Source organism: Triturus cristatus, chromosome 4_2 (genome assembly GCF_964204655.1).
Source record: "Triturus cristatus chromosome 4_2, aTriCri1.1, whole genome shotgun sequence".
NCBI classification, from domain to species: domain Eukaryota; kingdom Metazoa; phylum Chordata; class Amphibia; order Caudata; family Salamandridae; genus Triturus; species Triturus cristatus.
In genome coordinates this window covers 562,072,627-562,216,805 of record NC_140586.1, presented here as the reverse complement: position 1 = coordinate 562,216,805, position 144,179 = coordinate 562,072,627, and the positions used below count along the sequence as shown (strand labels likewise).

The 144,179-nt window shown below is 46.3% G+C and overlaps 1 protein-coding gene across 1 annotated transcript; it reads right to left on the bottom strand.

Annotated features, from left to right (window-relative positions):
* Positions 1-26,662: 26,662 nt before the first annotated feature.
* On the bottom strand, positions 26,663-88,201 carry LOC146834693 (retinol dehydrogenase 8-like). Its single transcript, XM_085600133.1, has 6 exons — positions 87,989-88,201; positions 59,177-59,338; positions 54,107-54,286; positions 49,023-49,116; positions 31,467-31,650; positions 26,663-27,234 (listed from the first exon to the last, which is right to left on the bottom strand). Exons 1-6 carry the CDS (start codon positions 88,179-88,181, stop codon positions 27,001-27,003), a joined length of 1,047 nt encoding a protein of 348 aa, XP_085456259.1. The 5' UTR covers positions 88,182-88,201; the 3' UTR covers positions 26,663-27,000.
* Between the last annotated feature and the right edge of the window lie 55,978 nt (positions 88,202-144,179).

The window sequence follows — 144,179 nt, the reverse complement described above, 5'->3', positions numbered from 1 at the left end:
ATGCAGAATGAAACGTCAGTTGTATGATAAAACCAGAAGAATGCATGCAGGAGAAAAAAACAGAACAATTTTGACAGGAATAAAAATGAGCAAATCGAAAGATTTGAGGCAGTGTTAATAGCCAAATGTTTGTTTCTCCGTCAGAAATTTATAATTATTCGGTACTAACTTAACATTGCAAATGGAGGGGCAGGTCAATAACATTGGTCTTTGGCTCTCACAGTCTACGGGCGAAAGCTGCAAGCACGGAGACATATGCTGGAGTTACTGTGTTGCTCCCAGGTCAGTAATGGAATTAGCACATGGCCAGTCCTGCTGCCACTCACTCGTCCCTGCCTCTTGATTCTATACTAAATATGCGTTCAGACAAAAAAAAGCAAAGGCTTAAATGGAGAGCTTGATGCCATCATGCCGCGAGAAGTTTTTCATCAACAGGACCCTACGGCCAAGCTGTTACATTTTGTCAGCTCCCATATGTTGCAATGCACTGGTGGCGAGGCCTACATCTTTCATTTCTGGTTTCCACAGCAACATTCAAGCAGACTGCACACAGCTGGCTCCACAGGTTCTGTCCATGACACATCCACTGGGGCCAGCACACTAAATAAGGGCTTCCTGTGCAGGGTCGAGCACAGCATTTAGCTGACAGTGGACTAGAGCAAGACTTTTGGGGGCCCTTGGCATTTCTCCCAGGGTGTAGGCTCTTTCTCTGCTTCTCTTGGAACAAGTGTATCCTTGACACATCTGCAATGTTTTCATAGTCCTGTGCAGAGCCAGCTTTGGAGAACTTTTATTAAAACAACTGCTTGCAGGGCCCCTGGGAATATAAAGTTAAATCAACAGCATCTGTAAATATTGTGCTTTCTGCTCTGCAGCCGGCACATATATATGGTTAAGTCCCCGCAACATACTGTGGTCCTTCTTTGCTGTTGCATTTGTGTTCCTTTAATGAAAAGCAGGGATCACTCATCAACACAAGGCATATTTTGCTAGATTGAGAGTCCTGAGGCACAAAACAAAGAGAGTCACATGCATTCAATGCCAACGTCATTACTTCACTGCACCTAGGGATTGGGCCTTGCACAAATGTTACAGCTGTTTACTATAGCATTCCGTTGAGGAATGTTTGCACCGCAGGGAAACAAGCAATCCACAGCACACGATCCTAAAAACCGAGCATTTCATATAGTAAAGAACTTCCTACTCTGTCTGTGACTTCTACAAAACACTCACCCACTGTCCACCATTTTGGAATGAGCGGCATCAGAGTGCTGCTTCCTGAGTAGGATAGGACATAAGTGGAGATGTTTTTTGATCTGGACACATGCGCTCCCATGTGTGGAAAAGAAAATATTGCTTTAAAACAGCATTCTGAAGAAAGAACAAAAGAGAGACGGCTTGGTTTCCCCATCCACACCATGAGAACAGAGTTAAGGAAGTAGTGACAAAAGTATAAGGATTTATTACTGTGTGTGGCTGAGGTTTCCGCTCTTAGCTCCAAAAGAAAGGATTCATCTGCTGCCCATGTGGCACTCCTCAAGGCCTACCAGCTGCTCACACTGTAGAAACACAGGGACATGGACGCACTGTAGCAAAGCTGCCTGACTCACAACAGACCAAAAACCCTAACAGCCACAGTCCTCCCCTCCGAGGACAGTCCATCGGCCTCCAATCCGCCAGACTAAAGATGCTTTCCATGGTGAGTGGCGACTCTCCGAAAAGAGCACATTTGAACCATTTTTACCCTAGTCTGACTTTTCGGAAACGAGAATTACTCTAATAACTATTGACAGTTGCCTAGACATCCGCTAGCAGCTCTACAATCCAAGAGGAGTCGAGGAGTCCCAGCCATGTCATTACAGATAGCCTCTTAAACAAGCATTTGCAATGCAATAGGTCTCGCATTTACGCGAGTTTGAGCTATTGACATTGCAAATGACAATGCCTTTTATTTTTGTTTTTTGAACATAAATAAAAGGCATTGTCATTTACATTGCTAATTGCTTAAACTCGTGTAAATGCGAGACCTATTACATTGCAAATGCTTGGTTTTTTTTTAAATCTTCCACTTTGCTCCACTGAAATGTTGACATGTATGCTAACTGGTCGCAGGATTCTTGGCACATGGAATAAAACATCAGCAGGAACGTAAAAGAACTGTTTGTAGATTCTCGTGTTACCCTCTCCATGTCGCTTCAGTTGCACATAGGAGGTTAAAGAGAGTTAAACAGTGGAAAGAGATCAACCCAAGGAAGTCTGAGGAGCCCGGTGGGTGCAGAATGGCTCAGCGAGTTAGTGGTGCTCTCTGGCAGATCCGACTCCTCTTTCCATCCTTCATGAGCCACTAAGCCAGTACCATTTATACTGGTTATGCAATGAGTATATCTCTAGCCCCATGAGCTATTTGGATATTTGATTGAAAGAAGAAATGACCTCGGAGTCTGGACGTGAAACAAAACCTTGAATTGAGTTAGTCGGGCTTGATTGAGCTGTGCTTAGAAATCAGAGCCCCTCCCCCGTCTTAAGCTGGGACAGTGACGCAGCGGGTGTTGGCTGATAGCTGACATTGGAGTACAGCTGCCCAAAAGAAGGGCGGAGCCTTCAAGTAGGTGTAAAAGGCAGCTTTTGACACTTTCAGACATTCACAGAACCCGAGTAGGTTTTGTAAACGGCCGTTTTTAGCGCCTTGTTAAAGCGACCCAATGGAGACACCCACCACAGGGAGTCATGGTTCAGCCTACGAAGGGGGCCAGGGAGGGGCCTGTGCTTTTAGCGCCTGCTGACTAACGAACACGGAGGCCCAGTGAACCTCCAGGCCTGGTGCTCAGAGATAGAGAACGGTGGCGCCCTTACTGATGCTAGTAGATAAATGGAAGCAGCAGGGGGCCCCTTCTGTGCTCACTGGACAGCGCCCCGGCTGGGCAGTGAATGTCCTGAACCCAAGCATCGCTGCACCCCCCACAGCTCGCCTAAATCACCCATAGCTTAGCAGCCTTACGCTGAGGCGGGTGTTGTTGGTGTTTTGTCAGCAGGGGTGAGAGGGTGGAGGGAGGACAAGGAAGGGGTGTTAAAAACATCGCCACAATAACGAATGACGACTTTAAACAGCCAAATCTGACAGAGAAACCAGGGGACACCGACAAGGCTGGTGCAAGGTAGGAGGGGCGCTGCTGTTTGCATGTCCTTAATGCGCACAACTCCGCGCGCGCAGCTCGAGCCCCTCAGAAGAATGACGGCCTGCGCCCAGCTACCCATGCCCAAAGCCAGACTGCCACTGGTGCTGATTTTCATTTTCAAGGAATGAGCAACTCCATAGGCTTTTCTTAACGCAATGCTTTGTAATATCTTGCCCAAAGTGCTGCCCCCAATGATACATCGTGATATAAATCTCCTAAAACGACATCTAGAAATATAGAAAAAGTGTTATATGTGGAACTCAGCAATATCTTTGCAGTGATGGAGATGCCAACAGGACTAAGTTAACGTGTTTATTGTGGACTTTCTGAAATCACCAGTGATTAATGAGCATCTTAGAAATCGATATTCGTTTATCACATGGTTATTATTGGAAAGTACTGTAAAAATCAAATCTGTAATAATGCGCTGTGTTATCAGTTATACGATCTGTAATACAACGGGGAGCTGTAGTGTTCACATTTGTAACTATGCAAGCTTTAGTAATGCAAAGATGTGTAAAAGAGTGAGGGGCTCTAGTGATTAATTCCGTGTTAGTGTGAAGGTCTGTAGAGATAAGATCTGTATTTGTGCAAGGGGCTTTAGTGAACTGATCTGTAACCGTGCCAGGGGCAGTAGCAGTGGTGACTTAATTAAAAGGCAGTGCTAAATTGGCGTTATAGCCAGAACTAGCAACATTTGAACTGTAAAAGCGGGTTCGAGTCCCGGCGTCGACTCAACACCCTGTGATTCTGTGCAAATCACTTAACCTCCCCATGCCTAGAAATTTGAATGCGACCTCGTGTAAAGTGCTCTTGTAAAGCGTTCCACAAAGCCCTCGAGCAGTGTTCGCTCCATATAAACCTGCAAATAAATAAATAAATCACTAAATTGAAAGTCATTGAGGATGCCTGCACCCGGGCGAGCACGAGGATTGTAGGACATGAGGGTCGGTAGGGACCGAATTAACAATGAATTCAATTCCAGTGGCTTGAAGCTTCTTGCAGCACAATATAAACAAGACGTGCTCTGTGGTGGGAGGGGGAGCCGGAGGTGAGCCTGCGAGTGGTGTGTGCGACATTGAAGTAATTTTCACTGTGGGGCCAAAAGTGAAAGCAGATGCAGCGGAGCGTGGCGCGCGCTTGGCGGGGGCGGGGGAGCGCATTCCAGGGGGGGGAGCGGACCCTTTGAAGTGCTCCCAAAAGCGGAGTGCATGGCGGCACGATGCGCGTGATTGTGCGCGTGCTAGCCATGCAATCCGCTTTTCGGAGCACTTGGAAAAGCCCTTTAACAATAGTTCAAGCGATCGCAAGGCGAGACCTAAAAAGGGGCAGAGTTCAACAAACAGAACCTAAAAAACTAGAGTGAAGAAAAGAGCAAGGAAAGGATGAGCAAAAATAAACAAGCCAGACTTAACTTGCTGTGCATCTCACAGGGGTCTCTAGAGTGTCAGCTATGCCTAGAATGGCCTCTTAGGGCGAGGCAAAGAAATCCCTTCCTTTTCTCCTCCAAGGCCTTCTGCGCCCCAACCCCCTCCCCTGTTTATTTTCTTGCCGACCCCGTGGGGAATAGGACAGCTGCTGGAAGCGACAGATCCTTTGCAGATTGCCAGGGTTGTGACCCCGAGGCCCCCTTTCCTCTCCACCCTGAGAACTGACGAGTCAGTCAGGTTGGCGAAAGAGAAGCGTAAAAAGGGGGGTTGGGGGCATGGACTGCCTCTCCAGCTTTCGAGTCATGAATAAAACAGGAAAGGGTACATGCAAATGAAAAGCAACAATTACTTCATCCAGTGTGGTGAACTGCAGATGAGTAAGTGATTTTGGTTTACGATATAAAAAAAAAAAAATTGCCCAGATATTGCCATGGACATCGAGCTCACGTGTCTGTAAAGGACTCGGGTGCCATTTTGAAAAAAACACGTCCTATGCTGTTAATATTCTATAGGTCCGTCTGTGTGTGTTTGCAGTGCAAACATTGGCAGCGATCGATATTGTCACTGCAGCAGCGAGGACGCTGCCTATTAGCCAGCATGGTGGGTGCCGTGGGGCACCCTGGACGCCTCTCTTAATGAGGTCCTTGCTACAGGCGCTGCTGTGCCTGTCTCCCCTGGAAGTGGGCGCTGTAGCACAGAAGCGCAGGGGAGCGAGGGAGGCCCTCTGGCCCTCACGAGTATTAGAGCTCATAATGTGTATACTTTCAATGGAAGCTCGGTGTCAGACATGGGGTTATTGCATTTTCACCCCCAAATGAAAGTAAGCGCCCGATGGAAGCCTTGACTGGGGGAAGTGAAGTGCAAATATGCAGTTCTATCATGTGGACGTTGTAGAGCAGTTAAGGCGAGAAACCCCACCTGTGCCCACAGGTATCGGCCTAACAACACTTCAGAGCCACGTCAGAACGTTTTATTAGTATCCGGAGAATGGCCTGCGGGCTGTATCCATACAGAACGGCAACATAAGGCTGTCCAGCTGGGTGTCATTGTGCCTACTGACCACGCCTGGTTTGTTACATGGTGTAACGCTGTCTTGCACGAGTCGGGCCTTGTCGTTTACCTGCTGTTACGTGGGCGACCGTGCCGGTTGTGTGGCTTCTCATTTAACACTGGCTCATGTGAGTTTAACGAACCAATGGTGCTTCCAAACTATTTAAGGTGAAATCTTCAAGCGGCCGAGTTTCCCCATCAGTATACATTCTTCTGCTTTGGCCACTGTAAATTCTGCTTGCCGCACAAGCCCTTGTCTTGGCCTCTCCATAGCTTTTGTAGTGGATTAAAGTAGAGTAACACATGAAGTATATTTAACGCAGTATTCTGCAATTCAAAGTATGTGCCTTATTTACAGGAAGGGGGTGGCAAATGGTGTTCACGGGCGCTTTGATGTCTTCAGTGGCCGCGCGGCTCACTGAGAACATCAAAGCGCCCGCGAAATGTAAGTGATCGCAATCGCGATCACACTTCAAAGCGCGGTCGTGTGGCAGGCGAAAGTGAAAGTAGTTTTGGAAGTGCAAACAGTGGCTTTTCAGGCCTCCAAATGGTGCGCGCGCCCGGCCGACGCACATGCACTGTACTTGGAGGCCTGAAAAGCCACTGTTTGCACTTCCAAAACTCGCTTACTATAAGTCTCGCCAGAGCAGCGCTAAAGCGCTGTCTCAGGCGAGACCTAAAAAGTAATTTCTAAAGTACTTGGAAACTGAGCAAAAGAGGGTCAAAATAAAAAATAAAGTGCAAAAATTTAAAGAAACAATTTATATAATGCAAAACAGGCTTAACTTTTGGCAGCGTTTTAAATAGTTGACACTGCGTCTTACAACGGTATTATCACATGAAGAACATCAAAACCTTATTTTAAATAACCCTAGGAACCACGCCTAGGATCCCCCATGGAATGGATAAAAATGGCGGAGAGGCTCGTCACAGAATGCTGCACGACTTAGCTGTTTTTCTACAGAGATCCACACACATCCTCTGTCGCCCAGTCCTCCAAACTCCGCACACTTTAATATAAAGAGATAACGACTTCTGCAAAGTTAACTAGGCAATGTGCAACACAACACACACACCTAAAAGGATCTGGTTTAGGAAAGCAACTACAAAAACAAGCATTTACATTGCAATGGTCTCGGCAATATTATAGGTAGAGCTATTGGTATTGCTCTTTATTTTTTTTATCATTTTTGTATCCCGAAATAAATGGCATTGTCATTTCTATTGGCATTAGTTTTTTTTTTTGCATATGTGATACCTATTGCATTAGCAGAGAGAGAGTGAGGTAGTGAGATAGAGAGAGAGAGTGAGGTATTGAAATAGAGAGTGAGGTAGTGAGAGAGAGTGAGGTAGTGAAAGAGTGAGTTACTGAGTGAGGTATTTTCTGACGTAGTGAGATAGAAACAGTGAGTGATGTTGTGAGATAGAGAAAGATTGAGGTAGTGAAAGAGAGAGTGAGGTAGTGAGGGATGTTGTGAGATATTAAGATAGAAACAGAGAGTGATGTAGTGAAGTAGTGAGATAGAGTGAGGTAGTGAAAGAGTGAGTGTAAGTGACTTAGTGTATTTGAGAGAGAGAGTGAGGTAGTGAGATAGAGAGAGTGAATTAGTGGGGAAGACCTGGGGGTAGGCAGGAGTTGCGTGTTATTTATCCCGAAGCCTTTCGTCCTTCAGAGGCCGGTTGGGTGGGTCACAGTTTCAGCGGGGCGCCTGGGAGCCATTTGGCAGTGGGGGTAGGTGATGGCCGGGAGGGGCCAAGGAGTGTATGGTAATGGAGGAGGCGGGAAGGGCCGAAGGAGACCAGTGCAAATGGCGCCGATCAGACTGTCACCCAATGCCAGCCAAATGGGAAATGATTTAGCATTTTGTGGATGTAAAATGCACCACTTTGGAGAGCTATTGAGTGTCGTTGAAATGCACAGCCAAAACAAATGTAAAGAGATGTTGGGTTTACCACTCGGTCTTCTTCCATGTGCACCTACATTAGTTTTGTACCGCACGGTTTCTCACGAAAAGAATGAACATAAAGAGATGTAATATGTCCGAAGTTGGTGATAGCCTGATCAGCCCCAAAGCCCTTGATGACGTGTACCTAGCGCCTAACACAACCCCATCGGTGAGCGCACTGTGTAAGGACTCCACACATAAAATTACGTGCACATCAGCCACCTCGTTTCTGATCACCACAAGCCTCAAGAGTGTGAAGCCTCTACAGTCACTGCATCCTAAACCCTCCACCCATGCATTACCTAGACCTACATACTTCCTCTCCCATTCATCTGTCTGTGTGCTCTACCACAGTCACCAAGTATCCCGGGAAACTGCCTCACGGCCACTAAGTCCCTTTGTAACATCAAAACAAGCCCCCCCTTGCTCCAGACTACTGTTTGCTGACGTGTCGTTTTAAGCCATGCTAGCGTCGCTCCCAACTCCTTTGCTTACTCCGTCCATGACAAGAGTGATGTGCTCCTACTCTCTTAAGCACGGTGCTCTGAAATCAGACAAGGCACTTACTGCTTCACTACTACGGTGTCTCACCTTAACGACGTCTGGCACTGTCCACAACATGAACAGGAGGAAGGGACGAGTCCCTCAACCTAAAAAGTGCTACCAAAATATGGGTTTTCGAAATACCCACACTGTACATAGTGCAATTATTTTTCATAAGTATGCTTTAAAAACGCACAATTCACAGCTCAGCTGGTAACTCCCTTGCAATGCCACTCAAAACAAAAAAATGTTGTCATGAGGACGATTCACGTTATTCCATCAATTACAGCCAGTTACCAGGTACCACACACCCTTTAGATTGTAGATTAACCGGCTGTGCAAATTTACATTTCTTTTAAGCAAGCAGGGCAGGCACCCTGACAAGGTTTGTTCAGCTGTCCGCCCCCCCACCCCGCCCAACCTGGTTTCACTTGCACAGCAGAGGAAACTCCCCACTTTTCATCTCTAGGAATTAATCGTCCCGCGATGGTCGTTTTTTCACAAAAAGTAGGGGGGGACTGTTTTTCTTATATTAAAAGAGTATGGACACGTTGTGCCCCTCGCTTCCCGCCCACTTCGACCAGTGACATCGACATACACTTGCCCACAAATATCCTCGACCATCTTAGTTTTGCTCAACTCCTCGGAATTCACCTTTTTCTAGGAGCCCCTGAGAGACGGTGATTCTGTACATCTGAGGAGCGTTCGTGTTCTTCACTAGCATCGCCGTTCGGCACCCACATTGCAGCAGGCTTTCGTGCGGGAGACAGGACACGTGACGGGCTCTTCCAGACTCTTCTCTGGGGCTCGATGTCTTTACTCTCCAGTATTCTAGGTAAACGATCCAGAAGCTTCTGATTTCTAATTGTCAGCGCAGTTTTCACAGCTTCCGTCCAACTACCACGCGCCGGTTTAGCGTCTGATCGCAACGTCATTTTACGCAAGCCATTCTCAGTAGTAAAAAACACGGAAAAAAGTTTTTGGCTCCGAGGAAAATGAAACTTTTAGCGGTTAGGGTATTAAGCAGTGGAACTTAAAACGACAATGATAGATTCGTATTTTTTTATTTTTATAATGTTGTATAAGGAGAGGACGACCAAGCTCGGAATGAAAAGGAAACAAGCACACCACTGCCTTTCTCCGAGGCGAAGCAGAAATGCCTCGGAGAAAGGCAGCGGCGGTTTCAGATTCGGGGGCGTGTTTCTTTTTCTCTCCTCTTGCCATTGGCTGGAGGAGAGAAAAACACGCCTGAGAAAGGGCGTGGCTAAAAAGTGGAAAGAACAGCACGGAACACGCCCCCGAATCTGAAAAAGACGGAGCCTATTTGGAGGGACGGCTCTCTCCTCCAATGGCTGGCCTCCGTTTAGGAAGCCAGCCAATGGAGGAGAAGCAAAAAGAGAGGCGGGCTAAATAGCCACTCTAAGAAACATTAAATCTCCGGACTTCCGGTTCTGCCTTCGGCAGACCGGACGGTCCCTCGACCTAACAAGGCACCAAATACAGAAAACCAAGGAAGAGAGATGAATGAGATTTGACAAGGGTGTACGTGAGAAGCCCTCGAGTCCCATCCCTCACTGTAACTCATCCAAGCAGTAAGAGGGTCTTACCTCTTTAAAAAACACAAGCAATGTAAACTTGTAAATAAAAAAACAAAGAAAGTTCTGCAGCAGTGCTTCAGTTCTCCCCCATGCCCACTTCACCGCCCTCCTGCACTTACCGGCTTAGGCATTTAGTAGGCCGGGAGGGGTCAGCCGGTACGCGGGTCCCACGCTCTGCACCTCTCTTGCAGCTCTGCGCCGTGGTAAGCTCATGCACTTCCCCAGCGTGAGGTCTGGCTGCACCCACGCGCGCGCGACATCCTTCTGCCATCGCCACGCGTTCCCAGATGCATGACTAGCTTCAGTGACAGAATCAGTGTGCGGAGGGCGCTGGACTAGATTAGCTGCTCTCGGCGCCCCGGCCGACTCCCCAGCTCAAACAGACACGAGAGCGGATCGTAAGCATGGCACGGCCCGAGGCAAAGTGCAGCGGAGGGGGAGCCTCCAGGCAAATAAGTAAATTAACGGAGCACGGTGGGCCTGAAGCGGGCGCCGTGCTCCGAAATACAGTAAATAAACAAGGCACGTATGGGGTGCGCTATCCTTCAACAAAAAGCTGTCGGCGTTGTGTGGAAAACATAGTGACCCCCAACTAATGCAGCAGCGTGTGTCACGCCGCAAGTGAGAGATCGAATCCCGGTGGACGTGGCCAAAAGGAGACAAGGCAGCAACAAGGAGGGACAACGAAGCCTCCTTTACAATCAAAAGGCAGCGTTTTGCATCTAATCTGACGCTAGCCAATTACAAAGATGAGCGGGGCTTCAACTCTACCTCCGAGAGCTTCGGAATCTGTATTGATTCCAAGAAGCTGTGGGATGCTGCTCTCCAGCCGAGACCTAAAAACAATAAGGTCACCTCGAGATTCCGGGATCTGGGTAGGCCTGGGCTAAAATTCCGTTCCGCTCGCGGAAATTGCGATAATTTGGCACTTTCGCGTTCCGTGGAGAGCGCAAAAATGTAAAAATTTCCGCAATCCGCACTTTACCGGAAATTTTTTGCTTGCTCGCGCGGTAAAATAATACATTCTCGCGTGCGCGCGATCACCTTACCTGAATCCCCACGTTCGCCGACAAGTTTTCCCGATCCGGTCGCGTTCTCCACGAGATGTTGGATTGTTGGTAGCCATTTGCGCTGTCTCGCGACAGTTCGCGCCCGCAGTAACGTCATTCGTCGCGCGATCACGTCTTTCTTCTCACGATCATGCACCGCGAGGCAAGTGAAAACAAGATGGCCGCGCCCGCGAGCAACCGCATGGGTAAGTTGGCGAGCCGCGACCACGCAGAAAATACCGTGAACGGGCCGGAAAAAAACTTCCGCATCTTCGCGATATTTCCGCGTGTTTGCGGAGATTTTTAACATTTTTGCGATAATTTGCAAAAGTGAATTTTGCAAATTCCGCCCACCAATCACTGCGAAAAGACTAATAACTAAAAGATGGAAACATGCGGATCCACTAGAAGTGGCTGGCTGGAAGCGATCACTTGTAATATGGGCACAGGCAGAGAGCACAGTGCTGCACAGGGAGGAGACGGCAGGGCTTCGCAAATACCCCATAGCGCAGGGCTGGGACACTATACTAACTGCCCTTCAAGGTAGTGCCGCAATGAACGGTGAGGATGCGCAGTCCGCTGCCCTGCAACAGACACGATAGTGCCTAGCCGCATGATTACGTGACGCTGTTACACTCTGACGCACAGATGATCACACATCCATGAGATCCCCGGCGCATCACTAGTAATCACCAGGGCCCCACACAGTTCCGGGAGGGAAGGTGCCTGCAGCTGTTTTTATAGTTGTATGTAGGTACACGCCTTTATTTAACCCCTGGCTAGGCGAGCCATAAGGTACTGCTGTGTAGGCAATAAATCATCATGCTCAGATTTGAAACAGCGACCCGATTTACATAGTTTAGATGGCAGTTTGTAGTATTGTAAGCTTTAGTTTTGATTACATGTTTTTTGAAAAACACAGGTCTTATTGGTATCCACAAGTGATTTCCTATCACACATTGGCAATTTATATTATTTTATTTATAATGTTGTTCAAGTCCGAAAGACAGGCTATTTTTATGTGTTAGGATTGCATATATATCAGGTATTGTTGTACTGGCCCGGATAAGTTATGTTCTGATTATGATGTGTATGGCCTTGTTTTAGATTCATAGACCATGATGTAGCAGCACATGTGAGCAATGGCACACTGAGACTTCTTCATATGTATGCCACACAATGTATGTAACTGTGTGCAGGACTACTGTGTTAGTAATATTTTTCTATTGTTGTCACAGGCCCTATTGTAAGTCGCATGTGTTTTATATTTTTGCGGTGGACAACTGAAAATGCTGTATAAAAATATGATGCCAGTTATGATTAAATCAGAAAATACCAATAAAGATATTTAAACAAAAAAATAAGTGCTTGGGTGTGTGGAATAGAATTCATGCAGTAGAATGTTCAGTTAACGGTTACACTGTGTGGAATAAAGACATGTAATGCCAAGCTGTGTTTGTGGTGTGATCATTTGCATGTACCTGAGCTGGGGAGGATGCTCCACGCTGTACTGGCATTCTTTTTATCTATTTGCTGACACAATCCTGTCTTCTTTCAATCTATTTCTTCTTCCATCTTATTGCAGATTTCTTTTAGCCCTGCATAGCATTTTGCTTTACTGTTTTCTGGCTTTAGTCCGGAGTCTGATGCACCTCTGAGCTGTTTTCACTACTTAGATCAACAGTTTTTCTCTGCTTCTACTACACTTTCTTTTTGCTTCGTCTCTTATACCCATATTTCTGAGCCAGTTGTACCTTTGCTTATTCATATTGTTTATGTCCTTTACTCAGTATCTGCTCCTCAATTCCCATGTTTCTGCACCTTGTTTTATCTGTTCATCACTTGTCTTTCCCCTCTTGCAGGTTCCAGTTTCCTTGAACTCCCATTCTTTTGCTTGTTGTAGACTCTAGTCTCCTCATGTTTGTCGTGACATATTAGGGGCTAAGTTTACCCATAAACAAGGATTCAAGCTAGCCTGGCTGATTTGTGGGTGATACCCCAAAACCGGTCCAAGGATGCTTGTTTCTGGTCAAGGGAGGACCTGGCTTGGCAGTTTGGGCTGGACTGTTCCCATGAGGAGCAGGGTCAAGACTGATTTGTATATGGCTGGGTCCAAACTGGCATGGCATAGCGAGCAACCAAAAGAATGATGGATTTAACCCCTACGACCCTGGCTAGAAACGTAGGAGTCATGATTGACCCGACCTTGGGGATGGACCAACAAGTTAGGAGAACTATCTCCACTTGCTGGGGCCTAATAAATATCCTACGGAGGATTAGACATTATCTGTCTCCTCAAGCCAGAAAACAGATCGTCTTGGCAATGATAGGCTCCAGATTGGACTATTGTAATGCCCTTTACTTAGGCATTAACAAGGGCCTGCTAACACGACTACAAATGGTGCAGAATGCTGCGGCCAGGTTTGTTTTGGATTTGCCCAAACGGGCTTCGGCCCAGGCTGCCAGAAGGTCCTTGCATTGGCTCCCAATTGAGGCCAGGATTTCTTTTAAATCCCTGAGTTTGACATATGGGGCTCTGGCCTCAAATAGGGCTGGATGCTTGAGGGACGTGCTGGCCCCCTATACACCTTCTAGAAATATCCGCTCTGCCAACAAACTTCTGCTATCTGTTCCCCGAGTCCGTAAAGCCAAATGGGGGGGCAGAGCTTTTTCATCTTTAGCCCCAGGCTGTGGAATATGCTGCTAGTGGAAATCAAATCTCTTCCCTCCATGCAGGCCTTTAGGAAGGCTCTTAAAACGTGGCTATTTGCCAGGGCCTACCCCTAGTTCTGATCAGTCTATTTTTGAACTTTTTTTGGTTAGGCGCCTTGATGCCTTCGGGTTTAGTAGCGCGATGATAAATTTTATTTCATTCATTCATTCATTCAGATCTCTTGACTGGGGGTGAATGTTTGATTTGTTCCACATTCCATCTATCATTTGTGTGTCTCATGCCCGGTAGTAGCATTTGAAGTAAAGGTCCTTGATATATTATACCACTGTGCAAGGGACTTACAGGTAATTCAACTTAAGCCAATCGGTGTACACCTATTACTAGCATGTTTAGGAAGAGCACACGCTTTAGCACTGAATGGCAGTAGGAAAGCGCTCAGAGTCCAATGGCCAACAAAAAGATACAGCAAAAAGGGCAGAGGCAAAAGGCAAAAAGTTGGGGGAAGACCACCCTAAAGCTGACAGGTTCAACAGTCTCAAGTTGTGATTTGATGCCTTGTTCTTGTATGTTTGCTAGAGTTCATAGGTTCCTAATGCATACACTACTATATTCAGCCTCTAGTTTTGTCCTTTTGTCTTGTTAGTCCCATGTTTGCATTCCAGTTTCTTCTGCCTTATCTGTGCTTGAACGCCAAGAGCAGTTACCATCTCACTGCTCGACTTGTACTCTTCTTGGGTTCTTATTGTTTGGTAAGTGTTCTATTTTGTCTTCACCATTGTGGAATTGTATTCCACTTTTACAGAGGGTGGTCCCTGGATTCCAGAAGGCAATCACTGGCCATCCTTTTAATGTAACAGTGTGATTTTGATACTTTATTACAAATCGCCACTATGTTTCCAGCAGTATGCCTATGAGCTTGACAATCATTGTTTGTGACCTATGGTTCAATCAATCAGAGGTTTCTAAAGCGCAGCTACTCACCCGTTAGGGTCTCAAGGCGCTGGGGAGGGGGACGGGGAACTGCTGATCCGTCTGGGTGTGGAGGTTCAGTCGAAAAGCAAGGTCTTGAGGTCCTTCCTGAACTGTGCCAATGTCGCGGTTTGCCTGCAGTGGAGGGGCAGGGTGTTCCAGGTCTTAGCGGTGAGGTAGGAGAAGGATCTTCCTACGGTTCTGGTCTTATGGCTCCGTGAGACGGATGCCTGGGTGAGTTGGGTGGAGCGGAGATGTCTGGCAGCTGTGTGGAAGGCAAGACAGTGGTTCAGATATTCTGGTCCCGCGTCATGAAGAGCTTTATAGGCATGTGTGAGAAGCTTGAATGTGATTCTCTTGTTGATAGGGAGCCAGTGGAGTTGTCAGAGGTGTTGTGTCAAGTGGTTGCGGCAGAGGATGTCGGGGAACAGTCTTACTGCAGCGTTTGGGACGTTATGTAGATTCCTTAGCTGTTTCTGGGTGACACCGGCATTGAGTGCGTTGCCGTAGTCCAGTCTACTGGTGATGAGTGACCATCTTTCTGGAATTCTGTGGGGACCCTTCTGAAGGTCTTCGAAGTAGGCGGAGTGTGTGGAAGCAGGATGAGGACACTGTGTTGGTTTGGCGGTTCATTGAGAGCAAGTAGCACAGTATGATACTAAGATTGCGTGTGTGGTCCACAGGAGTGGGAGGGGTCCCTAGTGCAGCGGGCCACAAGGAGTCATCCCAGGTTGAGGGGGTGGGTCCCAGGATGAGTACCTCGGTTTTGTCTGAGTTGAGCTTGAGGCTGCCTTCATTCCGTTGTGAAAGTTGGTTCTGGTGGTTGTGGGTTCGTTGGTGAGGGAGATGATCAGCTGGGTGTCGTCGGCGTAGGAGACAATGTTGAGTTCATGGATTTTGATGATGGCTGCAAGGGGGGCCATGTAGATGTTGAAGAGGGTGGGGCTCAGGGAGGAGCCCTTGTGCACTCCGCAGCTGATCTGCTGTAGTCTGACTCTCTGTGTTCTGCCAGTCGGGAAGGAGTGGATCCAGTCCAGGGCCTTGTCACAGGTGCTGGCGTCGTGGAGTCTCGTGATTACGGTGCGGTGGGAGACTGTGTTGAAAGTGGACGAGAGGTCCAGTAGGATGAGGGTTGAGGTTTATCCCCGGTTGAGGGAGCAGATGTCATCGGTAGCTGCGAGGAGTGTGGTCTCGGTTCTGTGGTTGCTTTGGAAGCCCGATTGGGAGGTGTGCAGGACATGGTTCTCTTCAATAAAGTCATAGAGTTGGATGTTGATGGAATCTCGATGACCTTGGCTGGAAAGGGGACGAGGGAGATGGGTCTGAAGTTCTTGAGGTCTGTCGGGTTGGCGGACGGTTTCTTCAGCAGGGGGTTGATCTTGGCGTGTTTCCATTTGTCTGGGTAGGTGGTGGTTTTGATGGAGCAGTTGATGGTGCGGTGAAGCTGGGAGGCGATGGAGGTGGCTGCTCTGTGGAAGATGTGGTGCGGGCAGGGATCTGATGGGGCTCCTGAGTGGATGCTCTTCGTGGTCTTGAGTGTGTCCTCTGTGGTGAGCGGAGTCCAGTTGAGCCCAATCTGTTGGGGTGTGGTTGCTTGCGGTGGTGATGGGCGTGGTTGATGGGTCTTGGGTGTCGAAGCCTTCGTAGATCTGCCTGATCTGCTGGTGGAAGGAGGTGCCGAGTTTGTTGCAAAGGTCTTGGGAGTGTGGAAGTCTGTGGTCTTGCTGTTGGGCCTCGCGAACTCTTTGACGATGGCGAAGAGTTCTTTGCGCAAGGCGCACGATACCTCCCAATCCGGAGTCCGAAAAAATCACAGCACCGAGACCGCACTCATCGCTTCCACAGATGACATAAGGTTCTGTAGTAGGGGATCTCTGTGTATAGTCATAATCTAGTGAATAGTCCCGCCCACGAGCGTGGACCCCGGAGCAATAAAAAATAATCTCTTAAGGTGTCAACTCAAAACTTTCCAGAACTTTCCCAGTATCCCAGAATGCACAGCAGGTCCCTTCTACTTTCAGTTCTTTTTTCCGGCTCCTGCTAGCAGGACCCTGGAGCATTGAGCTCTCCCTTTTCAAGGGTTATTTGTTACTTTTCAAGTGTTAGAAAGTCCTTTTCCTTCTGGTGTTATCAGCATGACTGGCTTGTTTGACAAGTGTCCTGATTGTGGAAGAAAAAACGCTAAGTCAGACACACACAGGGTGTGCATCGTCTGCCTTCCCCAGTCCCACGTGCCTGAGGAGTGTGAGATCTGCCGCTCTTTTTCAGCCAGGACCCTGAGAGAGAGGAAGAAGATCAGGCTCCAGGTCCTGGAGGACAGAAGGCTGAAGGCACGAGGTGGGTCTGGAGGGGCTGATTCTGCCCATGCTGAGGCCTCTGGGGGGCTCCCCAGGGGCAGGAAGACCAGCAAGCGTCCCCACTCCCCGTCGACGTCGAGGGCGTCGACGGCGGCGTCGAGGGGGATGACTACGGTCTGTTCGCCATCTCCCCAGGGCTCTGGGGAGAAGCGGCGTCGACGATCGACGTCGAAGGAGCTGAACAGGCCGCCGTCAACTACATCGGCATCTTCTGCGATGACGCCGTCGACGTCGCCGTCGAGCCATCGGCGGCGAGATCAGGCCCGGCGTCGGCGCTTGCCGTCGAGGGGAGAGCGCCGCTCGCCGTCGGCGAAGAGGCGACGGTCGCCGTCGAGGCGGTCATCGTCGAGGCGATCGACGTCACGCAGATCGACGTCACGGAGATCGACGTCGAGACGATTGCCATCGAAGAGATCGACATCGAGAAGACGATCGACGTCGAGAAGACGATCGACGTCAAGAAGATCGACGTCACGAAGATTGACGTCACGAAGATCGACGTCGCGGAGATCGCCGTCGAGGCGGCGGTCGCCGTCGAGGCAGCGGTCGACATCTAGGAGGCGGCCGACATCGAGAAGACGCTCGACGTCGAGGAGGCGGTCGATGTCGAGACGGCGCAGGGGGAGCCCTGACGCCAGGAGTAAGAGGGGAACGGAGCCGCCGGGATCGGGGTACTCCGTGGTGTATACACCCCCTCGGAACCCTACGCCATCACCACCTCCGCCACCGCCACCACGACCGCCGACTCCTCCTCCACCACCACCGCCACCACCACCACCACCACCACCACTGCCACCACAGCCGGCGTCACCACCTCCACCTCCCCCTCCACGTTCTATACCACCTCGCACTCCGTTGGGGCAGCCTGCAGTTCCACCGCGGTCGGTCTCCCTGCCCAGGTATCCGACTCCGCCGCAGGGGACGCCGAGGCCGCGACACCCACGGTCGCCGGGCCCGGCTAGACCGTCGGACAGGCCGAAGCCGAGGAGGTCGCGCTCCCGCTCCGTCAGGAGGAGAAGGTCGCGGAGCCATAGGAGGTCGTCGTCGTCGACATCAGGACGGCGCCATAGGAGGCACAGGTCCAGGTCACGCACACGGTCCTCGGCCAGGGACTTCTCACCGACGCTGTCGGACTCACCGGGGACTAGGGTGTCTCCTGTGGACGATCTAGTCTCCTTCCAGGAGGTGCTGCTGAGGGGGGCAGCCAAGTTGGGAATCACGGCGACGGTGCCGACACCCACGACGTCCGTGATATTCGAGACTTTACACAAAAAACACCTGTCTCGCCCCCTGCTGCCTCTTGTGCCGGGACTGGTGGAGCCCGCGTTGGAGTTGTTCCTCACTCCCGCGGTGACGAAATCCGCCCCCTCACGGCTCCTGAAAAAGTATCGGGCCCCGGACTCGGACCCTGCTTTTTTAAGGATGGACCCGAAGCCGGACTCTGTCATCGTGACGGCGGCGAGGAAACAGCATGCGACCGCACCTTCATCGACTGTTCCGCCCGACAAGGAAAGCCGCTGGCTGGACTCGGCGGGCAGGAAGGTGTGTGGGACCGCGTCTACCACCATGAAGGCGGCGAGTGCGGGGGCGCTGTTGGGACGTTACGACCGGGCCCTGTGGGAGTCCCTCCAACAGTATGCGGACTTGCTGCCCCGGGACAGGAAGGAGGACTTCCTGGAAACGGTGCGAGAGGGGATGCTGGTTTCGAATCAGGTCATCAGTGCGGCAGCGGATGTCTCCTTGTTGGCGGCGCACTCCTACTGTCATGGCGTCCACCAGAGGCGTCACTCTTGGCTGCGCCTGATGTCGCTCAAGCCAGAGGCTCAGCACAGAGTAGCCAATCTGCCCTTCTCGGGGTAGACCCTGTTTGGCAAACATGCGGATGATGAAATGGCCCGCATGAAGGCGGAGGCGGAGACCCTGACGGCCGTCGGGTTGGAGAAGGCCGAGAAGAAGAAGCGCCCGTTCCAGAGACGGTTCGGGTCTACGGGCAGAGGGCGTGGGCAGGGTTCGGGACAGCAGCAGCACCAACAGCAGCAGTTCCGGAAACCCTTCCAGAAACGCCAGAGGGGTAGAGGAGGCCAGCAGGCTACTACTACTACCAAGGGCCCGGCGGGGTCTCGGCCCTGAGCGACTACTTCCCCTGCAACCGTTACCCACTCCAGTGGGGGGAAGCATTCAATTTTTTCCGGCAGAGTGGAGAAAAATTACTCAAGACAAGTGGGTGCTGAATATTGTTTGCAATGGATACAGTCTTCGGTTTCTCAGCCCGCCTCCAGCGATTCCGCCGGTAAGCTCTCAGTTTCAGCTGCGAGAGCTCCAGGCGGAGGCAGACATCTTGTTGAGGAAAAAGGCGGTAGAAGAGGTACCTCTGTCTCAAAGGGGAAGAGGTCTGTACTCTCGGTTCTTCCTCGTTCGCAAGAAGGACAAGAACGAGTTCAGGCCCATTCTGGATTTGCGACAGGCAAACAAATGGATTCGCAGAGAGAAGTTTCGCATGCTATCGTTGCATCAGATTTACCCTCAGCTGCAACGGGGAGACTGGCTCTGTGCCATAGATCTACAGGATGCGTACTTCCATGTGCCCATAGCACGGAAGCACAGGAAGTTCCTGCGATTCCAAGTCGGCGCCAATCACTATCAATACACAGTACTGCCATTCGGGCTAAAGTCTGTGCCCAGGACCTTCTCGAAGTGCATGGCGGTGGTGGCGGCACACCTGCGGAGGAACAATGTGTTTGTCTACCCGTATCTGGACGATTGGCTGATCAAGGCCTCATCCTTCTCGGAAGCGCAAGAACACTTCCGGTGGACGTGTGCTCTCTTGCACAAGCTGGGGTTACAAGTCAACATGTCCAAATCGGTCCCGACTCCGGTCCAGTGCATACAGTACCTGGGAGCCTCCATCGATACGCGGTCAGCAAGCGTGTCTCCTTCGGAGGAGAGACGGTTATCACTCCTTCGGAAGGCTCAGGACCTCAGGACTGCTCCATCGACGACAGTGAGGAAGGTGTCTTCGCTGCTGGGATCGATGGCCTCCTGTATCTTCCTCACGCCTCACGCACGGCTGCACATGAGACCACTGCAGGAGTGCTTGGAGGATCAGTGGGATCAGAAGACAGGTTCTTGGGACGACAAGATACGGCTGTCTCTACATGCTCTTCAGTCTCTGAAGTGGGGGTGTTCGGCGGAAAACCTCCTCAGGGGGGTTCCCTTCCACAAGGACATTCCCACGAAGAGTGTCGTGACGGATGCGTCTCTCCAAGGCTGGGGAGCGCATTCCGGGGACTTGCAGATTCAAGGAAAGTGGTCCCCGTTGGAATCGACGTACCACATCAATTTCCTGGAACTCAGAGCTGTCTTCCTGGCACTGAAGGCCTTCCTTCCGTCCTTCAAGACCAACTCGCTGCTGATACAGACGGACAATACAACAACTATGTATTACCTCAACAAGCGGGGGGGTCGAGATCGCGCACTCTGTCGCAGGAGGCGCAGGCGATCTGGCACTGGCTTCTGGCCCGAGGACTGACGATTACGGCCACGCATCTGCCAGGGGTGCAGAATGCTCAGGCGGACGCACTGAGCAGACTGATTCAGGAAAACCACGAGTGGGTCATAAACGACGAAGTACTAGGAGTAGTCTTCGCAAGGTGGGGGACTCCAGACGTAGATCTGTTCGCCACCGCCGAAAACAGCAAATGCTGAGACTTCGCATCCAGGTACTACCAGCGGAGGACGCTGGGGAATGCGCTATGGATCGACTGGTCGAACAGCTTTCTGTACGCTTTTCCACCCATTCCCCTGATTCCGGCGGTGCTCATCAAACTGTCCCAGTCAGGGGCTCGGATGATCCTGATTGCTCCGGAATGGCCCAGACAGTGGTGGTTCACGGACCTACTTCACCGGTCGCTCCTTCCTCACATACGGCTGCCGTGCAGACCGGACCTTCTCACGAAGTTCGTGGGGCGGATGGTGCACCCCAACCTCTCGTCTTTGAGTTTGGCGGCATGGCTCCTGAGATAGTGCAATATGGCCATTTGAATCTACCAGACGATTGTATGGACATACTGAAGGAGTCTAAACGGCCTTCCACTAGGACGTCCTATGCCTACAAGTGGAAGAGGTTCTGTATCTGGTGCAAGTCCAAGCGCTTTGACCCTACGACATGTAAGGAAGATGTCATCCTTCCATATCTTTTACATTTGGCGTAGTCCGGCCTTAATTTCCATTCCATTAAGGTTCATCTGGCTGCTTTGACTGCTTACAGGAAATGCCCTTCACAGACTTCCCTCTTTCAGATCCCTGTGGTCAAGGATTTCTTGGAAGGCTTGAAGAAAGTGTTTCCTCCTGTCAGACTTCCATCGCCTTCCTGGGACTTGAATGTGGTGCTGTCCAGACTGATGAAGGAGCCTTTTGAACCCATTCACAAGGCTTCGTTGCAGCACCTATCCTGGAAGGCGGCGTTCCTAGTGGCCATTACATCGGCACGCAGGGTGAGTGAACTTCAGGCATTATGTTGTCAAGAACCTTATACTGTATTTCATGCTGCTAAGGTTGTTATGCGTACTCACCCTAAATTTCTTCCTAAGGTTATCTCTGACTTTCATGTCAACCAGACCATAACTTTACCTACGTTCTTTCAGAATCCCTCTTCGCCAGCGGAAAGGTCTCTCCATTCCCTGGATGTTCGGAGGGTGTTGAAATTTTACCTGGATAAGACCAAGGATATTCGTAGGTCAGACCAATTGTTTATTAATTATGGATCAGTCAGGAACGGTCTCGCGACCTCTAAGCAGTCCATTTCTCGGTGGATTGTGTCCTGCATACAATTGTGTTATCAAAAAGCTAATAAGACCTTAGGGGGTAAACCTAAGGCTCATTCCACCAGGGGCAAAGCTGCCACGACTGCTTTAATGCGTAATGTTCCGATTGCAGAAATCTGCAAGGCGGCCACTTGGAAGTCGGTCCATACCTTTGCTGCGCATTATTGTCTGGACTCGGATGCCAGGGCAGATGCTCAGGTTGGGCAGACTTCGCTGCGAAATCTGTTCGCACAGTAGTGGTATTGTCTTGTTTCTTCTCCACCGCAGTTTTTGTGTGGGGATGGGCTTGCCATTCTATTCACTAGATTATGACTATACACAGAGATCCCCTACTACAGAAGGAGTAGTTTCTTTTCTGTAACTCCAGTTCTGTGGTAGGGGTATCTCTGTGATAGTCATAAGCGCCCGCCCTCCTCCCCGGTGGAGAGACAATTATTCATGTAAGGAATGCTACAGGTCTGATGTGCTACGCCTTCAAAAAGAACTGAAAGTAGAAGGGACCTGCTGTGCATTCTGGGATACTGGGAAAGTTCTGGAAAGTTTTCTTAAAGGCACAGTATCCTGTTCTCAGCCACATAATGGCAGCCTATGGGGCTTGTCAGTCCATTCCTTCCTCTCTATCATTCCAGAGGCTTTGGCTGGTAGAGGCAGGGTTTTTTCCTTTGTGGAGAAAAGCTGGGCAGGCAGTGCTGTTTGTGGATGTTGGTGGAATTCTAGTTGAAGTACTGGACAGTGTAGCCTGTGGATATAGGCTGCATTATCTGTCTTTAAATTAAATTCTCTCTTAAAGGTGGATGCAGGTCTGCATGAGTTGACACCTTAAGAGATTATTTCTTATTGCTCCGGGGTCCACGCACATGGGCGGGACTATTCACTAGATTATGACTATCACAGAGATACCCCTACTACAGAATTGGAGTTACAGAAAAGAAACTACTCCATCATGCTCGACAAAGGAGAAACCGCAGCACTCATTCTGCTGAACCTCTCTGCCGCATTCGACACGGTATGCCATCACACCCTCCGCACACGACTCCACAACGGCGGAATCCGCGACAAGGCTCTCAACTGGATCTCATCATTACTCACCGGCAGAACCCAGAGAGTCCGCCTTCCGCCATTCCTGTCTGAGGCCTCCAAGATCATCTGTGGTGTCCCTCAAGGATCCTCCCTCAGCCCAACGCTCTTCAATATCAACATGGCTCCTCTCTCCAACATCGCTCGGACACACCACATTAACATAGTAACATACGCAGACGACACCCAGCTGATCCTCTCCCTCACGAAAGACCCCACTACTGCCAAAAACAACCTACACAACGGACTACACGCCATCTCTAACTGGATGGAATCAAGCCGCTTCAAGCTAAACACCGATAAAACAGAGATCGTCATCTTCGGCTCCAACCCCTCAGCATGGAACGACTCCTGGTGGCCCAACTCCCTAGGCACCCCACCCTCACCCACCACCCACGCTCGCAACCTGGGCTTCATTTTGGACTCCACCCTCAGCATGACTCAGCAGGTCAACGCAATCTCCTCCTCCTGCTACAACATTCTCCGCATGTTCCGAAAGATCTTCAAGTGGATCCCCGTCGAGACCAGGAAAACCGTCATCCACGCCCTGGTCAGCAGCAGATTGGATTACGGCAACGCCCTATATGCAGGAACAACGGCCAAGCTACAAACCAAGCTACAAAGTATCCAGAACGCATCCGCCCGCCTCATCCTTGACGTCCCACGCCGCAACCACATCTCCCCCCACCTCAGAGACCTACACTGGCTACCCGTACCGAAAAGGATCACCTTCAAGTTCCTGACCCACGCACACAATGCTCTCTACAACACCGGTCCAGCCTACCTCAATGACAGACTTTCCTTCCACGCTCCCACACGCCATCTCCGCTCCGCCAACCATGCTCTCGCCACCATCCCCCGCATCTGCCGCACCAACCCCGGAGGAAGATCCTTCTCACACCTCGCCGCCAAAACCTGGAACTCTCTACCACTCCAGCTACGCCAGACCCATGACCTCCTAACTTTCAGGAAACGCCTCAAAACATGGCTTTTCGACCAGTAGCATCCCCTCTCCACAGCGCCTTGAGACCCTAACGGGTGAGTAGTGAGCTTTATAAGTATATTGATTGATTGATTGATTTGCTGTTGTGTGCATTTGCATTTATTCTGAATATCAAGGCCATTTTCTTTGTGGTTTTGAGGAGAAGGTGGTGTGTTGATGGCGGGTTTGAAGGTTGCGTGGGTTTCCAGGGTTTTGTTGTTCCCTTCATCTCTTCTTGAGTTGTTGGCCGGTGCGTCTGGACTCGTGGAGGGTGGGAGTGAACCAGCTCGCTTTCCTGGAGTGTTGCTTGCCTGGTGTCTTCTTGAGGGGTGCCAGAGTGTTGGCACAGTTGGAGATCCATCGGTGAAGGTTGCAAGCTGCGGTGTTGGCATCTGTTGATGTTGGCGTGGTGCTCGTGCGAGGAGGTCGATGAGACATTCTTCAGTGGCCTTGTTCCAGCTGCGACGGAAGGGGGGCGTTGAGGGCGGTGGTGTACGGTGGACGTGGTGAAAGCAAGATTCACACAGTGGTGGTCGGTCCAGAGGAGTTCGGTGTTGTGGCTGTAGGTGATATTCCCGCTAGTGGAGATAACTGGGTTGAGCATGTGTCCGGCTGTGTGGGTCGCATGGTCACTAGCTGCTAGAGTACAATGCTGGCGAGGTTCACCAATAGGGAGGCGGTGTTCTGGTCACTGAGGTTGTCTAGGTGGAAGTTGAGGTCACAGAGTAGGATTTTCTTGGTGGATGCTAGAGCCTGGGGTGCAATGAGGTCTACGATGGTGTTGGTGAACGGCAAGCGGGGGGCCTGTAGATGAGTGCGCCGTGGAGGGAGGTCTTGGTGTTCGCCTGGATCTGGAAGTGAAGATGTTCCATGGTTGTCGTTGGGTCATTTGAGTGCATGGTCAGTCGGAGGGTTTTCTTGTGGACGATGGCGATGCCTTCTCATGGTCGGTCGGTGCGGTCCTTGCAGGTTATTCTGTAGCTGTCGGGGATGGCAATTGCGATGTCTGGTCTGGAGCTGGTGTGGGTCAAGGTTTCTGTGAAGAAGGTGATGTCGGAAGAGGCGGCGTCGAGGAGGTAGCCGATTTCAGTTGGGTGTTTGTGGAGGGCTCAGGTACAGAATCACTTCCACTGCCCCTTTCCATGGGATTTCCTGAGTGACTATCTGTAAAAATAATCTGCACAGAGACGTTTGCTGTGGGAAGTTCTGAATCACACCTGTGTACAATCCTAGTGGTAACCAGTGAGTTTCTCAGGTTATTGGTCCCTTTCCCTATTCATACACGATAGAATTGCCTTGTCTTCTCCGCCCTGCTCCTGTCCCTTACACTGCTTGTGCCCATTCTTTACTGGTATATGTCACTGCCTGCTCATCTTCATCGGACAAGTGTTGCTCCCCCCGGGCCCCATAACATGGATGTGCTGAAACACAATTTTAATTAGATGGGCTGAATGCGCATAAATCAGACACACTTCCGCAAGTAGGCTTTCTACTTTGGGGCAATTTCAAAACAGAAATAATTATTAAATGTATGGGTAAAAGGATCTAAAGATGGGAATGGAAGATTGATCCAATGGTTTATTCTTCCTATTCACACAACAATGTTCAGTGTAATGGCAGTAGCCGAGAGAGTCAAAAGAGGGCAAACTAGCCCCCATGGTTTTGAAAGCAAAGCAGTCAGTCAGATCCTATAAGACAAACAGACAGTGAAATGAAGAACTGATACGAGGACAGGGTGACTTGTAGTCATGGATACAGGGACAGAGAGATGTAGACTTGTGGCAGGAAAATATTGCACCTGGAAGATACAGGCTTTAGGCAGGAATGCGTGCAGAGGGAGAGGAACAGTGCTTTAAATGCACCAGTACTGCCAGGAACTGACAACCTGCACTTCTTTAATTTGAAATAGACAGTACCAGCAAACAAATCACATTCTGAAACAAACACATCGCTAGCTTGAAATAAACACATCACTATACTGAATCAAACATGAGGAAACCTACCCTGAAGCAGGCATGCACAAGCAGCATGACTGGAAAACACAGACCAGGAGAATGAGACTTGTAAACCAAAAACAGTGACTACATCAGAACTGCCACTATGAATAATTTGACACAGACACAGGAACACACTGAACCCGGGAGAGACAATGTATTGACACAACTACAATAGGCAGACACTTCGTCAGGTAACACACTGAAAATAAAACAGAGAATACACAAATATGTAGGTTAAAAATAGGATCAGAGTCACTAAATATGGTATAAAGGGTTGATCAGGTAATAGCATTAAAACAATCATTACTGTCAGTCCTTACTTGCTGGCCGGGTGCTTTGGGCCATACCGGTGGTAACATATGTCCCATTACTGCACTGTGTCTTAAGCAGGAACATGATGCCAAAGGCATCTCTAAAAATGACAGGGAGATGAACTGAATTACTGGGACATGGTCTGGTATGACCACTGTATCCCGGTTAGACCGAATTAACACTGGAACAGTGACATGCACTGTCACTTGGACGGGCAGAGTTACACACGCTCTCCCGGATATACAGGTGGACCTGGAAAATTGGCTCACACGTGGGGCAACAAAACACTGACCGGAGTACAGGAAGTTATAGACTCTAGGACATAGAGATACAAACATGCATATTGGAAAAGAGAGATACTGACTGCCAACATGGTACAAAGAGACACTGACGTTGACACCATAGCCGAAACTCAAGAGCCTTTGATCAGCCTCGCATGGCTTTGATGGGTGGTAGCAATACTAGACTTGAAAAACTCAAAACCAGCTGACAATAGTCTACAAACGCACTCTTACCAGCATCAAGAACCCATGCAAATTGCAAACGCTTCACACTACCAAACACATTCGAAATGAAAGGAAATAGAGCTTATTTCATTATATATTTATATATATATGTATATATGTGTGTGTGTGTATATATATATATTATTTCTTTTTAAATCAGGTGTATTCATGCCTTTTTTTGTCATTTGGGAACAATGAAACGTTTATTTATATATGGAACAATAGTCACATAGCATGGACACATTAAGCATGCATGTCGTAGCCGAGTACTGTATAATAATTAACATTCACAGCAACGGTAATTGAGGTAACTGTTTTTTGTACATTTTCACAAAATATCAACTAGTGAAAACATACAAATACAAAAGTCTGTGTTACAGAATAAGTCCAGAAAATAACTGATAGTTTACAAAATTTCGCTCCCATCTAAACATGGTTTCTCTTGAGTTAATGAAGACAAATATTTAGAATTGTTAACGAATGAGATATGCAAATATTTCTAAATGATTGCTCACTGTTTGGGTTTCCCCAAATCAAAGCTTTTTTTACTCCTCCATCTTAAAAGTTTGATGAAGTTAAGACTGGCATTGAACACTTTGTCATGCTGGAACACCATCTTGTAGAAAGTGTCAATCGGAAGGTCGCCATTTGGATCTGCATATTTCAGAGTCGTCATTGGTGTATACAGAGTGTTCGTCTGGTGGCGGAAAGGTGGACTTTCCAAGAGAATTATCTTCACAGTATGCTAGGAAAGAGAGAAACATAGTTCAACAATATGCCAAAATAAATCCAAAACCAATGCTACTTTCAAAGCGATAAACAAGGCCTGTTGTGTAGTTTTGTTGGTGGAGTTTCCTTCGACCGTTTTAGAAGACGTCCCTTCTTCACCAACGCAGGAGAGAAAAACTCACTATATTTAATATTCTCCACCAATCTATCAGTGACTCCTTCTACAAATTGTTACATCTAACGTGGGAGGGGCCATTTTAGAAGGACGAACACCCAGCAGAAAGTCTGCCAAAGTCCATGTTGGATGGGATTACTTCTACCAAATGTGTTCTCTAACTTATGTGGCCCAAATTGGGTATACAGTGTTAGTACCTGCAAGCCTAGTCTTCCTAACATTCTGAGTGTATTGGCCAGTATGGTAGTGATATTACTTTTGCATGGCATACTTTACTGGCGGAAACTCCACCAGACATGGTGATGGATCAGTCACACTAGTGCGGGTGGCTGATTAACCACTAGTATGCCACCATTTTTGGTGGAGTTAATTCCAAAAAACTGTGAGTGAATGGCAGAGCTAGAGAAGTTTCCACTAACAGCATATTCGCCAAAATCAAAATCAGGGACTTGCTGCCTTAGAGAGAGATAGCAAATCTGCCTTTTTTGGCACATATTCAATTACCAACCTGAAACAGGGTTGAGGCCAAATTTATGTGTATAATGTTAGTACTAGTAACTTTTCACGGGTAGATTTCTCCTCCACCGAGACAGAGATTTCCCTACGGTAAAATATAGGTAAATGTAAAAAAGTGTATTAAACTTTTATTTAAAAAAAATAGTCAAACTATTTGTAAGTTAAATAATAATGTAATTTTATTTATTTATTATAAATGTGGCACACAATAAGAATGCTACAGCGCTTTTAACTTAATTTTGAAGTAAATAATTAATTAATTTAAATATATTAATTAAATGTAAATATTTTTAAAGATTTATTTTAAATAATCCGTCCTAAAGTAATATTTATATATTTATTATGTATTGAAATGTACATAAAAGTTATGTAAAGAATTAATTTACATTAATGTATGATCCTATTTAGCTGTAGTAACTTTAGAAGTGCAGTTTGTGGACAATACTAGACTAACTCTTTTGTGGTCAGACACTAAACCCCTCCTCAGCCCTCCTTAAACCCTTTGTATTCCTCCATAAACCCCTCTCATTTAGAAGTAAATAGTCTCAACTTGCCAGCCACTTCCCTGGCACCTCTCACATTTACTTCTAAGTAGCAAACTGATTTGTGTAAGGATCTCCCCTTAGAAAGGATAGGAGAGGTGGAGATTTGCACTCATAGGGTGTGAATTGCATTTTGAAGGAATTAATACTACTTTATATATTGCAAAATGCAGTTTGTGAATCAGGCCTTAAGTCTTTTGATATCCTGATAAACAGGCCCCTTACAGGCTAGCTCAGATATACAGTGAATGTGAATGTACTATACATATAGCTTCAAAATAAGGAACGTGAGGGAAAACTGTAATAAGTCCTCAAAATGAGGATTGTGGGGGACAAATAGTTGTGACACCCTCAGAAAGGGCAATTAGAAGGGAACCATTAGCCCAAATGACTGCAGGAGCTACTTTAAAGAAAGGAGAGGGTCGAGGCTAGCTATGTGGGATATAGGGAACCCTCAACTAACATTGAAGTTGTAAAAAGTGGTCACACACTGTGTTCCAACTGTTTGCAAAACCACTGAGATCTTATTACCTGACCTATAAACTCTTCATTAATATAAATGAGGTAGGTCACAATATGTGACTTACTTCAATTGGATGCCGTCACACGGATGGGTGCTGGTTGGGATCAGCAGCCCACCATTTCTGTGATCGCATTTAAATAAAGTCAACTTTTTTGTTAAATGCAGACTGTTTTAAATAAAACAATGCTACATTTAAAGATGAGCTCTTAGTTTTAAAAATATATATTTGTTTGAGAGTTGGCAGTTGTCTCCTAGACCACTGCCTACTTCCCAACAAACTTTTTTGTAACATTCACAAAGGTCCCCATAGGGACCCCTTTCCGCATGAGATACCATCTCCTTTGACAAGTTGGTACCTTTCCAATGGTTTTTGACCAAACTTGCAGTCGTAAACTACTGATACATTGCATTGTGAATTGTAATTTGGAACTGATGCCATAAACAAGCCCCTTACAAATTGTGATTTAGTATCCATTTTCTAAACCCATTTTGCGATTTGACACCATTTATCACATAACGGGTTTAATAAATAGTAAAAAGGGAATTTGAGGTTGCAAACCCTGTGATTTAGCGAATCGCAGGTTATTACATATGGCCACTGTTTTATAAGAGGAGAACAGATGGCAAGAGTAGGGTGTGGGAAAAACATTTGCAAAAAAGAAGTATTTTAAATTACATTGTACCCTCAAAACAGGGGCACAATGATGTAGTTTGCAGCACTTTATTAAATCCAAGTTTTCAAAACAGTAAATGTTTTTGCAAAATAATTCCAAAAAGAGAAATATCTGGAGTGCCATAAAACATGAGCATGATATACAATTCACAAGGGGCTGCAAAATTGCCTCCCTAATCGATATTAATTATACAATTTGTGATGCACCTATTAGTACGTGTCAGGTGCACTATACGATTCTGCTAAGCTGAGTGTGATACACAAGGAATGGCTGAATGCACAGATGGAGCACAGAGATTCCTAGAAGATGCAAATGAGAGGAAAGATTGGACTGGGCAAAGGCATAGCACTGATTCACTTGGTAGCAACAGTGCTGCTGCTGCACGAAGCCAACTGGAACTCAATGTGATGCATAGAAATTGCCAATCTGCTGTGTACTTATCTTTTCTCCTATTCCCATCCACCCTATAAAAAAGTGTACCACAAGGCTACTAGAGGAGCGTTTAATAATAATAAGAAAATAATGCAGATATACTAACAAGAAGAAATAACGTGTAGTCTTACATGATAATTAAAAGTGCGATTAAAATGTGGAAAAATATAGTACACAGTTATACTTAACTGTGCTGGGCCTAAATAGCTGAGTCAGTATTATTTTCTGGCATGTTGACTCGACTGAAAGTGCTGAACTTGCACAGAAATGTTATTTTTCCTGACCTTCGCATGGACATGCATTTTCTAAATGAATAATAAGTTGCCTAGATTGTCAAGTCATTCAGTCAATGTTACTACTTACAAAATGATCACTTTTAAATGTCTTTATGAAATGTTGTTTAGAATGATAGATATGAAGATTCCATTATGGGAAGTCGTTTTCAATACGAGAACTGCCAAAAAGTTTACACAGGACATTGCTAGTTGTTACGTTTATAACTACTGTGTGTACAGCTATTGTGCGCCCGGTGAGAAGACGAGGAGCGATCCTGTTCCCATGAAGAGCATCGAAAGATGGTTGGCTGGCTGAAGAAGGAAGACCCTGTGAATAGCAACAATGATAAAATGTGATGTCTATATTATTCCGTGTTCCTAGAGTAGGGGCAGATCTGCTTTTATCCCTGCCACACCACAGAGCCTTGATCTACGTTGCTCTGAGACTCTACTGAGTTTTTTGAGCCTCTCTACATGGGAAGTTCTGCTTTGATATATCTTTTGACTTTTACGCAGAAGCTTTATTCTTATGTTCTCACTCTCTATTTGCGAACTCTTCTGGAGTTCTGACTGACACCTTTCTCCCCCTTCTTAGAATTATGTCCTTTTTCGAACTCGCTTCATGCACTGTAACAACTTTGATGAATTATTTTGATGATTATTAAATTAACAATCAATATTGCTGAACTTAATATGCTGATATGAATAAAGATGAAATATTAGAAGATTGATTAATAAAACCTTTTAACAAATAACAAACTCTCATTATTGACTGAATTAATACTTTGTTTGTGAATATATTCCGTGTTGTCGGATCCTGGTTGATCTCATTGAACGTCTAAGGTCTGTCAACCTAAGAGCAGGGATTTTTTCCAGACCAGGTGATATTATTCTCTTGCAACCCTATAATTTAACTGAAACTCCCCGCTTCAGCACTACTTTCAAACACGGTGACAAGTAGATGTCCACACTCCGTAAAACAAATAAGAACTATAAAACCCAACAAGGTGTGTAACAGCATTTTAGATGCAGAAATGCACCATACAATCTCTACTACATTTCTAATATTATTGTAATATTTTTAAAAAACTACAACATAACACAGAGATACCTCTGCCACATCTTCAGGGCTCTGGCCCAAGCTTTGGAATATCTGCTTATAATTCTTCAGGTAGACATCAGTGAACATGTCAGCTGTTTCTTTGTCTGCTGCAGAGAGGTCCATTTTCATTCCATCTTCAAAAACCTTCCGTTCAAATTCAGTGACCACAGGGCCCGGTTCAATAAGGCTAATCCTATTAGGAAGAAAACACATAGCTTTAACTCACTGAATGTATGGCCTCTTGCAATTGCAGTTAGTACACTACATACTTAAAAATATAGTAATAAAAATTAGGTCTGTACATTGGTGAGAAATCATCACAAGGTAAGAGGATAAAAGTATGCTGGGCCACTAAAAAATTAACTTTATCCTCCGGCGTTCACTCTAGCCACCGGAGAGCTGGCTATGCAGTGAGTGCGATTCTGTACCAACTGCCACTGGTGGGGCGGCTCCGCTGAAGGCACTGAACTTTTACCAGTGGGTGCCATATTTGTTGCGTGTAATCTGCAAAGGCGTTGTGTTCTCTAGAAACAACCTCTCAAAGTGAGAGTTTGTTTCTTGAAAACAAAAAAACGATAACAGTGACAGAACTTTTTCTCACATTTGCGGTCCCTGCTGGGGAAATCTAGTGAAGTTGCCCATCCAAAATATGTTGGGGCTACGATGACTATGATCTGGCTGCCTAGCGGCAGACTAGCTTCCTGGTCAGAGGTTTATGCCAGCAGGGCCAGCTGAGGAGCAGGCTTAAACTTGCCACTTTCCCACCTCTTAACAGGGTTGGGGAACATACGTTTGGCAGAATAGAAGCCACACTGGTTTATGTCTGGGGTTCTGCTCTACCAAATTCTAAATTATGCCCTTAGTCCCTCGTTCTAACTGGTGCAGAAAAGCTAACTGTGTAAAGCACTCATGGGAAATATTGCTAAGACATAGTTGTTTCAAAACCATGGGCATGTTTAGGCTTCGATTCCAGTTGTTGCCTGTCTGAAAAGAGCATAACATGCAGTTCAGCCTTATTGACGGGTAAAACCACACAGTATTCTACTTTTTGCAGTGTTCTCTCCATGCAAGTTACTCCACAAAATACTCAAAGGTATTCATTCTCCTGACTGTAAAATGCAGGGATTATGGATATACCCTGGATATTTCCTTGTATTTAGCAAGTACCCATATCATAGTTAAAAAACAAAGACCAGATATTAAATGAAAGCACAATGGTTTCAACATCCTATATTGAAAAATAAATGGAAATATCCAGGGTATACCCATAATCATGCATTTATCCAGAATAAAATCTTATACGAGCTCCCTCTTTTTGGTGAGCCCATTCAGGTGGTACTCGCCTACCAGAATGAGGGGAGACACCAATGATGAAGCATACCACCATCTGGTGGGTGAGGTGTCTTCTCTTAATATTTAAATAATCCTGGAGGTGATTTTGGTAGAACAGTTGGTAGGAACTAATCGTTCTTAAGCCTTTGTACCTTGTGGTGTATGATAAATGAATTTCATAACCCTGCCAGGACTTTAAAAAATGTAAAACACTCAGGAACTCAAATGTCGTAGCAAACCAGTTGATTGAAAAAGATTCTAACCTTAAATCTTGCTTTCTCTCAAAGGTAGGCAATGACATCTGTACTATGCCTTCCCAATCCAATTGGACCACCACAAACTGTGATCATTCAGGGGCATATTTACAAGCCCCTATCACCACAGGAACGTCACTTTTAAAGAAGTTCCTGTGGTGATATGGGCTTTGCCGTATTTACAAGGCAGCGTTAAGCCACTTAATGTGGCTTAACGCTGCCTTGTAAATAAGTCACACTTTCAGCTATACTTAGAATTAAAGGGGTGGGCAATGGGTTGTGTGGTGGGCGTTCCGCCGCAACACCCATTGATTTTGACGCTGCCCCCCTATTTACAAGGGCATCGTAAATAGGAGGCAGCGCCATAATTAAGACCAAAGAAAAACCTGGTCTTAACATGGCGTAACGAGGAGAAATGCTTTATTTCTCCTCGTTTTTGCTGTTTATATGTGTGCTGCATTGTGCAGCACACATAGAAACAGTAAAACACAATGCATGATTGTTTATGTGCAGGAAGGCGAAGACGAATTGCACAAAGCAGCACACATAGAAGTTACAGATCGCCAGTTAAGATTATTTTTTGAAGTTTTATATAGCGCGAACTAGACCCGAGACATTGGGTATCAGAGTGCTTTACATAGCACCAGTTTCGTTACAGAAGAACATATTCATTTTTGTTAGGCACAGGGAGATTAGATGATTTGCCTAGAATCACAGGATATTGAGCGTCGTTGCCAAGACTCGAACCCGGTTCCCCAGCTTCGAGGGCGGCCGCTCTAGCCGTAAGGCTACATCCTCTCCCCAAGGGACACCTTCCTGCACATAAACAATCATTCCCCCCAGCACAGGCTCTTTTGCACTATGGTGCAAGAGTGCCTGCGTTGGCGCTAGGCAGCTGAAATTAGCGCCACCCCAGGGGGAAATACGGTGCTGCACCGTATTGTTGTAAATACCATGCAGCCCTGCGTTTCAGAAGTGGCGGAGTGCGGTGTTAAGCAAAGAAGGCTAACGCCATGCTCCATCAGATCTTTATAAATACACCCCTCAGTCTTTTAAATTAAAGAGAATCCACATATGTAATTAAAAAAAATTGAAACTCAATGATGGGAAGAGAATCTAGGTAAAATATAAAAAACACTTTACCGAGTCCCTCCTCCCGTCCTTGTGTTTTAATTTAATCTCACCTATTAAAATTATGCTGAAGTCTCTCATGGCCTTCTTGATATTGAAACAACCCTCAAAAGTCAAGACGTCTGGGATCAGAGAATGACTGTGGAACAACGGATGCTAGAGAATCCTCTCCAGTGAAACTCTTCAAAAAACGAAGAGGGGCATATCAGCAACAGACGGCGATAAATATCGCAAAGCGCGCTTAGCGCTTTTATATTTATCACCATCTATCGTTGGAATTTATAACCCGGTTAGCACGTTATTAACAGCGCGTTACTCCAGGGCGATAATATTCCAGTGATATCCAGGGAAATGGGCCAACATCGCTGGAAAACCAGCGATGTTGCACTCAAAACAGCGATAGCCTTGGTGACACGACCCTGTGGTCGTATCACCATAATCCACCCCCAACGTTATGGATACAGAAGTCTGGATTTTACCAGACATTCAAATCCAGCAATAATGGCCAGCTAACGTGATTTTGGACATTGCTACGCCAGCCGGGCCATTGTTGTAAATATTGCGAAGCTGCCTTCGCGATATTTTCCATGGAGCTTTTATTAGGCACACCTACTTTGCATCTCATTAGCGATGTAAACTTAGGCGTGCTTGGAACGGGTGCTAAGTATGCAAAACACGTGCTAGCGTGTCCTTGCTGATGAAGCGATAAAGTTATCGCCGCTTTTCGGCCGAAAACGGACGCTAAAGCGGCGATAAGTTTATCACCAGCCCTTGTTAATATGCCCCGAAATATTCACCCATGGCTTGTTGCAAACTCATAACCCCATATCCTTTCAGACCTAGGAAATGGAAGAGATGTCAACTACATGTACTGAAGTTAAAATTCTCAGATTGATAAGAAACTCCAACCGCTCTCCAGTTCCAAGACAGCAAACCGATGAAAGTCTCATTCTACACAATCACAATTCTACAATAGAATTTCTACTTCCTAGGGCTCTCACATAAGCTACAGGCATCACTGGCTCGAGTGATATTGCGATTAGACAATGCAAATGGAGTATACATTAAATTCACTAGAAGAATGAATTGCAAAGCTGCAAATAAGTCAGAAGACTACAGCCAGACATGCCTTAAACCTAAACAGACAGAACCATGTTACCCTTTCTCTCAAAGCAGTGTTCAGAATATACAGCAAAAAGAGACACCTCAGATCAAGAATAGCCCCACTCTTGATAAATCCTCCTTTCTAAGAAACCCCTTAGGCGGTAGCTGCCACTCAATACAGATGTGCAAGCTATGGAATATACTCAGAAAGAAAATGAGGGCCATCAACAATCATCTGGAATTCCGAACAGAAATAAAGTCTGAGTTTTTCCCACACCCAGGATCCAGGTCACACCATAAAACCAATGTGTATGCAGCCTGTGACTCTATCCTCAAACTCCTTTGGCTTTCCATCACATGGATATGACACTTACAAGCTGATGCATCACATCTAGAGCATTCTTTCCAGCCTTCATGCACAGCACCATTGCTCACCTTTTTTTAAAACTAACAAATTACATCTCAACAAATATGCACTTCAGAAGTTGGAACTATAATGGTCGAGAAAGTTGGAATCATATTGTTTGGAAAGCTCTATCGGCATTGACAAAAGGTAGGAATGTACTATAAAAAGGCTGTCACACAATACAGCAAGTATGCTACAGAAATCCGTCTGACATATCTAGGTAATGAAAGCTGAAAAGTGTGTCATTCTGCCGATCCTACTGGACTATATTATAGTGAGTGCCCCATGTATGTCACTTGTGGCATATCCTTTGTAGGATGCACAGACCCTCACCGAACCGGCATGCTTCATCATTGGGTCATGGCTCTTGTTGGATAGGCGCTACAATACCCCCGTAAATAGGCTCTTTGCTGGAGATCTTTTAACCTCTATGTCTGTTTTTTCACCAGATATACGGATAAATGGTCTTCTCCGGGGTCATCAGGTTACACCTAAGGTCTTCAACATTTTCTGCAGTGAGAGCTACCTCTAATCAGTGAAAATCATTGTGACCTACTGAAGGCTAAGCCACTCGTGCAGTGTTACCAGACACCACCACGCCCAGCTTCATTGACTTTAAGTCTGATGTCCATAGAGCCAGAAACTATGGTTTAAACAAAATACTTTGACTAGGAGCAGTTTGACAGGGCTGCCTTGTGTGTCAGTGAGAGTGTAGTCTTCAGAGTTGCATGAACATCTGTGCATATGAATGGGATATATGTGTATGGATGAATGAGAGTCTGTGTCATTTGCACTTGTGACACAGAACGTACTTTTTGCTATATGTGGCGCCTTCACATGTTCCTTTCGGAACAGAGCTGCCATCCTTTGGAATTCTTTGCCGGCCCACATCCGGGGGCTCACTAACTACCTCCAATTCAGGAAAGCCATAAAAACTTTTCTCTTCCCCACTCCGTAGGCCTTCCTGCGCCCTTCCGTGCTTGGTCATCCCTCTGCTGTTCAGCGTCGGAGTACCTCTTTGCTGGGGCAGCTGTCGCGCTATATAAAAATTCCTAACATAACATAACATGTATAACACAAGCATACAACTAGCTTTTAAATGGGAGAACTTTCAAACATTTTCATAATACAGAATATGTTTCTGCTCTTTAAATTTCTCCCACTGAAAAAAATGCCTATATTTTTCAGGTATTAAAATTACACCGTGTCTACCAGCAACTAGGAGCAAGATACCTACTGTGTGTAAATGCGACACTTTGAAATGGGAGAAAATTAAAATGAAAAGTTAACTTTATGTTTATATGGATGCCATAAAACTCATTATTTAAATTTGCTACCATTTCAAAGTGTTGGATTTACAAATAGCAGGCATCTTGCACCCAGTGGTCTCTTGACGTGGTGCCATAATTAATGCAGAAAAATACAGCCATCTGTTTACATGGGAGGAATTTGAAGTGAAGAAACATGCTTCATAAATATTAAGATGTAATTGGCTTAATTGAAAGTGGAGAAAAACATTAATTCAATGTTTCATTGAAATATTTTTTCTTCACTTTAAATTTCTCAAATTAAAAGAATTGCTGTATTTTTCAGTCATAAATATGGCACAGTGTCTACTGGCTACTAGGAGCAAGAGGCATTCTATTTGTAAGTTTGACACTTTCGAAAAGGGAGAAAATTAAAATGAAGAGTTACCTTTATCATTAACTTAACTCTTCATCTTAATTTTCTCCCATCTAAAAGCATTCAAAAACATAATTTTGTTCTCACTTCACGAGCCAGACCATAGATTGTCATGCTCTCTGTTGTAGAGTAAGAATCACCTGAGAGGTGCAGGAAGGTTGGAAATGTATGCCGGCGTCCTCCATGTCGAACTAACAGATTAGATCAGGCTGTATTGTGCAAAAGAGCCGAACCCCTCCTCCTGCATGATTGTATGTCTGGAAAACACTTAGAGCCCAGCAGGATAGGAGAGCTTCTTAGTGATTGCCTGGTGGCTTTGTATAGACATACTAAAAGCAGGTGCCTCTTGCAGTCACTGCTGGGTCAAGTGCACATAGGCACCAATATCTTCTTCACCCTCTCTTCAAGGCACAGTGCTTCAATCACAACATGTCATCGAAGGACTGAGATACGGTTCCAGATTGGCAGTCAACAACACACATTCTTCCTGGCAACTCACTATTACCGATTTACCTAAACACAATTTAGATGGCACCACAGACCAGAGACTTTCATAAACTGGGGGAGAGATGGAGATGAGAGAATCTGGAAATCTGAAAGGGAAGGCACCAAGGGGATGAAGTGAATCAAAAGAACAAGGGCCCGATTCACAGAATTAACTTAAGACAAAATCCTAAACTTAGTACCATTTTGGTATTCACAGAATGCACTTACTACTTCTGGTATTCACAGAATGAACTTACTACTTTTGCGATTCACAGAATAAACGTACTACTTTTGCTATTCACAGAATGGATTTACGACTACTAACTTTACGTCCGCACTCGGGCCGGAAATTCTGGCCCGGAGGTGGAGCTTCCGGCCCGGAGGTGGAGCTTCCGGCCCGGAGGCGGAGCTTATGGGCCGCAGGCGGAGCTTCCGGGCCGCAGGCGGAGTTTCCGGGCCGGAGGTGGAGCTTCCAGCCCAGAGGTGGGGATTCCGGCCAGTGGCGGAGATTTAACCATGGGCAAAATCTCTACCTCTGGGCCGGAAGCTCTGCCTCCGGCCCGGAAGCCCCGCCTCCGGGCCGGAAGCTCCGCCTCCGGGCCGGAATTTCCGGCCCGAGTGCGGACGTAAAGTTAGTAGTCGTAAATCCATTCTGTGAATAGCAAAAGTAGTAAGTTTATTCTGTGAATCGCAAAAGTAGTAAGTTCATTCTGTGAATACCAGAAGTAGTAAGAGCATTCTGTGAATACCAAAATGGTACTAAGTTTAGGACTTTGTCTTAAGTTTGTTCTGTGAATCGGGCCCCAAGTTTTCATAGCACATTTCTTGCATTGGTTGTGAACCTAAAGACACCAGGGTGGTTTTTGTTTGCTTCCATCCACTCCTCTAATTTAGGATCAAAAGAAGCAGAGTGAATCATCACTGCCTCTGACTGAGGCCCAGTGAATGCCTGACATTGTTGTGGTCTGTGTCAGAAGCCCACCTCGCCCTGTTACCCCTTATGTGGCCAGCTGGGAAACCAATTTAGGTTTATGGATTAGAGAAGACTATTGGCTCCATATATAGTTGAGGGTGACAAAGGTCTCAGTGTGCACACATACAAGGAGAATATTTACAAAGTTCCTCTTCATTGGGACTCCAGTCAGATTGCATGCCATGTTTGGCTCATCAGATTTATGTTGGAGGGGATGCGGAGGGAGGGGTATGATGGCACACAAATGGTGGCACTGCGATCAAGTCCAAATGTTTTGGAGTGAGGTCCTTGAACACATTAAATTAATCACGGCTCTCGAGCTTCCCATGAACCCACTAATATTGCTCTTGGGTGACACAAGCAAGTAGAGTTTCCCTTGACCACTCACTCAGGTAAATTACTCACTCACTTTCTGCTAGCAGCTCACCTTTCTATACCACATGCCTGGAAGAAAACGTTATTCACCAGCGGTAACAATCTTTTTGGTCGAAACTCCATCTACCTGCAGATTCCTCACCTGTAGAATAGTCCCAGACGTCAGACTAGATCCAACAGCTTCAAAGCTCTCACATCACTGTTAGGGACGCTGGCTTTGTATCATGTCAGAAGCGGCATCCAATGACATCACAAAAGAAATACAGCACCTGCACCGGTGCAACATCAGTTGTTATCCATTTTTCCCAGCTTTTGAGGCAAGCATACTGACTGATATCGATGGAGTGCTGCAGTTTCAAAACTACTTTAGGATCTTATTAACTTTCCGTATAACACATCCATCAGAAGGGGACTTGAGACAAAATGGTGAAGAATCTGTAGGTAGATAGAAAATCCACTAGAAAGGCCATTGATGCAGCAAAGTAACTTTTATTTCTATTGCAGACATCTACCTGCAGATTCCTGACCTGCAGAATAGATTACAAAGGTATAGTCTGCCTAGGCGAAGGATTGATGGCTGGTTAGATGACATAATTCTGCAGAACCAATCTGGCTATGTGTCTTTCCCTACGCTCTCTCAGAATCTAAGCAGTAATACTTGCTTAAGGTGTGTAGGGATGCCTACATTGCTGCAGCATAACAGGTATTAATGCAGAGGATGATCCACCCGAATAAGGTCTTTTTCTGCACAACGTTGCCTTTTTTGACACCACACTAACCCACAAGGAGCTGGTCATCCAGTAGTATGTCCTTGGTGCAATGCTGGTAGTAGTTGACTGCTCGCCTAGGATCCAACCTGTGATGGAATGTCTGAGGTGAAAGGGAGTCACCACTTTTAGACAGGAAAGCGACCTTGGTTCACAACACTAACTGTCTGGAGAAAAGTTGATGAAGAACTGAGAACTTGCAACTCTCTTGTCTGGCTGAGGTAATTGCCACTAAAACAGTGTCTTTAAAGTCAACATTTTAAAGGGCAGCTATGCAGGGGCTCAAATAGGGTCTCCATTAGAAATGTTTAAACTAGGTTAATGTCCCACTGTGGCACAACAAAGGAAGTTGGAGGATACATATTTGTCAACCCCTTCAGAAAATGCAGCACAATTGGGAATTTGAACAAGGAAGGCTGGTCTGGAAGACAGAGGAATGGCAACAATGCAGCCAAATTCCCCTTGAGAATGCCTATTGCACATCCACAATGGGCAAGGGATAGGGCAACCTGCAAGACCTGGGACAACTGCAAAGGGTCCACCTTGTTGTCTCTGCACCAGATAACAACGTTTCTCCATCTTCCAGAGTAAGAGGACTTCGTGGAGGGGCACTGCGTGCAGACAGTATGAAATCTACCACCTCCAATGGCAATTGAAAGGAAATCAAATGTTCCCCGCTCAATCTCCAGGTATAAAGATGGAGGCCTTGGATATTGGAGTGCAGAACCATTCCCACCACCTGGGAGTGAATGTCCACTCTGAATGGCAGTGGGGGACATATTGAGAAATGCCAAAAGTCTGCATACTACACCCCCTTGATCAATCTGGGACAATGAGAATGACCCAGGCCCAGTCTTGGCGCATCTTCCTCAGAACTCTAGGAGTCAAGAGAATGGGGAAATGTGTCCTGCAGCGCAGAAAGTTCCACCTGAACTGAAAAATGTTTGCCACAATAAATACAGGAGGGCACAGAACTGCTGGTAGTGAGCATTTTCCAGGGAGGCGAAAATGTCTATTAGAGGAGTGCCCTACTTGGGGAAGATTTGCAAGACTCCCTCCAGCAAGAGACACCGCTCATGATCAGCAAGACAACACTGGCTCAGGCTTTTCAGACATGGCTAGGTGATTGACTGATGACTAGATCCCTTGATGGTGTCCCCAAGAGTAAGTCTCAACGCTTCCAGGCAAAGGAGGCGAGACCTTACTCCTCCTTGCTCGTTAATGTGCACATAGCAGTCATGCTGTCCATCAAGATCTGGACATACTGACCTTGGATAGAGGGTAGAAAAGACTGGAGCGCCAGCCAAGGTCTGCAGTTCCAATAGGTTTATATGGAGAACTTGTTCCTCAGAGACCAGAGGCATCTGATTTCCAGATCCTTTTGGTGAGCCCTCCACAGTGAAGTAGCAGGATCCATCAGTACCGTAGCGACTGACGGTAGAGGAGTGACAGCCATTCCGCAATTTAGGTTCATCTCGTTCCCCCACCAACCTGCAGCGCTAGAAGAGATTACAATGGTGTCTGACAGGTCTTTCCATTTCTGTAGCCACTGTCTCTGGAGGCGACACTACAGGCCCCTCAGGTACCAACATGCTTGCATCACTAGGAGAATGCAGGAAGTCATGAGACCTAAGTTAAAGGACCCTCAGGACTGGGACTCTTGTGCTGTGTTGCAAAGAGGGAACCATTTCCCGGATGTGGGCAATTCTCTAAAGTGAAAGTAAGGCGTGGAATAGGGTGGTGTCCAGTACTGACCTTATTAACTGGAGTTGTTGGAAGGGCCTCGTGGTATTGGGGCTTCGCGATCAAAAATCCCAGGTCAAACAGTAGGGAAACTGTTGACTGCAGATGGTGTAATACTACCTCTGGCGATTTGGCTTTAATTAGCCAGCCATTGAGGTATGAACAAATTGGTATGGCAGACTGTAGGAAATTGGGTTATTTGTTGAGAGGGGTGGAAGCCCCACTAACACAATTCTTGTCAGGGTGAACCAGAAAAAGTCACTAAATTAACTTGTGCAGTCCTTCCAGTAAAAGAGTGTTTATGGGAGTCTATAATTTATAGCTAGTGCCAGCGTCTGTGTAAGGGGGACTCCTTCTCCTACCCCCACATCTGGTTCTGGAAAGTTCTTTCCCTTCTCCCTGTCCAAACTGTCTAGGGTGACTAAGGCTGGTGTCAGGTACCTCTGTATGTGCTGGAGCAAAACCCTTTGAAGTGTAAGTGGGATAGAGCAACGTTGTGCCACTAGCCATCCTGTCCACACCTAGCTCCTTTTGTCTCACTGTTCGGCAGCAATACACAACGAGTAACAGCAGGGAATTTCACAACCATGTGACCCAGAAAGCAAACTGCAGTGGTAGGCCTGAGGCATGTTTTAAGGTGCTACTTTAGTGGGTGGAACAATGAATGCAGCAGGCCTACTGGCAGCATTTAATGTACAGGCCCTAACCACCGATGGTAGGGACTCACAAGTAAATTAAATATGCCAATCAGGTGTAGGCCAGTTTTATCATGTTTTAGGGAGAGAACAAAAGCATGTTAACACTGGTTAGTAGTGGTAAAGTGTGCAGAGTTCTAATGCCGACAAAAACAAGGTCAGAAACAGAAGGCAAAAATCTGGGGATGACACTGCCTAGAGGGCTAGGTCCAACACCGACCTTTGAAGTTGGGTTGTAACCACTGTCATCACCTTCTTGAAAGCTCAAGGTGCAGAAGTTACCCCAAACAGGAGCACTGCAAACTGGTAGTGTACAGAACCCAATACAAAATCCAGATACCTCTGATGTGACTGCTGGATTTGGATGTGGAATTATGAATCCTGAAGGTCGAGTGACACCATTTAGTTTCTAGCTTTCAACACCAACAACATTTGAGGTAGGGTAAACATTTTTAACTTTTCCTTTTTGAGGAAGAACTTCAATTCTCCAAAGATCAGGATCGGATCCCGGCCTTCTAGGAAAGAAGGAAGTGGCATCCTCGGCCCGTTTCTGCTCTGACTCTACCTCAACAGCTCCCTTCTGCTGGATTACTGCCACCTCTAGCTGAAGAATGGCAAAATGATCCAGAGAGGGAAGGATGATCGTGGGAATTTGGCGTGGAGCCTGGAAGAAGGGAGGGGTGTTACCTCTTTCTACGAATTGGTGGACCCACTGGTCAAAAGTAAGATCCTTCCAGGGTCATAGAAAGGAGGTTACCTGTCCCCAGGGGTTGAAGTAGTTTTGGGAAGGAAACTAGTTCTGCTTTCCTGTTGGTGCAGGGATGGAGGAGGAGACTTGCTCAGTGGATCCACTTTCTCCTGGTTCTGCCCATGTATTGTTTAGCCAGTGGATTCTGCTGCTGCTGGGATTGGGACTGGTAAGGTTGCAGTTAGTGAAAGAAAAATCCTCTTGAGAAGCCACGAAAATGCCAATATTGACAATAATCCCTCATAAGAGGTGGCATTTGAAGTCGTTAGAAGTAGGCTGTAGCTTTGCTACCTTTGAACCTTTCCAATGCCTAGTCCACATTATTTTCGAACAGGTGTTCCCCATCAAACGGGAGGTCTGTGAGGTTGTCCTGGACATAAGTGAAGAAAGCAGAAGTGCATGACTAGATGTGTTTGCGAATGGATATATATGTACCCACTGCTAATTAATCCGCAGTGACAGCACAGATTTAATTATGTGGCATGATGCGTTCTCACCATCCTGGACCACCTCTTGGAAGTGCACCCTCATCGCCTTTAACATGAGGTACATCCATCTGAACCATATCCTAAAGGGCATGGGTGTAGCGAGCTAGTGAGCAGGTTGCCTTTAGGGACTTTAATCCTATGCTTCCAATGGAAAAAGTATTTTTCCCCCAGGAGCTTAGACTCTCTATCTGAGGGAACAGTTGGGAAGTTCCAGCCGACTGTCTGGATCAGCATGACACCTGGATAACCAAGCTTTCAGGCCAGGGCCTGTAAGAGAGAAACAGAGGATCTCCTAGGCAAGGGCAATAGCATTGTGTCACAAGCGGGTTAACCGTTGGGGTGGAAGTTAGTGTCTCCCAGGCTGCTAGGACTGGATCCATCAGAGCATCATTGAAGGGCAGTAAAGGCTCAGCAGTAGGCACTGGCAGTAAGAGGACCTCTGTGAGGACATTAGGCTTAACTTCCACTGTATGGAGTTGCAGCTGTAGGACCTCATCTGCATTCTTCACTACTGACTGGAAGGGCATATTTTTTGGTGTGAGGTTCCCAGCTGGTATGCCCATATCCATCTCTGGAGAGGTGTCTAGTCTACTTGCAGAAGACATGCCCGCAAATTCTTGCCTCTGGGTATTGTCTGTGCAGCTTGTTCTGATGTGCAACTTCAGGGATTGGCAACGGAGGTGGTGGCAGCATTAGTGGATATGGTGCCAGCTTTTTGCAGGTGGATGCGGTGCGGAGTATCTGCGAGCTGGAATAAAAGAGGGGTGAGTTGGCACTGATCCAGATGGGAAGCAGCCAAAACGGCATTGGAGCCAACGGCATGAATATAGAGAGGCAGTACAACCCCATGTGGACCGAAGGAACACAGGATCTCGCCGATGCCCTAGTGAAAATAGAGTGGATGGCATTAAGAAATGCCTGTTGCGAAGTCTGGAGCAGCGTCAACTGCGCCTCTTTTGTCCCAGGCTTGGCCCTTGAAGTGTTTTGCCTAACACTCCTTGATTGCCTTCATGTGCATGCTCTGGCAGGAGTCACAGGATCGGGAGACCTGGTCCTAACTGAGGCTCCAGAGGCAGATGGAGTAGGGATCAGTTATGGACATATGTCCCTCACAATTCCTATAGGGTTTGAAAACCGATCTCTTGGGAGGAGACATATGGTACTGCACTTGTAAGAAAAATATTTGTCTTTGAGAACACTCAAGATCTGCGAGAGGGCTTACTCCGGATGCATGTCAAAGGCTTGGAAAAAAGGGAACTGATGTTGCTGCACCTGGTTGGCTTCTCAGATGTCATAGGATGCCACCTTCAGTGTGTATACTAAGCCAGCACCGCCTACCAATGACGTAAGTGCTTTGAAGTGTCTGAATCCAGCCTGACGCCTTGATTATTCTACAGGTGAGGAATATGCGGGTAGAAGTATCCATCAGAAGCAGCGGAACGCTCCCATCTAATTATGTGGCAGGCTAAGTTATGGAATATATATTCCATGGAAAAACTGACAACTTGAATTAACATATGCATAGCAACACTATGCACACATTTGAAAACCCTTCCATACCTTTATTAAAACTATTGGAAGCAAGAGAGGAGGCCCGGGGCATATGTCAATTTTCCTACATAGCTCTGACTTGTGTCGACCTAGCCCCGCTATATCGTATGGAGATGAAGAAAATGAGGAGGAACACATCAAACAGAAAGTTTAACCATAAAACTGCACAAGATTCTAGCCAAGGGGGACAAGCATGAAAACTGCATGAGATGATTCAAACACGGTCAATATTTGGTATCTAACGTTCTGCAATGTTGAGTCTTAACTGTTGTGTTAAATATGCTAAAGTGGTAATGTCTGTTGTTTTCTACTGCCATAAAGGGTGAGATCATGCTCTGACACTGCTTACTATGTACCACGTTTTGAAAACCATTCAATAAAATATGGAAATTAAGAAACCCATCTCACCCTGGGGAGTGGTTGAGGACTTGTGACATTACCAGTGTTTTTTCAATCTAACTATTTCCTTTTAAATCATTTCTTGGCTCTCTATAATCAGACTCCGCTTTCCTCTCTGCCAACACTAAGACTACTGAACCATCAATAGTTGGACCAAAGAACCTTGGGAGACACCTACTACAGAGAAAGAAACCTAAACAAGTCATCCCATTAAAAATGTATAATAGGTGTGGAAATGACAGCCTTTGTAAAACCTGCAAACATGCTCTGGACTGTTGCAAAGTAGCTGAAAGTTACAGACTTTTTGAAGAGAAAGAGGAGCAGCCAGTAGGACATTTTTGTGAGGTTTAGGAATGGAAGATATAAAAACTCCTGGGGAGCAAGCACTTAAGGATTATCTGAATAGACACCATAGAAGACACCAAAGCTGAATTATTATCTTACAGAAAGCACTCATCTTCAAAACGCCTGACTGAAGCCATGGACCTGAAAGCCCTATGCCCCTGATAATTTACCTTTTGGCCTAGTGAGACCAATATGAGTATAAGAGTCAAGATGGATGTATATGAGCCTAGTGTTTTACTTGACTTTGAGTCTCAAGTAACAATATATACAAGCTGTTCTATGACGAGGACAAATCTGCAAAATTTGAAATTACAACAATTAGAAAGATGAAGTGTAGTTTAAGAACATACATTGGTGGGTATGTGGCAGGTAAGAGAGGCAAAAATACTATTTTACTGAAGAAATGCATAATTTACAAAGGAATTAAAATCAGCCTTTAACTTAACAAATGCATAATTAATAAACAAAACACAACACAAGGATATGTTTTCTCATTTGCAGCATTTAAACCGACATCTAGACATCAATTGCCATAACTTTGGCCCATGGAAGTGCAAAGTCATCAGTTGGGAGGTGCACATATTGATATAATTAGAGCCTATGGGTCCATGTTAACTGCATATAAAGTTAACATGCTAGCTTATGTCCCACGTGCAAATAAAACCCCACCTGCTATCCTCAATGGTAAAAGGTCCATGGTCGTTCCATGGTGGGCCATGCTAGAACAATGGTGGGACTACCTTTTCAATGCCATCTATCTTCACACTTTACATTGTTTTCAGATATTTTCACCTTGTGGAGTGTGGACATCATAATAACAGTCTTAAAGAAGCGAAAGTAGACCTTCCCACCACTGTGTAGTCCCATGAATTGGCACATTTCAGGCTCGAATACTGCAACACTCTGTTCCTTGGCCTCTTAGACTACTTGAAGATCCTTCTCCAAGTCATTCAGAAAGCAGCCTTTGACTTCATTCTTGGGAGCTTCTAACATTCTAGAATGCCCTTCCATTTTCACACTCTTCACTGACTTCCTATAGAAAAACAATGGCTTCTCAAATCAATGACTGTCTGTCCATGTGATATAAGTCACTTTGTGGTTCCACAGCGACGTACCTTCAAATCTTTTGAAAGATAACTACATTCAGCATCTTCCTCTACTCAGTGTCCCTAGGGTCAAGTACGTCCCACCTTGATGGTCCCACTTTCTCTGCGGTCCCAGCCAAAGCCTGGAACCCCCTCTCTAGATGGACCACTCTGTTGCTTCTGGACTTTCATCAACAACTAAAGACTTTCTCTTTTTTTGCCAAACAAAGGGCACTTATGGCTCTCTCTCTTGGTACCACTTAGCTCCAGGATAAACGATTCCCAGGTATTAGTTGTGATGTCAAATCAATTACCCTTTTCACATGCTGATAAAATACAATTTCTGAAATAAATATAAAAGAAAATAATACTTATTTCAGTCTTTAAATTGTATAATCATCTGTAGAGAAACCAGCCTTGTGGGTGATAGACAAAAAAGCTCTAGACTGGCATGTGCCCTTCAAGGAAAGGAAGAAAAGACTCACGATTGCTTAGATTCTACTTACTCTCACCCACTTCACAGGATGAGAATCGCCCTTGGAATCAATGCTTCAGACTAGTTTCTATGCCTATTTGATTCGCTTCTGCAAAGTGAAAATAATTCTACGTCCCATTCACAAATGGATGTTAGAGTACATCATTTAGTACACCTGTAGTACTGTTTTACATACTCTTACATGCCTTTGTGAATAAGCCCCAAAGCATCTAAAGTGGAAATATTCAGAGACTTTTGATGTGTAATAGTACAATTAGAAAGGACTGCACCCTCTTTGTACTTTTAGCAATGGGGAGTTCGATGCTACGGTCCGCTTTATAACAGCATGACCATGTGCATAAGAGAGTACTCCTGTAGTACTACTTCCCGCACTCATAAATGCTTTTGTGAATCAGCAAAACTGTTCCTAGTCACAATACAATGATTGACCATTCACCTTTACAGGCTCTCGGCTACTGAAGTGAAGATAGGACAGTTTTCTAACTCTTTTATAAGACAGTTACAAGATCCCTTAATTAAAAATCTGAAATCCACACGGGAAGAAACATTTTGGCCAAGAATACTGCTAGTTTTCTATTATAGAGCTTGCCCTCTGTCTGGCTGTCCAACACGAATGGTGGTTCGATACCACAGAAGACCCCCTTTTGGCTCCAAGAAATAGGAAATGCGGCACGTACATGGGGGGCTACTTCCCTGGATTTACCACCGGCCGTGAAAGAGGTATTTCGGATATAGAATGAGATGAGGAGGGCTTTGTGTTGGTCGCAACTTTTAACCAGCAGAATCCCCTGTGGAACGGAAGCGGTCTCCAGAGGTATCTGAATTGCAGGGATTCTGGAGATGGGGCCTCATACACATCTCAAAATTGGGTGACATCACGTCGAGTTCAGTGTTAAATTCCTTTTGCAGAGCTACAGGAAGAGTGTCGCCTAAATCGTAGCCAATTGTTTAGATACCTGCAACTCAGACATGCCATCACGCCCTACATAGCGGACTTGGAAGATCTCTTAGATCATGGCGGATAGAAGCTAAGGCATTGCTTGGAGAGATGATAAATTACAAAATGTCAAACCTTTACCGCTCTCTGGTCATAAACACTCCTGATTCCTTTAACAAACTTTGTATTTCATGGGCGGGGGACCTGGACTTTCTAACAGAAGATGACTGGAAAAACATAATGTTTTTTTAAGTTTCTTTGTAAAAAAAGATTGGAAATCAGATACAAAAGTATTTGTAAGTGCGAGTTCCCTCCCGGCTCTTGAGTGCTACAAAATTGGGGTAGTAAGAATTGTAGCCAATTTTACATTCATGCACATACCAAGATTATTTACAGTTTATAGAAGGTCACCTATGAGTGACCATAGTTGAAACTCCATTCTACTGGCACAAGAGATTGTGAGAGTATTTAGTTGGAGGTCAAAAGTGGTCATAAATGTTTTTTTAAAGCATGCTCTTACACATTGAAAATAATATGCTATTACCAAAGTTACACATTGACACTTACTGAAGTTTAAACTTGAGTGCTTGGATAGCCAGGCTTTCACAGAATCCTTCAACAGCGAATTTGGATGCAGCATAGACATCATTAAACAATATACCTGGACACAAAACAAGTATATGGAAGTCAGAAATAGGGCGTTCTGATATTACAAAGAACACAAAAGGTTACAATGGCCCTGTCACTTATGCGCAGACTCAACAAGATTGAATATCAACCTGTGAAGGGACAGCCGTACATCATCGTACAAGGGCCCAGATTTTGAAAGGTGTCACGCAACCCAGCGCAGCACCCAAAGAGGCTGCACTGTGTTGCGTGACAGGGAGAGAGAAGGAGAGCTCCATATTCACAGAGATATGGTACTCTCCTCCCCTCTCCCTAAGGCCTGCGCTGATTTCAGCTGCTGTGCGCCAGGCACACACCTTAGCACCGAGGCGCTAGGGTGCGTGCCTCAGTCTAGCTTAGGTTTTGTACAGCCCTTCCTGTACAAAATACTATGCCTAGACAAGTTTAAAACCTTTCCCTACTTTTTTGCACAATGCAGCACGCATTCAGAGTAGGAAAAGGAAGGAGAAAAGGAAGGAGAAATGGAAAAATGTCTCCTTTTAACACCTGCTTTCCAGTGGTGTTACATTTTGGTGCTAAACCCTGTCTACTAATGTTAGTAAATTGGGTTTAGCGTAAAAAAACATGGGTGGTTGCATGGGAACGCCCATGTTCCCACCCATGTAACACCCCATAAGGCAAAGTAATGCAAAGCAGCGTTTCGCGTTGCTTTGCGTTACTTTTCCTTGCCAACAAACACTAATACCAATTAGCGCTGGTTTGTTAATCTCCAAGTAGGTTTAGCATCGGGTTAGCGTTACAAAAGTATCTCTAACCCGACGCTAAACCTTTGTGAATGTGGGACTAAGTATTTACCTTTCCCAGAGATAGACAACTTCTGCTCAGTTGTAAAATATAAGGGTAAACAGTGTAATGTACAAATCTACAATTGTGTTTACACCTATGTGTAAGTTACAGCATTTTGAAAAGTCGCCTAAATACAGGCAGGACTGAGGGTACAGGGTTGCACTTGTACATAGGTATGTTGTTTGCTCATAATTCATGTCTACCCATCAATCAATTTTCTATTTTCTAGGAGTCATCTGCTTTTGTGCGGTCTTGTTGCTCCATCCACAGAAAAGTGCAAAAGGTTCCATTTTCTCCCAATGTTTTCCTACACTCTTACTTCTCCACAGGTATCTTTTCTTTTTTAGGGTACTAAAGTACAGTCGCCCCACAGATTTCACATCTAGGTGGGTAATGCTAAATAAAATTCCTGGGAGGCACTATATTTTCTTTCAACCCGTACCAATAGCCTCAGGATGGGCTCTGTAGCAAGACAACGAGTCAGAAGGTCCTATTTAGCAAGTATCTGTCCCTTTGTAATACACCTATTACAGATATACAAGGGAGGCCGGGGATGGGTTAGTATCTGCCCAAGGTTTGTGTTTGTGGTCAATGATGTGCATTACCTCTTCACAGCCACATTTAACAAGATGACATTAGTTTGAAGACGGATACTTTGCCATAGCCAATTCTCCTAAGGAAATTTTTAAAATTGCTAAATCCTTAATCACTCCCCCTCCCCCTGAGCGTCAGTCACTTGACGGCGCAAAAACCCGTTGCAATAACTTAGCAATTTTCTTCTCCCAGAAGATTTCAACTATCTATTCCTCTTTCTCCATAGCTGGTGGGAACTTGGAGCCTACCACCACAATGGACCCCGACACGATGACTTCTTGCCTGTTGGACAACTTCCCCCTTCTAGACTCCTCCTTATTGGATGGAATAATCCCTAAAGTCACCTCGGGTTCCCCTAACGACCCAGCACCTCCTCAGACTCTTATCAAAGTAATCGACGTCATCCGTCCTGCCATCCTGGATGTCCTCAATGCTTCCATTGCTTCGAATTCTGTCCCAGTCCAATGGAAGTGTGCGATGGTTAGGGCACTTCTGAAAAAACCCACCTTAGATCAGAACAATTTGGCCAACTTTCGCCCTATCTCCCTACTTCCTTGGATGAGCAAACTTCTTGAGAGACACATTAATAACATCTTAGTGGACTATTTAGAATCTAATAGCCTACTATGTGTCTCTCAGACGGGTTTCCGCCCTCAGCATGGAACTGAAACTGCCCTTATAGCAGTAACAGAAGAGACTAGAGCGGTGCTGGACCAGGGAGGAAAAGCAGCCATCATACTACTCGACCTCAGTGCCGCGTTCGACACTGTCAACCATGCCATCCTATTACATCGTTTGAAAGGCATGGGTGTGTCGGGCGCGCCCCTGGAATGGCTGACTTCCTTCCTGGATGAGCGTTTTTTTCAGGTGTTCGAGGGTGAGACGATCTCGGCCAAGCAACCACTCAGTTGTGGGGTTCCGCAGGGTTCGTCCCTGAGCCCCACTCTTTTTAATGTTTATATGCAACCTCTAGCAAATATAGTTCAGCCCTTTGGTGTGCGTATCGTCACCTACGCAGACGACACCCAACTGGTGGTCTCTTTGGACCACTCGGAGGGGTCATCTAACACCCTGGGTCTGTGTCTAGAGGCTGTTGCTGAGTGGATGCATGCGTCTTGTCTTAAACTTAACGGGGAGAAGACGGAGATCATGTTATTAGGTAATTCCTTACCGAACACTTTGGCCTCTATTTGGCCTACATGCCTTGGCACTCCTCCCCTCCCTAAGCCCCAGATAAAGAGCCTTGGAATCTGGCTTGACAGGGCGCTTGATTTCTCGGTCCAAGCCACCAAGACTGCCTCAACTTGTGCTGGGTTAATGAAAATGCTCCGCAAGGTCCTTCCTCTGCTCCCTTTCCAGGCGAGGAGAGTCATGGTTCAGGCCCTGATTCTCTCTCGCCTGGATTACGGGAACGCCTTATATTTGGGCGCCCCTGTAGCGGTGACCAAAAGGCTCCAAGTCACCCAAAACTGTGCCGCCCGGCTATTGTTTAATATTCCTCGTTGGCAATCAGCTAAGAAAGCCCTTAAGGAGCTTCATTGGCTCCCAATGACTGCCAGAGCTCAGTTTAAGGCGATGTGCATAGTGCACAAATCTTTTCATCGAACAGGCCCTGCCATCTTGTTCCCCTTTGTAGTGCCTTACGTCCCTTCCAGAGCCCTTCGTTCCGGCTCACTGCACTTAGCAACTCCAACAAAGGTTATCAAAGCCCGTTGGGGCGGTCGCTCTTTCTCACACTCTGCCGCCAAACTATGGAATTCCCTTCCTGTGAGTATTAGACAGATCAACAATAGGATGGCATTCAGGAAAGTCCTAAAAACCCATTTGTTTGCGAAAGCGTGCTAATGTACCTTGGAGCTCGTCATAGTAATTGCTGAAGCACGACGAGGCCTCCGGGTAGTTACGCGCTATATAAATATAATTTTTCATTTCATTTCATAGTTGGCTGGAGCCATTACCCATGGCTGTTTTTGATGTACAGACCCACATGGAGTCTGCAGCTACCAAGGATACACGTTGTATGGAATGATGGCTGGGCAGCGGGAAATGTTCTCAGATGGGTCGAGGCATTCGCAGTATTGAAAAGTATCTCAGTTTGGATTTGTATTTGCAGCATGCTTGAGCAATACTTAAGGTTTACTTCGAGTGTTTCTGAGTACAAAGAAAATGTTGTAGTTATCCACACTCACATTTAAGAGAGGTTTTCCAGCTCTTTTAATTGCTTGTGGTACCAAATCCATTTTTTTAGGGCTCTATGGAAATTGTAAGCCGTGGAGTGTTGCATAGCCGACTATTCATGTATCTGAGAGTTTTCCGGTTGTGATTCAACACCTTCTTTGCAGCTTTCAACCTCCAAAGCAACCATGAGTATTTTGCCTGAACTGATAACTTGAGTAATTTGAACAACTTTCAAAAGCTTCAGGGCAGTGGATATTAGAACAATGGAGCCAGTGTTCATCGTCTTTGTCATCTTTGTTTTGCACTTATTATGCATGTGTCTCATACTAACAACCTTCAAATATGACAATGACCACACTTCCAGCTGACCATACTTGTCTTCATACTCTTCCACCTATATGATGACAGTACCTGCCATTGCCCTGGCTCCACACTAGCTCCAGTTACAGAGTCTTGCTTGCTGTAAACCCACTCTCCAAAGGAACGATAAGTATAGCCACAACGCCGCAGCAACCTTTGTGGTTGCTTCTCCGAGCTTCGTCTTATAAACATCATGTATCCCATACAAAAGCATCAACAAGCGTCGCACCTAGCAACCTGATCTAATAGCTCACTTCATCAGATGGTCAACAGACTACAATCACCCGGGTCAGTTTCAGGCTCAATTCAAGAAATGCAAAATAGTTAATCCTTGTCTCCGAGTGTCTGCACCAAGCATTCTTCTACGCATCAGGCTTATACAATACTTATGCAGTTCAGAAAAGAATGAAACTCACTCATTAAAGGAGAAACTCAGTCATCACTGATAAGCGCCATCCCAGCTCCACCTGCGCTAAGGCCTGGCAGTATGGATCTTCCTTCACCGACCATTGTACATCATCTCCAATTGATTGCTCCCCATTCTAAATTTGTTTCATAGGTTCTACTACTGCGGCGTAGAACCGTCTGCTGCTCCCTCTCTAAATGTGCCCTACACCCATACACACAAGTATACAACATGGACATTAAAATGTAAAGTTTGGGATACTTTCTCTGTGATCAACCACTAGTATTTGTTTACTCAGATTTAGTAATTCTGCAGGATGTAAATTGGTACAGTAGGAATCCCTCACAAAGAAATATTCATAGCATTGCTGAATCTTGTGATCATGAATAAGCAATGCATTGTAGCTTGCAAATTTACATTTTCAAACTAAAATAGAAATCATGCAACACAAGTTATAGCATGTAGCACCTAGAAAGATACAAAATTAACAAGAATGAATAGCTTGTGTGCACTTATCTTCAATGACAATCTTGCCACAAAATCTCTAACAGCAAATAATCTGCTTCATAACCAGAACCAGAAGACACAAAACAAACATGGTTAAAAAATAAGCAAAATAAAGAGGGATTCTAAGCCATACCTTGGATTCCCATGACACTGCTGATGATAACAACGTGTCCGCTTTTTCTTTTCTTCATATCAGGTAATATCTCTTTCAGGAGTCTCACCAAGCCAAAGAAGTTGGTGTCCATCACAGTTTTCATCTCTTCAATTGTTTGACATTCGATGGGTCCAATCAGCCCAACTCCAGCATTGCTCACTGTGAACCAAGAACATGTCAGTGTCGCCTACAGTAAAGCATCGCAGGGATAAATAACCATCATGCAGTCTTTCCAATGAGCGCGGGAAAATCCGCTTCATGCTTGGTATCGAAAGGTCTTCCTGGAAACATTTTCAGGGCTCTGCTTCTCTACTGTTTGATTCACTGGAAAGCACATGATTGTGGATAAATTGAATGAAATTTGCAACCACCCATCTTACTTTTCAGGAAGCTTTATGTCCCTCTAGTATTTCATTTACAAATATTCTTCTAAAGATAGGTAGTGTATTTTTAATTCGTTTTCAGTAAACAGTAACATCTGGATTGTATGACAAACAGTTAATTTCACTCTGGGAGTGAAGAAAGTGTATTATTGCATTGGACATCAATTCACTAAAAAGTCGGGGACAGAGGAGGAGGCATTGAGCTCCTTATGACTGCTGGTGGTGTAGAAGAGTAGACAAATTGTCCCACCCTTACTACCTCAAAAACATCCAATTTTGCTGCTGAGGGTTAGGCGTTAGGCAAAGACTGCAAACTGCTGAAGGTATCTTTCTGCGATTGCATTCTAGACCCATAGCACAAGAGCTCATGCAGTCCGTGGCAGGTGCACCTAAGGGAAAATCTCATCCAGAACATGTGTTTAAAAACCTATCTCATGTTCTTGATACTCATGTTATGTGACATTAATATGATGACCAAAACTATTTACTTCAAATTAGGCGTGTAAAATTTATTTTTTTGCCAAATTAAGAAAGTTAGAAACGTTTTTAAAAATAGCGGGTAAATGGTGGGTAACAACATCCTCAAACGTTTGGTATTGTCTATGAAAAACTCGCAAAACCCGCACTAAAATACCTTGCAGGCCTTGAAGAACATACATTTTTCCGAAGTCTTGCCCCGCTGGTTGGGGCGCGCTTGGTGTGCCCGGCCCCTGTTTCTGAATGACGTCTCAAATCAGTGAGCTGTGGGTACCTCCACCTAGTGTCCATGGGATCTCCTGGAGGCCATACTCAGCAAGGTCAGGCTTTCTTACCTGGGAGAAGGATCTGAGCGGTAGAGCTGGTTACTGCCAAAATGTGCACAGTAATATTGGGGAAGGTGATTGTGTTTTCTTGTACCCTGTTTGTCCAAAATCCTTGTAGTGCCAGCAGGAGAAAAATGCTTACTTAGAGTCCTTTGAGACTCCCTCAGCACCCAAGCTTTCTGGTGTAATAGCCTGCCAGCTAACACTGCCTTACAGACCAGCCTGCACTCCTCTTTGCTCTAAGACTCCCCAGGGAAAAGGCTCTGCCTCGGAAGGAGGCAAGGGCTTCGGCGCCTCAGGTGTCGCCCCACAAGCATCTCAACCAGCAGCGAAGCTCCATGGTTTGTCTGCAGACATGCTACCCACAGTCAACATCAGCAGCCTCTTCTGTAAAAGCCCCAGAGAGACATGACTCACTAATGGCTTCCAGATCACTTGAATCAGATTCACCATTGTTAGTCATTATCTTTTCACGTGTTTTTCTCTCTTATTAACCCATAAGCACAGGAGCACACCAGAGGTGACTGCTGCCTCCTAGAAGCCCCACCCCCATCCTCGGTCAGAGCCTGTGCTCAAGGAGATCTACATTCAGATTCATTCCCCTCATCTATAGACCGCTGCGCTGCAAGAGTGCAGCTCTCAAGAGGCTAATAAGGAGCCCCCCTGCCCTCGCCACTGCGAGTGCGCATGTCAATGATGCACATTTCCTTTCTGGAGCTAAGGTTCGGGTGGTGGGGGTGGGGGGGGTGAGCCCATTGCACTCTCCAGCACGCTTCAGAAGATATTTTTATTGAATGTAAAGTCCCCTTGCCTCTGGGGAGCTCATGGAGCCTGGGAGGATTCAAATCTTGGCATTAGTCATGCAGGTAACCGCTCCTGCCTTCTGGACCAACAGTCCCCAAGCAGATGTCCTGAGCGCAAGCAAATTCTCTCCAGAAGGCAGAGCTCCTGGAGCCACCGTCTAGGTGGTCCCAGCATTTGGATTCACCAGCTAGATGGCACAGCCACTTGAAGCCACAATCTGGTGCAGCAGCCTCTTTGAGCACCAGGGTAGATGACCCATCAGCCATTGTGTGCACAGGATGGCTGTCCTCCCGGTGTTCATGCATTTGCTTCTAGCCTTCACTCCCTCACCCTGAGATGCTGAACCATCATAACTAATTTGAAGAGCATGTCCCCACATTTAGCACATTGACACGACCCAACGTCATGTAGTACCTCGAGAGACCTGGTGCTGCCTCCTGAGTCCAAGACAAGTCCTACGAGTAAATATTTCCTTCAGTGGCAGCAGAGGTGCACTAATGTACAGCTTTGAACAAACATCTGGCTCAGAAGATGGCTTTCAATAGAGTGCAACAAGGTAGCTGCTCCTCTACTTTGAAATCCCTGGCCCAAAATCATGTTTTCTCTGAATGATTCAAGACCAAATGCCTCATGAAGGAATTTCAGTCTGCCAGGAAACCAACATTCCCTCCATGTTGAATTCTTTGGCAGATGTCAATGAGCCCTCATATTTATGGTGATACAAACAAATCCATAGAGTTCACTGCCGTGTTTCCTGGGAACCCTCAAGTTGGAGAGTGGAGGTTAAAGCTGGGCGGTGGACAGAAGGTCCTCCGCCACCCTGACTGCCTTTACTCCGTCTGTCAAATTCTACCCATAGTCAGCCAGAGTGCGTGAGAGCACAGATCAGTGATAACGTGCTCTGTACTTTGCTAGAAATAAAATTGGACCACTTGACCATTGGACCATTAAACCATAATAAACTCCAAAATGCAGACTTTAGGTATGTGTCCTGGAGCTAGTGACTGGAATGCATGTCTTCAGCCTTGGATCCTCGTCGCCGCACATTTAAGACTTCTGTCCTGGTCCACTTTCCTGGCATTCCGTGTGAGTGCACATGACTAGTTAGTTACTCACAGTCTATTTCTCCCTGAAGGCCCGCTCTTCTGCAGTGGGCATCTAGGTGCATGCCATAAACATGGAGCTAGGAGACAAAGGCAAAGGGGCTTATTTACAAGCCTCTTAAGCAGCCGGTGCGTCACTTTTTTTGACTCACCGGCGGCGCAGTATGCTGGCCCATATTCACAAGGCCACGCAAAGCCACCCTGCATGGCTTTTCATGGCCTTGTAAATACGGCCCCTTATCATGCATCACTTTGCGTGAAAGGGGCGTGCTATGGGTGTTGCTGTGGGTGTGGGGCAGAGCACAGTCCCCCGGTTCCTTCATTGTGGGAATGCATGAGGCACACTCATGCACTCTATCTGGAGCTGCCTGATTATCACTCAATACTGGAACACAATACACTTAACACTAGGAACCATTGTGTGCCGTTCGCTGATTCTGAAACCTAAAATAGCCTTGTTGGATATAAAAGAAGGATGGGAGAGGGGAGCAGCCTCTTGGACACTAGTCGAGATCGGACTCGTGATAGCTAAACAAGGCATTGATAGGAAACGGGGAAGAGTGGAGTGGGCCTTTGACCCACGCTGAGAGAATGGCAAAGAGGCATGGTGCCTTGGCAGAAGAGTCACTTTAGAAACGAGAGGTTGGCAGAAGCAGTATCAGAAGATCTGGGACTAATGGGGATGGGACGTGGGTACAGGCAACTTGTGGAGGAATGTTCATGCAGCAATCCCGGTTGCAGACCTGAACTACAATATGTGTAGGAGAAGGGTAAAACACAAAACATTGGAGGAATATGCAAAGCCGAAGATGTCAATGTAGGCCAATATGAGAAAACGCAGTATTGTTATCTTGGAAATGTTGAAAAAGACAAATTAAGACGACATTAGAAATGAAAAACTTTCTAGATGACAATATTGCTCTTTAGTAGATTATCATAAAATATCTTACATTATTTTGACTATACCTTGGGAATTCTATAAGAATTGTTTGTAGCGTAAACCATGTGCCTTTGTACAGTTTCCTCCTACATGTATTCTCTTTCCTGCACTCTAAATTTGAACCCTCTCATTGGTGTTCATCAAATGATCTCCGAATTTCTCCCTTGGTTACTATTTTAGGGTTTTGTTAATGCCTCCTCATTACAGAATGTCTATACTCTAGCTAATACGAAAATTGTTGACATGTTTCAACCTGATCTCACCTCATCTCTGACCTCAGGACAAAAGTCAGTGCATAAAAGGCCATTATTTTATGTTATGCGATACATCATAGACTGCTGAGCCATACCTTGAACAAAGGGGTTTGGATACTAGTATATTGATGATAGTATAGACTCAGAGAAGGATGTTCTTACTCAGCTGGACCCATCTTCCTGGGAACTGGTAGAAAGGAACTTCACTAGGGAGATGCACGAGACATAAGGTCTTCATCTGATGCTCTTCATATACTATTCTATTTTGTAAAAATATTTGCACTCTCAAACCAATACAGAGTCGATATTTGCACCATTAACCAGACCAAAAAACAACCAATACATAACATTAATTTACTGAAGTAGGCTGCTGGAAAAATCATAGTGTAAATTGTGGTTGCATGAATAGTTTAAGACCATGGTGCCACATACATATGTTGTCTCGTAGACAGAACTCCCTGGAAGTTGACTTTCTAATCAATAATAAATAGGTACTTCCTTGAATAATTTTATTTAAAATATTAAACTCGCTAGTTTGATTAATGAGGAGTTAAACGCACCAGCGCTACCAAACCACACTCTGAATTTCACATTTACATATACTGCCAATTTTTGGTGCAATGGTAAAGGTCAAGAAAATGTATCGAAACTGCATTATCGCAACTTAATTTTAATTTATTGAAAAATTACAAAACACCACATCTATCCTGTTGTAGAATAAGAGCATTACATATTCTCTTCTTACAGTTGTATCCAACTTACCAAGGACATCAATCCGCCTGTCGGGGATGCTCTCCACACAGTTTTTGATTGATTCTTCAGAGCATACATCTAATTGTTTGATTTCCAGAGTTCTACCAAGCCTTTTCCCAGCAGCTTCAACCAGCAGGCCCTGCTTGTCCAGATTTCTCATTGTGGCATACACTATAAAACAGTGCAGAGAGGAGAAGAGTTAACACATTTTGCTTAATGTGAAGGAGATTGTTCAGTAGATGACTTTTTGTTGGACTGGGAGGATCAGATTAGAAATGTCTTTGACCTCATTTAGAATTGGATGGTAACGGGACATCCACCAGAAGGCTGGCAGCTGTCCTGTTCCAGCTTTTGGTTCCTGCACCCCACTGACCGCTCCGCGATCCGAAACACTCTTGCCGCAGATTATCTGTGGGTGTTCTGTAGCCCACATGGCACCATAACCTATTAGGGTGTAAGCCAATTGGGCCAGGGCTTTGGACGACGTGTCAACCATATCTGTTCTTCTCCAGGGCTGCTCTTGGCAGCATGGTGGCCCCAGGCCAGAAAAACTATCAATTTCACCCTAGCGCTAGGAGAAAACGCTCCCCGCTCACCAGGTGCATTGATTAATCATATCTAAAAACGAACCCCTTCCTTGGGGGCTTTTCTATGAAACTGCCTTTGATGCCACTGAGGAAGGAGAGGTGGCACCTCTGCCGCCCCAGCCAAGGAGCAGCTCATCCTTGGACGCCTACATGAGGTCATTGTTCATCAGTGAACGCTCGCAAACTGGAATTCTCTCCAGATCTGGACACCGTACCCCTGATCTTAATTCATGCATTCGAGGGCTCCATCATTCCATTAATGAGCATCCGTCCTCCCATGAAGGCAGACGAGAAGCTCCCATGTTTGAAATGTAATAGAAAGTTATGGCTTAACATCCTCCACAGTGAATCCCCTGTACTTCATTTGTATATGTAGGTATTATAAGACCAAATATATCACAAGAATCCCACTCAAGTGAGATAGATGTGAGTGTTTGATGTGTGGTAACAAAGAACAACTAAACCAGAAAAAGACCAACCACCAGCACTTATTCTGCACCCAATACCGATCACTACAGTCTGTTTTTCAGTGCGGATGCTCACAAGCAAACCAAACACATCGGGTCAGTTTCCATACCATAAGCCCAACTCAATTTTAAAAAAGCACTTGATTTCAGATTGGTGGGTTGAAAATCCCATGCGACAACCAGCTCCTAATTTACTTACTCCGACACACCAGGTGGGTAACTGGAGAGAACTATGCCAGGACTCTCTTGAAAAGTGCTCTGCATAGTATGGTATGCTGCTTGAGAACAGAGTACGTATTTGAGGTCCACCCAGGGTGGAACTTTTTGTTAATGTGTGTGATACCTTGCTATGACACTACTACCCTTTTTGTCTGCATCCCAGCGGGGACATTGCCTGCACACTCTGCTTGTTTAATCCGTATACGTCATAACTGGGACCGCTCATTTGCATTGATTGTATGTACGGTATGCATTATAGTGTTTGGGGAAGCATGAGACGGTGTAACCTTGTTGGTGTCCCCCAAGTATGGATCTCGTAGGGTACAGGATTCTCCACGGGGCTGGTGGCAGTCAGAGGTTGATGCCTCCCCCCTCGCTGCAGGTTTCTGTGCACTGCTCCTCACCAGCAATGTTTTGTAAAGTCAAGGGCAGCTATCTGCCTTCCACAACTTTTTTTTAACATTTGTTTATTAATGTTTTAACAATTATTGGCGGTCATTCACATGTGTATGCAGCAAAAAATAAACACATATTGATTACTGTTTGTTGATCATGACATTCGAAGTACATTTACCGTACTCATCATGCGGTTGTAGGGTGGGAGAGGAGGTGGGGAAGGGTTGGGGATGGGATAGGGAGGTGATGAACAGGTTCATAAGATGATGAGTGTTGCCCACCTTGGTGTGCCGCTGCCCTCCAGTGCCTGTACTATGTCTTCGCTTCTGGCTGTTAATAGACACTGTAGTGTTGTAATGTGGTATGGTCCCCATCTCGCTAATCAGTGTGGTATACCCTGTATGTGAGGTGCATTAGGTGTGAGGCCACATTGGGGGCCCGATTCACAGAACTAACTTGAGACAAAATCCTAAACTTACTACCATTTTGGTATTCACAGAAGGCACTTACTCATTTTGGTATTCGCAGAAGGCACTTACTCATTTCGGTATTCACAGAAGTTAGGAGTCCTAACTTTAGGACTCTTAAATGCCTTCTGTGAAAACCGAAAGCCTTAAAATTAGGATTTTTCTCAATTTAGTAGTCCTAAGTTTAGACTTAGGACTACTAAATTGAGAAAAATCCTAATTTTAAGACTTTCGGTATTCACAGAAGGCATTTAGGAGTCCTAAAGTCAGGAGTCCTAACTATACTACTACTAAACTGAGAAAAATCCTAATTTTAAGGCTTTCGGTATTCACAGAAGACATTTAGGAGTCCTAAAGTTAGGACTCCTAACTTCTGTGAATACCGAAGTGAGTAAGTGTCTTCTGTGAATACCAAAATGAGTAAGTGTCTTCTGTGAATACCAAAATGGTAGTAAGTTTAGGATTTTGTCTTAAGTTAGTTCTGTGAATCGGGCCCTGAGTCTCTAGTTATGGGCCCTGGTTAGGTGCCTGTATTATTCTGCGCCACGTGCAGGTGTCCGCGCCCTATCTGTGTCCTGGGGGGTCTCTCGTATCTCTTCGCTTTCCTGCCAGGCGCTGCGGAGGTCTAATAAGATTGTGTCCCATGCTGCCGCTATCAAGAGTGTTTGCAGCCCTAGGGTGTCTTCACGGTGCAATGCAACGCTTTCCGCCTGAACCCAGTTCACCAGTGATCAGAACATGGCGATCCCAGGTGGGGGTTCCAACTTCGAAGGACTTCCAGTGCCTGCTAATCAAATGCTTGACTATGACTAATGCTAGGTCTATGAATCGGGGTGTCACTTTGTGCTTTGTAAGAGCCCAGTAAGCAGACTTCCCAGGTACACTCCATTGTTCGGCCAGGGCATTGCGATCAGTGTGTGGTGACGGTTTCCCAAAAAGCGCTGAGAGCAGTGCAAGCCCCAAGCATGTGTAATAGGTCCCCGTCTGCCTGTGCGCATCTGGGGCAGTGGGCGTCAGTATGGTTGAAATATTTGTTTATCTTAGCTGGTGTCAGATATGCTCTGTGTATTATGAAATAATGGATTAATCGAAACCTGGCGTTCCTTGGAATGTGCATGGGCCCCTCAAGTATTGCTGACCATTCCTGCTCCGTGCTTTGTCTGCAGGGATCAGTGTCCCAGTGCTGCCTGAGCGATATCAGTGGGTGCGCTGCATGAATCCGCAGTGATTCCACAAACCACTTTGTAAGGTGTCTGCCGGTACCCAGGTCATGTATGTATTGGACGGTGAGATGTTTTGCAGGCTATGTCTCCCTATAAGGCCTGCAGTGTCTACACCAGAGAGGTATGTAATAAGAACTGGCCCCGCAGCAAGCCGCTATCCTCAGCTAATATGTTAAAGGGCATTAAGTGTTTATCGTGATACAAATCTCCTGGGGTATGTACTCCTGCTTCCTCCCAGGTAGAGAGTCCTCATGTGGTGATTACACGGTGTTGTCTTGGTGTACCCTGTATCGCTATAGAGGGCGCGTATGGGATGATGTTTCTAGTGAGTCGCAGGCTGGATTGCAAGCAGTTTTGGGCTACTGCTAGAATCAAATAGGTGGGCGTTACTCTCTTTTTGCCCGGGTGGAACAGACTTATTATGTATGGGTGTGTGTGTGCTGGCTGTTGTGCAGCAGTGTAAGCTAGGTACAGCCCCCTTATCCATCAGGCTATCCATAGTAATTGCACTGCTGGGTAGTAATGCTACCTATTAGGTACTGCCAGCCCACCCTTATCTGCTGGCAGATACAGCTTGGCTAACACTACTCTGCAACGCAAGTTGTGCCATATGAAATCTCGAATAGTGCGCTCCAGTGAGTGAAAAACCAGGGGCTTGATATACAGAGGTAGGTTAGTAAAATAATACAGCAGCCTTGGAAGCACTACCATTTTTAAGAGCACAATTTGACCCATTACTGTAAGAGGAAGAGTACGCCAGAATGTTATTTGTGACTTGAACGCATTAATGGCTCGCATGAGGTTCCCTTCCAGGAGATCCTCTGATTGACGGTAGATCTGGATCCCTAGGTATCAAAATGTTGACCACTGCCACTGCACCGATACCCCATTGACCACAAGTGTCGGGTTGGAAATCTCCTCAGCGAATGGGTATAGGCATGACTTCTTCCAATTCACTTGTAATCCTGACAGAGAGGCAAAGTCCGACAGCGTCCTCGCTATGATGTCACATGGTTCCCATATATCCCGAAGATATATTAGCAGGTCATCAGCGTAGAGAGACACTGCGTGTGTGCCATCACCTAGGGGGATTCCCCACTCTTTGCCCCTCTCTTATAGGGCCTCAGCAAGTGGCTCTATGGCTAAAGAAAACAATAACAGGGATAGCTGGCATCCTTGTCTGGTGCTCTTCTCAATGGTAACTGGGTTGGATACATAAGGAACCTGTCTTAATCTGTGCTGTAGGTTGGGTGTATAGCAGTTTGACGAGGCTCAGGAAATGGCCGCCTAGCTCATACCTAGCAAGGGTGACAAATAGGAATCCCCATTCTAGCATGTCGAACGCTTTCTCCAGGTCACGTACCAGTCATCCTTTGAGTAGTTAGCTACTCGGAAAAAGCGCAGCAGATTCAACGATGTGCTGCGAGCTGGCACAAATCTATTCTGGTCAGCGCGGATCAACTGGGGTACCAGCGGGGCCAGTCTTTTCGCTAATATTTTGGCTAGTATCTTGCAGTCTGTATTTATCAGTGCCAACGGACTATATGAGCTCAATAGTTCCGGGCTTCTATTTGGCTTAGGCAGTGAGATGAGTAGGGATTCGCGAAGTGTCTTTGGAAGGATGGAAGCCTCTAGCGAGCCATTGTACAATGACAGTAAATATGGGCCTAGACTTGTTATATATGCCTTGTAATATTCAGCCTGCAGCCTAGCTGGTCCAGCTGCCCTACCCGTGGATAATGCTCGAATAGCAGCCCGGACCTTGCGAGAGTGTTATTGGCTCATCTGGTTCAGCCCTTTGTGCTGGGGATACCTTCTGCGTGGGTAATCGGGATAAAAAGGTCTCCAGCGACATAGGGTCTATGTCAATGACCGATTTATATAGCTTAGAGTAATGTTTGGTGAATTCTTGATGAATTTCGTGTTGAGTAAGCAGCAAGTGCCCAGATAAGGAGCGTAATGAAAGGACCGGGTGTTGTGGTCGCTCCTGTCTTATAAGTCGCGCCAGGAGGTGGCCTGCTGTGTCAGCTGCTGTGTGGGTTTGCGCTGAGTGCGCGGCATAGTTCATCGCAACCTTTCCATGGCCTCATCATGCCCCTGCCTCAGTTTGTCTAAAGCGTGTTGAGCATATTATATCTGACTCATGTTTAAGAAGCTTGTCTTCGATATGTGTCACTTTCTGGTCTAGCTGGCGGCCAATGCTCCAGCTAAGACCTAAGCCTGCCCCCTCACCATTGTTTTGAATGCATCCCATTATATGCTTTTATCTGCTACTGAACCAGTGTTTGTTTTGAAGTAGGTGTCTGTGGCTGCACCCAGAGAGGTTCTGAAAGGGGGATCTTCCAGTGCAGTTGGCTGTAACCTCCAGAGAGGCATAATCTGTCCCACCTGTTCCTTCTGAAGCTTCAACATGAGGGGGTGTGGTTTGAATGTGTGAGGCCTAAGTAATCCGCTCTCGCACAGTCAGTGATTAATGCAGCGGTATATATGAAGCAATCAATATCGACATGGAGTCCATGTGGAAGGGAGTATAAGGAGTAGAGTCGCATCTGTGGGTTCAATGTTCTCCATACATTGGCTAGCCGCCAATGGGAAAGCCATTCTCTAGGCCTCTGGCATTGGTTGTGGCAGAGGTTTGTGGGAGTGGCGGGAAGGACCTATTCAGATGCGTGTCTAGCACTGCATTAAAATCTCCTCCTAATAACCAAGAAATGTTGCACCAGCGCGATATTACTCCAGATAATGTATGCCAAAAAGCTGTCTGTTCTGTGTTTGGGGCGTATATAGACCCTAATACTATGCGTTTCCCATCTATTCAGGCTTGTACCAGTACGAAGCGACCATGTATGTCGATTTCGGTCTCCTCTGAGACAAAGGGTGTTCCTGGGCGAATCCATCTGCCTTCCACAACTCATGCTGAGGGAATGCAAGAACTGTGGCTGTTCACTGAACTTGGCTAAACCTGTTGCAACAGCTGCCAGCCTGTGATCTGCAAATGAGGCAGAGAGGAATGACCAACAGGCACGTCTAGCCTACACATCTCTTCCCATGAAGAGAAGCTGCCTGCTCATCCCTGCATCTGTTACTGTGTGCTGAAGGGCCATGCCTGTCTGAAGTTCACTACATAAAAGCAGAAGTGCAGTTTTACACGAAGATGGTTGCAATGCAGCATTGGCAAACTGAATATAAAATGCGTTTTGACCTCATTGGTTCCCTCGAGTTTAACAGATTTGTTGAATTAGCCAACTGAATTGGATATGGGCTGGCGCTGAATCATATCCAGTATTCAGCTTTGTACTCTTGGACCTGTGCACACTTGTGTAGCTAAAAGTGAGGATGGCAGCAATGACTCTCGCGGACTGGTAGCTGGTGCGACACATGACCTGTTCAAACAAGCAGTTTATAGCGCGATCCATGGCGCTCCCCGTTGCCCTCTCCACTGCCTCCTGGTTCACAAAACTCTGGCACACTATTGCACTGGAGCAGATGACACACAAGCTCACCTACACTGACAAGAAATTCTGTTGTCTCTGGTGACCCCTCGTTCAATACCTGTCTCGCCTGGAACACATATTTCCAACCCCCATACTACGAGCGCCGCCCCTCTTTGATGACTCGGTATAGAGCGCCTCCTTCCTATTATGCAGACCTGACTGAGCATGCTCAACATACCACCATTTTGTACGCAACGCCCCCCCCGTACCCCACACGACTAAAGACCTCAAGGAGCCCACTGGGGATCCTTGGCTCCCCATCCTCCTTCCCTTCTAGTTCCCTTCCCCTCCTGTCATCCATCCCAGGTTTACCCCCACACCTTGAACAGACGACCCATGTTTGGTGTCCACATCACTAGGTCGATCACTTGGCCCGACATGGTCCCTCATTGTGCCGGAACTTCCTTTTCTAGGATTCTGCTATGCGTCTCAGCCTCTACAGAGCACGCCTGTGTTGTATGAATGTGCTGTTGCAGTAATGTGTCTGCTAATCTCATGTCTTTTTCCTGTGCAATGTCACCTACACTTAGTGCCAATATCGGCAACAGTTGTCACAAAACACATAAGTACATAAATAAACCCCACGACACTGTATTGTAAGTGGAGAAATATTGCTGCAGGTTTATTAGTATAACCAATATGCAAACATGGTGGGTTATCTTACGGGCGATCCCAGGGCAGGCCAGGCCCTATGCCGCCTGCCCGTCTGATAAGCCTAGAGTCACCATGGCAACGCCAAATGGTGTATACCAACTATTGGGAGGGGCCACCCCTCACATCCGTGGACCCCCAGTCCACTTGCTTCACACGCCCCCCCCCCCCCCGTGAGGGGTGGGCGGAGCATACATGGCAGCCGCTGGTTGCTCAGACCCACAACCGCCTGTCGGCTAACGGGGGGGGTGCCGTCGTTCTTCCAGGGGACAACGCTAAAACATCCCTGGGTATCCTGGCTTAGCACCCCGCGGTGCTGCTGCATGATGTACCCCTTGGTATGTGCAGACCCTGGATCGCCCTGAAACTCCTCCTGCAACACAAAGTAACATTGTTAGAAGACCTAACCCCCCCTTTGTACCTCCGGACGCTGGGTAAGCGGAGGGGCGGGCAAGGCGAACGAGAGGACAAGAGGGCGAGGAGGGGGCGGAGACAGTATAAATACCCCTGTCTCCTCCCCACCCCCGCCGGAAGCAGCCATCTGCTGGGGTCTCCCCTGGTGTACCCAGGGACTAGACCTCCCACCCTGTACCTTCCTGTGGCACTAAGGCGGCCGCCCTGTTAGGGGGGGGCCGCTGCGCAACCCCCCCCCCGGGCAGCCTTACATAGTGCCAATATCAGCAACAGTTGTCACAAAACACATAAGTACATAAATAAACCACACAACACTGTATTGTAAGTGGAGAAATATTGCTGCAGGTTTATTAGCATAACCAATATGCAAACATGGTGGGTTATCTTACGGGCGATCCCAGGGCAGGCCAGCCCCTATGCCGCCTGCCCGTCTGATAAGCCTAGAGTCACCATGGCAAAGCCAAATGGTTTATACCAACTATTGGGAAGGGCCACCCCTCCCATCCGTGGACCCCCAGTCCACTTGCTTCACACGCCCCCCACCGTGAGGGGTGGGCGGAGCATACATGGCAGCCCCCGGTTGCTCAGTCCCACAACCGCCTGTCGGCTAACGGGGGGGGCGCCGTCGTTCTTCCAGGGGACAACGCTAAAACATCCCTGGGTATCCTGGCTTAGCACCCTGCGGTGCTGCTGCATGATGTACCCCTTGGTATGTGCAGACCCTGGATCGCCCTGTAACTCCTCCACAGCCTTGGGAGTGGCCACCATCACTACCAGGGCCCCCCACCAGACTACCACTTCTATTTGCAACCCGCAGCTGCCAAGGCTTCACCAAGGTCAAGTAAAAATAAATCCATGCCTAGAGTGGAGAGGTGCATCCCATCATCCTCCAGACCCCCTGTTGATTTGGTGTGTAAAAGACCATGCCTGATGAAGCCAAAGCCTCTTTGCTCAGTGAACTTGCGCATGGCGCTGTTAACTTTTCTCCTTGACACCTCAATGGCGTCTCCTGAGCGGGCTCCATGCCAGTTAGCCCGTGGTGTAATCTCCGACCACTACGATTCGCACGGCCCCAGCATCACGCTCAACTGGCAGAAAGTGTCCCTCATGTTTTGGAGCAAGGCTCTCCGTCCTAGTGAGGTTAAATCATTTCCCCCAGGTGAACCACCAAGAGATTAGGCGGAGGCCCCCCTCCCCGGAGTCTCAGCTTCAATCTCCAGGTAGGCCTTTTTACCTACCGCAAGCTGATACCGGGCTTCTCCCAGGTCCAGCCAAAACAAGTCTATGCCCAACCGGGCCGGCGGCCAGCATGCACCATCTGGACAGGTGCCCCCATCCTTTCTAAACTCCCCCGTGTATTTTTCACTGAAATGACCTTAAACCTATAACTAGGCGTTGGTCCAATGTTGCCTTTTGCATGGCTGAAGAACAATCCCTTTGACAAGACACTCCTGCCTGGCAGTGTCAATGCGGGAGGAGGTAAGAGTTGACAGGCCCGCCTTACTTCCTCTTTCACTCAGTTGGAGATGTCCACATTCCATCAGTCACCACCAAATGTGAAGCCTTGCCTTCCCAAAATTCTGCTAGTATACCAGTGAGAGACAGGACAGAGTGACCACAGAGGAGAACCAACGTGTAAAATTCTTCTCTCTTTTCAATACTGAGAAAGCCAATCGTTCTCCTGCTAATTTGTAGCCCAAAAGTTTTACAGTATAAATACCCCTGTCTCCTCCCCACCCCCGCCGGAAGCAGCCATCTGCTGGGGTCTCCCCTGGTGTACCCAGGGACTAGACCTCCCACCCCTGTGCCTTCCTGTGGCACTAAGGCGGCCGCCCTCTTAGGGGGGGGCCGCTGCGCAACACCCGCCCCGGGCAGCCTTACAGTATTGTCGTACCCCCCTTTTGATGTAAAACTCAATCAACAGAATTCGAAAAAGAAGAAGAAAAAAGTGAGGATCAGAGCTCGGACCTTGGCTGTCTTCCATTCAAGGGTAAGAGTCCGACCCTAAGGACTGAGGCAGGTGATTTGCGTTTCTAAGACCCACGAAGCTGCCTGCCCCATGAGAAGAGGCTCTGCCCTGTTCAGCAACACCCGAGCATTCGGGGACTTCCTCTGAGGAGGTATCTGAAAGTGTCAAGCCAGCCAAGACCAGGGACCTGACACCACCGTCAGCCCAACGAACGCGTCCCTTGAGAGCAGTGATTCCGAAGCCAGTGGACTTCGCTGCTCAATCTCAAGAGACCAGATCCATGCGGCACCGATGACACTGTGAGGCCCATGCCCTGTATGAGGCATTTGCCGCACAACTGCTTCTCCGCGTGGTGCCAGTGACTGTGTGAGTCCTGTGTGCCTGCATAACGTTCTTCAGACAAAGTTGCATAGCCATATGCCTGCACCCTGCGTCTTTATTGCAATGTTCTCCTCTCTGTCAGCGGCTGCCCTGGTGCCCCAGGTCCACAGACTCCAGAATCCACTATTCACCTACTAGAGCTAGTCTGCCATGCTGCTGCCGTCTAATCACAAGGACTCCTCTGGGTAACCATCACCATCCTGCACAGTGGTAGCTGCATTGGCGCCCTATAAAGAAAACAATAACCTTCAGATCACCAGCAACAGCACACAGAACACTCTACCAACAATCACCTGACTCTCACAAAAACATGTTTCTGGCACACTCCTAAGCAAGCGTTGTGAACAAGCTTCCAGTTTTCAGCAGCAGCGCCCAAAACCTGCACAGTGTGGTTCAGTGATGGAACACTTTCTCGGTGGTAGCAGTGAGAATGTAGAACTCTCTTCCAGCTCATCTGGAGCTAAAACCACATCTCTTCCAATTAAAAAAACTTCTAAAACTCACTTATACCGTTGGTCATGTGCCTTTTCTAAAGGTGGTGCCGCTTAGTCTAGCACCAAAAGCCCAGTGAATGCTGTGCTTTAGAAGTGATCCACCATAGCCCCTGCCTGCACCCTGAGATTGCTGCACCTTCCTCCCAAGCAGCTAGAAGCCCCAGTGAATGCTGTGCTTCAGAAGTGATCCACCATAGCCCATAGCCCCTGCCTGCACCCTGAGACTGCTGCACCTTCCTCCCAAGCAGCTAGAAGCCCCATTGAATGCTGTGCTTCAGAAGTGATCCACCATAGCCCATAGCCCCTGCCTGCACCCTGAGATTGCTGCACCTTCCTCCCAAGCAGCTAGAAGCCCCAGTGAATGCTGTGCGTCAGAAGTGATCCACCATAGCCCATAGCCCCTGCCTGCACCCTGAGACTGCTGCACCTTCCTCCCAAGCAGCTAGAAGCCCCTGTGAATGCTGTGCTTCAGAAGTGATCCACCATAGCCCATAGCCCCTGCCTGCACCCTGAGATTGCTGCACCTTCCTCCCAAGCAGCTAGAAGCCCCAGTGAATGCTGTGCGTCAGAAGTGATCCACCATAGCCCATAGCCCCTGCCTGCACCCTGAGACTGCTGCACCTTCCTCCCAAGCAGCTAGAAGCCCCTGTGAATGCTGTGCTTCAGAAGTGATCCACCATAGCCCATAGCCCCTGCCTGCACCCTGAGATTGCTGCACCTTCCTCCCAAGCAGCTAGAAGCCCCAGTGAATGCTGTGCGTCAGAAGTGATCCACCATAGCCCATAGCCCCTGCCTGCACCCTGAGATTGCTGCACCTTCCTCCCAAGCAGCTAGAAGCCCCAGTGAATGCTGTGCTTCAGAAGTGATCCACCATAGCCCCTGCCTGCACCCTGAGACTGCTGCACCTTCCTCCCAAGCAGCTAGAAGCCCGAGTGAATGCTGTGCTTCAGAAGTCATCCACCATAGCCCATAGCCCCTGCCTGCACCCTGAGACTGCTGCACCTTCCTCCCAAGCAGCTAGAAGCCCCAGTGAATGCTGTGCTTCAGAAGTGATCCACCATAGCCCATAGCCCCTGCCTGCACCCTGAGATTGCTGCACCTTCCTCCCAAGCAGCTAGAAGCCCCAGTGAATGCTGTGCTTCAGAAGTGATCCACCATAGCCCATAGGCCCTGCCTGCACCCTGAGACTGCTGCACCTTCCTCCCAAGCAGCTAGAAGCCCCAGTGAATGCTGTGCTTCAGAAGTGATCCACCATAGCCCCTGCCTGCACCCTGAGACTGCTGCACCTTCCTCCCAAGCAGCTAGAAGCCCGAGTGAATGCTGTGCTTCAGAAGTCATCCACCATAGCCCATAGCCCCTGCCTGCACCCTGAGATTGCTGCACCTTCCTCCCAAGCAGCTAGAAGCCCCAGTGAATGCTGTGCTTCAGAAGTGATCCACCATAGCCCATAGCCCCTGCCTGCACCCTGAGACTGCTGCACCTTCCTCCCAAGCAGCTAGAAGCCCCAGTGAATGCTGTGCTTCAGAAGTGATCCACCATAGCCCATAGCCCCTGCCTGCACCCTGAGATTGCTGCACCTTCCTCCCAAGCAGCTAGAAGCCCCAGTGAATGCTGTGCTTCAGAAGTGATCCACCATAGCCCATAGGCCCTGCCTGCACCCTGAGACTGCTGCACCTTCCTCCCAAGCAGCTAGAAGCCCCAGTGAATGCTGTGCTTCAGAAGTGATCCACCATAGCCCCTGCCTGCACCCTGAGACTGCTGCACCTTCCTCCCAAGCAGCTAGAAGCCCGAGTGAATGCTGTGCTTCAGAAGTCATCCACCATAGCCCATAGCCCCTGCCTGCACCCTGAGACTGCTGCACCTTCCTCCCAAGCAGCTAGAAGCCCCAGTGAATGCTGTGCTTCAGAAGTCATCCACCATAGCCCCTGCCTGCACCCTGAGACTGCTGCACCTTCCTCCCACGCAGCTAGTAGCCCCAGTGAATGCTGTGCTTCAGAAGTGATCCACCATAGCCCATAGGCCCTGCCTGCACCCTGAGACTGCTGCACCTTCCTCCCAAGCATCTAGAAGCCCCAGTGAATGCTGTGCGTCAGAAGTGATCCACCATAGCCCATGGCCCCTGCCTGCACCCTGAGACTGCTGCACCTTCCTCCCAAGCAGCTAGAAGCCCCAGTGAATGCTGTGCTTCAGAAGTGATCCACCATAGCCCCTGCCTGCACCCTGAGACTACTGCACCTTCCTCCCAAGCAGCTAGAAGCCCCAGTGAATGCTGTGCTTCAGAAGTGATCCACCATAGCCCATAGCCCCTGCCTGCACCCTGAGATTGCTGCACCTTCCTCCCAAGCAGCTAGAAGCCCCAGTGAATGCTGTGCGTCAGAAGTGATCCACCATAGCCCCTGCCTGCACCCTGAGACTGCTGCACCTTCCTCCCAAGCAGCTAGAAGCCCCAGTGAATGCTGTGCTTCAGAAGTGATCCACCATAGCCCATAGCCCCTGCCTGCACCCTGAGATTGCTGCACCTTCCTCCCAAGCAGCTAGAAGCCCCAGTGAATGCTGTGCTTCAGAAGTGATCCATCATAGCCCCTGCCTGCACCCTGAGACTGCTGCACCTTCCTCCCAAGCAGCTAGAAGCCCCAGTGAATGCTGTGCTTCAGAAGTGATCCACCATAGCCCATAGCCCCTGCCTGCACCCTGAGATTGCTGCACCTTCCTCCCAAGCAGCTAGAAGCCCCAGTGAATGCTGTGCGTCAGAAGTGATCCACCATAGCCCATAGCCCCTGCCTGCACCCTGAGACTGCTGCACCTTCCTCCCAAGCAGCTAGAAGCCCCTGTGAATGCTGTGCTTCAGAAGTGATCCACCATAGCCCCTGCCTGCACCCTGAGACTGCTGCACCTTCCTCCCAAGCAGCTAGAAGCCCCAGTGAATGCTGTGCTTCAGAAGTGATCCACCATAGCCCATAGCCCCTGCCTGCACCCTGAGACTGCTGCACCTTCCTCCCAAGCACCTAGAAGCCCCAGTGAATGCTGTGCGTCAGAAGTGATCCACCATAGCCCATAGCCCCTGCCTGCACCCTGAGACTGCTGCACCTTCCTCCCAAGCAGCTAGAAGCCCCAGTGAATGCTGTGCTTCAGAAGTGATCCACCATAGCGCATAGCCCATAGCCCATAGCCCCTGCCTGCACCCTGAGACTGCTGCACCTTCCTCCCAAGCAGCTAGAAGCCCCAGTGAATGCTGTGCTTCAGAAGTGATCCACCATAGCCCATAGCCCCTGCCTGCACCCTGAGACTGCTGCACCTTCCTCCCAAGCAGCTAGAAGCCCCAGTGAATGCTGTGCTTCAGAAGTGATCCACCATAGCCCATGAGCCCTGCCTGCACCCTGAGACTGCTGCACCTTCCTCCCAAGCAGCTAGAAGCCCCAGTGAATGCTGTGCTTCAGAAGTGATCCACCATAGCCCATAGCCCCTGCCTGCACCCTGAGACTGCTGCACCTTCCTCCCAAGCAGCTAGAAGCCCCAGTGAATGCTGTGCTTCAGAAGTGATCCACCATAGCCCATAGCCCATAGCCCCTGCCACCACCCTGAGACTGCTGCACCTTCATCCCAAGCAGCTAAAAGCCCCAATGAATGCTGTGCTTCAGAGGTGATCCACCATAGCCCATAGCCCCTGCCTGCACCCTGAGACTGCTGCACCTTCCTCCCAAGCGGCTAGAAGCCCCAGTGAATGCTGTGCTTCAGAAGTCATCCACCATAGCCCATAGCCCCTGCCTGCACCCTGAGACTGCTGCACCTTCCTCCCAAGCAGCTAGAGGCCCCAGTGAATGCTGTGCTTCAGAAGTCATCCACCATAGCCCATAGCCCCTGCCTGCACCCTGAGACTGCTGCACCTTCCTCCCAAGCAGCTAGAAGCCCCAGTGAATGCTGTGCTTCAGAAGTGAGCCACCATAGCCCCTGCCTGCATCCTGAGACTGCTGCACCTTCCTCCCAAGCAGCTAGAAGCCCCAGTGAATGCTGTGCTTCAGAAGTGATCCACCATAGCCCCTGCCTGCACCCTGAGACTGCTGCACCTTCCTCCCAAGCAGCTAGAAGCCCCAGTGAATGCTGTGCTTCAGAAGTGATCCACCATAGCCCATAGCCCCTGCCTGCACCCTGAGATTGCTGCACCTTCCTCCCAAGCAGCTAGAAGCCCCAGTGAATGCTGTGCTTCAGAAGTGATCCACCATAGCCCATAGGCCCTGCCTGCACCCTGAGACTGCTGCACCTTCCTCCCAAGCAGCTAGAAGCCCCAGTGAATGCTGTGCTTCAGAAGTGATCCACCATAGCCCCTGCCTGCACCCTGAGACTGCTGCACCTTCCTCCCAAGCAGCTAGAAGCCCGAGTGAATGCTGTGCTTCAGAAGTCATCCACCATAGCCCATAGCCCCTGCCTGCACCCTGAGACTGCTGCACCTTCCTCCCAAGCAGCTAGAAGCCCCAGTGAATGCTGTGCTTCAGAAGTCATCCACCATAGCCCCTGCCTGCACCCTGAGACTGCTGCACCTTCCTCCCACGCAGCTAGTAGCCCCAGTGAATGCTGTGCTTCAGAAGTGATCCACCATAGCCCATAGGCCCTGCCTGCACCCTGAGACTGCTGCACCTTCCTCCCAAGCATCTAGAAGCCCCAGTGAATGCTGTGCGTCAGAAGTGATCCACCATAGCCCATGGCCCCTGCCTGCACCCTGAGACTGCTGCACCTTCCTCCCAAGCAGCTAGAAGCCCCAGTGAATGCTGTGCTTCAGAAGTGATCCACCATAGCCCCTGCCTGCACCCTGAGACTACTGCACCTTCCTCCCAAGCAGCTAGAAGCCCCAGTGAATGCTGTGCTTCAGAAGTGATCCACCATAGCCCATAGCCCCTGCCTGCACCCTGAGACTGCTGCACCTTCCTCCCAAGCAGCTAGAAGCCCCAGTGAATGCTGTGCTTCCGAAGTGATCCACCATAGCCCATAGGCCCTGCCTGCACCCTGAGACTGCTGCACCTTCCTCCCAAGCACCTACAAGCCCCAGTGAATGCTGTGCATCAGAAGTGATCCACCATAGCCCATGGCCCCTGCCTGCACCCTGAGACTGCTGCACCTTCCTCCCAAGCAGCTAGAAGCCCCAGTGAATGCTGTGCGTCAGAAGTGATCCACCATAGCCCATAGCCCCTGCCTGCACCCTGAGACTGCTGCACCCTGAGACTGCTGCACCTTCCTCCCAAGCAGCTAGAAGCCCCAGTGAATGCTGTGCTTCAGAAGTGATCCACCATAGCCCATAGCCCCTGCCTGCACCCTGAGAGTGCCGCACCCTGAGACTGCTGCACCTTCCTCCCAAGCAGCTAGAAGCCCCAGTCTGCGCACCTGCTTCTGACCAGGAGGAGGTGTGAAGAGCTCTCCCTGTGATGATCAACAGAGCATGAAGCAAGATATCAAACTGTGGCTTAATCTGCCCACTGCAGCAGACTCTTGTGTTTGCTATCAGATGGAATGAGCCCCTTCTAAGACTCCTTAGACATTCTTTTTATTGTCAATTAAACATTTGTCCCTTTCTCTAGACATTTACCCCATCCTAGAGTTGGCAATGGCTGCTCAGCTTCGCTACCCTCTGAAAGTCAACACGTTAAAGGGAGGTGCATTATAGCATTTCAATATGTGGCATTTGTGGTTCCAGGCACTGCAGCAATAGGTGCCACAAGGATTGCCTATCTGCCCTTGAGTAGCACAGGCCCTGGGGAAGAGGTGGGACACAGGCCAGGGAATCAACCCAACCACACGATCAGTTTGTGATGATCAAGCTATATAAAATTCCAAGCATCAGCTTTATAGATGCTAAAAAGTGTAACACACTTCCACTGGGCAGCCATTGCCCTTGTGTAACTTGCCTTAATGATACCAGCATAGGGGTCATTCATCATCACATAGGACAGCTTCAATTCTTTCTAAGTGACAACACACATCACTGAGGCTCTGAGTCGAGGGAGGCTTTTGGAATACCCAAAGAATTGGCAAGAGTCTACTGGATGAACAGATTGTACAGTGGACACTCGTTGAGAGACAGGAAATAAAAGCAGTGTCCTGCATGATGGGGGAACGCATAAGAAGCATCAGACGAATGAGTCTTTGGGGTTCCCCCGACACGGTGGCCGATAGAACCAGAACCTTCGCTGCCAGGGCCCAACTTAAAGCCCTCTTGGACATATAGAACGACCAATGGGTAACACTGGATATGAAGTAAGATCGGCGAAGGCCACCACTATTTCAAAATGCATCATAGTTACAGACCATAATTGACCACGGTCAGCAGAAGAAGGGATCACGAAACACACCCTGCAGGAAAAAAGTGCCTGCGGTGTTAGGGATGAGGTTACCATGCCAAAATTGGTGAATACTCCGGAGGCCATCACCAATATCCAATGTAATCTCTCAAGCAGTGCGATTCTGTGACAGATTCCCTCACCTTGAGGACAGGAGGCATAGAAGGAACCAGGCAAGGGTGATTACATTTTGAAGAAGCAGGTGTGGGCCATGCCTGAGGAGGCAGAAGATGTGAGAAGAAACCCTTTTGAGAGCTCTTTGCACCATTTCCAGCAGAGGGCATGCATAATATTTTTGTATTATCCGATCTCAGCAGTAGTCTTACTTCCCCAATTACTATCTGTTTGATGCACACTGGATTCCGGTCTCCATGAGGAAAAGGGGTAATAGGGCCAGAAACTGGAGGCGTCCCTTTCTCCACCATGTATGTGCGTGTTGGATCAGTTTGCATATGCACACCTTCAACCATTATTAAACAAATATTTCCACTGGTATATTTGACGCAAAATGATTTATTATATTGATCTGCATGCCTGCTGTAATTTTGAACCATCGACCTGTCTCTGAAATAGTGATACACACAGTGTCCTACATGTATCTGTGTCCTCACAAACAATACAATATCAGAGGAAAAAGTTTACAGCGAAACCTCCATAGAGAAACCTCAACAGCAAAATATTCACTTAACATTGGAAGTGCTCCTGAAACCCCCACCGCAAATGTCTTTAGCTGAGGATCTATTTCATGCAGCCTTTGGTAAATACCACTTGTAACCACCTTACTTTGAGCTGAACCCTAACACTGACCGTTTCACTATCCTAACAGTGAGCCTGACTCTAGGGACCAGATGTACGACCATTTGATTTTGCGAGTCTCTAATTGCGATTTTTTGTGACTTGCAATTAAAGACTCGCAAAATCAAATGTACTAATGTGTTGGGACACATTTAACGATTCTCAAATGGCCTGCCTCAATAATATTCATGAGGCAGGTCGCAATTTGAAATTGGTGGTAAACTGCCAATGCTTTGCAACCGCATTCACTGTCGCAAAACATTATTACATACCACATACCAGTGCGACTCGCTGTTAGGAAGGGTCGCCTTTGGCACATCCCTTCTTAATAGCGACTCATAAGCCCAATTTTGCGAGTCGGTAATAGGTTACGGACTCGCAAAAGAGGGTTGGAACATTTGAACAGGCATTTTACCGGTAAATTGCTTCGTACATCTGGCCCTAAATGTAAGACCAGTCTCCTAAAGTAACCAAAGCCTACTCCCATAAACCTGAAGCACAAAACACTTTGCATAACCAAAGTCAGTTGCTCAGGCTTTGAGGAGGCAACGTCTGTATTTACAATGCACAAAAGTGCCTTGTAATTCATAAGTACCCAGTGGCGGTTGGCAAGGGAGGAGGGTGGTGAGGCAGGAGTACCCAGTGGCGGTTGGCAAGGGAGGAGGGTGGTGAGCAGGAGGAAAAAAATTAAAGTTATGAATATATTTTTTTTAATTACACTTACCTTCAATCCTGGCACAACGTTCTCCTTGCTTGGGTCCTAGCAGGCAGGCTCCAACGCTGGACCAGGAAACTGTTGTACCAAACCTCGTGCTGCTTTCATGCAGCATGAAAGAAGCGCCAGGATTGCAGGGAGCGGTGTCTCTGGCCACTCCCGAGGGCACTGGAGTCCTATGCTGTCTTTAACCCAGCTGTCTGGGTTAGAGAGGTTTAAACTGCTCATGTCTGGCTGGCCATTGCAAGACAACAGGCCAAAAAGACAAGCACACTTTAAACCTAAATGCCCTGCCCATCACTGCTTTCTGCTGCTGCCTGACTGGCAACAGCAGAAATCAGAAAGCCCATCCCCTGTCCTGATGCTCTGCTTGGGACGGGGTTATGAAAAATAAAATGGTAATAAATGAACTTTATTACATTTTATTTTTCTATATCTGGGGAAATTTGGTTAGTGGGGCGACGCTCCTCCACCTTAACCCCTTCAGCGCGGCGGGAATTCCCCCGCGGTGCTGAAGGGTTCGAGCGCGGGCGGGGCCATGACGGAACGGTTCCGTCATGAGCACAGCGCAACCGATGCTCATGACGGAACCGTTCCGTCATGGGCATGGAAGGGGTTAATGGAGGAGCAGCCCCTGTAAGTACCATTATTAATCACAATGCACAGATTGCGAACCCTTGCAAATTGCAAGGCCAAATGGATGCTAAAGAAGTGCCTATGCTTGTGATCGTCAATTGCATGCACTTTTCGTAGTCGCATAGCACACTTTGGGCCAGATGTACATAAACTTCCGTATGCGATTTCTTTATAGCGAATTTTGCGATTCACTAGTAGGAAATCACAAACATCCATGTACAACTATGTTTTACACTGTTTGCGATTCCCAATGGGTCGCAAGGGACCTGCCTCATTAATATTTATGTCTCAGAATAACCGGCACTCACAGTTATGGTGGCCTGCTGGGGTCAGCAGATCACCATGTCTGTGACTGCTTTTCAAATAAAGCAGTTTTTTTATTTTGAAAGTCAACCCGTTTTCCTTAAAGGAAAAGGGGATGTATTTAAAAAAGAAAAATGGAAAGTTTCTTTTTCATTTTTAAGAGCAGGCAGTGAGGTCCATGAGACCACTGCCTGCTCTTAAGAAATGTTCGCGCCCATATTCACAAAGGGTAAGGAATCCCTTAGGGACCCCTTCCAGTGCACGAATGGGTTACCATCTCCTTCACGGAGTCGATAAATAATAAATGTTTTGCGACCACATTCCAGTCGCAAAACATTCATAAATGCCCCTGAAACTCGTTATTAGGAACGGACGCCCTTGGTACACCCCTTCCTAATACCGACTCGCAAAACACAATTTACGATTCGGTAATAACGTACCGAATTGCAAATATGGCTTTGTACATTTAAAAACGCTTTTTTCAGGTCGCAAACGACCCGATTCTGTGAATTGGGCTGTTTGCGACCTGAACCATTTGCAAAATAGTAACGGCCAATACTTGACAGCTTATACTTTGCTGGTGCAGCCTCGGCAGATTGAGAAGAGCAGTGACCATCCCACAGACCACCGTGTGCTCTCCCCAGGACATATTTAGCGAGCCACTCTTTGCAGCAGTGTGACCATTGTCCCTTTAATGGTTGCAATGCAGGGGCATTCCGAATTACAGGATGTTCTGTAGTTCCATATGGGTCCCTGTCCCAGCATTCACATCTGTTGCCAATAAAGCGCAAGCCAGCTCCTACACAATTATTATGAATATGGTGGGCAATTCGTGACTTTTTGCAAAAAGTCCCTTTCCACAGCAGAATCCCTTGCAGAGCAAACCATGAGGCTGGTCACATCGAATACACTGAGACCAGACTCCTGAGAAGACTGCGGAGCTATTTTTCAAATATTTAACCTCCTTTTTTATTGTCTCCTTTTTAGCTAACATCAAAATGTATTATTTTTATTGGGTTATTTTATGTAGTGTCAACCTAAAAAAGTTGTCATTGTAATGGCTTTCCACTGCAAGGTTCCCTCTCTGTCCAGGTGTCATTGCATTATCATAATCCCATCCTCCAGCCTCTATTATGCAACAGCCCTTTGCTGCCCAAGGTCGCAGCCCCTCAAGTCACAGATATGTTCACAACCCCATTGCATTCGTCATTCCCACTTCCATTCCCAGATCAGCCATTGGTCACCACAACCAACCTTTAAATTCAAAAATGTTGACACAGCCTTCTGCTTTGCGACAACACCTCCCACATTTGCTTCAACATAACCAAATCACAGGTAGAAAGCAAAGTCCATGTTACGTACAGTTGTAGCGCGCTCGTATACCATTTGTGTGGCTGAGTTGTGCGTTTGGAATCTGGGCTCCCTTTGCAGTTCTGGGTACTCGTTGGCCAGGGAAAAAGTGGTCTGTTGACTTTGTATTTGGTTGTGTTTTGTATTGCTTAGAGAGGAGCCATTTTGGGTGGTGGCTGGTGCCTGGTGAGGTGATAGTAGACTAGCGTGTTGTTTAGTGGTGGAATATGTCGGTAGTGGCTGGCTTGATCAAGTTATGAAGGATGTATGTCAAAATATCGAGGTCACCCATGGCGACATGCACTTATTTTGACTCCCGGATATGGACTACCAACATAGCTCCGCGGTACGCACACATAGGGAAGTATAGATTTACTATTCTTAGCTTCACATCTACTGACCCTGTCGATGGTCTGGGAGTCAAACTTGTGCAGTCGATGTAGGGCGGGCAAGCATAAAAAACCTGAGACTTTGTAGAACATACCACAGCCTCCAGGGGCCTATCATGATCCCATTCTTGCACTGCGCCCACACAGTCGGGGTCTGCGCATTTCGTTTTTTCGATTACAGCGCATACATGAACTCGAAAAAATGTCTGGGTTAGGGCACGTCCTGCGACAGCAGAGCTCGGAAACACGCAGAGGCGATTACTGCCCCTGCTTACCAGCTCGGTTGTCTGCAGCCATGCACTAACTTGGAGTGGAAGTTATTACAAAATTAGATGGCATTACAGTGCTTAAAGCCATACAATATTTCTGTGAAGGAGGGAAAGTAGCCAATGACATTTTGTTATGCCTCCAATATGGTGACTTTGCTTGATTTAGGTCATTCTGACGCCCAAAACAGTTTTGCAATGGGAAACACATACTAACAATTGCATGATGGGAGGATCTGATACAGATGGATTCCAGTAATGTGTCGATCCAGACAGTGAGGGGCGTATTCACAAGGAATATCGCAGTGCTGCAGCAAATTTTGCATCGCCGCGCCATTTCAAAAATGCATGGATACACTGTATTCACAAGAATATGGCACTCCCCTGTGTCTTCTATTGCGCTGGCGCTAAAGATAGCTGCCTAGCGCCAACACAGACACCCTTGTGCCATAGTGCAAGGGTGGCGGCGTTGCAGGGAATCATCCCTGCAACACAGGCACCTTTGCACCATGGTGGAAGGGTTTCTGTGTTGCAGGGAATGTTTGCTTATGTGCAGGAAGGGCCACCTTCCTGCACATGAACAATCTTTAAAGGTGATTTGATCTTTCTGCAGTACACATAGAAAGAGCAAAAAAAGAGGAGAGATAAAAGTATTTCTCCTAGTTGCACTCATCTAACACCTGCTACCAGTGACGTTAGTTTTTGGCGCTGCCTCAGATACTTGTAAATCTGGGGCAGCGTCAAAAAGTAATCCCATTGCACGCCCCTTTCACGCAGATACCTGAGTGAAAGGGCACCATATTTACAAAGAGGCGTTAAGCCGTGCACAGTGGCTTAACGCCACCTTGTAAATATGGTGCAGGGCATTGCTCCACCGTAACGTTGAAAAAAGTGACGTAATGGCATAATGCCCTTGTAAATATACCCGAGTTTCACATAAGAGGGATGAGCTGCGACCTTTTCTCGCAGAGGCCCTTTTTAAGCTCATCAGACTCTGCGTAACCTTCTGGTCCACGAGTAGCTACATTAATGGTGTCAGTGAACCAGGTGTGCAAGTAGGTACAGTCATGAGTATCAACTACTGCTGCTGTTTGCTTTGCATCCCATGTAAACGAAGAAAACACTGCCCCACTTCCCCTAGCCGTAGCTGCCATGAGATTTTCAGAGGCCTTTTGCTTATGATAGCGCCGTGGATAGATAGACGGCGTGTGTGTGTCTGTGTGTGCTATAATAGAGATGGAATTCCTCCAAAATACTGAAAACGCAATCCCTCAGATTAGCATATTACTCAAACCAAGCGACAGCGGACCTCTGTTGTGGGACCTCGCAGAAGACCAAGGGCCTCATTTACGAGAAGCGGCGCATCGCTGCGTGAAAGCAGCGATGCGCCACTTCTCAGTGCGCCCTCCTTGCGACACCAATGATGCGTCATATTTACAATATGACACATCATGTCGCAAGGAAGGACAGATACGTCAGTATAACCGACGTATCTGTCAGCGCAAAAAGTGGCGCATTGCTGGAGTTGTGTCGGAAACGTGACGCAACTCCAGCGATGTTCCTTTGGCCTGAGTCACCCATACGCCTGCCATGAGGCAGGCGTAAGGTTGTGACGCATGGGTGTCCTAGAAGTGGCGCAGTGAAATCACTATCATGATCCCATTCTTGCACTGCGCCGACACAGTAGGGGTCTGCGCATTTAGTTTTTTCGATTACAGCGCATACATGAACTCAAAAAATCTCTGGGTTAGGGCACATGCTGCGACAGCACCTTCCTGCACATGAACAATCTTTAAAGGTGATTTGATCTTTGTGCAGTACACATAGAAAGAGCAAAAAAAGAGGAGAAATAAAAGTATTTCTCCTAGTTGCACTCATCTAACACCTGCTACCAGTGACGTTAGTTTTGGGCGCTGCCTCAGATCCTTGTAAATCTGGGGCAGCGTCAAAAAGTAATGCCATTGCACGCCCCTTTCACGCAGATACCTGAGTGAAAGGGCACCATATTTACAAAGAGGCGTTAAGCCGTGCACAGTGGCTTAACACCACCTTGTAAATATGGTGCAGGGCATTGCCCCACCGTAACGTTGAAAAAAGTGACGTAATGGCATAATGCCCTTGTAAATATGCCCGAGTTTCACATAAGAGGGATGAGCTGCGACCTTTTCTCGCAGAGGCCCTTTTTAAGCTCATCAGACTCTGCGTAACCTTCTGGTCCACGAGTAGCTACATTAATGGTGTCAGTGAACCAGGTGTGCAAGTAGGTACAGTCATGAGTATCAACTACTGCTGCTGTTTGCTCTGCATCCCATGTGACTCGTTAATCTGACCAGTGGGCATTACAAAAGCTGAATTCATTTAGCTCGCGTTAGGTTTGGTAGCTGATTATTCGTATCATGTTACAATGATGGCTTGTGAACATGTTGATCCATCAATTCTTTAAAATATATGGCTTAAAAAAATATATATATAAGTCCTTTGTCAGAGTCAAAGTCTGCATGATCTCACTTCCTGTGATTTCATTGGGATGAAATGTCTGGCCTTTCACCTTTCCTGACTCTGATTATTTTTGTTGTTGCTGCTGTACTGACCCCAGAGGTGTGATCACAATAGGTTGAACCTTTTATTGCTGGCAGGCTAGTTTAGTTTTAGGAGTGTACACACTTTTATTACATGAATGTAGTCTCAAGTAAATCATGATTTTTGGTCTACCTATAGAAAGCGGGGTTTCATTTTTCTTATGCCTCGGTAATTGTAACGTGCAAGGCTTTTTGGGGAGCTGAATTATCTCACAAGGTGTGCCACATCTATTGCTCAAACCATGAGTCTGTTTAGGTAAGTTGTGAGCTTTTTGTATACAAACAAGTACATAGCTTGCGTCCCTTTTTATCGTGAATGGTTCAGCAGTGAAGATCTTGGGTACCACACAAATTGTCCGTAGTGTTTGCAAGAAGTGTGGTTAGTAAACGAAGAAAACACTGCCCCACTTCCCCTAGCAGGAGCTGCCATGAGATTTTCAGAGGCCTTTTGCTTATGATAGCGCCGTGGATAGATAGACGGCGTGTGTGTGTCTTTGTGTGTGCTATAATAGAGATGGAATTCCTCCAAAATACTGAAAACGCAATCCCTCAGATTAGCATGTTACTCAAACCAAGCGACAGCGGACCTCTGTTGTGGGACCTCGCAGAAGACCAAGGGCCTCATTTACGAGAAGCGGCGCATCGCTGCGTGAAAGCAGCGATGCGCCACTTCTCAGTGCGCCCTCCTTGCGACACCAATGATGCGTCATATTTACAATATGACGCATCATGTCGCAAGGAAGGACAGATACGTCAGTATAACCGACATATCTGTCAGCGCAAAAAGTGGCGCATTGCTGGAGTTGTGTCGGAAGCCCGACGCAACTCCAGCGATGTTACTTTCACATGGGGCAAGCCCCATGTCAAAGGGCCTGAGTCACCCTTACGCCTGCCATGAGGCAGGCGTAAGGTTGTGACGCATGGGCGTCCTAGAAGTGGCGCAGTGAAATCTCATAGATTTTGCTGCGCCACTCCTACAACCCTTTCTTGCGGGGGAACGCCCACCCTGCATACATTATACCTGACGCAGGTATAATGTAGCGCAGGGGCTTACGAAGTGACGCATCTGCCTAGATGCGTCACTTCATAAATATGGCGCAACATGGTGCATTATTTACGTCACCGCTGCGTCACTCAAAGTGACGCAACGGCGGCGCAAAACTGGCGCAAGGGGCTCATAAATAAGCCCTCAAGGGGCAGATTTACTACTTCTGGCGCATCTCTGCTAATCAGCAGGGATGCGCCAGAAGAGTCGCGACGCATCTGCCCATCCGTGCGCCATCACTGATGCGCCGCATTTACAATGCGGCGCACCGTGGCGCACAGATGGGCAGATGCGTGTCGCATCCCCCCGCGGAAAGGCAGCGCATTGCTGGAGTTGCGTCGCAAGCGCGATGCAGCTCCAGCAAGGCTCGGGGTGCCCCTATCCGTAACATGCTGCATCAATTCTTTCGCCTGCTTCAAGCAGGCGCAGGGTTTTGACGCAGCATGGCTGTAAAAGTGACTGAGTGAAATCTTGTAGATTTCACTCAGCCACTTTTCGAAGGAGTTCCTGCGCCGGAACACCCCACCCTGTGCAGGAACGCCCACATGTGGCGCAGGGCTTTACAACGTGGCGCATCTCCCTAGATGCGTCACGTTGTAAATAGCCCGCAGCATGGCGCTGGCTTTGCGCCACCGCTGCGTCACAAAAGTGACGCAACGGCAGCGCAAATCTGGCGTAAGGGGCTTGTAAATTTGCCCCTAAGTGTATACATCCTGAGGTCACTGAAATCTGTCGCCTTTCCCTCATGACTTGAAACTCTGGCACTGCAGTTATACGGAGGATCTCAATTTTTGTAGCTTCTTTTCTCACATTTGGTCTTATACAGGGCTTAAGTGGGCCGGGTCCTGCCGGTGCTTAAAAGCGGGTGCCGAGACAGGTCCCTACCGGGCTCTCCATTTTTACCTTAGGGTGGAGAAAAGAAAAAAAGCTTAACTCCCTCACTGCTTTTGATGCACCTTCAGAGCGACTCATTTTTCAGTTTTATATAGTGCAAACACGAGCACCAGTTACACTACACAAGGACATATTCATGTTTTGAATCACAGGATGCTGAGCCAACGTGAGGCTCCAACCTTCTTTCTCAGCTCGAAAGTCGGCGCATCCATCCTTACGTCCCAACCTTGCCCACAGGAATGGAAGCATTTTCAGTATTATATGCAACCAAGTCATAGTTGTTGCTTATTTATCTTATGCAATTTACAACCATTGACAAAGCCAATAGTCCTGGCTTGTTGTAGGTGTAATGTTACTTGTGTTACGTATCCGGATGAATGAACAAAAGCAGCAAAATGCCAGTGGGGCGGCGCACTGTGCCAAGCACAGATATTTAGCCGGTGTTTTCATCCACGCCCTTAATTACATCGGCCGCACCCCTACGGGAGACCCCCCAGTTTTTTCATCCCACTTAAAGCCCTGGTTTTATAGCTCCTATATATTCAGAACCGTGAGTTTTTTAAAGGAAATAACGTAAACTTTTTTCGTCATTTGATGTCATATGGTGATCATGCGATGGCCATAAAAAGAACACAACAAGACTTGGTGTAGCTGTTGCTATCCCCATGAGCACATTACCAATGCAAACTACGTAATAAGCCACCAAGATTTAGTTTCACTCCTTACAGAAGGTTGTTCAGAGGTGAGTAACTGAGTATCTCTAAGGAATGGATTTCAATATCTGGGTGAATATTGTAGCCCATTCAGCAGTTGGAAGTGTGCCGCTCTCTGACACTGAGTTTTCTGAAATTATGTAGCCTCGCAGTGAGGCAGACTATATGATAGGTATAGTCTTTCTTACTTCTTTACCACCCATAGACCTAAAATATTCCCATTCATCGGTCTCATCTCGTGCATACTGACTTTCAGTTCATATATCTGGCCCTTTTTATTAGTTCTGGCTTGACAGCACAGCTCTTTCCGGACTGTAGACACAAAAGAGAGCTGTAAGAAGCTGTTCTGAGAGAGGGGTTTAGGCTCCACCCTCATGTTGATCTCCCTCTCTACAAGCTTTTGATTGGTCAGGTGTGTGCTTCCACTGAAAAGAGTGCTTAGGTCACACGCTTTGCATCATGGGAATGCTCAAGACAGTAGATCTGAGTTGGTTATAGTGACAAGTCAGTGATCAAGGCTTATCAATTATGAAATGTACTTATGTCCTCTGAGATACATGTTGAAGGCAATAGGCCTTCATGTGTGGATTCTTACTAAACTGTTCTAATGTCTGCATGCAGGTATTTCATCAGACGGAATCCCATAAACTATTGCATTAGGCAAGGGTTTAATATTGACAAACCCTCTGGGTAGAAGATTTGCGCTCAGCTAGTCCTGGTCAACGCTTTGTCAACTGTGTACTTCAGTTGGTTGGGGTGATAAATACCTGATTGGTAAAAGGTATGTAAATGGCGCAGGTCTTGTCTGTTTATTATGAAAATGTATGCCAAATGCGTAGTCCTGATTGTTTATTGTGAAAGGCATATGTTAGAGGCTATAACCTGCAGCTACTGCTGACGTCCAAGCAAGGATGTATTTATGTTTTTAATATCGACCTCCTCAATCGTGGCATCATCTTGTTTCAAGGGCTAGAGCTGCCGACTTTGGAGCTGGGGAACCGGGTTCGAGCCTCAGCGTGGGCTCAGCTTCCTCTGATTCTGTGCAAATCACTTCATCTCCCTACGCCTACCAAAAATATGAATGTGTCCTTGTGTAAGGTAACTAGTGCTCATGTAAAGCGCTCCAATACATTCGGGTCGCGTTCACGCTATAGAAATCTGCACACAAAAAAAAATTGGGTAAGCTACAGTGAGTGTCTGGAATCTCAAACTCGGATCCCCTCAGAGTCGCTGTGAGAGGTATACTCCAGAGGCGCCGTCCTGCCTCGCACCCAGCCAGCCCTGCGTCTGAAGTCCAGGAGAAACCGCACAACCACGGCGCCCCCGTTTTCTGTCGCCTCTTCCTTTCCCATCTTTGCACCTCGCTGTTCCGCCGCTATAGGGCCTGTCCAAAGCCCATGCGTTTCCAAGCCGAGATCAGCAAAATTCACACTCACCTCTGGGCAGGACTGAACTGGGAGCGAACAGCAGCCTAAAAAGACGTGCAGTACACAGCCCACTGTCGCACCCAAAGAGCAGCGAGTGAGTGGAACTTGGGGAAATGACCAACCGTGGTCATTCTATAGTGCTCATTAATCTTTTAAAGTGCACTATAATAAGAACTTTGGGGCTTATTTGCATGCCCCTTGCGCCGCCGGTACGTTTCTTTTTCCCATATTAAAAGGAACGCCGCGACGGCGCAAGGGCCTTGTAAATAAGCCCCTTTGTTTTAACGCATCAGTTTTCATATCTATTCGAAAGAAATATCCGACGCCCCTTTTCGAAAAAAAATATATATTCAGGATAGGAAAGCAGCATTTGAATTTTTGTGTATGGTGGTTCCACTAGAAACCCCGTGCTGCGCTCGCACTTTTTTCGAAGAAATCTGTACCTCTTGTCGCGGGCACTTTGAGCTTGGCACCTCGGTGACTGCCAGCCGGCTCCAGGAGCAGTGCACAGCTCTCTTTACCAACATATTAAATCAAAGCCTGAAAAAATATGTGCTCACCCCCCTTTATAAAAAAAAAAATAGTTCCACACATCTAATGAGCACCGTAACCGTCCGTTACCTTTGAATCTCTTCTCCTCGTCGTGGGCCAGTTTCGCCGCGATGGCCAGGCCGATGCCCGACGAGCAGCCCGTGACCAGCACCGTTTTCTGCGCCATCTTCCCGCTCCAGACAGACAGGTGTTTGCCCAAAGAACCCCGTCCAGCCCTCCTCAGCACAGACCAGCGCCCACAGGAATACAACTTCGACGCCATATGTTTCCTAAGGATTTTATTCTCTTCTTTGCTGAGTCAGCGCGTCTAAAACCTCCCGGCTCGAGATATGAAGCGATTAAAGGCAGATAATCCCTTCTGACAGGGAGGGCGAGTATGTAACAGCATAGATATAATCTGGAGGGGGTGGCTGACCACGGACGGCCCTTGGTAAATCCTGTGCAGTTGTATTTTTATGAAAAATGTGGGGGGGGGGGGGTCGGGGACGGAGTGCGTGACCCTTGTTGCCTCCCGTATTGCAGTTCTTTCTGACCTGCTCCTGACCTGACCTCAGTTAGAGCAGTCTGGACCCATATTCTCTTGATTGCCTGTCCCGAATTTCCGCTTACTGTAAAATTGGTCTGATCGCAGAGATGGGCACGTGAATACCCATGATAGGTGTGTGACCTTGAGCAAAGGTGGGTGTTGGGCTTGGACAAAACGATAGATGGCATTCAACAATAGTAGCTAAAACTGTTATGCTTCGTTATTACCGCACATGGTACAGTTATCTCAGTATAAGGTGCTCACTACTAGGGTCAACCTCTGAAATGCCCCACAAATTAGAGAAATCACAAAAAGCAGAAGAAGCACCCAAAATATACCTTTAGTCTACAGAAAACATTCAACACTGGGTCTAATATCCCCAAAAAAGTCCACGTGCAGAAATACAAAAATAAATGTGGTCTTCAAAACAAAAAAACATCATGAGACACATGTTCTTAATGTTCATTATTTATTCTTTTACTTTCACTTTAAAATAGAAACAGAGACACAGCCAATGCGTTTCATCAGAACACAAAGGGACTTCTTCAGGGCACAAGATTATATGGCTTGTCTTAAGACCAATGAATACATTTTTTGCAAAGTTCTTTCCGTGTTAGAGTTCAGTTATGTAACCGAAATTGGTATGACTATGGCATGAAATATCCAACCCTCAAGATGCCAGAGTATGGTTGTACTTTCAATACATTCAGAGAAGCAAGTCCCACACACGAGGACTCCATAACTTGGGACATGTGCACTGCGTGAAAAGAGATGACATCGCCAGTAGGTACACTCCTGCGTAAATACTTATACTTCCACTGAAGCAGCTGGGCATTTGCATTTCTGAAATCAAAGAAGATTCAACTGTCCTCCATAAAGCTGACATTATTTTCCAAGGGAACATTGGAAATAGATTGGGATCCGAGATTTACCCTGCCTGCCACCCGGTACAGGGATGTTTAAAAACATACATTTTTCAATGGCAGCTTGTGCTGCGGGCCTTTTCCGCCAGCCGCACAAGCTGCCACTGTAAAATCGTGTTTTCTTCCAAACTGTGCAGTCGGAACAGTCGACCTATGGTAGGGCGGTCCCATTCCACTACGGTGTTGGGCGAACGCAAGTCTGCCCAATATCGTAATGATGGCCTTAGTTGGTATTTAAACTATTAATTGTACATATAACTAAAAAAACATAGAATCAATTGAATTAGGTCTCTTTCTAGTGTTAAAGCAATGGTCAATTGTATTCAGAAAAATCGTCCTTCCAGAGTGATAAAAAGAAACATTGAGTCCAACCACAGATCAGTAGGAGTAGCCATCATAATTGGATAAAAGATGAAAAGCAAGGATGGACGATCGAGCATCTAGGAAAGCAGTGTTGTAGGGAATGAGTGTGCTTCAGGTGATCACAAAGGTGATCCAGATATTCATGTGATTTGTTGCAGATGGGGGAGTTTGCTGATATCCAAGGGTATTATTGTTCTAAAATACGACCAATGCCTCTGATATATCTTAACCTTTTCAACCAATTTAAGGATTTAAAGAAATTGAAAAAAATCAACATTTTCTATCCCATAAATTTGGTGCAGGTTCACAAAGGATCAGGTATATTCCTTGGTATCTAGCTCTTTAATATATAAAACCCCTTTCTTACTCCAACTTTTAGGCAGTGTATGCTTCCAGTCGATGTTGATTTTCTTGTTACACCATAGTGGCACACAATAAGAATTTGTGAGAGTGACAGCTGAAAACTTGAAATCATCTGTCAGACTAGTCTTTGTTAATTGTCAGGGCAGATATTAAAAGTAAGGGTAGATATTAATGAAATATCTTCCATTATTACTTTTTTAATGTAACCCAGGAAGGTGATGTTGCATCTTCATTCTATAACCAATGTGTTCCCTGATTAAAAAGAAAGGCCAACCGGATTTTTAAAAAATCTGCCAAGATTAGACCTCCCTTATTTTTGGGACGTCTCTGTTTTTTTTCTTAATGAGATGCAAAGTTATTTTCTCCTGCCAACAAAATTTATCGATAATTTTATCTGTTAAAAAATTATAATACTCCGAGCATTTGAACGGGAGCGTGCTTATCAAATAATTAATGTTCAGTGTAATTGTCATTTTGATTGAATTGACCCTGCCCTCACCAGGTCAGAAAATTTGGGAACCAAATTTAAATAAGTTGTGTGCTCTAGATTCTTTTTGATCATTAATAAACTCAAGACCCAGATATTTTAAGTATATATTATGCGAGATCAAGCCAGAGGTTCCTCGAACACCCCTGTTGCATAGAATATTAGGGAGGCGGACCTAAGATTTATCTGCATTGACAGAATAACCAGATACTTTGGCTTATTCCAAAATCGAGTCAAGAAGGGATTGGATGGCTGAGTCTGCTCATTTTGTGACGACTCAAATATCATCGGCATATCCTTCCGTTTTACAACTAGTATCACTCATTTGTATGGCTGCGATCTCCGGGTTACTATTAATAGTAACCAATAAAGGCTCAATGGGTAACAGGACAGGCGAGAGTGGGCAGCCTTGTCTTCTTCCTTGTTTTATGGGGAAGGAATCTGATAACCTGCCTCCAGTTTTGGTCCTCACACTTGAGTTTGAGCAGAGTGCCATAGAAGTCTTTATAAAATTATCTTCCAAGTCAAATATTTTGCACACACTGCGAACAAAAGTCCTACTCCATTAAAAGTATTTTCAGCATCAAGTGCTATCGCCACTACTGGGGGTGTTTTTTGTCTGGCTATATTTATGGTATGACATAGAATCCTAATATCATCGCTAGCCAGTCTGCCCTTCACAAATCCAGCCTGGTAGGTGCCAATTAGTGATGGCAAATCTCTTTCCAGTCTATGTGCTAATAGTTTTGCTGTAAACCTCACAGTCAAGATTAATCAGGGCTATTGGTCTATATTTATTGGAGAGGCTGATAACTTTCCCTTCTTTAGGAATACGCTTTATTAATGCTTCAGCTGTCGAACCTGTTATCAATATGGTTATTTGATATAATTTATAACGATCTAGGATGGGTTCTTTCAATCCTTCCCAGAAGCGTTCATAGAATTGCACTATCAACTCATCAGGGCCTGATGCCTTTTCTTCTTTCTAATAGAGACTTCTAGCCACAGATTCCTTACCGTAGAATATTCCTAGGCATCAGACCGGATCTGGAAACATTTTGAGCAATTCCCTTAAACGCCGCTAGGTGGCGGTGTTTAGCTCCACATGGTGTCATCCGCACTGGAAGTGACGTCCACGGTGCTTATATGGGTGCCACCCCAGCGCACCGACCACAGTTCCTTCTTTTCCGCGCCATGAGCGTTGTTAGAAGCTGATTTTTATGTAGTATACCAAAACGAGGTATATTATGTAAAAAGTCGAGATGATCCTTATTGGCTTATAGGGTTTAAATTAATAATCCCAAATGTTATGTTATGTTATGGTATGTTAATTGAATTTGTAAAGCGCGACGGTTACCAAAAGGTGTCCTGGCGCTATGCACTGCTGGTACGTTAGCAGGGAGAAGGTCAATGAGAGAACAACCTGGTCTTCAGTCCCTTTCTAAAGGAGAGGAGGTCTGCAGCATTCCTCAGGTGGAACAGCAGATCGTTCCAGGCGTCGGATGTGCAGGTAATAAAACTCCTTCCTCCCCAGCTGATTTTTTTAACGGTAGGGATTTGAACATTTCTTGCTCTTGAGGACGAAGGGTCCTGGCATACCATTTGAACCTGGGCCTCAAATGGTCAGGGTCTATTCCATTAAGGGCCTTGAAGGCTATGCAAAGGGCCTTAAAGCGTACCCTTTGTTTCACAGGAAGCCAGTGTAGCCGAGTTAATTCTTTTTTCACAGAAACAAATTTGGGTGTGCCTGACAGCAGCCTGGCTGCAGCATTTTGGGCTATCTGAAGCCTATTGATGTGCTGTTTTTGGGCGTTCAGATGGATGCTATTGCAGTAATCCAGACGTGCCATTACAAGTACTGTAACCACCGACCTGAGATTTCCTTCTGAAAGATAAGGTTTTATTTTCCTTAGGATTCGCAGTATCAGGAAACATGCGGATACCACAGTACTTATATGATCACTAAATGTCAGTCTGTTGTCTACTGTTACCCCTAATTGTTTTGCTTTCAAAGTAGGGGTAGGCCAGTTCCCCAGATCTGATGGCCACCAGTTAGGTGTCCATACATGAGGATTGTTTCCAAATACAATAACCTCGGTTTTGCTGGAATTTAATTTTAAACAGTTCGTCGACATCCATCCTGCTATATCCTTCATACAATCATGAAAGCGTTCTCCTGTTTCTTTTTCCTTTCCATGTTTAAGGGATAACACTATTTGAGTGTTATCAGCGTACGAGGTCAATTGGAAACCGCAGGATCTAATCAAGGCCCCCAGAGATATCACATAAATGTTAAAAAGCGTAGGCCTTAGTGACGACCCCTGGGGGACCCCACAAGGAAGGCAGAACGGCTGGGATTTATTATTATCCAGGTCGACTGTTTGTGTTCTTTCGGATAGAAAGGATTGCAGGAGTTTCCAGGCAACCCCTTGTACCCCTACATCAGACAGACGGTCCATCAAAACCTTGTGATGTACTGTGTCAAAGGCTGCTGACAGATCTAACATTATCAGTATAGCCTTCCCTTCACAGTCCAATGCCTCCCTTACCTCTTCTAGAGATTTGATTAGGGCCAATTTGTGCTATGTTCTGCTCTGAAACCATATTGAGTGGACTCAGATTTGTTGTTGGTTTGAAAAAAAGTGCTAAGCTGGATGTTCATAGCCTTTACTATGACTTTTGCAGGCAGTGGAAGCCGCAAAGTTGGCCAATAGCTGCTAGGGTCTGTGGGGTCCAAAGTTGGGTTTTTTAATAAGGGGAGGATAGAAGCCTTCTTCCAGTCCTTTGGAAATATATTATTGATTAATGGATTTAAAGCAGATCCTATAACTTCTGGAATTGATTTCAGAATCGAAACCGGGCAAGGATCTGTGGGGGATCCAGAACGAATGGAGTTCAAAAGTTTGGTAGTTTCTGCTATTTCTAGCGGTGTAAAGTGATTGAAGACTGGTCCAGGATTGGGTTCTAACTGGACTAAATCCTGTGGGTGTATTCCTTCTCCCTATTGAGCTGGAATAAATGTGGAGAAAATACCTTCCACCTTTTGTTGGAAGAAAGAAGCCAGATTTTCGCACAATTCTGGGCTACTTGCACTCTTAGGGGTATTAGGTGAGGCTAGTTTTTTCACGGTTTTAAACAGTTCTTTGGGGTGGGACTTAGCTTAGAGCATTTCATTTGAGAAGAAGTTCTTTTTTGTTTCAAGCACTAGTTCTTTATAAAGTTTGAGACTGTGCTTATAGATATCTTTGTCTTTGCTATTATATCCTCTCCTCCATGCACGTTCAAGTCTTTTACAGGCCAATTTCTGCAGTTTTAACTTGTATGAATACCAAGGGGCCGAGGGTTTGGCCCGCTTGGGGATCCATTTCCTTATTGGAACCAATTTTTTGCAGACTTTATCTAACCAGTCTGTGTAGGCTGTAACGGCTTTGTCAACCTCTAGAGGAGGTGGGAGTCGGGTGCTCTTCAGTTCCTCCTCTAGTTGTAACCCACCTAAGTCTTTCCATGATCTTTTTTCCAGCATCTTTACAGGCACAACTTTAGAATTAGGGACTATTGACTACTTCAGCTCGAATATAATGGCACTATGATCTGACCAAGCCAGGGGGAGTACCTCCGAACAAGACAAATCGGGGTTGTTGGAGTATATCCCGTCCAGAGTGTGCCCTTTAATATGCGTTGGACCTGCTACCAACTGCTTAAGTTCCCACGCCTCCATTATTCTATCCAGGCTAGTGGTATCTGGGCCGGCAGTGTCCTCAAGATAAAAATTAAAGTCCCCTAGAACCGTGAATGAATCTGAGCACATTTCGTCTTCGGGAAGGGTGCCTATTGTCTCTAAAAACCCAAGTCTAGGACCTGGAGGGCGATAGAGTAGTATCCCTTTGAATATTTTATTAATCTCTGTGTTGATATTAATGTAGAGTGCCTCACAGAAAGTATTGGAGGCAGAGTAGAAAGTGGGGATTCAGTGAGTCATGATAAATTACTGCTAAACCTCCTCCTCTCCGCAAAGGTCTGTCCAGAGTGTAACAAGAAAAGCCTGGGGGAAAACCCTTCGCTAAATCAGGGCCTGAGGCTTGATCTGGCCAAGATTCCGCAATAAAAACTATTTTAATGTTATATTCTTCTAGGAATAGTGCACATTCTGTGCTATGTTTGATCATGGACCTGGCATTAAAGAGTACACCCTTAATAGTGGGTCTGTTGTCTTTGGAGGTTCTTCTATAGGGCTTTTCATAAGGGCCACAGGCAGGTTGGTCAAGTATAATAGGAAGCTGAGAGCCAGAGTTACAACATACCACTAGTGGGCATTTACATCCTGACTCCCAGGCAAGCCTTGGGCATCTTAATAAGCCCCCTTCTTCAGCCATTAACCCCAGGAGCTCCTGTTTTGTATATCTCAAGATATCTGGAGTCCCATAATCAGGGGGACTGGCCCTGATCCCGGTCCGAGCGCGGATGGGAGCAGACGGGCTTGCCTTAGGCGCGCCTTCGGCGTGTCCGCTGTGCGTCAGCGTGCCTCTTAACTAGGCAGCGTGTGATGACTGGACCGCTAACCTTGCACTCCCCAAAATGGCCGCCCGCCCAGAACAAGAGGTAATGTGCAAATCGGTTAAGTAATCCCGCAATTACAATCCACACTCACAATTTAAAAGCAGTCAAGTTTTAAAAAGTATCCTCAATGTGAGTTAAAACCGGCACGTTAAAAATTACTAACCTTGTGAACACCGGTCGAGCATTGAACACAGCTCCGACACTGGCCCGGCAGCACAGCGTGTCCACGTCAGCGTACCTCTTAAATAGGGAGTGTGTGACGACTGGACCGCTTACCTTGCACTCCCCAAAATGGCCACCCGCCCAGAACAAGAGGTAATGTGCAAATCAGTTAAGTAACCCCGCAATTACAATCCACACTCACAATTTAAAAGCAGTCAAGTTTTAAAAAGTATCCTCAATGTGAGTTAAAATCGGCACCTTAAAAATTCCTAACCTTGTGAAGACCGGTCGGGCATTGAACACAGCTCCGACACCGGACCGGCAGCACAGCTCGTCCGCGTGCCTCTTAAATAGGCAGCGTGTGATGACTGGACCGCTAACCTTGCACTCCCCAAAATGGCCGCCCGCCCAGAACAAGAGGTAATGCGCAAATCGGTTAGGTAACCCCGCAATTACAATCCACACTCACAATTTAAAAGCAGTCAAGTTTTAAAAAGTATCCTCATTGTGAGTTAAAATCGGCACCTTAAAAATTCCTAACCTTGTGAAGACCGGTTGGACATTGAACACAGCTCCGACACCGGCCTGGCAGCACAGCACGTCCGTGTCAGCGTGCCTCTTAAATAGGCAGCGTGTGACGACTGGACCGCTAACCTTGCACTCCCCAAAATGGCCACCCGCCTGCCCAGAACAAGAGGTAATGTGCAAATCGGTTAAGTAACCCCGCAATTACAATCCACACTCACAATTTAAAAGCAGTCAAGTTTTAAAAAGTATCCTCAATGTGAGTTAAAATCGGCACCTTAAAAATTCCTAACCTTGTGAAGACCGGTCGGGCATTGAACACAGCTCCGACACCAGCCCGGCAGCACCTCTATGAGCTCTCTATTGTGATAGTGTGGGCAGCCGCGGCCCGTGGAGGGAGTTCCGTGGGGCGGAAAGGCGGGGCGGGGGAGGGGCAGGATGGGGGGTTCTAAAAAACGGAATATGGATAATTGCAGGTAAGTAAACAATACAATAAATAAAACGAATTTCGTAGCGTGCGCTACATCGCATATTGCGAAATTTCAGTGAGACTGACTCTGAAGATGCTGGGCCTCACCTCCTCCTGCATCCTATTGGTAAAACAACTCATTGACATATGCAGGCTCTGCAGTGTGATTTGAAGACCCTTGGGTGCTGCTGGGTCAGTGCCAGGCCTCTCTCTCTTCCCCACCCAGAGTTCACAGTGGTGATGTCACTACTAGGATGGGGTGGCCACCTGGCAGAGGTGTAGATCAGAGGACACTGGTCTCCAGCTGAGTATCAGCTACACATCAATCTGTTGGAACTGAGAGCGATACAACTGGCATGGAAAGTCTTTCTTCCTTCAATAAGGGGAAGGCTAGTTCAAGTGTTGACATAAATGTGGTATTGACACAAATAAGGTGGGGTCATGTACCCTTTGTCAGGAGGCATTGCACCTCTGGGTATGGCTAAAAGATCAGGGCATTTCCCTGGTGGTTCAACACCTGGCGGGCTCTCTGAATGTCAGAGCTGACTCACTCAGCCATCAATGCCTAGTGAATCACGTATGGCGTCTTCATCTGGAAGCGGTGCAAAGTCTCTTTGAGATTGAGGCGAGTCTTGGTTAGCTGTATTGGCCACCGCTAGGACGTGCGATGTCAGAACGTCTGTGCGCTGTAGTTTCCAAGGCATCTCTCACGCTGAGACGCATTTCATTAAAAGTGGGGCTCGGGACTCCAGTACACCTTTCTTTCAATACCACTTCCTATCCAGAGTTCTAAAAAGATCAAGAACGCTGGGCCTAAGTCCTACTAATGGCTCTGAATTGGGCACAGAGATCATGAGCATGAGTCCTCCAGTCATTTGCCCCTTCAGAAGGACATTTTGGTGCCGATTAGGATCCTGGAAAAAATTTCCCCGTACGACTCGTATCCGGTCTTTTTACCGTACGAATCGTACAAGTGCAGTACAAACTGCCAAGTACGATTCGCATGGGAAAAAGCCCATACGAATCGCATTGGGAATAATTCCCCACACGTCCTCGGGTCGGAAAATGTGTCCGACACGTCCCCGGACGATTTACCATACAAATGTGAAAAGTGAAGTCCGACCGCGCAAGTATGATCCATCCCGTGCGTCCGATGTTACAACCGTATGGAAAAAACACCGTCCGCACCGAACTCCCATAGCAACCATGGAGACATGTGCCCGCATACGTGCCGAACACCCCCCTAGCCCCCGTATGTACGCGCCCAACCACCCCCCCAGCCCTCGTATGTACGCGCCAAACCCCCACCCATGCATGTACACCCCCGTACGTACGGACCGTACACCCACCCGTGTATCTACACCCGTGTACGTACGGCCCGTACCCCCACCCGTGTATGTATGGAGCGTACCCCCACCCCAACAGTGAATGTACGGACCGTACCCACACCCGCGTATGTATGGAGCGTACCCCCACCCCAACAGTGTATGTACGGACCGTACCCCCACCCGCGTATGTATGGAGCGTACCCCCGCCCCAACAGTGTATGTACGGACCGTAACCTCACCCGCGTATGTATGGAGCGTACCCCCACCCCAACAGTGTATGTACGGACCGTACCCTCACCCGCGTATGTATGGAGCGTACCCCCACCCCAACAGTGTATGTACGGACCGTACCCTCACCCGCGTATGTATGGAGCGTACCCTCACCCCAACAGTGTATGTACAGACCGTACCCTCACCCGCGTATGTATGGAGCGTACCCCCACCCCAACAGTGTATGTACGGACCGTACCCTCACCCGCGTATGTATGGAGCGTACCCCCACCCACGTATGTATGGAGCGTACTCCCACCCCAACAGTGTATGTACGGACCGTACCCTCACCCGCGTATGTATGGAGCGTACCCCCACCCCAACAGTGTATGTACGGACCGTACCCTCACCCGCGTATGTATGGAGCGTACCCCCACCCCAACAGTGTATGTATGGACCGTACCCCCACCCGCGTATGTATGGAGCGTACCCCCACCCCAACAGTGTATGTACGGACCGTACCCTCACCCGCGTATGTATGGAGCGTACCCCCACCCCAACAGTGTATGTACGGACTGTACCCCCACCCGCGTATGTATGGAGCGTACCCCCACCCCAACAGTGTATGTACGGACTGTACCCTCACCCGCGTATGTATGGAGCGTACCCCCACCCCAACAGTGTATGTACGGACCGTACCCTCACCCGCGTATGTATGGAGCATACTCCCACCCCAACAGTGTATGTACGGACCGTACCCCCACCCGTGTATGTACAGAGCGAACACACACCCCACCAGTCTAAGTACGGAGCGCACCCCAGGCCCCAACACCAGCACCCTCACCCAACATCGCGCATGTACGAGTCGTACCAAGCCAGAGACAAGGACAGCACTGTACAACAAAATGGCCGATGTACGCACCGTACAGACGCTAAAAACACACGTACACAACCAGGACAGAGCAAAACAACACAAGAAGACTCCATTCGAATCGCACAAAGCCACAAAACATGTCCAACAAGCACAAATACAACCTATTCACTGACCAGCAACTGCCAAACTCCCAAACAGAGGCCCAAAACACAACCACTCCTTATAACACACCCACCCAAAGTTCAAACACAGCCACACCCACCAATGGACCAATAAAAAGGCCCAACACACACAAACCATGATCCTTTGCAACAGACCCACTGCTGCCAGACCACACAGAGAAACAACTGCACCATACTACAACCTCCACTACATCTTACACCTGCACACCTTCACACAACCACCTTCACAAACACCCCCTCATCACATTCACACACACACCTGCACAACCACACCCACACACCCTCAACCATCCACACCCACACCCCCCACAACCATCCACACCCACACCCCCCACAACCATCCACACCCACACCCCTCACCATGCCCACTAACAAGAATCCAAAGTTCACTAGCCAAGAGTTGGAGGTCCTTGTCGACAAAATCCTCAGAGTCGAGCCACACCTCTTTGGAACATTGGTCAGACAGACCAGCATTTCTGAAAAAACAGCCATGTGGTAGACGATTGTCGATGCTGTGAATGCTGTTGCGTCCACCAGAAGGACCAGGCATGAATGCCAAGCCAGGTGGTACGATCTGCGGAGGACGGTCCGCCGCAAAATGACCGAAGACCACAACCAGGCCAACATCACTGGAGGAGGGCCGGCCCGCAGACGCGTACAATACCATCCCTGGGAGGAGAAGGTGATGGCCATACTGCCGGTGGTGGCAGCGGAGGGAGTAGAAGGACTCCAAGAGCCTGGTGAGTACACAAACAACTCACCTCACATGGGGGGAACGTCATCCACAACCAAACTCACAATCATGCACGCAACCACCCCAAAGCTATCGCATGACTCAACCACACTCCATAAACACGCACATGCCACTAGCGCCACCATGCCCCATGCACCCAGCTAGACAATGCCAAGTCACAGGCCACAGAAAAACCAACACAAGACACGGTAACCCGGATGGCGGGAGTGTGGGCCTCAAAAATCACATAGTGCAACTCAGAAGCAGACAACAATGCCCTCTGCCCATATGGCCTAGGTCACAGCCAGACAAACAGTGTGTCCCCACACAGGAAAGACTTGCCTGCAAATGGTGGATGCCTTGCATGAAGACATGGGGGTGAAGGCACTTTTTGCACATGACAGCAGCCAATGAACAGCCAACACTGTGAAAGAGTGGCAGCACACACCACCACAGCAGCAGCGCAGACACAGACACTACACCCAATGGGTGCCTGGAGATCAGAAACAAACTCACATGAACAAGCCAAGGGCCATTCAAAGATCTGCAAAAAGTGTGTGCCTAGGAAGCTGGGCTGAGGTGACAGAGGGTGACACACAGAGGGAGGGAGAGGGGGAGAGAGAGGGAGGGAGACACAGGGAGACGGACAGAGGGAGGAGGCTGACACAGGGAGGGAGGGAGAGGGGGACAGAGAGGGAGTGAGAAAGGGATACACAGGGAGACCAATTCAGTCTTGGGTGGTGTGGGAATGTCTGCTCGTCAGCAGGTGGACTGCGTGCATGTAGACAAGGGTGGCCAGTGCCTGAATCCCCCTCTCTTCTCCATGGCAAAACACTGGGCCATGTCTCAACCTGTGCACGAGCACAACGCCAGCTACCTGCATTATATAAGTGTGTGGAACAACTCCATGTGCCCACGTACAGTGCAACACGGAAGGCGCCAATGCATGGCTCGCCACACCTGCTCACTCCACTGCTGACTGCAGTCACAATTGACGCAGCAAGTAAGACTGTGTCACACAGAGGGAAAGTCTCAAAAGCTGTGGCCAAGGGACATACCCATGCACAAGTGCACTGTGAGTGGAATGCAAGACATATCCAAATACCCAGAGGAAATGTGGCAACTTTGAAACGAATGAAACATGGATGTTGCATGGGACAAAAATAACATTGTCTCTCTCACACACAGGTCAACGTCGTGGATCACCCCCCAACACTGGGGGGGAAGACTCACAGGACCTGGCTCTGCGGGATGACGATCCCACCGGCAGCGACGACTCTCACCACTCTGTGGACGACCCCGACCAACCTGGCCCCTCTGGTGTCCAACCACCTGCAGCACCTGCATCAGGTACAACTGGGCCAACCACCACCCCCACTCCTGCCACATCCCAGGAGACACCCAGGATCCCTGCCCCACCACCACAACCCAGCCAGGCTGACCAGGAGGAACACGGTGTACCGGGCACCCAGGAGGAGGCAGGCGACAACGCAAATGCCACCCCTCAGGGGTCCCGGAGACCCGATGTGCCCACAAGGGCAGGCCAGGTGCAAGTGGGCAGGGGTGGTGGGAGTGGAGGACGGCGGAGGTGCGAGCCTGACCAGTTGGCTGCGGAACCGGTATATTCCCATGTAAGAAACATCCTGGACACATACCGGCAGGACACCACGGGCATGAGCCAGGTTGTGTCCACCCTCAACGAGATGAAGGGGACCCTCGAGGAGATCAAGACCCAGCAGGCCCAGCAACATGCGGAGCAACATGCCTGTCAACAGCGACACCAAGGACGGATGGAGGACAGACAGGCTGAGCTCGTGGCGGTGCTCACGGGAATTAACCGTTCACTCCGTCGGATAGCCGACAACATGGGCAACCCTCCCTGTGCCACCAGGCGAAGAACATCACCACCCACAGGGAGGGATCAGGAGGAGGAGGATACATCCGACGGAGCATCCCAAACATCGTCACGGCCTGCTTCCGAGGGTTCCCGCAGGAGGGCGGGTCGTCCACGGAAAAGACCGTGAGGGTCGGCGCAACAGCACCATCTCCCAGGACACCTGGCCTGGCACCTGGCCCACTGGCCCAACAGCAGCACATCAGCAAATTACATTCTCTGCCACATGGACTTGCTGGTCACTGTCTGACCAATGTTGACAAAGACTGTGGCATGGACTCTGATGATTTCCAATGGCAAGGATACCAACTCCCCCAGTGAACTTTGGATTCCACACACCCGGAAAGCCCCTCTTGTCATACCCACCCCCCCAACACGTACCCCAACACAAATAAAAACTTACACGATCAAGAGATGATGCCTACATTTTGCATTATTACCTTACATGTGTCTTGTAAAGTCTAACCATGCCTGAGTTCTCATATGACTTCAACCATCCATACCCTGGGGCCTGAGTCTGGCACAGGACACACATGGGTCACAATGTATTAGGCAAGACAGACATGGAGCACCATTCACACCCGTGATGAGCCCAACCAGCTGAGGGGGTGGCCGCACAACCGTGCCGACAGACATATTGAGTACAGCAACAGTCATGCGCAGGGGTCAGGGATCATGTGGAGTGTCCTGGGGGGCACCCAGGTATGTGTAGACAGGTGGCAGAACCATGTCCTGCAAGCTTGAGTCAGGTGGATGCAGAGAATGGTGGCCTGGCCAACGTTGGATGCATGGGGATGGCACATGTCACAATACCCACACAGTCATGGACATCATGCACAATACAGAGTCTAATCCCAGACAAACAGCTTGCATCTTGCTACTCTACACATAGACACATAGCCACTATCACTGAAAACCATGCCAGACATGCCGTATGCACCGTGGCAACACACCAGCATTGACTGAGAAGAGGCACCTTGGAGGCATAGGGACACCTTTATTAGTCATGTATTCCGGAATGCAGAGGCAACTCGGAGTACACATACACAGGTCATGTGGAGTAACATGTGGGTCCAACACTGGCACCCCCCTTCTGCACCACAAATGCTTGATATCCATGGAACTGGCACACAAGTGTCGGGTAACAGCTAAACACCCCCTGCTGCTCACGGAGAGGCTGCCATACACCATTGATCCTCTGATGTGGAAGTCCCACACCATGTCAAGCCAATGCAATGTGTCCGAGGGCAGTGTTACACACATTGATGCCATCATCACAATCCACTATCCCATTTTACAGATGACTGTCAACAAGTCTGACCATCTATTCAGGTGTATCCAGCTACATGTCATGTGTCCCATGGTGATGCGACATGTCTGCAGAGGAACCAAACATCGACAGGGGCAGTGTGCACACATCGTAAACAACTGCCACACCCAATACACCCCTGATGCATCCCGTACCCTAAGGAGACTTCCAAAATTGTCCGTGCGTGTAACGCTGAGTCAGCACACAATGACGTGTCCATGAGGAATAGCAGTGCCACAACAATGCAACCAGCAGACGGCATGCGCAAGTACCTGGGGATGAGAGACACACAAGAAGTCAGCCACAAAAAGCACATCCACTTGCATGTGCATGTACTCGACACATGTAAGGATGACAACATGGTAGGTCACAATTATGACTGTGGAAATACACTCATCACTGGCACCATCACTCGAGTGACACATCCACACACACCTCTGACTCACGTGGCATACATGCAGATGGACACACACATTGCAACACATGCCACACAAGGACCAATGCGTGCACACTCAGACACTGGCACTCACCACTAAGCAAAGAAGTCGCGTATGAGCCGACTCCGGATGTCCTCTTGCGGAACCACATCCTCCACATCACTAGCCCCATTGCCAAGCCCTTCGTCCTCCACGGGTGGATGGTCCTGATCATCTTGATCCAGGATGAGTGGCACAGCTTTCTCAACTGCCATGTTGTGCAGCATTCAGCAGACCATGAAGATTTTGCAGACCTTCGCCGGGGCACATGGGAGGGCGCCGCCGGTCTTGTGTAGGCACCTGAATCGGCTCTTCAGGAGGCCAAATGTCCTCTCTATCACTCGCCTTGTCCGGCCATGGGCGGTGTTGTAGCGGAGCTGGGCCGGCGTGCTGGGGTTGCGGAGAGGTGTGATCAGCCATGGCATGTTGGGATAGCCAGCGTCCCCTACATGGAAACCAGATGGACATAAGTAGGACAGGAGAAGCAGTCGGGCTGGAAGTCTACGCAAAATACAGGACAGACAGAGTGTACCCACCAACAACACATGCTCGTTCGTTGCGCAGCTGCGTCATCATTTCAGGCACCCTGCTACACCTCATGATGTAGGCATCGTGTGCTGATCCTGGAAAACGAGCACAGACATGTGAAATCACCATGTTGGACAGACACACCACAAGGGCATTGATGGAGTGGTAGCGCTTGCGATTCCTGTACGCTACCTCCTGTGCCTGTGGTGGTACCAAAGCCACATGTGTCCCATCTATGGACCCAATGACATGGGGCATCCCTCCCAGGGCATAGAATCCACGCTTGACACCTGTCAATTGTTCAGGAGTTGGGAAATGGATGAACTCATCCAGGTGAAGCAACATGGCCTCTAAAAAATCATGCAGCACACGGCTGAACATGCTCTGGGACATGCCACCAACATGAGCTATGGTATATTGAAAGGTACCCGTGGCAAGAAAATGTAGGGCTGCCATTACCTTCAGCTTGGGTGTCAGTGCTGTAGGATACCTGTGCAGCGGTTGCAGGTGTGGTGCCAGCCTTGCCGTCAACTCCTCAATCAACGGTTGGGGGAAGCGGTAGCAGCGTATACAGTCATTCTCCCGCATGTCAGCCAAGACTGGAATTGGTCATGGAAGAGGCGGCGCTCTGCAGTAATTTGGAAGTGACAAGGAAGAGTGAGTGCACTACAACAACAATTTATGTGTACTGAGCACATGTTAATCTGTCAATACACATATGCTACATACGGAGTCAGGTATGTGCTACATGCCCTGGACACGTATGGCTGCCAGGTGACACTCCTACCAAGACCCAGCTACACACGGAGATTGTGAACCTCCACATCCCATGGCATGGGACTAGCTGTGTCCCAGTGTAAGTGAACAGCCAGACGCAATACAGGAGTGACATACATCAACATGTCAGCAGAAGTAGGATGTTGATTGCAGAGACAGGTAGCGGAGCACTAGAGCCACAGGTCACATGACATTACACTAGGACAGCCCACATACCTTGCCATGAAGGTGTACATGTCATGACTGACCACACATACATTGAGAGGATGCAGACAAGTCCTTGTTACGCTACTCCGTGCCCCATGCATACATACACACCTTACATCCGATACCACATGTGGCCTGGCGTGCGTAACAGTGTGCCATTGCCATATACTCACAGACACATGTTGGTTGCAGCAACTGCAGATGCATTTGAGGGAACGCCAACATCAAGCTAATGGGAACACACCACACATACATGACATAGTCACATCGTGCAACGTGGGTAGTCACATGTCAGGTGTGGTAACCCCTGTAGCGGGCATCAGGGGACACTTGCGTGTGTTGTTGACTGTGCCATGCCAGTGACGCTCATCTCAAGTGTTCTGTACAACATGCACACATGTCAAAGGAGTGAAGGGCATGTCTGGCACATAGTGCACCATCACACATAACATCTGTACACATCTCATCATACATCTATTGCCTTCACAACTCAGGAGTAATGTGCCACATCACAGCCTTTCACACCTGTGCCCCACACATGTATTACTGCCCAGACAATGCCTTGATGTCCATCCATGGACAAGTATGTCAGCTCTTTTCCTTTCTGTGTGCTGCCTGTCACCACTGTTATGTGTGAAAGGCACCGTACATTCGCTCTGAGGGCGTGTGTGCGTTCTCTATCACTATGGGAGTGCTGCCGTAGGCCTACCCATAGTGATAGTGAGCGTACACGCGTGTGTACGGTCCGTATCACAATGGGTACGCATACGCGAGCACACCCATAGTGATAGTGAGCGTACACGCGTGTGTACGGTCCGTATCACAATGGGTACGCATACGCGAGCACACCCATAGTGATAGTGAGCGTACACGCGTGTGTACGGTCCGTATCACTATGGGTTTGCTCGCGTATGCGTACCCATAGTGATACGGACCGTACACACGCCTGTGCGGCCCGTTGCTATGCATTTGGGGTGCCCTAGGGCCCCGGAACGCACCGTACCTGTGTGTGAATCTACAAATTACATAGGGGACACATGAGGGACAAGTATAAAGCCCTACATGCATGCTGGTTGTCATGGAGACCAAGTTTAAAGTTTGAATTTTTTTCATCAGGTGCCCAGCAAAAGTCGGTTTGAAAGAATCTACTTTGTTGCAAAGTGGTTGTGGAGTTGACATCATGCTCAAGTAAAAAAAAGCAAAGCCACTGACTGTGCTAGGTTTAAAGGGATTGGAGGAAACATAGGATGCAAATGTGAGTGACCAATCACTCTGTACTTTAGTGCATGAAACAGGCCAGCAAGGCAGATATAAGGCAGCCAGGTCCCATGAGAGAGCACTTGCCTGCACATTTTGATTCTACAACACTGCTGCTGCTCGTGATTCCCTGGCACCATGTCAAGGTCTGTGGAGAGGGCCCAGCCTTTCACCCTGGAGGAGAATCTGGCATTGCTGGATGTGATCCTTCCACAGTACCCCATGCTGTATGGGCGACCAGGGTTTCAGGTGAGTGCAGAGTCCACTAGCACAGACTGTGTCCCTTTTTTGTGACTGGGACTTCTGGCATTGTGTCCAGGTGTGACACACATGCATTGTACTGTAGAGTGGGTCCCAGGGGGGGAATGCCTGATGTCTCCCAGCAAGAGCATGCTGTGGTGCATGTCTGCCGTCCTCACTTGCATTGTGTTTACTGTGACAATCACTGCATGGTGCATGCCACATTCTGCCTGTCTAATCCTCCTGGGAATGGTGCTTCTACAGTCCTCATGTGATTCTGTGGTCACCCCAGTGTGACAGGTGACTGTACCCACAGATGTGTGTTTGTTCAGTGTACCTGTGCTGAGAGTGTCCACATGATGTGGGCGTACCCTGGACATCGGTGTGTGTGTAAGTCCCCTGTCATGTGGGTGGGTGCATATGTGGAGTGTAGCACCCCAGCTGCATGAGGGATGGATATACCCTGCCCATCTGATGCCAGCAGGGAGCAGTGCTGTGTGTCTGACGTGCAGAGCCAGCCCCACACCTGTGAGCCCCGCAGTCTAGTGGCACATGTGCAGAGTGAGGTTGGTAGCTGCATTTGGCAATGGCAGGTGTATGTCCTGTGCCTGTGTGTGTCTGTGTACTCTGCTGAGGTAGCGTCAGTGGCCTGTGGCATGTGACTGCTTTGAGGTGCTGCACATAATCCTGGTGTACCTTCTGATGCACAGTGTGAGTCTGGATCATTTATTGTGTCGTACCCCTCATGCCACCTGTGTACTTTCTATGGCACGTGGTGTATTTGCCCTTACACAGAGAAAAAAGTCCCTATGACAAAGGTGCAATGCTTTGGCTGCATACTATGCCTTGTTGAAACCAGATAAATAGTTCTAATGTGTGTCTCTGTGACATGTGGCAGGTGTATTGATGTAGTCTCACTTTTTCAACCCCACAGGTAGGCGCCTCTGCCAAGGAGCAGATCTGGAGGGACGCCGTCAGTGCCGTGAGGAGGACGGAGGGTCGCAAGCGGCGCCTGGCCCAGGTGAGAAAACGCTGGCAGGATATCCGGTGCTGGTCACGGAGGATCGCACGGGTCCTGCTGGGGGACTCACCTGTGGGCCCTAAGAATCATGAGCGTCGCCGTCTGACCCACATCCACAAGCGTGTGCTGGCGGTGGTCTTTCCAGACATGGACAGGCGCTTACGGGAGAATCAGCAGCAGGAAGGGGGTAGGTACATGTGTGTTTGTTGTGTGTCACCAGCATTTGTAAGTGCGCAGTTGCATGGATACACTGGCAGTGTTTAAATGTGCGGTGCAGGTCCTGTCACCCACAGTATAGCGGTGCTGTCCTTCCTCCCTTCCCCTCCTTGCCATGTGTTCCCTGGTCTGTGTGTAGTCACTCTTTCACAAGGTCATCTGGGCTTGCAGTTTATCCACGTGACCAATGCTTGTAGCATCATGTGTGGGGGTGGTGTGTAACAGGTTTTGGGACCTTGCCTGTGCCCTGTCCAGTTCAGTACTTGTGGGGTCCATGTCAATTGGCACTGATGCTGAGTCCAGACATAGGAGTATGTCTCTGAAGTGTAATGCCTTACAGCAAGCATGTCCTATGTTGTGGCCTGTGACATGATGTGCATGAGTGTGCGATACGCAGAGTGCAGGGATGGTGGCCTGTGTTGCAGTCATTACCATTCAGGACCATGGAATATTGTGGCCACTACTGTCCCCTGGGGCATATTTTGCTAGGTATCATGTGTGTCATCACAATATGTGGACACTCTCAGTGTCTACAGCATAGGATGTGCTCTGTGCCATTGTCCCCTGGCACCATGTATATTTACGTAACGTGTTCTACAAGTGTCCACTGTACAGCCTGACCTAATTTTCCTCGTTCATACTCACGGTGGCCAGTGCCTGTGTGTCTTATTACAATTATCTGATGATGGCCATTTGTAAATGAGATCGTTGTACAGGCGCACATGGGGTATTTTGGGTCCAATATGGATTTCTGGCAGCCCATGTGTATTTCTCCCAGACTAAGAGATGCAAGTGCTTCCTGTGTCTCATCAAATTGTCGCATGTAGGGGGTGGTTGGTGCGGGCAAGGCCTACATGTCGACACCTGAAATCTCATTGCTCGGTCTGGCCAGTGTGTGATGTTTGTCTGGACATACACTCAAGGTGCAGTGTCCCATTCATGTTGGGCATGTTTTTAAGTATTACCTTTGCAGCATGTGCCTCAAGTTCATGGAGATGGTCCCTGCTCATCCCTAGTTACGGCAACGCTGTGTGGTGCAGATGCAGTGCTGGATTGGCCCCAGAGCCTGGCTCCTCTGTCCAAATCCATATCATGTAATTTGCAAATGTGTCATGCTCTCCATAGTTTCTCAGTGGCATGGTGGGTGAACCAACTGTGTGTTGCAGGGCCTATATATGTACCTTGTATTGTAGATGTTACTCATCTTTCATTTCAGGCTATGCACTGTAACCTATGTAGATTTGACTCATGTGACATATGTGTACAGGTGTCTGATTAATTCCTGTTTATTCACCTTGCCCATAGCATCGTCGGGGGACACGGATGGAGACACCGGCACGGACCGTGCGGAGGGACCGGGCACCAGTGCCAGCAGTGACATCTTAGCTGGCACATCGAGTGGAACTGAGGCCGAGGGTAGTGAGCCGGAGGACCTGTCCACTGCCACCACAGAATATGAAGCTGACGGGTCCGAGGCTGATCTCTCCGAGGGGGCGGAGGCTGCTCCAACAGCTGATAGCAGCACAACATCTCTCCCCGCCCCCTCCATTGCGATCACCGGCCTCCCACTTGCTCGTGTCCCTTCCTGGCGTGCTAGGTCACCACGTCTCTCCTTCCTGCCAGGCACCGCACCCCCTGCCCCTGTCTCCACTGCTGCCGCCAATGCCGAGTCTGTGGACATCCTGCAGGTTGGTCAGGCTGTGATGCTTAATGTCCTCCATGGCCACAGCCAAGTGCTCAACAACATGGAGGCATACTTGGAGGGCATTTCAGCATCGCAGGCTGACCAACGCAACTTGCTGCGGTCTATTGACTCGACACTGACTGCAGCAGTGGATCTCCTGCAGCACTTCGTCCCACCCCCTACCCATGCCCCATCCACACTTCCCACTCCCATGCCTGTCCCACGTACACCCAGACGTCAGCATGCACACACCCCACGAGACACAGGCACCACACCAGCAGGGAAGGCAAAGCGCACACCTCCTGGCACGCACATACAGGGTGAAGTAGGCACACCCACTGGGTTGGGGGGAAACGGAAGACACGCAGCCAGAGTGGGAGTCCACATTCCTCAAGACCACCACCCTCCAAATCCACTCCCCTCAGCTCTCCTGGCCAAGAGTCGGACACAGGGTCAGTCCTGCCCAGTCTGTCCATCAGCCCCAGTGTGGCAACATCCCGCAAGCGGTAGAGGCAGGACACCGGCAGGGGAGTTGAGTCCCCCCCCCTGTCCACACCCCCCCCCCAGTAGCGCTGCGACCTATCCCTCCAACCCCCCCCCCTCCTTGGGGCCTGTGGTTCCTTCGGGTGCAGGGGAGACGCTGGGCGACCTGGCAGTAGTGTGCAGCGCCGTGCTCGAATCCACCTTTGGCGCTGCCCCACCCCCTGTGTTGGAGTCGTCCGTCCCTGCACCCACAACACCTCCCCTTGCCCCTCCTATCCCTGCGGTGCCTGGTCCTTCCCCCCAACATGATGCACCCCCCCTGTGGAAGACAAAGGAGTCTGACTGTGCAGTCAAGCTAGGGGACACACGTACCACTGTGTCCCCCATCCGGATTAGAGTCATGGATTGCCCTATGGGCCTTGTATATATTGACATTTATGATGATTATTATTACTTACATCCTGCTGAATAAAGCAATTTGTTTTTTCCTTGGAACACTACTGTTTATCTGGTATTGCTGTTGGTGGACCAGCTCCATGATTTTGGGTGGTGATAATGTGTTGGGTGTGTGTGAAATGTAGTCTTGTGCTGGTAATAGGGTGGACCCTGGTATCTGTGTGCCATCACAAGCTGTTGGCTACATTACTTTGTTCATGTAAGCAGTTACTGCATGGTGACATCGTCCCAAGGTGTGTTCCTTCCTCTGTGTAACCTGACATCTTCCCTGCAGGGTGTTTCCACTATGTGGTGCTGAGCTGTGTCTACATCAGCTGGGTGTGTGACGGACTCCTTCAACTTTGCACATGCATGCTGAGCGATGTCTCCACCTGCATCATTCGTGGCATCCTTGGTGGTCACTGTACTTGTGTATGTAGACTGTTGACATGACTTCATGTGGACATGTTCTCTTTTAGGCGCTATGCATGTGTGTACTCCCAGCCTCGCACACATGTGGTACATGTACTGCAGGGTCTTTGTGCACCTGATTGACATTTGTGGGCATTGTATCTGTGGCTACTCCACCCTTTGCGTTCCATGGGCACTGCTGGGAGGACTCCACACCCACCCCTCCTGCGTCTGGGCACTGCTGGGAGGACTCTGCACCCTCCCCTCCTGTGTCTGGGCACTGCTGGGAGTGATAGGCACCCACCCCTCCTGTGTCTGGGCACTGCTGGGGGGACTCTACACCCACCCCTCCTGTGTCTGGGCACTGCTGGGAGGACTCTGCACCCACCCCTCCTGCTTCTGGGCACTGCTGGGAGTGATAGGCACCCACCCCTCCTGTGTCTGGGCACTGCTGGGGGGACTCTACACCCACCCCTCCTGCGTCTGGGCACTGCTGGGAGGACTCTGCACCCACCCCTCCTGCTTCTGGGCACTGCTGGGAGGACTCTGCACCCACCCCTCCTGCGTCTGGGCACTGCTGGGAGGACTCTGCACCCACCCCTCCTGTGTCTGGGCACTGCTGGGAGGACTCTGCACCCACCCCTCCTGCGTCTGGGCACTGCTGGGAGGACTCTGCACCCACCCCTCCTGTGTCTGGGCACTGCTGGGAGTGATAGGCACCCACCCCTCCTGCGTCTGGGCACTGCTGGGGGGACTCTACACCCACCCCTCCTGCGTCTGGGCACTGCTGGGAGGACTCTGCACCCACCCCTCCTGTGTCTGGGCACTGCTGGGAGGACTCTGCACCCACACCTCCTGCGTCTGGGCACTGCTGGGAGGACTCTGCACCCACCCCTCCTGCGTCTGGGCACTGCTGGGAGTGATAGGCCCCCACCCCTCCTGTGTCTGGGCACTGCTGGGAGTGATAGGCACCCACCCCTCCTGCGTCTGGGCACTGCTGGGGGGACTCTACACCCACCCCTCCTGTGTCTGGGCACTGCTGGGAGGACTCTGCACCCACCCCTCCTGCGTCTGGGCATGTACGCTCCATACATACACTGTTGGGGTGGGGGTACGCTCCATACATACGCGGGTGTGGGTACGGTCCGTACATACACTGGTGTACATACACGGGTGGGGGTACAGTCCGTACATGCACTGTTGGGGTGGGGGTACGCTCCATACATACGCGGGTGGGGGTACGGTCCGTACATACACTGGTGTACATACACGGGTGGGGGTACGGTCCTTACATACACTGTTGGGGTGGGGGTATGCTCCATACATACGCGGGTGGGGGTACGGTCCGTACATACACTGTTGGGGTGGGGGTACGCTCCATACATACGCGGGTGGGGGTACGGTCCGTACATACACTGGTGTACATACACGGGTGGGGGTACGGTCCGTACATACACTGTTGGGGTGGGGGTACGCTCCATACATATGCGGGTGTGGGTACGTTCCGTACATACACTGTTGGGGTGGGGGTACGCTCCATACATACGCGGGTGTGGGTATGGTCCGTACATACACTGGTGTGGGTACGGTCCGTACATACACTGTTGGGGTGGGGGTACGCTCCATACATACGCGGGTGGGGATACGGTCCATACATACACTGTTGGGGTGGGGGTACGCTCCATACATACGCAGGTGGGGGTACGCTCCATACATACGCGGGTGGGGGTACGGTCCGTACATACACTGTTGGGGTGGGGGTACGCTCCATACATACGCGGGTGGGGGTACAGTCCATACATACACTGTTGGGGTGGGGGTACGCTCCATACATACGTGGGTGGGGGTACGCTCCATACATACGCAGGTGGGGGTACGCTCCATACATACGCAGGTGGGGGTACGGTCCGTACATACACTGTTGGAGTGGGGGTACGCTCCATACATACGTGGGTGAGGGTACGGTCCGTACGTACCCATGCCCACGCTGTGGAATGCTTGTGCGGCCCGTACCCAGGCCTTTGGCACATGGGTATGGGCCGTACCGCCATTGTTGGGGTGACGTGGGTGTGGGCGTGGTACGACTCGTACCCACGCTCTTAAGGCGTGGGTACGGTACGTACCTGTATTGTTGTGTTGCCGGTTCGCGTCGTCACCCACTTCCGTTGTGGCGGACGCTGGCGTTGCTGGACACGCCCCCACCCCCTCGAAGTGACCAGGGCCTGGAGGTCAGGTATGTCCAGGGCATGTGTGCTGAGTGACTTGGGTGGGGGTTTTGTGTCCTGCCCCTGCCCCCCCCTTTGCCCCTGGGTGTTGTTCTGACCTTCTGCGGCGTCCGCGTCGGTACCTGTAGAGGAGGTCGACTGCTATGAGGGCCGGGATGACACGTAGGTTCGGGTCCATGTCTGTCCGTCGCGTACAGGTGCCCCTTGTGCGCATCGTCCTGATTTCCCGGCAGTTTTTGGCTGCCGGAAAATATTCTCCGTGCGGGATGACGTCGGTGCGAATCGTACTTCCTGGTTCGTGGAACGCAGGCTGCATACGTCCCGACGTCACGTCGGCGCTTTTCCGGATGTCATTTGTATGTTTATTTTCCTCGGTTGGTGTTTTGTACGAATCGTACGGAAATAGTGTTTCCGTGCGAATCGTACTTGCATGTTTGTGAAGTTTTACAACCGGGTACGAGTCGGACGGAGAAAAGCCTCCGTCCGACGGTTCCTACCCGGTTTCTCCAGGATCCTAATCGGCACCCTTGTCTCAGCAACAGGGAAGGGTACTGCAATCCGAACCTGTCCACTCTTCACCTTCATGCATGGAGATTATGTGGCAACAGCTGATGGTGTTTTATCTCCCTCCTGAAGTGTGTGATGTCATTCTGGATGCCAAGCATTCCTCCACTAAAACTATTTATGCTTGCTGATGAGACAAGTTTGTGGCTTGGTGTACTTCTAAGTTGGTTGATCCTCTGTCTGCACCCTTGTCTGAAGTTCTCGTTTGTGCTCTCCCTGGCCCTGAAAGGCTTTTCTTTGGGCACAGTCAAAGGATATCTGTCTGCCATTTCTGCCTTTCTGCAGTTGCCAGACCAACCCTCCCTGTTCAAATCACATTTTGTGACTAGATTCATTAAAGGCTTGCAGGATGTGTTTCCTCCTACACCCTTCATTATGCTCCAATGGGACTTGAAGTTAGTTCTTACCTTCCTTTTGTGTTCCCCTTCTGAGGAAATGCACAGCTGCCCTCTATGGCCCCTACTCTAAAAACTGTCTTCCTTGTGGTGATTACATCTGCCAGAAGGGTTAGGGAGTTACAAGCTCTCTCCATTAACCCCCCCCCCTTTATTTTTAATTAATACTAGATAGACTGGCTCTAAGGGCTTGAGCATCCTTTTTACAAAAGGTGGTGACACCTTTTCACCTCAGGCAAAATATCACCCTGCCTACCCTTCCCTATCCTTGTAACGAAGAGGAGAGACTCCACCACCAGCATCCAAAAAGAGCCTTATCGTTCTACATTGATTGTACCAAAGAATTCCAGGGGGATGATCAACTCTTTGTTGGATTTTCAGGGCCAAAAACAGGAAAGGTAATTCAAAAGAGGACCATCTCTCAATGGATCATCTTCTGTATTAAGATCTGCTACGCAATGGGTATGAAACAGCCGCCTGAGAGCCTAAGAGCTCACTCTACCAAAACTATAATTGCCACCAATGGATTAGCTAGAGAAGTCCCAGTCTTGGACATCTGTCAGGCAGCAATTCGGGCATCGCTGCACACGTTTGCCAAACACTACTGTCTCAACAGTCAGGTATGGCAGATGGGCACTTTGCCTGTTCAGTCCACCCACCACGACTTCTTAGTCTGAAACAATCCACAGACCCACCTCCGGAGAGAGATACTGCTGTAGTATCTATTCTAAGGTGAAGAATCTGTGGCTAGAAGTCTCTATCAGATGAACAAGTTACTTCCCTTCGTTAGCGCTTTATCTGGTAGCTACAGATTCTTTACCGACCCTCCCATCCTTCTCGTTCTGAGAACGAACTGATTTCTCTTAATTAAGAGATCCTTTCGGATTTTACTTTTGGCACACTAGGTAGTCTTCCACAGCTAGGTTTGTGCTGCTGGTGCGGACAGAATAGTCAAGAACTGAAGTCAGTGCACTCGTGTGGTCCCAATATAGGCACCGCACACATCACTAGCGGCACAGAAAATGCCACCGACACCCTTCAGAGCTGATTGACACCACCTAACGGTGTGCAGGGTGGATTGCTCAAAACATTTCCGGATCCAGCCTGATGCCTCGGAATATTATAAGGTAAAGTATCTGTGGCTAGGTAGAGTTTCTACCAGATAAAGTGTTACTGACGGTAAGTAACTTGTTCTTTAATTAATTATTCAATCTCATTTAGTATAATCTCACTGTTTAGGAGGTTTTTTGATCGTTTTAAGACTGGAAAGATTTATGTTCTTTAAAATGTTGATGCCGTCTTCCGGCTTAATTGATTTATTTCTGGCATATAGGTTTTTTATAAAAGTCTAAAAATATTTTCAAAATTTCTTGGGGGTCAATTTTAATGTCACCACTGGTGCTTCTATACACTTCGTAAAAGTAGCATAAACATGCTGCATGTCTGTCTGAAAATTCCAGAAATATGCATGTTTTTACCAGGTGATCCTACAGTGTTACCTCTGAAAATATGTCTTGTATTCTCTGGGGATGCACCATAGTACGTTTCAAAACATTCTTTTGAGGAAAGAAACTCTAGGATTTTGTGAAATGTAGGATTTACAAGTACAAAAGTGTTTGGTACATCAGGTCTTAAATAATGTATTATAAGAAGATAAATACTAAAAAAGGATGTGGGTTGTTCAGCCTGAAAAAGCTAAAAAGAAATGTAAACAAGCGTAATGATAATTGATCATGTTAGCTAGTAACACAGTCAAACTGTCTATGGTATGTCATAAAAGTACTGCTTCATGGATCTATTGATATCAATCTCATCTCAAAAAGAAGATATTTCTAAAGACAATCATAATCATTAAATCACTTGACATTATCCTCATATGCGCTAGGGGGTGTGCATTAGTCTAGAATAGGTTTTGTACAGGAAGGGTGCCCTTCCTGTACAAAATACGATGCCCGGACATATTGCAAAGCTTTTCCCACTTTGTATGCGTGCTGCACAGTGCAAAGTTGGAAAAAGAAGAAGAAATGAAAGCATTTCTCCTTCCATGCTCATACTTGAAAAGGGCACAGTTTTCTCACTCTAAACCGTGTCTACTTTATTTAGTAAATAGGGTTTAGCGTGAGAAACCTTGGGTGGTTGCATGGGAATGCCCATGCTCCACCCTTGGTACGCCCCCATGGCGCAAAGTAATGCAAAGCAGCGACATGCGCTGCTTCACATTATTTTTCCGTAATTACCAGCACTAAACAAGTTTAGCGCTGGAAAGTATATTGGGAAAAAAAGATTTTGTGCCGATTTGAGTCACTTTTGTGATGCAAACACGGTTCAAAATCTTAGTAAATCTCCCCCATAGTGTTTGCAGATGACGTTTCAAAGCCCTTCATTACTGCCCATTATCCACATAAAACTACTTCACAATTTCTGTGGGTGCCACAGCATCTGCAACATCCCTGATTCTAGCACTGCTGATCACGAATGCCTCCCGCCCCACGGTTAAGACACTCCTTGCGACCCCTGGTTCGCATTTGCTACAGTTGGGTACACATTGCCATGACACTGTCACATTGCCAAAGTTAGGTATATATGCCCATGCCAGCACAATGCCCTAGTTAGGTACACTGCCATGCCAGGCTCTGAGCTGCCCCAGAGAGGTACACATTGTGGGCATGGTGCCAGTAGCAGACAGCTTTATTGCCTTAGTGGCGCCAATCTCTGAAGCAATGTTGGCCCAATTCTAATCTGTGAGCACCAGATGAAAGACTGGCCCATGGGCAGTGAAGTTAGTAGAAATGTGTCTGTGTCTGTGGTGACCTCCACGGCTGCCAGGAACGGTTCCTGCTGTTCCCTTCGGACTGAAGGGCGCCACTGCAGACTCCTCCACTCAGACCTCCCCCGCGGTGGATTGCCTGGTGCTCCAGGTTTGGTCGGAGGAGCAGCCTGCACCTTTCCTCTTCACAGGAAGGCGATTCTCTAGTGGCATTTGGAAGAAGCTCTGTGTAGTAGCAATGGATGGAGGCCCTTAAGAAGAATTGTGGCACCCGCAGGATTAAAACAAGCATTTGCAATGCAATAGGTCTCGCATTTGCGAGAGTTTGAGCTATTGGCATTGTAAATGACAATACCTTTTATTTATGTGTTTTGAAAACCTGAAAGTGGTGCGTAAATAAGCACTTTGTACTTGTAGGCCTTGCTTATGACAAGCAAGTCTGGAAGTAAACGAGGCGCAGTTACTGCCAACCTTGGTTCTCATAAGCAACGACTATAAGTAGACAAGTGCATTTTTACGACCGCTTGCAAGTTTTTAAAACACATACATAAAAGGCATTGTCATTTTCAATGCCAAAAGCTCAAACTCACAAATGCGAGACCTATTGCATTGCATTGCAAATGCTTGTTAAGAACTGCCGGCAGGTTCCGGCCCACTTAAAGGCCTGCTACTGATGGACAGCGCCAGCTTTCTGTAGCAGGAGCTAGATAGTGCACTGGCCTATAAACAGCAGCAGGAGTGGGGGGAAGGAAGGAACCTAGCACTTAAGGGCATATAGTGTATGTTAATATGAGGAACAGCTTGGATCACGGTGCCGTGGAGAGCTATTGACTGAACTAAGAAAAGAGCGAAAACGTGGCGGGTTCCGGTCACACTTCAGAGAATTAAATTAAAAAATATCACAGCTTAGTGCCTCCTATTTAAAAGTGGTGCACCTGGAAAAAATACAAAGAAAACCCACCCAGACTGATGAGCATGGAAACATGCCTCACAGCCCTGCTGGTTTGTCACTACAGAATAGTGTGGCTATAATGTGGGCCACTGAATCCAGTGAGATTTCTTGGAGATAGGGGACACTTCAATGTTTTATTACCCCTAATTACTATGATGACATGTTTCATTGGAACAGAATCTCGGGAGGCTTGTATGTTACTTTCAAGATACCAGGTCAGAGCTACATACAGAAAAATATTTATCCCCTATATCATGTATACATGAACACCTCGCCCATGTTATACTCAATGAGATGTCGAACAGCTTGAAGAGACCCCTCACGTGCTAATTCCGATTTTCTTATGTGCTTATTTAATCTCGTCTGCCCAACATGTAACCTTCTCTTGCCTGTAACCCTCACCTGTACTCTGTTATTTCACAAGGCACTCTGTTGTTTGAGTTGGGATCCAGCTTTATAAATACACCTACGTACATACATACATTCATACATGGACAGGGAAATACTCAATACACAGGCTCAAAGACGAACTCTAAAGCCTTCACATGGTTGAACTGTTAGTGACTTTTGACATCTAGATGCTACTCTGGACTTTCACAGTGTAATTTTAAGCAAAATATCTCCTGAAAGCTGATGTAAAGCATTAATGTATTTACTTAAAGCTTGTGCAGAATAAGTCAGGTATTGGCATTGCACATGTCTATGGGACCTCAGTTCTCTCCCTCTTCAGAAAATCGGTGTATTTATTAGGTGAAAACTAGGGGATATCTTAAGAGTTGGTAGTAGGCAGATGGTGCTGGGTTACATATGATCTACAGCAGAGGCATGTACATCGGCAGGTAGACGCGTACCTTACCACTGGTACAATATGGAAATATCAGATGCGTGATCTATACGGTTGACCAGGAGGCTAACACGTTTCTTTTAGACTTATTTTTTATGACCACGAATACTCAAATGATTAGATTGGGTTGACATTTGCAATAAACATTCCACTATTATAAAATAAATATATGTAATTTTGATAAAAGAGGAAAGGGCCTGTGCACACGGCAGAGTACGCACCATGTAGCTGTAGGTATGTCATTTGCACATAAGATTATTGATGAAGATCAGTATATGGCAAAATGTCACCTGGAATTAAGTTTTGAACCACAAATGAGTTTCAACCCAGTTTATCGCTTCTCGATCGTGCATACGTTGGAAGGTAAAGCAACAATATTTTTATTGAAGTCAAAAGATCTCTGAACTATGCATTGAACAAACATCCAAGTGTCAGAATGCTTTATGGCAAATGGGTGCACACACATCTTAACTTTAGGCAGCAACATTATAATTCTATTGGACATTGGCTAATTTAACTCAAAAAGACAGAGGAATCCAATGGTTCAGTATAGACGCTGTCCTGTCAATTTTGTGTTACCATTGCACAAAGCTTATTCTTATTGGTTGACAGAGAACAGCAGTGTATGTAGCATACCGTACTGTGGCCTTGCATGAACACCGGTAACATGTGCCATTATCTTGGCAAGAACAGTAGCTAAAACACAAAATAAGTGATAATTAAAGACCATTTATTAAGACTAACAATGGGTTCATGTTAGAAATGCTGTGATGTGAAAGTCTTTCGTTACCTTTAGTCTGTTTTGTACAGCGCGGCCCGAGGTGAACTTTAAAAAAGCAAAGTGGGCGCTAGAATGGCAGAATTCTTCCAGTGTGTTTAATAAGTAAAACAAACTAATGAAAGCATTAACAAGCGCGTGTCTGCCTTGTAGCGTGAGTGTGCGGTGGGAGCGTGAGAGCCAGAAAGGAGACGCCATGCGGGCACGCACATGTACTGAAAGCCAAAATGAAGCGCGCGCTCAGAGCCTGTAAAACAGAGAGGAGACGCCATGCGCATGCACATCGCCTGTCCGTGCGCTCACATGGTTTGTCTCCCTTCGCTAGCAAAACCGACAACAATAGTCTTGCCAAGGCGAATCAGCACATGCGCTGCGTTCGCTAGGCGAGACCTAAAAATGAGACTGTCATGAAGCCCAGTTTACGCCTCCATATATAACATATCAGTTACTTGACTAATGTCACTGAACGGTTCAGACACCATAATTCATAAAAACATAAATATGAACAAGCCGTAATTCATGGGTATTAGGAATTAGAATTTTAACATGTCAAACCACTTCGCCTAGCAAGTTATTATACAATCTGAACACTATTAATGCAATACACGTCAAATAAGTATCTTCTACCATAAAATAAGGATACTGCAATGTAAGATGAGGAATGAGGGCTATGATAGAGTTTGTTTATAACGTTACGTAACTTTTTGGTGATTGCAAGTTATGCAAAAAGTACTTTTTTCCTTCTGATACATAACATTATCACCCCTTCCGCCAAACCTTCTAAAACTTTGTTCTCCTGCTCCTTTTCATGGAAGAAATATGGTTGTGGGCATGTAGCATAAACGAAGAATCTGTACTATTAAAATAAACACACCAATAGGCGGCATTTAGCAGTTGCAAACTCACTTTCAGCAGGTTACAGCAAGCCCCTTTCTGAACAGACTGCAGCTCGGAATGGAAAAACCTGCAGACATTTCTGCATTTTGACAGCATATTGCTTATCTTGATACATTCTCCATCTGCTATCAAAAGGGTAATACACTGTGAATTTGTGGTCAAATAATGAATCCCAACAAATGAATTGTAAATGTCACTGGACAGCTGCTGGATCACAGCAGACATGCAGCCCATTACTTTTTTTGCATTAAGTTTCTCTTTGTGCAGTTAGTGTGAAAATGTTTTTCCCAAACAAGTGAAAGTGTTGGGCAGCAGAACGGTGAGAAATACTTAAAGCTGCTTAGAAGATGGCCAGGTGTTAGAGTAAGGCTGCATTACAGGGTTAAAGGCATTCTTCTGTAGAAGTGAGATTTTTTAAACAGTCTGCAAGTTTTGCCTAACAATCGACCCTAAATGCAATTCGAATATTCATACTGTACATATCATGCATTTAGTGGCTCGCCACCCTCTAGGTAAGTTAAGGGCAGCAACTCAACACTGAGATATTGCAACAATAGCTTACCAGCCTCCAAGTGTTACGGGAATGGTAAAAAAAACTACTAGTGTGAAAAACAGGGATATTGAGAAACCACCTGTGGCACTCTACATCTTTATATGACCATCGATTCACCAAAACTTCAGCGGAAGTGACATCACAGGAAGTGACATCATATGACCTCTGACCGTGATTCTTTCCAGGGAGGCATATCACATGATGTAACATTACAATAATTGAGGGTTTTCGTTGACAGTAACACAAAGTTCCCCATGTGCTGCATTATTTTGTATCAAAGAGCGTTCCGTGGATTTTGCATAGGGGCTTCCATGCAACCACCCATGGGTTTTGATGCAAATCTACCTACCTACAAACATCGTTAGACAGGAATATGTGTCAAACTATTATGCGTCCTCGAGGCAGGCATTCAGAGGAGAAACCTTTTCATTTTGTTCTGTTTTTCTGTTTTTCCAACTTTGCATATGTGCTGTATTAGACAGCACACAAGCAAAGTGGGAAAAGCCATGAAGCATAGTTGTTGTACTGGAAGGGACTCTTTCCAGTATTAATCCTATGTTTCAGCACATTCATGTACCCTGCACATACCTTGCACATGTATACCTGCGTTGGCGCATGTCTGCCAAAAGTTTGCCAGCATACAGGGAGCGAAAAAATGCACCACATTTTTATTAGATATAGAGCATTTTTTCTCTCCCTCTTTGACACAAGACAGTGCAGCAAATTTGGTGCAGCTTTGCCTTGTGTCAAAGAATAGTAAATCTTGCCTTTAATCTCTCACTACGTGTCACTTGACTCTCATTCACTTACACTCGCATTGATGCTTACACATACAGAATTGTTTTTCACACATATGTATGCTCTCTCACTTAAACACTCACCTGCAATCACGCAAACATACATTTAAAACCCTTTTGCTTACCACAACTTCCACCATATGTCCCAAGTGTGCTGCATTTTTATTACACTAAGATTGTACATTTGTATTAACTATTAGTATAACGAAAAAAGGCAGACAATTTGGAATGCGGCGCATGTTTTTGGCACTGATTTTGCCATCCCTGAGGCAAGGGCTCACAAAGCCAGTGACTAGGATTACAAGGGGCAAGCCAGTGAGGGTTCACAGCATGACGCCCATGCATCTTTATAGGGTGAGCATGTTCACCTTGAGCAAGAAGAAAAGTGTGAAGAAGGAATCTTGTTTCTCTATCATAAGGCAATGCCCAGACTCAGTGAGAAAAGTATTCAGAACCTTCAGGCTGGACCTTGTAAACACTACAATGTTTATGTAATCCTCTATAAGTAACATTTTTCTAACTTCCCATATGGTGTTAAACAATAGTTTTTTACACATTTTTTTGTGAGATATATATATATATATATATTCAGTGAAAAAACCATAGGTTTCACACACGTTATAGTTAGCTGGACATTTCACTCGTAAAAAACCAATGAAATTCCCACGTTATAGTTAGTTAAGCTAACTAGAACTCGCGCACCCGCAATCCACTGCTGATGACGTCACATATTACATCACTCATGACATGGTCAGTGACATCACTCATGACATCACTGATGACATCTCAAATGACATCACTGATGACATCATCCAGTGAATGTGTATTTGTCTGAAAATTAAATATGTTTTATATATGTATATCTCACGGACGATGGAAGAATAAATGGGTATATAAGTGTCTAAATGGATGATTTATTTCTGAAAAATTGATTGTATAACTGACTGATTAAGTGTATCTTAGTGAATATATGGCTTGCTGAGTAATGTTTAAATATGTAAATATCTGTATCAGTTTCTCACTTTGTGTATAAGTGGCTGCATGGGTTGGTGACCAGCTACATGGGTGTTTATATAGGATATTAGGTGGTTTTTTGAGTCTGAGTTTCTGCATGGTTCGGTGGGGGGTATTACGTAGTGCATAGGTGCATGTATGAGTGACTCACTGGTTGTATGTGTTGAAGACAGCATGTGTGCAGGACTGTATGGGTGGATGAGTGTGTGTATGGGTGTGTTAGTGAGTGAATGACTGTTTCAATAGTGTCTTTATGAGTAACTACATATGTTTTAAACTAATATATGTGACTATTGGTGTATATAAGTGAGTATATGTGAGAGTGAGAGATTGAAAGAGTTCCTGTATGAATAAGTATGTGTTTCTATAAGTGATTGTTTAAAAGACTAAGTATGTGTAAGTTTCTTTTGAAGTAAGTTTGGTGGTGTGTGTATAACTGTATATGCAAGTAAATTGATGTTTGATTCTTTATTAGCATGAGTGACTATGTGTGTCAGTAACTCTGTGGATGAGTGGCATTGTGTAGCCGGATGTATAGGTGTATGAGTACATATGATGAATGAGTACATGTATGAGTGACTGTACAGGACTGTTCGTGAATTACTGAAGAGGTTGTTGTAACTGGTATTGGTATGTCCATTTTTTGGAAAATTTTAGTCTCTATTTTTGAATGTGTGTTTCAAAGGTTATATTAGGGTGAGAGGAGGTCTGCCACTCTGTCACAAGGATGATGTCATCAGTGATGTCATTTGAGATGTCATCAGTGACCTTGAGGATGTACACCCTAGGACACATGCTCGACATACTAGAGGAAACCCTTCAGTAAGTCGAGCAAGCACATCCACAGCAGCTCAGCCGAGTCCATCTTCGGAAGCTCAGCTGAGCCCTTCATCTGTGGGGGCAGATTCACCTTTTTCTGGTCCTGTGGAAACTAACCATCGGTTTGCGAGGGTTACAATGCGGTGCTCAAATTGCCATGGTCTAATTGTTCATAAGGAGACCAGTATTCCCCTAATTAACAACAAAATAGACCAGCACATTTGTCCTACCAGCTAATATTCCCATTCTTCCTTTCCTCTGTCCCTGCATGAACACAACGGCTCTTTTAAGAGCCAACTTTACCTCTCAACTTTTTTAAATTTTTTCTTAAAAACTTTTTTTTTTTACCGTACGCGTACGGTAAGCGTATTTTTTTTTTTATTTTTTTTAAAAAACACTAAAAAACAATTACCACATTACAAGGTCTTTGAGGGATTAATAACGAAATACTGAAAATCTGTTTGAGGAGAAATGGAAGAAAGGGACCATCTAATTTCTGACTTACCTGACCCACCCAACAATTTAATTATCATTTTAAATTTAATTGAAATTGCTTGTAAAAATGGTTTTTTTTTTCGAAAATTTTCTTTCTCAATCTGGAAAAAAAGAAAAAAGTATTAATATTTAATAAAACATTATATAATACAGTACACGTATTTACATATTTTCCAAAAACAATTTTTTGCCATTTTTTTGCTGTTTTCAGAATATATTGCATCTCACTATAAATCGTGAAAGCAATTGCATTCATCACTTAACAGCGGGCAAAAAAAAAATAACAATCTCAAAGATTGTTTTAAAAAAGCCCAGAATCTCTTTTCACTTAAACATAACATTATAGAAATGCAAAATATTAAAAAAAAATATCATCTAATAACAATAACTATTTCTTTAAAATACCGTCTGACAATTTTGTTACAGAAGCATAATCACAAAAATAATATATCTCAAATAACTCCACAATACATCTGGTTACCTTTCCTTTAGGCCAAATGGTAATTTTAAAATTCTTTTTTGATTAAATTTCCAATGGTAATCCAATAAAATTCCAAAATTTTAATTGTACAGATGTTACCGATTCTCTCTAAAATTTTGGTTTCCAAAAGATTAATTAGTAATTAAATAAGTCCACAATACAATTGGTTACCTTTCCTTTAGGCCAAATGGTAATTTGAAAAATCTTTTTATTTGAAAATTCCAATGGTAATCCAATAAAATGGTAAAATTGTTTTGTACAGATCTTGCCAATTCTCTCTAAAATTTAGGTTTCAGGAAGATTAGATAGGAATTTGCTAAATCAAAAGGCAAACGTTGCTTGAAAATCAATTGGGAATCATTACACAGTGTCCAGCCTTTTTCACATTTAAGATAAACTGTGTAATGTCCTGAAGTTACAGTAGGTCCTTCATGGAAAATTATTGCAACTTTTACAAAAGTTTTTCCTGAAATTGATAATTGCTGTCCTATAAACTTCTTTATTAAAGTATCCAATTTTGAACCATCAGCTCTACATCGTTGCATCATTAAAATTACATACTGTCCGTATTCCTTTAAAATTAACGTTGAAAACATGTCAGATTTACACTCACCGCATTCCGTGCTATGATTAGCATCTTTAACTAATTTAGCAAAAGTGACTGTTTTACTCTCTGGCAATGTTAAATAAATAAACCTTTCAGAATCAACATTAGAGCCACATGTATTGAAACAGTTTTCACAACTATGTTCCCATTTATAAGAGACACCAAACATATTTTCAATTTGTACCCCTTCTTCTTCCAGTACCTGAAGAAAATACATCAAGAATTCCTGTGCGTCTTGCTGTACATTTTGAGAAAACTGTGTTCGTCCTGAACATACATCTAAAAGTTTTCTAATTTCAGTAGCACTTTCTATTTGAGTTTTATCATTACTCAGCTTTTCAAAAAGGAGACTCAACTCAGAACAGAATCTTTTTCTCTGATTTACTATTATCTGCTCTTGCAAACTTTCCAGATAAAATACAACATTCAGCACTACATTAGCGTAGTAGTTGACACCAGAGCTATTTTCAAAATGACAACCTACAACCTCTACAACATTTTCCTTTTTCTTTTTGCTTGCAATTACATCACTCCTCTTTTTTTTTCTCCTCTCTACATCCTCATTACAGATATTCTCAATTCTCCTTTTTCGAGAAACAACACGTTTCTCCAACACAGGATACTGACCTAAATGAGGAGCATAGGTTCTTCTTAATCTATTATACTCCTTTACACAATTTGCATCAGCACTAACTTTTGAATCATCAAAGTCTATCATAAATAAACCAGATAATGTTTTCACTCGTGACAAAGCAACATAAGCCATACCTTCTTTGAACACAGTTGAACCAATGTTTACAAAAGCACAATCTACAGTCAATCCTTGAGACTTGTGAATAGTTACAGCATATGCTAGAGAAAACGGAAACTGTTTCCTTCGTACATATAAGTCTTTCACAAGCATGAAACGAACTGTACAACGACAAATGTCTATAACTTCTTCTATCTGATCAAATTTTATTTTTAAACATTCAATTCCATCTTTTTTCTGGAAATTAATAAAACCCACAACTCTTCCCATAGCTCCATTCACTAAACCTTTTTCAACATCCAAATTTCTCCTTAAAAATACTCTACAGTTCATGCAAACATATAGATTTTTTTCTAATCCAGCAGTTTTGGAAATGTTCTTCTCTAGTGAATCCAATTTATTTTTCAGTTTGCCTGTTAATGTAATAGTAATTCTTTCATGCTGAATTTTGTCCACTGCTTCCAATTTCCTAATGTCTTCCTTTTCCAATTTCAAAAGTTCCTCATTGAATATTGAGCATTCACGTAGAGTTGGCATTAAGCATATGACACTTTTCTTTTCTGCAATGTTCTTGTATATTTTCTCTGCAACTATTTCTTCCTTTGGGAATACATTATGTAGCAACCGACTCTGTAATGCTTTCGTGCCAGCTTCAGTGAGTAGTCCAATTCTGATATCTTTCAGAATACTTCCATATTCTTCATCGTTTGCTTGCCTCATATTAGTAGTAAGTTCCTTGTACTCAAAGAAGGACCAAATATTTGCATTACCAATGCTTCCCAATGACTTCTTTGTGTCTTCATGTGTCACAGTATTAAACACTGGTTGTCCTTTAACTGGAGTAAGCTGTAGAAGATCCCCAAAAACTATGACATGTTTTCCACCAAATAACACGTCATAGTCTGTCCTTAGAATTTGCTGCATTCTTAAATGCACAAAGGCAAGCATTAAGTTTGATACCATGCTCACCTCATCAATAATGAGAACTTGCATCTTCTTCAATACTCTTGAAACTTCCAAGCATGCTTCTCCAGTTAGCTTGTGGTATTGTATTTTGTTCTCATGCTCCACTGGTAACATTAGCAAACGATGTAAGGTGATTCCTTTTATGTTATATGCTGCTAACCCAGTTGGAGCAGTAACCACACAAGACAAAGTTGAATCCGTTTTTTGCTGTAGGTAGCTTCTGATGACTTTTATTAAGAAACTTTTTCCAGTTCCAGCTTGTCCGCTTACATACATCCTGATTGGTTGAAATGATGTGCATGAGCACTCTTTTTTTTCATGTAGTAATCCGTGATCAATTTTGTTTCTGATCTGTACGCCCCCCCTGGTAGACACTGATATCGCCATGTCCCCCTGACCCTTGATGGCTCCTGACGCCTTTTGGAACAACTACATATGGACGTTCATCTCCCTTGACCCCCTCCCCCCCCCTCCGTCCCCGGCCTCCCGGTACTCCTCTCTTTAGCGGATTGCTCAATTGTCCTGACTGGAGTTTCCCGGGGGGAGCCTGACCCGCACTGGTTTCCCTCATACCTCGCCTTTTGTTTTTTTATTGTTTTTCCTTTGTTTTTGTGATCGTTGGACTTACGCTTCCTGTTCCTCGAGAACTATCTGGAGCCACTGCGGGGCAGTGCCCTGGGAACCGATTGTAGCCTTGATATGTGTAGATTTCCTTCTGTACCTAGCGGCCGGCCCGGGTGGTTGTAGGCCCGTACTTGTAACCGAATTATTGTTCAATAAAACTTTTTCAAAAAAAAAAAAAAAAAAAAAAAATTTTGTTTCTGATCTCTTCATAAATTTGTTGCTGCTCTTCATTCAGTTGTCTTTCCAAATTTGGTAAGTCTATAAATTCTTCTTGAGCTTGATTCATAGCCGTTTCCACTTCAGTCATAGCTATTGCAGCTTCATTTTCAATGATTGGTTGTCCTAGGGGATCTTGACTGAGTGTTCCAGAACTTTGGCTGTCTTGAGAACTGTCTCTAGCTACTTCAGCTGCAATTGTAGTTTCCTGTTCAATTTCTTCATTTAACATTTGCACATAATTTGTGAAAGTACTGCATTCTATGCTGTCTTTGCAAGCATTAAAGGAATCTTCATAGCTTTGAAATTCTCCCAGTAGTTCGTCCTCTGAACGCCATGGTTTAAACAGCTGTAAAAGAGCCGAGTAGTAAAATTCCTTTTTGTCAGTAGTTTCGCAACTGAGCTTCCTGTGATTAATCAAACTTCCTTTTGTTTGCTTCACCAAACATCCTTCCTCACCAATGACTTTATATTTTCCATTGTTGATGTCTTCTGTGGCTTTCCGTGAATAAATGTAGTTCTGCAGCACTTCATAGAGACACATGTTCTCTAGATGAAGACTTCTCTTTGGGTAATATGTGTCCAACATGTTTGATTTCAAAATATCTGTACTTTCTGGGTCATTCTCGGCCAAATATTCAATTTCTCCAACAGATTTCAGTACCCGATTTCTCATTGCTGCAAGGCCTAAACTTGCCCAAATTATTCTTCTTGATTTCGAGTAGAGACTTGCAGAAGATAACCTATCTGAACATTCGTAGGATCCAATTTCTCGATGCGATAACATCTTTAAACTGAAACTGTACAGCTTCTTACTGACAGTCTTCTCGTGAGAAATCTCTTCCCACATTTCTTCCAATTCAGTTTTTTCTGATTTAGTAATGTAAGACGTTACATATCGAGCAACAGCAATGGAATTGTCAGCTACATACTGAATATCCATGTTAGCATTCCACATGGATAAAATGACTGGGTTGTAGTCATTTATATTTTTTGATTCTTCTTTTCTTTTTAGGTTGTAGGTATTCTTAGGTGATTTTCTTGTAATAGTATGTCTCACAGCTGACATAAAACTGTTTACTCTTCCTTTTGAAAGAACAGGTCTAGGAAATCCAAATCGATATTTAGTGTAGAATTTATCTTTGCTCTTGTATTTCCGTCGACAGTATTTTCCACACCGATGACTTTGGAAACGTAAAACTTGCTCCTTTAACTTTTTCTCTTCTGTGCTTTTTGGTATAGCACATGTTGCATATTCTTCAATGAAAGATAACACTGCTTCATCAGTATCTGTTCCAAACTTTGGGGCATCCTTGATCCACAACAGCATATGAATATGAGGAGCACCTCTTGCCTGGTACTCTTTTCTCCAAAAGAAATCCACTACTTCTCCAAGAGGTGGATTTTTTTTATTGCAGATGAAGGACATCATAGCCTCAAATCTATGATTGAAATATCTGCAAACATTAACCGGATCCAATGAGCACAGTTCTCCTGCTGTCTTGTATTCGATGTTTTTAATGTTTGAATTTGCCTCTCGTAGAAAATCCAGTAAATCATCCCAAGCGTACTCAGCACAGCTTAGGGTAAGGAACCATGTTGGTGTTCCTAAATTCCGTAACATGCATTTTAATTCACCATGGCGTCGGTACCAATATTCATTTGTCCCACGCTGACAAGCCATCAGATTGATTAGTTGTGTTTCCAAATGATCATCTCGGTGCTGCACTTTCTCCATAAAATCCTTAGCAGACACATTTTGTAAATGTACTCCACTTTTTAAAATGTGATTTACTGCATAAGATAATGCAGACAAGTCGCTTTCAAATAAAAGATGGAACAAATAAGGAATACTTTGTCGAAATCTTGGATCTTCTGCATATAGTCTTGTAGTCCGATACTCAGAAGCTGGAATCTGTTCTGGACGTTCATCGTATCGTCCACCTTTTCCTGTAGGAAACAGCTGGGGAAAACATCGAGCTTCCAAGCTCTCCTCCCATACACTCACGGGAGTTCCTTTTGCTTTCTTCATCTGAAATAGATCAATAGTGTCTCCCATAACTTCTTTTGAATGAAGAGGATGTATGCTAAAATGCTCATAAATTTCTTCTTCCTTTGACTTGTCCACTTTTTCAATTTGTCCAGTTGGTGTTTCTGTGTCTTCTTGTAAATCTTCTTCTTCTTCTTCTATATAAATTGATTCATACCATTTGTTATTCCTTTTCAAATACAAATTTGCTCTTTGTACTTTCCGTACATCTACCTGCTCCTGCCAAATCTTCTTATTCTTTGTAGGTACACCATTAACCAGAATAACTAATGGTTCAGTTTCCAAAGTATCTGCATCAATAGTTTCCATATTTTTTTTCAAATCCAAGGGCAAATACACCACTCTACCTTTTGAACCTCTCAGTAAATCTGAAGGAGGTAATTTACCAGTTTTGGGCTCCATACGTACTATGGTCTGGAACGGATGAACACATTGAATAAGTATAGACTCATATGTATTTAATTCAGAAAGTTCGGCAGGAAAAGCATCCAATTCTAAATTATTATGTACAGCTCTGGTCGGCATTCTATTTTCTTCTAACTTGTTGTAACAGTATTTACAAATACGCTGTTCTTCACCCAATTCAAAACAATTTTCAAGAAATATATATGTGGCAAAATCCTTCCACTTATAATTATCTTCATTTTCACTTTTTCTGTAGAGATCAACATTCCTGGTTTGTTTTTTATAATGAGTTCTGCGGCAACAAATACAAGTAATATTTGGTCTTTCATTAGAGATTATTGCAAATTTTGTTATGTGATCATTAAATTTCTTACTTACAGAGGGTTCTACATTCTCTTCCACTTCTTCCTCATTTACTGTGTCCTTTTCTGCACTTTCTTGTTCTGGACCAAAGTAACAAAACTGAATTTCATCAGTAACCTTCTCTACATCTGATACCAATCCACGGAACAGAGCCCTATACAATTCATCTAACTTTATTGCTGGACTTTTAGCAAAATACAATCGTCTCACAAACTTTCTAATTTCAGTATGATGAACAGCCAGCATCCTAAAATGATGAAAAACACTTTTACACACTTTTCTAGATAGACAAGCCAGAGAATGTCCCTGCAAACCAGTATTCTCTCTCACTCTGCATGGATCTAGACTTTGAAGCACCTTAATCTTCTGTTTAACACTTTTTTACAATATTCTCTTAGAAACTCACGAAATTTATCAATAGATTCCTGACGCACAGTGCAAATACTACTACAATTCCAAGTATACACTGGGGCTTTAGGACGTCTCCCCATAGCCTCATCCGCCATCACTTTTTCCTCATCTCTTGGAACCATTTTCTCCTTCTCCATTATACAACCATTTTTCACTTCATAAGCATGACCTCTGGTGTCAACTGCATGCAGCAAACTATTACTTTGAAGATAACTCTCTTCATTAAAAAAAGGTTCACTACTTGAACTATGCATCCATTCTCCTAAAAACACTTTACAAAAGTTTGTTCTTTTCACTAGTCTTTTCCTTTTGCTTTGTGATTTCAGTACATTGACCATTTTATCTAATGTACGCATCCTGTTCAAAATTAAAATGAATAGTTTCCTTTTTAATTCTAAAGCCTTTGCTGCAATGGCTTCAATTTCTTTTTTTCTCTTATAAAATTTAGCTTTTTTCTTATATTTCTTCACATCCTTTATCAAATTGGACATAACTCTTCTCTGAAACATTTTTCTACGAATCTCTTTAAACGCTGTTTTTCTTTTTAAGTTAATCTTTATTGTTTCTGAAGGTATATTTGCATTAACTAAATGCTCAATTTTTTCCTGTTGTTTTCTATTTAAAACATTCTTTCCAGTACAGACATTTTGTACATTTTTCCTTTTTTTGAAGATATTGTTTAAAAAATCTTTTGTCTGCTTACCAGAAGACTTTCTCTTTTTCCCAACATGAGCATCTCCAACTAACTTAGGTCCTCCAGTTGTCTTCAAATATAGATTTTTTTTGTGGTTTTTCCTTAGTCTGGATTTTGTAGGCATCTTAAATTTTGTTCACTGCTCTTCAGCAATATCTGAAAAAAACTAAAAAAAAATTCCTTTATTTTATTTAAATATATTACTATATTTTTTATGATCTTTTCAAATCTTAAAATACTATGTACCCCTTTCCTACAAGTGAAAATCACAATAACACCATCAAAAATTAAATATCTAAAAACAATTCCTGTGTGCACACAGAGTCATGGTTTGATATTAGGCAGAAAACGAAATTTCTTTGCCAATTTGAAAGCACACTTACTACTCTTTTTTTGGCAAGTGATAAGTACTTTTACAGTCTGACACATTTTGAATCCACTTTTCAGATTCTGAAAACAGCACATGTCCAAACAGCTTTTTGAGACCAGGAACATGTGTAACCTGGGTGAATGACTACACTCCAGCAAGGGCAACCAGCCTTAGTGATGCTGAATGTATTTGCATTACTGACTGCAACCTCAAACCCCACTCGGTTGTGAATACTATGCATGATTCTACAGGATAAGCAGCTGGGTGTGTGCTAAGAGTCTGCTTCTGCAGAAAAATAGCTGGCCCTTTCCTACTAATGCAAATGTAAAATTACCAGAGTAATACGCAATAAATCTCTGTCTATAATTCCTCTTTGCACACAGAGTCATGGTTTGAAATTAGTCAGAAAACGAAATTTCTTTGCCAATTTGAAAGCACACTTACTACTCTTTTTTTGGCAAGTGATAAGTACTTTTACAGTCTGACACATTTTTAATCCACTTTTCAGATTCTGAAAACAGCACATGTCCAAACAGCTTTTTGAGACCAGGAACATGTGTAACCTGGGTGACTGACTACACTCCAGCAAGGGCAACCAGCCTTAGTGATGCTGAATGTATTTGCATTACTGACTGCAACCTCAAACCCAACTCGGTTGTAAATACTATGCATGATTCTACAGGATAAGCAGCTGGGTGTGTGCTAAGAGTCTGCTTCTGCAGAAAAATAGCTGGCCCTTTCCTACTAATGCAAATGTAAAATTACCAGAGTAATACGCAATACATCTCTGTCTATAATTCCTCTTTGCACACAGAGTCATGGTTTGATATTAGTCAGAAAACGAAATTTCTTTGCCAATTTGAAAGCACACTTACTACTCTTTTTTTGGCAAGTGATAAGTACTTTTACAGTCTGACACATTTTGAATCCACTTTTCAGATTCTGAAAACAGCACATGTCCAAACAGCTTTTTGAGACCAGGAACATGTGTAACCTGGGTGAATGGCTACACTCCAGCAAGGGCAACCAGCCTTAGTGATGCTGAATGTATTTGCATTACTGACTGCAACCTCAAACCCCACTCAGTTGTAAATACCATGCATGATTCTACAGGATAAGCAGCTGGGTGTGTGCTAAAAGTCTGCTTCTGCAGAAAAATAGCTGCCCCTTTCCTACTAATGCAAATGTAAAATTACCAGAGTAATACGCAATAAATCTCTGTCTATAATTCCTCTTTGCACACAGAGTCATGGTTTGATATTAGTCAGAAAACGAAATTTCTTTGCCAATTTGAAAGCACACTTACTACTCTTTTTTTGGCAAGTGATAAGTACTTTTACAGTCTGACACATTTTGAATCCACTTTTCAGATTCTGAAAACAGCACATGTCCAAACAGCTTTTTGAGACCAGGAACATGTGTAACCTGGGTGAATGACTACACTCCAGCAAGGGCAACCAGCCTTAGTGATGCTGAATGTATTTGCATTACTGACTGCAACCTCAAACCCCACTCGGTTGTGAATACTATGCATGATTCTACAGGATAAGCAGCTGGGTGTGTGCTAAGAGTCTGCTTCTGCAGAAAAATAGCTGGCCCTTTCCTACTAATGCAAATGTAAAATTACCAGAGTAATACGCAATAAATCTCTGTCTATAATTCCTCTTTGCACACAGAGTCATGGTTTGAAATTAGGCAGAAAACGAAATTTCTTTGCCAATTTGAAAGCACACTTACTACTCTTTTTTTGGCAAGTGATAAGTACTTTTACAGTCTGACACATTTTGAATCCACTTTTCAGATTCTGAAAACAGCACATGTCCAAACAGCTTTTTGAGACCAGGAACATGTGTAACCTGGGTGACTGACTACACTCCAGCAAGGGCGACCAGCCTTAGTGATGCTGAATGTATTTGCATTACTGACTGCAACCTCAAACCCCACTCGGTTGTGAATACTATGCATGATTCTACAGGATAAGCAGCTGGGTGTGTGCTAAGAGTCTGCTTCTGCAGAAAAATAGCTGGCCCTTTCCTACTAATGCAAATGTAAAATTACCAGAGTAATACGCAATAAATCTCTGTCTATAATTCCTCTTTGCACACAGAGTCATGGTTTGAAATTAGTCAGAAAACGAAATTTCTTTGCCAATTTGAAAGCACACTTACTACTCTTTTTTTGGCAAGTGATAAGTACTTTTACAGTCTGACACATTTTTAATCCACTTTTCAGATTCTGAAAACAGCACATGTCCAAACAGCTTTTTGAGACCAGGAACATGTGTAACCTGGGTGACTGACTACACTCCAGCAAGGGCAACCAGCCTTAGTGATGCTGAATGTATTTGCATTACTGACTGCAACCTCAAACCCCACTCAGTTGTAAATACTATGCATGATTCTACAGGATAAGCAGCTAGGTGTGTGCTAAGAGTCTGCTTCTGCAGAAAAATAGCTGCCCCTTTCCTACTAATGCAAATGTAAAATTACCAGAGTAATACGCAATAAATCTCTGTCTATAATTCCTCTTTGCACACAGAGTCATGGTTTGATATTAGTCAGAAAACGAAATTTCTTTGCCAATTTGAAAGCACACTTACTACTCTTTTTTTGGCAAGTGATAAGTAGTTTTACAGTCTGACACATTTTTAATCCACTTTTCAGATTCTAAAAACAGCACATGTCCAAACAGCTTTTTGAGACCAGGAACATGTGTAACCTGGGTGACTGACTACACTCCAGCAAGGGCAACCAGCCTTAGTGATGCTGAATGTATTTGCATTACTGACTGCAACCTCAAACCCAACTCGGTTGTAAATACTATGCATGATTCTACAGGATAAGCAGCTGGGTGTGTGCTAAGAGTCTGCTTCTGCAGAAAAATAGCTGCCCCTTTCCTACTAATGCAAATGTAAAATTACCAGAGTAATACGCAATAAATCTCTGTCTATAATTCCTCTTTGCACACAGAGTCATGGTTTGATATTAGTCAGAAAACGAAATTTCTTTGCCAATTTGAAAGCACACTTACTGCTCTTTTTTTGGCAAGTGATAAGTACTTTTACAGTCTGACACATTTTCAATCCACTTTTCAGATTCTGAAAACAGCACATGTCCAAACAGCTTTTTGAGACCAGGAACATGTGTAACCTGGGTGAATGACTACACTCCAGCAAGGGCAACCAGCCTTAGTGATGCTGAATGTATTTGCATTACTCACTGCAACCTCAAACCCTAAAAGTATTCCTCATTTATACCAGTACACCTTAATTTATTGTGAAAACAGAGTGCATAATATTTTACATGTTCCTTACATTTAAATTTCTCCCAAAACACAAAATGATAAACACAACTTCAACAAAAGGAATTCCAATTCTATTATTCATTTCTTAATTTACCACATACATCCCCTCTCAAACTCATAACTCACCTTTAAAATTAGTTAGTTGTGAAAGAAATGTGGCACTCAAACAGCAGATTATCAGAGCCAGGATCTCTGTTCTGTACACCTCTCTCCTCTCAGCAGAACCAGATAATGGCAATGTTTCCCTCTCTTTTTCCACACATATACATGTTAATTTCAAATCTCAGTGCTTCCCCCTTTTTTTCAAATGTAATCACACATTTCTATTGGTTGAAAACCAACCCTTTTCCAAAAGTACCCTTCCCCCAACTTGACTTCTGCCTAGTACCCTTCCCCCAACTTGACTTCTGCCTGCTACCATAGCAACAGGTCATGGAACACTGCTGTGTGAAGTCAGGTCAGAAGTTCACCACACAATGTTTCATTTCCAAAGAGCAAGAGTGCTTGACTTTTCTAACCTAACAGCAAATCCATAGTAATGTTCTTTGGTAACACATTTTTCTGTACCAATACAAAACATGCTTCTATAAATTGACACATACAGCCTAGTTTTTAGTGTAGAATGGTATGAAACAGCCAATGAGTTCTTTTTATTTTAAAAAAATATGCATGCCTCCATTTCCAAACTGTCTTTCATTTCTTTTTCCCATTCTACTGAAATACACCTCCTGAGTGCATCCAGATCTCCTTTGAAGATGTTCACAGTGTGGATTGTAGGGCACAGCTATGTCTTCTGGAGTGAAAAGTATGCAGAGAAAACAGGTATGGTGAGAGACCTTGCTTTGCCAAATGTAGACATTAAATGGATTGGTCAGAGAGGGTTAAAGTGGCACCAATTGATGCCATTGGTGAAATCCTTCATGCAAATCCAACACCCTGACCTCATAATAGTGCACTGTGGTGGCAATGACCTAGGCACTTTGACTGGGGTAGGTCTGGAAATGCTTATGAAGGAGACCTTTGCACAACTGTTTTCACTTTTCCCTAAAACTGCCTTTGCGTATTCTAACATATGCCAAAGGCAAGAATGGAACTGGTCCAATCATTTTTGTCCACAGATTGACAAAGCAAGAAAGCACGTCAACAAATCTGTTTCTGCTTTCCTCCGAGACTATGGTATGGGTTCCATTTACCACAACAACTTGCGTTACGACATGCAAGACATTTATAGAGGAGATGGTGTACACTTCACTGATGAAGGGAACAGAGTCTTCCTCTTGAACCTTAGACTCTGCATCGGTACTTACTTGTAGGTACCGAAAAACACTTCATAAACACAACGGCTCTTTTTAGAGCCCCCTAATATCTTAACACATATCTGAATTTTATTTCATTTTTTATTTTTTTTTCTACCGTACGCGTACGGTAAGCTTACCGTACGCGTACCCGCGATTTTTTTTAAAAATTAATAAATGTTTTTTTTGTACTTTTCTGTCCTTCTTTGACCCCCTTTCAAATGTTAGGGGGTTTGTAACTCTCTTCCTTGCCCCCTTTTCACGTTATCTCCTTTTTTTTTCTGTGTGAAACACACGAAATGGCGGCCGACACTTCCTGATTTCGTCCGATTCGAATGTTTACAGTCATGTGACAACCAATCAGATTTGAGCTCGCGCACGGCGCCGTACGCGTACGGTAAGCTTACCGTAAGCGCACGGAGCGCGCTTACAGATATATATATTGATTTAAATGCTATTTTCTCAGGAACTACTGAACAGATTTACACCAGACCTACAAAAGGCACTTCCTTGACCTGCGGACTACCTCTCTGCCAAATTACAAGTAATTCTGTTCAGCCGTTCGGGCTGTAGCTGTGTCTAAAGGTCCTATGGAAAAATGCATGGGGAAAATGCGTTTTGGGACCCCCCTTTTTTCTCAGCCCCTGCGTGACGAATCCCCCCGAGACTTTCAGGGTAGGAGCGGAGCGCAGCGCCCCATTAGTTTTGAAAATTTCGCGAGGATTCGTCGACCGGCGCCAAAGTTATTCCAAATAGAATGTTGCGGTTTTCCTATGGAAACAGGGTCCTAACTATAACTACCTATTGGCGACCGCCAGTAGGTAATATATATATATATACTTACATACACATACATATATCCATCCCTACTCTGCCCATTTACAGCGGTTTTTTTTTTTTTTGCAGGACACGTGGACCATGTCCTGTAATGGCGGCTGCAACATTTTCATTCAGGTTGCAGGCAGCCAATCACATTGCGAGAAGGAAGGGCTACAGGGGAAAAATAACTCTCAGCCCATCAGAAAACTATTTTATGGATTTGAAGTCCTGCAGGACTCAGATGTCCAACTGATCTTTAATTTTACACCTTAATTTCTCAAAAATTACTGAAAGTATTTACACCAAATCACAAAAAGCATGTGTTCGGAGTTAAGATCTAGCTCTCTGCCTAATCTGGAGCAATTCTGTTCAGACATTTTGTCTTTAATGGTTGCCCAAACTTTCCCTATGGAAAATGCATGACAGAATAAGTGCTTTGGGACGTACTGTGTGTCACCACAAAACTTTCCAGGCAGGAGCGGTGGTGGGTGAACTTTTTTGGTGAGAATTTTGTGAACATTTGTCAACGACGCCAAAGTTATAAGTAAAATAAAAAAAGCTCTTCCGATGGAAACACAGACTGATGTCCTCTGGTCTGGTTTAGGATCATTCACATGCTGCTTCAGCCCGCTACAGCATACAGAATGAGGCGAGGGGTCTGCCGACTTTAGCCGTTCGTTCCTTTGTATGAGTGTGACAGCATTCTATCAAGCACAATGTTCTCACCCACAGACAAAGCAGTACCTTACAGTATCAGAAATGTGTAGGCCTTGGATACATTCTGATTTTTTTCCTTTTTTTAACTTCGTGAGAATTCAACAACTCCCCAGACACTTAAACAGGAAACTATTTACAAAAACATTGGAAAAGCCAGTATGCTGCCACGGATGCCAGATCTCTTGACTTTTCACACACGTATTTTCAAATAACATTTGAAATATGAATCGAAAGGAAAAAAACTTAACAATAACACTCCTAAAATGTATTTCTTTTTTGCCTTTCAGAGGAGTTTAATCTTCAAAATGCTCAGAAATCTTGTGTCTTCTGCCTCACTTTACTGAGGTAAGACTAGTCTTTATTCTCCCATGTTGTAATTTAGGCACATTCAAATTCTGCAGCCAGTGTGATGTTACTGCCTCCAGAAAAAAGGATCCCTTTTGCATCACTCACTCTTGGCCATTCATACCATTCCCCTCGCTTTTATACAGGAAGAAACAACCATTTACCCATCTATTATCTACTCCACTGTCCTAAAACTTTATTTATTCCAATTTTGAGGAATCTATAGATGCATCCACACAAACGGTCTATCATCCTGAAGGTATTATTACCTACACGATAGGTGCGAGATAGACCGGGGAGTATAATCAACAGGAAGGTATTTGTAGGCAGAACTGATACTGAAGCAAATCGTGAAAATGATGTTCACGATACATCCTGAATGAAAAAAAATAAGTGCAGGAAATGAGAACTTTAGGTTTGTGAACCTCTTGCAAACACGTATGTGTAAAAAGAATAGAGAAACGGGACAGAGAAGTGACAACACTGATTCATGCGTAAAGGGTGCATATAAATACAATTATTGGAAAAATAGTTGACCAGGATTGAATTATGATCTTATGTTTAATTTGAACAGTGAGTGAATATAAAAATTAAGATCCCCACTCTACATCAGAAGAATAACAGAGGGAAGGCGATGAGTGAGGTTTCCCCCTGAAAGAGAAAGACAAGCGCTCGACAGGCAGCCGCGGCACCCGCGCTTTACTTTTAACATTAAAAGTAAAGCGCGGGTGCCGCGATTATACCAAAAGTAAAGTAATAGAAAAAACATCTGTTTCTTTACTTTTGGTATAATCGCGGCACCCGCGCTTTACTTTTAACGATAAAAGTAAAGCGCGGGTGCCGCGATTATACCAAAAGTAAAGAAATAGATGTTTTTTCTATTACTTTACTTTTGGTATACTCGAGGCACCCGCGCTTTACTTTTAATGTTAAAAGTAAAGCGCGGGTGCAGTGATTATAACGTCATCGCGATCACGATTGCTGTGAAGGCGAAAGTGATCACGATGACGCTCTCCTGAGTGCTGCTGGCTGGCCTAGCGCATGGCGGCTGCGCGCGTGCACGCTCACATGCACGCAAGCGCTAGGCCAGCAAGCAGCACTTAAAAAAGCGCATATACAAAATGTCTCGCTGAGCCCAGTGCATGCGCTGGGCTCAGCGAGACCTAAACAATGCAATTGGTCTCGCCTTTGGGAACTTATAAGTATTTAGAAATTGCTACACATTATCTTTGATGCTACAACATCTACTGTTATTTAATGTGGAAGCTTTGACACTACTGTGCACATTATAGCACTGCATTGAGAAGTACTTATTTAAAGTGTTATTTTTGTACAACTGGTAGTTTGAGCTCACATTTCTGAAGTCCTTTCATATACAAAATCTTACATAATAAGCAAGCCAAATGTGTTCAAATAAATAAAACAAATAACTGGCAGTAGGGGAAGCAAAAAGTTGGGAGGAGTGCAATCTCTACAAGGCAATCCTAAAACATTGAACAATGTTTGAAGAAAGAAACGCGTTCCCGTTTCTGTACACTGGAATATCTATAAATGCAGAGACACCCGGACCAGGCAAAGAGATCTGCCCGTGGCATCGTTCTGTGTTTGATGTGCAAGGCTGCGAACGTCCAGACTTGGAAGCTGCACAAACGCACAGCTCCCATGTTCTGTCAATCGACGAGGAACACGCCAGATGAAAAAAATAAAAACCTGCAATTCTAGTTCCATGTAGGCAAAATCCTACATAAATTAACGTAATGGTTTAAAGACTTAGGGGCAGATTTACAAGCCCCGTTCGCCACTTTTGCGTCACTTTTAACATGGGAAAAGTGATGCAAAAGTGGCGCAAGGGGCTTGTAAATCTGCCCCTTATTGCTTTCTTCCGGTGTTTGAGTAGCAGAAAGGAGAGTGTCCAGGGACACACAGAGCCATCGCCCTTCTTGTAAATGCCGCCGACAACAGCATTGCCAGACTTTCTACAGGCCAGCCATGAGCAGTCGCTCTCTTTAACATTCACTACACAACCACTGTGTGAACAAATGACACGTGTAACACCACTGGCCAGTCTTGGCTTATTAGCCAAGAGCACTTATCTAACTGGGATTTTAATGCTCAAGCCTACATTAGCAGAACTGAAACTGTATGTCCCAGGATGCAAAGCCAGTGCTGGCTTGGCATGGAGCAATTTAGAGTACAGCACAATATAGAGGAAGTTTCTTCGAACCATAACAAGGTCAGTGTAAAACCGAGGAGCAGCAAATCCAGCGCCTAATATTTAAAAGAAAAAAATGAATTATAAAAAAATTACAGAGGCCCAAAGTTTTTCAGCTGGTGATTTTATATGCCAGGGTTATGAGATACCACGTCTGCCTAGTTTGATTCCACCTCATGCCCATTTCCTACATCACTGCATACTTCCTGACTCTTTAATTCACTCTTTCAGGTCCTTTTTAATACCATGCATTCTCTCTTTGCCACCATTATCCTTTATTCACCCTGTTCCTTCTTTTTCTACCTTTGTCTCTCTTGCTGTGGGTCAAAGAGGCTGATGATGAAAAATATGTCCTAGTCCTCCAAATCATGTGCCGTTGCCCACCAATTGCATCTAGCAGCATTATTTCAACACTGCCTTCTAGAGTGGAACAGAGACTCAAACGCTCAGTGCAGGTTCCATTAATTGGAAAAATATTTCTATGTCCCATTCCCAGGAATGGTGAGAGCATGCTGCTCAGTGGCTGGTGAGGCATGTGCACCCGCCCACATGCCTCTTCAGCCTTACCACTTGGAGTCTGATCCTCGCGCAGTGGCAGAGGCCCACCTTCCTCCAACAAGCTTGTCGCACTCAGTCAGGTCTTCGACTGTCACTAGAATACTGATGATATACCTAGTAGCATCTCATGCACACTTTCCATGCCATGGATGGCAAAACGGGACCACGGCTTAAGCCAAATGAATGTTGCTGCTTCCCATGTCTCGCTCAGGATAGGACTTTAGCTTAATACAGGATGGCTTGCCACCGTAACTCTGCACTGACTCTCATTAGCTGGTTACATGTCTGAATATCGATTGCAGAAATATTGTAACACAAGAATACTGTAGCAAAAAAAAAGTTTTTTTAATTTAAAAAGGAGTATTTATCTACTAATACACAGTACAACAAGAACTAAAAACAATATACACATCCTTATTGGGGCATGCACACTAGCGTTCCCCGGGTCACCTTTCCAGTCCCACTTTCCCATTTATGGCTGATGGCTATTTCCATGCACGTGCCACAATATCTAAGCTAGGCCCCACTAACCCCTTGCAAGTTTTATGGGGTTCTTTGGCAAGATCCTAGAGTCTCTGTGCTGGAGTGCATTAGTTCACAGGAAGTCCCCCAAGGGCCCCAGTGTCCCGTTTGTCAGTCGTATCTACTCTTGCGGAGTGGCAGTTCAGACCTTGTGGAAGTCACTCCAGACCCACCAGGTAGTGTCCAGACAGTGGGAAGTGGCGGTCATGGCAGCCGCTGTCCTTGGTGCTCTTCCATTGCAGCACGTCTCTCCTGGTGTCCAGGGGCATGTCTCTGATGCCCCCGGACATGGAGGGTAGAGGTGTTGCTCTAACCCTCCAAGGATCACGCGCAGGTCTTCTTCATTGCACTTTCCTTCTTCATGGTCCCATCCTTCTGGCATGCAAGTAGGGTCTTTGCTGAATATACAGTGGGCGATGGCCCTCTCTCTTAAAAGCAGCCCCTGCTAGCATACGGGAGTCGTATGTGGCACAAACAAGGTGATGGTCCCTGCAGGTCATGGTGCTGTATCGGGCAAAGGCCCGCTGTCTCTCACAGCACAACACCAAGGGTGGTAATCCTTATTCCTCACAGCAGCCTGCACCAGGCAAGGGGGCTGGAGAATTTGGCACACAGGCTGACCGCCCACTCAGTGCTGCGGTTCTGACAGACCAGAACCTCACACTTCTCTACAGTGATCCATACGATAGGATCCCCACTGACCCTCGCTCCCTCCAAGCAATCTCCTTTACATCACAGGGCCCACTGGTCTTGGGTCACGCAGACACTGGTTCTACAGGCTCTAGGTGAATGTTCTTGATCCTTCTGGGTGATGACTCCCTCACCCAGCATGGAAGACTGGCAGATCCATAGTCCCCCAGTACTGATCACAACAGGCAGAGCTCATCCTGAGCTTCCACGCTGACGCTCAGCTTCAGTTTGTTGACTTTGAGGTTTCAAGCTCCCCTTTTTATGATCCATTTCCAGACACAGTTGTGATTTAGTGTCTCTGTATTTGAAGTTTATGTTCTGGGTTTTTTTCTCTTTGAAATGTCTATTCCTTTGTTGAGCTCTTGCTCCAGAGAGCAGTCTATCACAGCAGGACAGTCTCCAATCTTGATAGCTCCAAACAGAGGTCAAGGGAGTGACCAGAAGTTTACACATGGATGTCAGTATCTGCGATATGTGCCATGTGCTTCAAAGGTTACAGGCCACCATCCCTACTATTTATGATTCTGTCATCAGCCCAATCTCCTTCCTCAGATTGTCCCAAGGACCCTTTGGCCCATGACCTCCTTTCAGAATGAAAGAGCTCCTATTGCCTGGCTCTTGCTTCCTACCATGTGTGTCCCACCCGGCTCTCAGAAAAGCAGCAATCCATAAATCCGTCTGGGGGAACCTCCACCTCTACCTGCTCCTACAGCAAGGTGTGGGTCTCACAAATTGGAACCCAATGTCTTCTGTGTATTGTACCCTTCACAACTGCACATGCATTGAGTCTTGCGCAGTCTGTAATGTACTGTCCCTTCTCCAGGGCACATAAACATACCCTAGCGCGCTCAAATCACATCACATGCTATCTCCCATGTGATGTATCTTCCCACAGGCAAATGCACATCTTAGCGCACTCACGCAACTGCTCGTGCTATGCCTCCTGCACAGCAGCATCTCAGAAACAGAGATTACTTGGCCGACATATGTAAGTGCTCACGCTACTCATCCCGCACTGCACCATCCCGCTGGCACACATACATCCTTGCCCACACATGAAATCCATGGCGCTATTTCTCCTGCACTGTACCATCTCTCAGGCTTGTGTACATCCTCACGCTGCACACACTCCAGTGCAGGCCAAGGGTTGAGTACACAGCTGCGGCGCTTTACTGGAGTGGGCCATGAGGCACCAATCTAGTGACACAGGCACCAAGGACCTTTTCACTCCGAGTGCTAAAAACACGGTATGCTGCCAGCACAGTGCTAGTGCTACTTAACTCCAGGTGAAGGCAATAACCTTACACCTCCTCAGGGTAACTCTTTGGGCGCCCGTCTCTCTGTCTAAGCACACTGCAATCCATGAGACATGCCGAGGTCATAGCACAAACACATGATCTGTGTTTGCTCATGGCTGAAAATCATTACCTAGGATCCAGATATTACCACAGCTGTGGCATTCAGGGCAGTCGTACAAGGACAGGGTATTTTATTTAATAATGAGCTTCAGTTTCTGAACAACCGGTATCCCATTCATCTATTCTATGTGTTGCCCAAAATTCACAAGTATACAAATAATCCTCCAAACCTTCCTAGCATCTGGCTGTGGGTATATCCTGAAGCAAGTTTGGAAATATTTTTAATTTTTAATTTAGGAAATGGCTTCATCCACAATTAGTTATGTAAGGGATGGTGGTGACTTTATTTTGCAAATTAAAGCGATACTCTTCACAGACTCTAAGGAATGGTTAGTGTGCATGGCTATTGAATCACCCATGTTCGCCTACCAACTGTGATTGTATTTATATAGTGCTACTACCCCGGACGAGGTGTTGAAGCAATTTTCGGTGAGTAGCATGGTACTCCAGAACCCACAGGATTAGGGGTGGATTAGCATACGGAAATTTAAATTGTTAATTTGAGCGGTGGACATGTGAGTCTGTTAGTTTGATTGAATAGGATAAAGGAGGGGAAGAGTCTAGATAGTGTTATTTGGGTGATCAAATGAGTTAGATGAGGTTTGGGATGAGTCAAAGGAGGGAGACATGAGAGAAGAGTCTAGGAAGTGTTATTTTGGAGATCATAGTAGTAAAATAAGGTTTGGGGGGAGTCAAGGAGGGA

Coding starts and splice junctions, on each gene's coding strand:
- LOC146834693 (XM_085600133.1), bottom strand. CDS start 88,181: ATGGCGTCGAAGTTGTATTCCTGTGGGCGCTGGTCTGTGCTGAGGAGG. Junction 54,287..59,176: donor CAGGCGGATTGATGTCCTTG/GTAAGTTGGATA, acceptor CTTGGTTCACAG/TGAGCAATGCTGGAGTTGGG. Junction 31,651..49,022: donor GCACTCAAGTTTAAACTTCA/GTAAGTGTCAAT, acceptor TCTTCCTAATAG/GATTAGCCTTATTGAACCGG.